This window comes from Hyperolius riggenbachi, chromosome 10 (assembly GCF_040937935.1).
Source record: "Hyperolius riggenbachi isolate aHypRig1 chromosome 10, aHypRig1.pri, whole genome shotgun sequence".
Classification (NCBI taxonomy): domain Eukaryota; kingdom Metazoa; phylum Chordata; class Amphibia; order Anura; family Hyperoliidae; genus Hyperolius; species Hyperolius riggenbachi.
The window spans coordinates 34,875,657-35,019,835 of record NC_090655.1 but is presented as its reverse complement, the minus strand read 5'-3'; the positions used below and the strand labels follow the sequence as shown (position 1 = coordinate 35,019,835).

At 46.0% G+C, this 144,179-nt stretch overlaps 3 protein-coding genes across 5 annotated transcripts; 1 reads left to right on the top strand and 2 right to left on the bottom strand.

Annotated features, from left to right (window-relative positions):
* Window positions 1–23,142: 23,142 nt before the first annotated feature.
* Window positions 23,143–41,119, bottom strand: HNRNPH3 (heterogeneous nuclear ribonucleoprotein H3). The gene is made up of 12 exons (XM_068258203.1): window positions 40,975–41,119; window positions 36,922–37,005; window positions 34,321–34,476; window positions 34,081–34,224; window positions 33,012–33,150; window positions 32,453–32,643; window positions 29,364–29,450; window positions 27,082–27,194; window positions 25,462–25,597; window positions 25,260–25,370; window positions 25,061–25,150; window positions 23,143–23,427 (listed from the first exon to the last, which is right to left on the bottom strand). The coding sequence occupies exons 2-12, from the start codon at window positions 36,998–37,000 to the stop codon at window positions 23,345–23,347; spliced, it is 1,329 nt and encodes a 442-aa protein (XP_068114304.1). The 5' UTR covers window positions 37,001–37,005; window positions 40,975–41,119; the 3' UTR covers window positions 23,143–23,344.
* Window positions 41,120–67,639: 26,520 nt separating this feature from the next.
* BLOC1S2 (biogenesis of lysosomal organelles complex 1 subunit 2) lies at window positions 67,640–91,836 on the bottom strand. Of its 2 annotated transcripts, none has more exons than XM_068255234.1 (6): window positions 91,721–91,836; window positions 88,544–88,654; window positions 85,850–85,966; window positions 80,541–80,660; window positions 73,424–73,528; window positions 67,640–67,801 (listed from the first exon to the last, which is right to left on the bottom strand). In XM_068255234.1, the coding sequence occupies exons 2-6, from the start codon at window positions 88,620–88,622 to the stop codon at window positions 67,770–67,772; spliced, it is 453 nt and encodes a 150-aa protein (XP_068111335.1). In that variant the 5' UTR covers window positions 88,623–88,654; window positions 91,721–91,836; the 3' UTR covers window positions 67,640–67,769. The 2 variants fall into 2 exon arrangements, with proteins under 2 accessions (XP_068111335.1, XP_068111336.1); XM_068255235.1 differs by lacking the exon at window positions 91,721–91,836 and adding an exon at window positions 91,649–91,670.
* An 11-nt stretch (window positions 91,837–91,847) lies between these two features.
* On the top strand, window positions 91,848–143,816 carry SLC25A16 (solute carrier family 25 member 16). 2 transcript variants are annotated; one of them, XM_068255231.1, is made up of 10 exons: window positions 91,848–92,200; window positions 97,572–97,726; window positions 100,015–100,107; window positions 103,839–103,972; window positions 113,752–113,815; window positions 118,430–118,551; window positions 134,802–134,868; window positions 136,338–136,500; window positions 139,712–139,780; window positions 143,001–143,816. In XM_068255231.1, the coding sequence occupies exons 2-10, from the start codon at window positions 97,633–97,635 to the stop codon at window positions 143,176–143,178; spliced, it is 984 nt and encodes a 327-aa protein (XP_068111332.1). In that variant the 5' UTR covers window positions 91,848–92,200; window positions 97,572–97,632; the 3' UTR covers window positions 143,179–143,816. The 2 variants fall into 2 exon arrangements, with proteins under 2 accessions (XP_068111332.1, XP_068111333.1); XM_068255232.1 differs by lacking the exon at window positions 91,848–92,200 and adding an exon at window positions 92,203–92,289.
* Window positions 143,817–144,179: the final 363 nt, after the last annotated feature.

The window sequence follows — 144,179 nt, the reverse complement described above, 5'->3', positions numbered from 1 at the left end:
TCCAAGCCTGTGGAATATAAAGTGAACCTGGTTGAACAATAAGGACTGTGTAGCGCTGAAATTATACTGATAACTACTTTGTGATTTTTGAAATAATAGAGAGCACTGCCTGTTGATAATTGGACTGTGGACTTAATTACAGAGTGCGCGGTGTTATCTAGAGAAAGATGTACTCACCTCCGCGCTGGAGTCCATTGCTGGGCGACATTTCTCTCTGCTTACAGCTCACTCTAACGCCCGGCATTTCCTCCTGCATGACGCATGTAATTACGCATCATGCAGGAGGAAATGCCGGGCGCTAGAGTGAGCTGTAGCAGAGAGGAGTGTTGCCCGGCGATGGACTCCGGCATGGAGGTGAGTAGATTACACTACTGTACCCTATGGGAGCACAGGACAGGGGGAAGCAGGAGGAAGGGGACACGGAAAACACACAGAGAGACACGAGGCACAGAGGGCATGCAGAAAGCACAGGGGTACGTGAAGGAGACACAGGGGGGCAAGAAGGAGGGCCGGGGGGCATGCAGCAAGCACAGGGGGGCATGCAGCAGATACAGGGAGACATGAAGGAGGCACATGGCAACATGAAAGAGACACAGGGGGACATGCAGCAGGCACAGGGTGACATGAAGGAGGCAGAGAGGGGCACGAGCAGGCACAGGAGGACAAGAAGGAGGCACAGGAGGACAAGAAGGAGGCACGGGGGACACAAAGGAGTAGTGGGGGGGGGGGGGGGCATAATAATGTAAAGGGGGACACAAAGGAGGCAGAAGCAGAAGAGGAGAAGAAGGAGGCATGGGGGGCATAATAATGTAAGGGGACACAGAAAGGCACAGGGGGACACAAGGTGGTACAAATGGCGATAGAGAGAAGGCAAATAGAGAGACACAGTGGAAGCAGAGGGGGACACTGGAGGCAAAGGAAGGTGTAGAGGAGGCATAGGGGGGCACAGATGGCACAGAGAGAGACACTGGAGGCAAAGGAGGGTGCATAGGGGGCACAGAGAAGGTACAGGGGACATAGGTGGAACAGCTTTCCAACTTAAGAATGGATTCACAGTCCATATCTTGTTTGTTAACCGGGTACTACCTGTATACTATATTTACAGGCTGGTAAATACAGTCGGCGAAACCAGAACTAATCCACAAGGGAGGAACGGAGGATCGTTGAGGAGCGGTGCAGGCACAGGACGGCCACAGGGGGCTGGTAGAAACCCCAGGTAAGTGAAACTCATTTCCTTTTCTTGGCTTTAGGTACACTTTAAAGGGGGCTCCCGGATTCCACCCACAGCGAGCCTTCCGCACAGCACCCCCCCCCCCCCCCCCCCCCCGCCCTGATGTTCACACTCCTTGTCTTGCCTTGCCTCCCCTCGGTGCCCTCACAATGGTCATATAAAACAAGTGTTGCCATTATGATCTTCACACCCTTAACAAGTGTAGCCACAAAACACCTGATCTGAGGTATAGTCCCCTGTATGAGAGGAAGGGAGGAAGGGAAGGTTAGTAGTTTGGGGCCCTCGACACCTCTGTCCCCCCCCCGAAAGCGCAGTGGCTGCTTCCCTCTAGTTATGCCCCTGTACCTGATTCAATATGTGAAAGACCCCATTTCTCAAGAGGCTCCAGTAAAAGTGCCTCACTCTCAAAAAGCTAACAGCGTTTATTCACCAGTACACTTAGTTCCAGAATCCATGTACTGGCACCCAGTCACCAATCTCAAAAGTCTCATTAAGCTTGTTGCCCTACAAAAGCCAGAGATGGATTTCCTTCAGTTATAAACCTTTCTGTATAGTCAAACAACTTTTGAATCCCCATAGATCTGAAGGATGCCTGTTTGCGCCTTTCAATGCAGCATCACTTGCCAACCTTCCTGCGTTTTGCAATTACCAAATATGCACGTTCACTTCAGGGCACTTCCCTTCGGCTTCTCCAATTCTCTTCAAGATCCACGGTGTATGGGGAAGCAAATTTTGACGCAATCTAAAATGTAGGTTTCTCTCTGTGAAGAAACGCGGAAGAGCCGCCACTATAAGTCAGCAGGAGGCGGCTCTTTCCGCGCATGGCATGGCGGAACGCGGAAAAACCGCCGCGTGTGACGCGGCGGTTAGCGCGCATGGGCCTGTTGCGAACAGTCTGACCCAGCGCGGGGAGGCCGCCGCCGGTGCTGATGGCGGTGCGACCAACCCCGCGCACAGGTCAGCGAGCACATTGCAAGACAGTACTGGTGTGGCTGGGACTGATAGTCCACCAAGGTTCAGAATGACGCGCGTGCGTGCAGAGAGGCAGAACTTATATGGCAGTCAGCTGACAACCCTGCTTTGTTTCATTGGTCCAGCACTTAGGGAGGGGCTGGAGAGTGTTTTAGTATATATACTGCTGGCTGTTCAGTTGCTGGTTGTCTGGCGTTGCGATCACTACGTGGTAGCACTCAGACCTGAGTCAGATCCTAAAGTGTGCCGGGACCAGCTGGAGCTGTTATCCTACACTTAGCTAGATTCTGTTGATAGTCTAAAGTACTAGTTTGATTGTGATTATATGTTATGACCTTTTGCTTGCCTGACTATTCTTCTGAACTCTGATCCTGTACCTTGCTATTCTGATACTCCGTTGCCGAACCCCGGCTCGCCCTAAGACTCCGCATCTGCCTCCTGATTCTGTACCTCGATATTTCTGATACCCTGTTGCCGAACCCTGCTTGTTTATTAGACCCCGCATCTGCCTTCTGAATCTGTACCGTATCTGTCTGTGTGGTTACGACCTGGTTTGTCCGACCTCGAGAACCGACCTTACTGTTAGAGGCGGTTCCGAGTCCTGGTAGTGACACTCCCTCCTGAGTGTCACTCTCGGTTTGTCCTTCCTACTCTCAGCCTGACTCCTCCCCCCCGGGAGAGTTCAGGTTTCCGGAAGGAATTTGTGCAGTACTCCTTACTGCTATAAATCCTAGTCCTCTAAGTATTACGGTTGCACCAAAGACTCCTATTCTACTCAGGTGTCCTTATATATCTGATTATCGGTGATACTGCAGATCATCAATAATCTGGGATATATCTGTATTCCCAGTGATACTGCAGATCACCGGTAATCAGATCCTCTCTGTGTTACACCGATCGTTACAGAACGCCAGACCAAAAAACAATATGGACGCACACGCACTGATCATCTGGGTGCACTTGCCACTTCGGTGGATAACATCAACCAAGTGCTGGGTACTCACCAAGCGTTAATTGATGCCCTATCAGGGTCTGTATAAACCCTCCAGACATCAGTGGATGAGGTGCGATCCCCTCCTAGCGTTGACATACGTATGCCCGTACCCAAAAGATTTTCTGGCCATAGATCTGACTTTCGAAATTTTAGGAGTAGAGTGTTGTCTTATTTTGAATTGAGACCCCGATCGTCGGGGGACCGAGACCCAAAAAGTTACATTTATTAAAACCTTGTTATCTGGCGACTCTCAGACATGGGCGTACAGTTTGCCCACTGGAGACCTAGCCCTTACTTCGGTGGAGGAATTTTTTAAAGCCATGGCAGTAATTTACGACGATCCGGACCTTGCCTCGACTTCTGAGCGGAAGCTCAAGCTTTTGCGTCAAGGCAAAGGTCCGGTCGAAGATTATGCAGCGGAATTTAGGAGGTGGTCAGTTTCAGCCCGGTGGGACACTTATGCCCTGTTAGATTGTTTCTTGTCAGGGCTGTCCGATGAGGTCTCTGATTTAATGCTTAGCCAGCCCGAGCCCAGAACAGTCGATGAGGCCATCTCAGCAGCCATAAGAATCGACCGCAGGCTACGCTATCAAAAACAGACCAGGGGTACTCATCGTGCTAGAGTAGTGTCTTACGCCACAACACCAGTGACACCACTTCCTTCTGTCTCTCCTCCCGTCTCGCCTCCACCCGAGCCAATGCAGATTGGTCGGTCCAAGCTGTCCCAGGTGGAGCGAAGACGGAGGATATCTGAACAGCTGTGTCTGTATTGCGCTGAAGGGGGGCATAGAGTACGAAACTGTCCCAATAAGCCGGGAAACGCTACAGCCTAGGAGTTGTAGGGGGTAACACCCTAGGCGCCCGACTCGTACCCCTAGAAGAAAAACGGTTGCTTTTTCCCTGTACAGTTACATGGGAAAATTTTGGACTCACGTATAGTGCAGAACGCAGTACAATATCTAGTGCACTGGAAGGGGTATGGTATTGAGGAAAGAATGTGGGTACCTGAGGGCCGCATGCATGCTGATAATTTGAAGAGGGAGTTCCACACTTTACATCCGGAAAAGCCTGGAAGGAGCTGTCCGGAGTCCACTCCTCGGGGGGAGGGGGGGTACTGTGAAGAAACGCGGAAGAGCCGCCGCTATAAGTCAGCGGGAGGCGGCTCTTTCCGCGCATGGCATGGCGGAACGCGGAAAAACCGCCACGTCTGACTCGGCGGTTAGCGCGCATGGGCCTGTTGCGAACAGTCTGACCCAGCGCGGGGAGGCCGCCGCTAGTGCTGATGGCGGTGCGACCAACCCCGCGCACAGGTCAGCGAGCACATTGCAAGACAGTACTGGTGTGGCTGGGACTGATAGTCCACCAAGGTTCAGAATGACGCGCGTGCGCGCAGAGAGGCAGAACTTATATGGCAGTCAGAAAAGGGTCAGCTGACCAAGCCGGCCAGCTGACAACCCTGCTTCGTTTCATTGGTCCAGCACTTAGGGAGGGGCTGGAGAGTGTTTTAGTATATATACTGCTGGCTGTTCAGTTGCTGGTTGTCTGGCGTTGCGATCACTATGTGGTAGCACTCAGACCTGAGTCAGATCCTAAAGTGTGCCGGGACCAGCTGGAGCTGTTATCCTACACTTAGCTAGATTCTGTTGATAGTCTAAAGCAGTCGTGCCCAACCTACGGCCCGCGGGCCATTTGTGGCCCGCGAAGCCAGTTTCTGTGGCCCGCGCGGTGTCTGCCTGCGGAGGGGGAGAGGATCGGGTGGTATTGCGTTGTATCAGCACTCGGCGGGACGCGCATACACCAGCGTGTACTCGTATTCAGCCCCGGGTAGCGCTGGGATAGTCAGAAAGCCTCACTCATTGGTTACTGCAGGAACCTTCCTCCAATAGGAATTAGCCTAATTCCTATTGGAGGAAGGCTCCTGCAGTAACCAATGAGCGAGGCTTTCTAACTATCCCAGCACTACCCGGGGCTAAATACGAGCGCACGCTGGTGTATGCGCGTCCCGCCGAGTGCCATACTACGCAATACCACCCGATCCTCTCCCCCTCCGCAGGACACCGCGGGCAGACACCGGGGCACACGCTGTGCCAGCCTCCTCAGCCCCAAACACAGAGCTGCCAGCCTCCTCAGCCCCAAACACAGAGCTGCCAGCCTCCTCAGCCCCTAACACAGAGCTGCCAGCCTCCTCAGCCCCAAACACAGAGCTGCCAGCCTCCTCAGCCCCAAACACAGAGCTGCCAGCCTCCTCAGCCCCAAACACAGAGCTGCCAGCCTCCTCAGCCCCACACAGAGCTGCCAGCCTCCTCAGCCCCAAACAAAGAGCTGCCAGCCTCCTCAGCACCAAACACAGAGCTGCCAGCCTCCTCAGCCCCAAACACAGAGCTGCCAGCCTCCTCAGCCCCAAACACAGAGCTGCCAGCCTCCTCAGCCTCACACAGAGCTGCCAGCCTCCTCAGCCCCAAACACAGAGCTGCCAGCCTCCTCAGCCCCAAACACAGAGCTGCCAGCCTCCTCAGCCCCAAACACAGAGCTGCCAGCCTCCTCAGCCCCAAACACAGAGCTGCCAGCCTCCTCAGCTCCAAACACAGAGCTGCCAGCCTCCTCAGCCCCAAACACAGAGCTGCCAGCCTCCTCAGCCCCAAACACAGAGCTGACAGCCTCCTCAGCCCCACACAGAGCTGACAGCCTCCTCAGCCAGCACACTACAGGCCACTCTGATACCATTGCTGCATTAATCTGCCCTGTGCATACACCCAGGTACCGTACTGGACTCTGATACCAGTGCTGCATTAATCTGCCGCAAACTTCTCATTAAGAAAATGTGCATCAAATGGTGAGTACAACAATTCTTGTCGTTTTCTTCCCATTTCCAACACCATGTTAACTGTTACTAGAAAAACGTTAAAAGTTTTACATCGAAATTTTGTATGCATGTGTTCCGGCCCTCGAGATTTTTCTTGATTTGAAGTTCGGCCCTCGGGCCAAAAAAGGTTGAGCACCACTGGTCTAAAGTACTAGTTTTTTTTTTTTTTTTCAAAATCTTTTTATTGGCAAATTCCAACATATCATTCACATACAGCATATATTTATAAATGAAGTATAAGTATGACATAATGTAGACGTTATAAGTATATGACCCTTATAAGCATACATCCCAATAAATCATCATTATATATACCATAGGTTTTAAAAAATAGGACTATACTGAATGATGGTATTTGAAACTGGTCATCCTATACAGACTATACATTAAGTCATATCTGAATATTGCCTAACCAGCAACTAACATTGTTCAACAGAACTAAAATATGTACTAACAGTATTGTAAGCAGACATATGTCAATTATTTTCCTATTAACTCCCTTACCCACAACCCACCCCCCTTTCCTCTAGGTGTGACAAAATTAGCAGTATGATCGATTTACTAATGTATTTTAAAGTGTGAAAATACAAAAAGGTAAGTATAGACCCTTTCAACTCCAATGTCTTTCCTCATCTGAAAACCGTGATGTGCCAAATGTTTTTATTCAGAGCCATGTAGAACCCCCTCAAAATCCTCAGAGTGCCTGGAATATGTCCAAAAGGACCAGGTCTTGCTATATGCCTCTGTGCAGTTTAATGCAGTATGGGAAAGATCTTCCATGAATTGAATTTCGTCTATTTCCTTCACCAGCTCCTCAGCTTCTGGGGGATCAGCCTGTTTCCAATGTCTGATCAGAATTCTCTTAGCGGCATTAAGTATATGGCGTACTACTGATCTCTTGTATTGTTTCATTGACCAATCATTTAAATGGAGTAGGTAGAACTCCCGGGACAAATGGGGAATTTCTGTCTGTCACAGCTTTAACTAATCTCTCAATCCTCTTCCAAAAATCCGCCAATCTATCGCATGACCATAGGATGTGAAATAAGGTGCCTGGCCTCTCTCCACATCTCCAGCATTTATCCTCTATATCAGGGAAGATTTTATGCAGCTTATTGGGTGTGTAATACCATTGAGTGAGTATTTTATAATCAGTGGTGTAGCTAAGGAGCTGTGGGCCCCGATGCAAGTTTTACAATGGGCCCCCCCAAGCACTCTATACATAGCAATTGATACGGTGCACCAAAACCTGCCAATGGCAACTACAGAGTCAGAGGTGCAAGGAAGGGATGGGAAACAGTTTGTTAATGATTACCACTATTCAATGTATTAATTTCCTGCATTCTGGCTGCTCTTGAGGACTTATGTGCAAAGGTGCAAATTCTCATTTTCTGAGGAGATGAGAAGGCTCTACCGAGCTCAGCTTCCCACATATGAAAGAACGGGAGAGACGGGATTGCCAATAAAGCCAAAATCTCATAGATTGTTGAGATAGATTTTTTAGTCGGTCCTAGTGATATACATAGATTTTCGAAGTCTGTTCTTTGCCTAAGCATCTGTGGAGAGAAGCCTCGTGTTGCCAGATAATGTCTATATTGTAGGTATTCCCACCATTTAGTGTTTGCACATGATGGTTTTTGTTTAATGTCCCTCAATGTCACCCAGTGTCCTCCCATGCATAAGTCTACAAATCTCAGCTTCCTAGGGTCTATAAATCTGTGTCTAGTACGGTCCAATCCATCTACACCTATAAAGGGATTATTTGAGAGCGGGAGTAAAGGAGATGGGACAGGAGCTAGTGAAAGAGAAGAATTTGCTCTCTGAAAGACGTGAAGGGTCGTATGACATAGTAGAGGAAGTTGTAGTCTAACCTCTGGTTTCTGTGAGATCCAAGTAAGGTCTGTGAGGGAGTAATACGAGAGATCCTGTTCTAGTGTAACCCATTGTTTATATGTGACATGTCTGTTCCAATCTACTATTCTACTAAGCACAGAAGCATAGTAGTTTCTTCTAACATTAGGCAGAGCAAGACCCCCTTCTTGTTTGGGGCAGTATAAAATCTCTCGTTTGAGGCGTGGAGGTTTTCCTCTCCAGATATATTTATTGAAGATCATTTGGACCTTATTCAAGAGAGAGGAATCTCAATAGGGAGCGTCTGGAATAGATACAAGATCCTGGGCATCGCATTCATCTTCACTACGGCGATTCTTCCTAACCAGGAAAGTTGGGGCATGTCCCACTTTCGTAAGTCAGCTGTTATTGTCGCTAGGATTTGGGGGAAATTTAATTCAAAGGTCTCTTTCAAAGATCTTGAGATATTAGTCCCCAGGTATCGAATGGAGGAAGGGTTCCATTTAAAGGGGAAGTTTTGCTGGATAGTGTTAACTTGTTCATCAGGCAAGTTCACATTATATGCCTCGCATTTGTCCAAATTTATTTTAAAAAAGGACAGTTTACTGAACCGTTCAAAATCCGCAAGCAAGTTTGGTAGGGAGGTTATAGGTTGCGTGAGAAAGAAGAGCAGGTCATCTGCGTATGCAGCTACCTTATATTTAGTGTGGCCAACAGTTAAACCGGATATCGAATCATTCTTCCTAATAGTACACAGGAAAGGCTCCAGTGCTAGCGCAAAAATTAGTGGCGAGAGTGGGCATCCCTGTCGAGTACCATTAGCTATCTGCAGGGAGTCTGACAGGATTCCATTGACCTTAATTTTTGCAGTAGGGGAGGAGTATAGGGAATCTATGCAATTTAACATTCTGTCTCCCAAATTTAATTGTTTTAGGACTGCCCTCATCCAACTCCAGCCCACACGATCGAAAGCCTTTTCGGCATCCGTGGAAAGCAGCATGCAAGGTTTGCTACTTGATCGTAAGAACTGAAGCAGGTCCAGGACCCTGATGGTATTATCTCTTGCCTCCCTGTTGGGTATAAAGCCCACCTGATCCCAGTGTACCAGGTGGTTCATATGTTCACCTAGTCGGTTAGCTAAAACCTTTGCATACATTTTTAGGTCTAAGTTTATCAGCGAGATAGGCCTATAGCTTCCGCAAGCTGCTGGATCCTTATTGGGTTTGGCAATAACTGTTACATGTGATTCCAGAGTTTGTGTGGTGAATTTAACTGCCTCATGTCCTGTAGCCATGGCATTAAAGGTTTTACAGAGATAGGGTATCAAGGCCCCACTGAATTTTTTATAGTACTCAACAGGGAACCCGTCTGGCCCCGGAGCCTTTCCCGGCTTGATTCCTGCTATTGCTTTGCAGATTTCGGCCTCTGTGAACGGTTCCTCTAAAGCTTGTCTCATTTCCTGGTCTAATTGTTTTGGGTTGGCTCGGGATAAGTAAGCATCCATCTCCTCTATAGAGGGTTCCTTGAGATTTTCACTACTGGACTGTTTTAAATTGTAGAGTTTGTGGTAGAACTCACGAAAAGTGCGTGCGATGGACTCACTTCTTATGTGTTTCACCCCCTTACGATCAATTACTTGGGCTATATATGTTCTTTGTTGCTGCTGTCTAAGGGCTTTGGCCAGCAATCTACCCGATTTGTTACCATGCATGTAAAATGCGTGTTGGCATCTCCTAGCTGCGTGTTTCGCACTATCCTGTAATATTGTGTTAAGCGCCATTCTGGCCTTCTGTAAGGGTGTCATGGCCTCCGCAGAAGGAAAATCTTTATGTTTTCTCTCCAGTTCTCGTATCTCCCCCAGTAGCTGTCTGATCCTCCCCTCTCTCTCTTTCTTGCGTCTCGTGCCCATTTTAATCAGGAAGCCCCTTAACACACATTTATGCGTTTCCCATATAATGGAAGGCGACACATCCCCTTTATCATTAAGTAAGAAATATTCTTGTATCTGCTCTAGTATGGCATCCTTTGCTCCTAGCTCATCCATCAGCGAGATATTCATTCTCCATGTGAATGGTTTTTCTCTTTTGGATTTATAGTTGAGCGTTACGCATACTGGTGCATGGTCTGAGTAAGAGATAATACCTATATATGCGGCCACCTGTTCAGAAAGTAGGTTATGCGATATTAAGATGTAGTCCAATCTAGAGTAGATATTGTGCACCGTCGAGTAGTAGGAGAAATCTTTTGTAGTGGGATGTGTCACCCTCCAAGCATCCACAAGTTGTCTCTCATGGAGGGCTCTCTTGATCCTGTTAATTTTGGCATAAGCTACTGAGGAGCGACCATGAGAGGCATCCAATTGCGGGTTGAGAGCGACATTCAGGTCCCCCCCTATTATGATGCTTCCCTCCCTAAAGGCATCCAGTTCAGTAAGAAATTTCAGAATAAACTTGTCCTGATCAATATTGGGAGCATAAACAGAGCCAATCGTGTATTTCTGATCTTTGATAATACATTTCACCAGAACAAATCTACCCTGATCGTCTGCCTTAGTTGCTATTTCAGTGAATGGAAGCATCTCACTAATGAGAATTGCAGCACCTTTGGTTTTCGAACCAGGAGAGGAACTAAAGTATGATATGGGGAAATGCTTATTGCTGAGCTTTGGGTGTGCACCTTCTTTAAAATGAGTTTCCTGGATCATTATTATATGTGCTTTCTGTTTCCGCATATCAGTCAGGAGCATTCGCCTTTTTTCAGGGATATTGAGCCCTTTGGAGTTAATGGTCAACACCTTCATGTGCGTCATAACAACAATCTTCTATGTATATAGCGTCTCAATGTCACATCTAGAGGAAAAACCAGTAACCGATCCCCAAACATCGGTGAACAGAAAGTAAGTTTAATAATAAACCCTTGCGTCAACTTCAACGTGAAGGAGACTAAGGCTGAGGCTTTCGCCAACACTATTGTCCTGAAAATCAGGACTGTCCTATGTGGGAAAGGAGAAGCCAACCCTGGTAATGCGAGGCGCACTTCTCCGCTCCCACTCACCTTAGGAAGAGTTTAGTTTGATAAGACAGGTATATTACTATGTGGTCAGTGTGCTGTGTCCTACAAGAGAAAAAGTTAGATAAGTCCCTGTCTGTCGCCACCCCTCTCCTCTGTTAGATTTATTAGGTATGGTACTGGGTATAACTTCTCGCATGAGAAAGTATAGGTCATATTGGATGTGCGGATGATATGTGGGAACAGGAGGCACCCTAAGTCTAAAGTACTAGTTTGATTGTGATTATCTGTTATGACCTTTTGCTTGCCTGACTATTCTTCTGAACTCTGATCCTATACCTTGCTATTCTGATACTCCGTTGCCGAACCCCAGCTCGCCCTAAGACTCCGCATCTGCCTCCTGATTCTGTACCTCGATATTTCTGATACCCTGTTGCCGAACCCTGCTTGTTTATTTAGACCCCGCATCTGCCTTCTGAATCTGTACTGTATCTGTCTGTGTGGTTACGACCTGGTTTGTCCGACCTCGAGAACCGACCTTACTGTTAGAGGCGGTTCCCAGTCCTGGTAGTGACACTCCCTCCTGAGTGTCACTCTCGGTTTGTCCTTCCTACTCTCAGCCTGACTCCTCCCCCCGGGAGAGTTCAGGTCTTCGGAAGGAATTTGTGCAATACTCCTTACTGCTATGAGGCCTAGTCCTCTCTAAGTATTACGGTTGCACCAAACACCCCTACTCTACTCAGGTGTCCAGAGTTTAGCTTATATATCTGATTATCGGTGATACTGCAGATCATCAATAATCTGGTATATATCTGTATTCCCAGTGATACTGCAGATCACCGGTAATCAGATCCTCTCTGTGTTACACCGATCGTTACACTCTCCCAGAAAAAAAATGGGCAATGTTCTTTATATTATTCTTAGAGCTTTTATGCTCCACCCAGTTCTCAAGATTGTGTCTATGTCTAATTGGGACATTTTCTGCAACAACCTCCACTATAGAATGGGCTTATTGACGATGGAATTTCTCGTTCAATGGGACAAGCTAAATCTTGAAGCAATTTGATTTACCGTAATATAGCAGTTGAGATACCACTAGACTGTTGGAACGGCCTAGAGAATCTTCCCAGAGGGAACTCTAGTCCCTACTCACTGAACGTGTGTAGCCACAATGTTAGAGGTTTAACAACATTTTTACCTGAAATACAGTATAGTAAAGCAACCAACAGATGTCTCTGTCTATGAAATTATTCAATTATCTCTATGGTATGTATTTTCCCGTATTCACTCTGTGTTCAGGGCCGGCGCTACCATAGAAGCAAAGGGGGCAATTGCCCCAGGGCCCCAGAGCTTGTAGGGGCCCCCAGTAGCTACAAAAGGAAAACATTTTTTTCAAAATCGACCTTATAGTTTTTGAGAAAACTGATTTTAAAGTTTCAAAGGAAAATAAATACACATTTAAAAACCTGCCGACTTTAATGGTTAATGGCAAATCCACCTTAAGGCAGCGCTTTTCAACCTATGGTACGCGTACCACTTGTGGAACTTTGCATCTGGCCAGGTGGTACGCTCTGGGGAGATGAAGATAGTGTCTGCTGGTTGTAGGGAGATCAAAGGGAAAAGTGATTTAGGGCCAGTCCAGTGCCTGTTGAATTCAGGTTTGTTAAGACAATGTGAATTACTAGGCTGGCTGATAAAAGTGTAATTACAGAGCAATTAGAGAAGGGGCAAGCTGGTAAATATACACAGCATGATGCAGAGCAGAGCTTGCCTTGAGGGTCTATGGGAAAACATCTGTCTGGTCTCTCCTCATTGTTATAATGACTGCATGTTCTGATAAGGTGTAAAGCTGGCCATACACTGGCCCAATTTGCGCCCGTTTCGACAGCAAATTCGATCACTGGGATCGAATCTGCTGCCAATCGTTCACGCTACACGCCGAATTTCGATCCATTTCGTCCGATCCCGTCGATCGTGCCGTGCGGAAAATAACCGTCGATCGCCCGCGGGTAAAGAGCGCATCGCTAGCGGCGTTCGAGTGCCCGACGTCCGACGCAATAGAGCCCGCATACATTACCTGCTCCGCCGGCGCGACTCCAGTCTCCCGGTCACCGCTGCTCTGTCTGCGCTCTGGTCTCCAGGTCCGGCATGCCTCACTTCTTCTAGCCCGGCAGGAAGTTTAAACAGTAGAGCGCCCTCTACTGTTTAAACTTCCTGCCGGGCTAGAAGAAGTGAGGCATGCCACACCTGGAGACCAGAGCGCAGGCAGAGCAGCGGTGACCGGGAGACTGCAGTCGCGCCGGCGGAGCAGGTAATGTATGCGGGCTGGCGGGGGGCAGCAGCAGCAGTACCACCACAACAGATTGTGAACGGTTTCAGGCTGAAATCGGTTCACAATCTGTTTGCTGTAAAGGTAGCCATACGATCCCTCTCTGATCAGATAGGGATCTGTCTGTTGGTCGAATCTGATGGCAAATCGACCAGTGTATGGCCACCTTTAAAGTTTGAAAAGTTTTTGACAGTCCCTGGACTCCAGAAGGGGTGCTGGCAGCTTGTGTAAGAAAAAAGTGTAATCCTGGTGAGGCAAATATCTTCTTCCCTCTCAGCTTTTCTCCCCTCTCTCCTCACTGTTCCTCCACATAAGTAATAGTACACCGCTGGCGAGTTCAGAGCAGGGTGAGCCGAATGATGGCTCTCCCTGCTGCCGCTAAAGTCCCAGGTGGCGTTAAATACTATTCCCCCTCCGACTCATCGCAACTCGGAGGGAGATGTAATTCACGGTCGATCACCGGAGCCCCAAATTACCTTACACACCCGCGCAGCATATTATTGCTGCTATGGAGCTCCTAGTTTCTAACCAACTGCTTCACCTTCTCTCGCCAGTCTTATTAGTTATCCTAACCTAAAGCTGGCCATACATGCATCAATTGTTACTGACAGATTCTTTCACTACGATTGAATCAGAATGGCTTTTCCACCTGTCAGTACTAAGTATGTATGTGGCCTGTAGGGTTTCATACTATAGTGAAGTTATCTGACTGAGGTAGATGGTGGTCTGGTAAAGGGGAATGTCAGAGATGGGAGAGGGACATATTTGAGGAATTAGTAGAGATGGTGTTGAAGGGAAGGACATAAGTGTGTCACACTGTCCCTCGAGTGCTTTTGCTATATTTCCACATGGGTGCCCCATGTGACTACTGGCATATACAAAGTGAGGTGCATGTGTGATGTCATTTGGGCTGGGACTGCCATGATAAAGGGCCTCTAGTTTGTGTTTTCCCCCCAGGGCTAAAGGTCTCAGTCCTCCCCTGGGGGAGGGAGATGAAAAAGAAAAAAGTGTCTGGGAGGGGGGCTGCAGGAAGATAAGGAGAAGTGAGGGAGAGCAATAGGGTGAGAGCAGCGAGGTCACCAGGAGTGTTCCTTCCTTTCTCTGGCTAGCCTATTGCCATATCGTCCATCAGTAGGAGCTTGTTCATGAGTGCCCCGACATTGAGGAAGGCTGCAAGGTAATGGAGAACAATTTCTATATTTGGGCATGTTAGTATATTTGGAAAATTTTACAAAATGCATAATTATATTCCCGGTTGGACCCGATTCCAAGGCAAATCCAAAAAGCAACCATGATCAGTGGTCCACAATGTTAATACAAACAATTCATTCTTATTCTGTGACCTAGTTCTAGATCAGGGCTTTAGAATCTACAGTGTAGTCGGTGCACTGCAGTATGAAGTTGCAGGGCAGATGCACTGTGAAAAGATATGTATATAGGTGTATACTGGGGATAATGTACAGTGGGTTGCAAAAGTATTCGGCCCCCTTGAAGTTTTCCACATTTTGTCACATTACTGCCACAAACATGAATCAATTTTATTGGAATTCCACATGAAAGACCAACACAAAGTGGTGTACACATGAGAAGTGGAACGAAAATCATACATGATTCCAAAAATATTTTTTTTTCACAAATAAATAACTGCAAAGTGCTGTGTGCATAATTATTCGGCCCACTTTGATCTGCATGCAGTCAGTTGCCTATAGACATTGCCTGATGAGTGCTAATTACTAGAGTGCACCTGTGTGTAATCTAATGTCAGTACAAATACAGCTGCTCTGTGAGGGCCTCAGAGGTTGTCTAAGAGAATATTGGGAGCAACAACACCGTGAAGTCTAAAGAACACACAAGACAGGTCAGGGATCAAGGTTATTGAGAAATTTAAAGCATGCTTAGGCTACAAAAAGATTTCCAAAGCCTTGAACATCCCAAGGAGCACTGTTCAAGCGATCATTCAGAAATGGAAGGTGTATGGCACAACTGTAAACCTACCAAGACAAGGCCATCCACCTAAACTCACAGGCCGAACAAGGAGAGCGCTAATCAGAAATGCAGTCAAGAAGCCCATGGTGACTCTGGACGAGCTGCAGAGATCTACAGCTCAGGTGGGAAACTTTGTCCATAGGACAACTATTAGTCATGCACTGCACAAAGTTGGCCTTTATGGAAGAGTGGCAAGAAGAAAGGCATTGTTAACAGAAAGCATAAGAAGTCCCGTTTGCAGTTTGCCACGAGCCATGTGGGGGACACATCAACCATGTGGAAGAAGGTGCTCTGGTCAGATGAGACCAAAATGGAACTTTTTAGCCAAAATGCAAAACACATATATGTGTGGCAGAAAACTAACACTGCACATTACTCTGAACACACCATCCCCACTGTCAAATATGGTGGTGGCAGCATCATGCTAGGGGGGGTGCATCTCTTCAGCAGGGACAGGGAAGCTGGTCAGAGTTGATGGGAAGATGGATGGAGCCAAATGCAGGACAAACTTGGAAGAAAACCTCTTGGAGACTGCAAAAGACTTGAGACTGGGGCGGAGGTTCACCTTCCAGCAGGACAATGACCCTAAACATAAAGCCAGGGCAACAATGGAATGGTTTAAATCAAAACATATCTGTGTTAGAATGGCCCAGTCAAAGTCCAGATCTAAACCCAATCAAGAATCTGGCAAGATCTGAAAATTGCTGTTCACAAACGCTGTCCATCTAATCTGACTGAGCTGGAGCTGTTTTGCAAAGAATGGGCAAGGATTTCAGTCTCTAGATGTGCAAAGCTGGTAGAGACATACCCTAAAAGACTGGCAGCTGTAATTGCAGCAAAAGGTGGTTCTACAAAGTATTGATTCAGGGGGCTGAATAATTACGCACACCCCACTTTGCAGTTATTTATTTGTAAAAATGTTTGGAATCCTGTATGATTTTTCGATCCACTTCTCACATGTACACCACTTTGTATTGGTCTTTCACGCGGAACGCTAATAAAATTGGTGCATGTTTATGGCAGTAATGTGACAAAATGTGGAAAACTACAAGGGGGCTGAATACTTTTGCAACCCACTGTATATAGGGATATATGGAAGATGAAAACCTCTGAGGGGACACCGTGTATTTTGCGGGCAAACGTAGAGCAGCGTACGTATTTTGCAGGCAAACGCAGTGCATCGTGTGTAGTTTGTGGGCAAATGCTGCGCATGCGTAGTAGTGCACAACTTGCCGAAAAACCTTTCAGGAATCCCCCTTAGAAATCCCTGTGATCTGCTTTTTTTTAGTGTGTGTCCTGCCTCAATATTTTTTTTTTTTTAAAGATGGCATACTGCCACGTGCAGCGCCATCTGGGATGTTTTCCCTGATCACGAGAGTACTTATACCAGCTCTTCCTACAATCCAGCCTGGCTTTCAGAAAAGAGGTACATGTACTCTATGTACACCCCAATCATCAGGGTGTGCCAGTATGGAGGGTCCTATCAACTGAGTGTGGCGCATCAGGACAGGCATACTGACACTTAAGGTAAAACAGGAAAGCCATAATCCACTTCCATTGGTCTCAGACCTATGAAAGGACACTGGCCTCTACTTGCCCCACCCCACATCCCCTAACTCAATATTTTTGATAGTTCTTGCTACATAATTTTTTTATTTGACATTACCTGAACTAATCACTAGCTAGCACATAAGTACCCTTTTTTTTTTTTTTTTTTTACATTGGTACAGCATATATCCAACACTTAGTGTAGCAAAACCATGCATGCACGTACATATATATGTGTATGGATGGAATACAGTTCAATGTGGAGGTTAGCATGCACTGAGTCACCAGTTTGAATCCCAGCCTTGCACAGAGCTTGTATGCTCTCCCTGGGTCTGTGTTGGTTTCTTGCGTTCACTCCAGTTTCCTCCCACATCCCAAAAACACACTGTTAAAGGAACCCTCAAAGTTTGACTTTTTTGCAATCCCCTTTAGTAGGCAGAAGGAAGTTAGTAATGACACAGATTTTTTTTAATTTATTTTTTTTACTACCACTGTCCTCTTTATCAGAGCTTACATATGTGGTGCTAGGATGGGTGACTGCTCTGCACAACAGAGGAGGGGGGGGGGGCTGCTCTATTTAGATACTCATTGAATGGTGAACTTCTTACTGCTGGATACACACGGTGCGTGTCCGCACTAGATTTCCCGCTTGATTCCTTTCGATTTGTTTATTTCCAACATGTCGGATTTTCATTTCGATGGATCGTTAGGTGGAATTGGCATACTTTACATGTGAATCGACCTAACGATCCATCGAAATGAAAATCCGACATGTTGGAAATAAACAAATCGAAAGGAATCAAGCGGGAAATCTAGTGCGGGAACACACCGTGCGTATCCAGCATAAAGGTGCCCATACACTCGTCAGATTGGCAGCAGATAGATAAGAAATGCATCTGATGATCTATCTGATGCGTTTTTAGAACATTTTTTACCAGGATAGAATTCCAACAGATTTCAGTTTGAAATCTATTGAAATTCGATCTGATGGCATTTTTTTGCCATCAGATTTCCATTAAGGCCAATGCAAACTGATAAGCAATCTCTTCAGATCGACCTAAATTTTCCACCCTGCAAGTTCGATGGAAATCCATCGAAATCGATCGAAATCGGCCGTCGATCGGTCGATTGGCCAACCGATTTGCAATCGATCGATCGGTCGGCCAGAAAATCGGCTGAGTGTATGGGCTGCTTAAGGCAGCCATACATCAGAAGACTGTGGGCAGATTCGACACGAGAGGTTTATCTTTAATTGAATCTGATTAGAGAGATTTGCACCCAGAAGTGGGAGGAAAGCTATTGTAGCTTTACTGCAATTTGGTTCCACATACTTGTGTGAGAAGGAGTTTTTTCATTGACATGTATAAAAAAAAAAAAACACTAAAGAAAGGAAGGTCTTCAGCTGGAATCTGACAGGATTCTATCAGTGAGTATTCTGCAGCCACGACTTCAAAGATTAATGTCAGAGAAACAGCCAATATTACACTTAATGGGAAATTTGTGCCTAACACTGTATGTATCCTTAATTATTGGCCAGCGCTAAGTAAATAAGCGCTTTATAAATACATTAATAAGTGTACATACTTTATAATTTTTTTTCACTTATTGAGTTGTTGACACCTTGCGAAATCACTGGTGGTACTTGTAGATTTCCATGCGATAAGTGGTACAATTTCTGAAAAGGTTGAAAAGCCCTGCTTTAAAGAGAACCAGAGGTGGGTTTGAAGAATATTATCTGCATACAGAGGCTGGATCTGCCTATACAGCCCAGCCTCTGTTGCTATCCCAAACCCCCCTAAGGTCCCCCTGCACTCTGCAATCCCTCATAAATCACAGCCACGCTGCTGACAAACAGCTTGTCAGAGCTGGCTGTGTTTATCTCTATAGTGTCAGTCTGCTGCTCTCCCCGCCTCCTGCAGAACTCCAGTCCCCGCCTGCATCCCTTCCCTGCCTGCTGATTGGAGGGAAGGGACGGGGGCAGGGACCGAAGCTATGGGGGAGCAGCTGAGACTGACACTACAGATGTAAACACAGCCTCACAGCACGGCTGTGATTTATGAGGGATTGCAGAGTGCAGGGGGACCTTAGTGGGGGTTGGGATAGCAACAGAGGCTGGGCTGTATAGGCAGATCCAGTCTCTGTATGCAGATAACATTCTTTAAACACACCTCGGGTTCTCTTTAAGGCGCTGCAAAGGAAGACATTATCAGGCTCCCTGCAAATCAGATTTGAAATTCAGATTTTCTCTGGATGCTATCAAAAGAAAAACACAGCATGCAGTACAGATAGAGGCCTAGTGCACACCAGAGCGGTTCTGCTGCGGTTTGTGATCCGCTTGCGGATGCGCTAGGGTAATTTCAATGGGCTGGTGCTCACCAGAGCGGGAGGCGTTTTGCAGAAATGCATACTCCCGGGCTGCTGCAGATTTTGGATTGCGGAGGCGTTTCTGCCTCGATGTTAAGTATAGGAAAAACGCAAACCGCTCTGAAAAACAGCACTTCAGAGCAGTTTGCCAGGTGTTTTTTGTTACAGTAGCTGTTCAGTAGCAACTTTACTGTAACAATACATGAAATCTACTACACCAAAAACGCTTCACAAACCCGCAAAATGCTAGCTGAAACGCTACAGAAAAAAGAAAAGGCATTTCAAAATCTGCTAGCATTTTGCGGATCTGCTAGCGGTTTTTGGTGTGCAAAAGGCCTAAACGTCTGAATCACATGTGAACACAAAAAAAAAAAAAAAAAGGATCACATGTCGTGTGCAGGAGGTCTTAAAGGGAACCAGAGACTAATGCATTCTAAAAATGAATAAAACATGTTTACATACCTGGGGCTTCCTCCAGCCTGGATCGCTCCCATCCTCAATTGCCGGTACCAGGTCCCGTCACTTCTGCCGGACGGGACCAGTCTTCCGCATGCACAGGGGGTCCCTCCGGCTTTGTACGCATGCGCCTGCACAGTACTGAGGGAGCGCACTGCACTTGTGTCGACTGGATGAAATGACGGGACCCGGTACCGGTGGACAGAGGCAGCAGAGAAAGGCGGCGTGGGAGCGATCCAGGCTTATGGGGCTGGAGGAAGCCCCAGGTATGTATAAATAGGTTATTTTATTTCTCTCTGGTTCTCTTTAAAGATAGTATACAAGTCATAACTGTTGCACCAGAAGCTATCCATAACATAGTAAATAAGCAGATCTCAGAGCCTTTAGCTCTATAGGCTACATTTAGACACCATGGTTGATTGTAAAGTAGCATGCACAAGACTGCAGCTTGTACACCCTGCCTAGTGATAAAGTCGCATTTGTGGTTGCTTGTGAGGAGTTCAGTTTGGGCATACAGTTGGCAGTGAAACATGAAAAGTCATCCCACAACATTTGTAGACTATCAGGGGTCCCCAAACTTTTGGGTCAAGGGCCAGGTCAACATACTTCAGACTGTTGAGGGGCCAGAACATGCATATGATGTTTAAAGACATTACATTGAATCTAGGTATAGTTTCCCCCAATCATGCCCGGGGAGAACTCCCTGCAGCAGCCATTCAGTCAAGCGTCACCCAAAGAACTTCTTTGTGCACCAGACAGTGAAGCATACTCAGATGACAACCTGCCGTCCAGTTAGACAGCAGTGTCACCTGATTCAGAATTGGATTGTAAGCCAGCAAATTACTGCTTGCTGGCTTCTTCAGTATGTGGGTGGGTGGTGCCAACACTGCTATTCTATATAAGGACCACCAATATTTAAAGGTGAAGTGGGCCACATCTAAGTTATGCATTTGTGTTTCAAGGCCAGTGAAAAAACCTTGGAGGGGCCACATTCGGGCCGTAGTTTGAGGACCACTGGTCTATATGCACACTACGGCAAAAATTAGGCTACTGGGATAACTGGTAGCATGTACCCAATATTAGAATGAGATATTAAGCATTTTTTTGTCTGCTTGAAGGTTTTAGGTAGCATATGCATAGATCCAGTGTATCCTCCCCCTCTGCTGGGCTGTAATAGCTCTCCCTGCTGAATCTGTACAGGACATTTGAATGCAGGCCGAGGCTGCTCAGTGCTGGGGAAGATCAGAAAGAAACAAAGCAAGATAAATGAGTGGTTTACACTGGGCTCAGCTCTATCTGCTCAGTGCTATGATCTTTCCCAGAACTCAGCTTAACTGCCTGCATCTCCCATAGTGTCAGCAGCGAGGAATACTGTTACACAGCACAGCCTGTAGTATCTGTTGCTCCTTACATTGGGTACATGCTACAAGGGTTATCCCAATATCCTAGTTTTCGCCGTAGTGCCCCTTTAAAGATGTAGGGATGGACAAAATGCAAATTAGGAGTTGATATTGGATTATACAAATACTGTATGCAAATGTATACAACTTGACAATGGACCAATCATATCCAATCAAGGTGGATTTGGACTAATTATCAAGCTGCATAAAATCTAAATTTTGCATCAAATCAGAAATTGCATTTCACTGTCCATCCTCAGACTGCATTTAACCTACCAAATTTTAGTTTTGCACATAACCCTTACCACTGACATGACCCAAAGTAGGAACGGGGCTGAACAAGGAGCGCGAGGGAATCCGCTTTAGGATCCAGGTTTCCCCCCCACTCCAGAGGCAAATATCCACTAGGGACACTTTTTCCTCTAAAAGGTTCACTTTAACCACTTGAGGACCATGGGCCTATACCCTCTAAAGACCAGCCCATTTTTCACAAAATGGGCCACTGACTGCAGCTTTAGGGGCTCGCTGCAGGGCCACACAGCTCAGCACACAAGTGATACCCCCCCCCCCCCCCCCCCTTTGCTCCCCACCAACAGAGCTCTCTGTTGGTGGTGTCTGATCGCTCCCCCACCCCTTTTTTTTTTAAACAAATATTTAATACTTTATTCCCCCCCCCCTCCTTCCCCCAGCCAGCCGATCACTGTTATGTCTCCCTGGGGGTCCCCAGTACAGGGCTGCCATAGATCGCATCGCTGTACGGCTATAAAAGCTGCGATCGTCGCTGGAAAGCTGATAGCGAAGCGGAGATGCGCGCGATCTCCTGCAAATCTCCACCCCAGGACTTCACGCCAATTGGCGTTAGGTGGTCCTGCCGCCTTGATCACACCCATTGGCGTTGGGCGGTCTTTGGGTAGTTAAGACCCTGTAGCCGAAAAAAAAAATCTCTGGGGGTACTTACATCAAGGGGGCGGGCGCAAGCCTCTGGGTCCTAATAAGGCTTCCCCATCCTCTGCAGCTTGGGGGAATACAGCGCTGGGTGCCCCCCGAAAGGCCCTCGACAAATCCTGACAAGGCAGCGCAGGCACAAGTTATTACCTCTCCACGATCCTGTTCAGGCGCACTAGCGGCTCTTTGTTGGGGTAATGTGGAAATAGCCGAACCCAATCGTATCCGCTCTACTGCGCAGACACAAAGGACGCGTGACTGTGCAGACACAAAGGACTCGTGACTGCGCAGTACAGCAGATACTATCGGGTTTAGCTATTTCTGCCTTAACCTTCCTGGCGGTATGATTATTTCCAGATTTTTCAAAAAGCGGTGCAATTTTTTCCACAAGCTTTCAGACCCTAAAAAAAAAAATCATACCGCTTGATAGATCTGTGGCTGTCCTGCACATTCCACACCTCCAATGGATCCAACTTGGGATTACTGCTGAAAGCTGCGGATTTCCGTCCAAGCCTGACTCGGGGTTACCGCTAGGGAGGTTAACTGAAACGCAGAGCCGCTAGTGCGCCTGCGCAGGATCGTGGTAGGTAAAGGTTTACCTTGCTGCTATTCGGGAGGCTGCAGCGCTAGATTGCCAGAACAACAGAGGATGGGGAAGACTTGTTAAGACCTAGAGGCTTCCCCTCTCCTGAGGCAAGTATCCCCCCCCCCCCCCTTTCATTACAGGTTCTCTTTAAAGGACAACTGTAGTGAGAAGAGTATCGGGGCTGCCATATTTATTTCCTTGTAAACAATACCAGTTGCCTGGCAGCCCTGCTGGTGTGCTTGGCTGCAGTAGTGTCTGAATAACATCAGGAATAATCATACATCTAATCTTGTCATTTTGACAATTTCAGAAACACCTGATCTGCTGCACGCTAGTTCAGGGTCTATGGCTAAGTGTATTAAGAGGCAGAGGATCAGCAAGATAACCAGACAACTGGTATTGCTTAAAAGGAAACAAACATGGCAGCCTCCATATCTCTCTTGCTTCAGTTGTCCTTCAAGTTATTGAAAATTTGCAAAGTTTCCAACTGGGCTTAAGTACATGTTTACAAGACAATGGTGATTGGGGGGGGGGGGGGGGGTATACTCAGCCCACTGCTCAACTACCATGGGCCACTTAAGTGAAATGATTTTTAATGAGGAGAGAACTTTGATTATAAAAAAAAATTTATTCAAAGTTAATGTTCGCAAACAAATGAATTTCTACAGTAACAATGTCCACTGTACGCTGTTCACTAAAATTGTTTTAAGATCAACTTTCCTGTACAAATTTTGTACAAGACCTAAACACAAGAAAAATAAACAGAACTAAAAACAGTCTTCCAAGAACTCATTTGAACAAAAATATTTTCTAGTACATTCCACGCCATCCAGTTGTACTCATGCTGTCGTGCTGCCCGAAGTATCCACCACTGTTTCCAGAACTGCCCCTGCCTGTAAAGGGGGAGATTAGGCCATACATTTAGCAACAGAATCACAGCTTACAAAATACACAAAACTGAAAACTGCTGCTGTGTAACAAAACAAAATATATATATGGCTCTCCGATTCCATACAAACTGGTAAACTACATGCTAATCTATTCTATTAGAGTTATGCTGACATTAAAGGGAGACTTAAGCCTGGAATAAAAAAAAAAAAAAAGTTTTACTCACCTGGTTCTTCTACCAGCACTCTGCAGCTGTCCCGTGCCCTCACAGTTATGGATCCTCCTGTCCCCAGCTAGTTTCGTTTTCGGCCGACAGGCTTACTGCGCTGGAGCAGGGCGCTTTTGCTGGCGCGAAGGCAGCTACGCGTGGCCGAGCTACCTTCGCAAAGCTAGCTGGCGGGGGACTGGAGGATACATGAGTGACTGCGAGAGCACGGGACAGCTGCAGGGGGCTGGTGGAAGCCCCAAGGTGAGTAAAAGATTTTTTTACTCCAGGCCCCCTCTTTATTAAGGCTATCTTTTAAACATTGATTAGGCTAATACCTTTAATGACTATCTGTAAATGATTACAGCTCAGCATCGCCAATTGACCATGCAACTTAAAGAGACTGAAGCGAGAATAAATCTCGCTTCAGAGCTCATAGTTAGCAGGGGCATGTGTGCTAAACGGGGGTCCCTTACCCCCCCCGAAATCCCCTCCAGGGATCTCTTCCCGATTGAGGCAGGGCTAACCGCCGCAGCCCTGCCCCACGCGCGTCTGTCAGCGCGTATGTCCGCCACTCCCCCGCCCCTCTCAGTCTTCCTTCACTGAGAGGGGCGGGGGAGAGGTGGCGATGCGCCGCTGATAGACGCGACTGGAGGCAGGGCTGCAGCCGTTAGCCCTGCCTCTAGGAGCAGAAAAATCTACGACCAATTTGGTCGTTGATTTTGCGGGGGGTTTTGGGGGTGAAGGGACCCCCGTTTAGCCGAGGGATAGCGGCGTTTTAGCAGGGGCACACGTGCCCCTGCTAACTATGAGCTCTGAAGCGAGAATTATTCTCGCTTCAGTGTCTCTAAAGGAAAGAGGGAAATGTAAACCAGATTTACTTACCTGGAGCTTCCTTACGCCCGAGGAAGCTTGTGTCCCTCGCTGCAGCTCCGCTTTAAGCGGATTTCCAGGTGTCCCATACATAGCAGCCACCAGCAAGGATGGTAGCTACTGCGCATGTGTGATGCTACGCCGCTGGTGTTCACACTCCTGTTGCAAGGAGCATGCTGCACAGTACTTCTGTGCTCCAGTCAATGGGAGCGTGACCTCGGGCTCGCCGGCTGCTACGGAGGGGACCCTGTGCAACCCGCTGAGAGTGGAGCTGCAGCAAGAGACAGGGTTTCAGGGGATTAAGGAAGCCCCAGGTAAGTAAATCTGGTTTACCTTACTGTATTTTTTCTGATGTTTCCTTTATAGCAAATGTAAATACTATACTTCTAGAGACAGTTTAGCTGAGGAAATAAAAAGAATAAAGATGTCTGTAGCAAGATCGGAAGATTACAAAATGTAATAAGGGACATTGTTGTTGGACTCTAACATCTGCTACAGTACATGGCAAACAGTCTCACCTTCATAACAAGAGCTAAGGCACTAGCTGGAGCTGTGCTTACCGTATCCACTGATACCATCTGGATTTGGATAACATCCACTGTAGTTTCCTGTCATGCCCATTCTGCCAACAGCACCATAACCTGTGCCATCTGGATAAGAAAACCAAAACAAACCGCAATTATTATAAAGTCCAACTAAACACCCAAGGGTGTGTAACTTTACGTATTAGAAGAAGAAAAAAAAAAACTGCCATAATACCTAAGGTGTCTCTGCCATAACATCCCATTCCACCAGCTCCCATTCCACCAGCTCCCATTCCAGCTCCGCCACCAGCTGTTGAGTTCAAGAATAACTCAATGTACCGATGCTCTGAAAGGAGTAAAATACAACACTCAGTATAAAAAAGCCAAACTAAAAACAGCAAAAGTTGAACACAGAAGCAAAATCACAGGCAACGTACGCATATTGTTTTTATCTTTAGACATTGCTGCTACTGCATCTTCATGGGTTGCAAACTCCACATCCGCTTCTCCATTGGCTCTTCCATCTGTTCCAATGTCAATATGAACTCTGATTGGTGTAAGTGGTGAGAAGAACTGAAATGCAAAAAGACAATTTGGTTCCAAATGCTTTCTTCACTCCAGTACTGTGGTTACCCTAGAGCCATTTTAGCGAGAAATTACACATGTGGTGTTAAAGACAACCAAGGCAACATGTGACATGAGATAGACATGTGTATGTACAGTGCCAAGCACACAAATAACTACTCTGTGTTCCCTTTTCTTTCTATGTCTGAAAAAGTTATCAGGTATGCAAAAGTAACAGGTTTTTACCCGGATCAGGACTGGGTCGGACTATTGCAGAACACTCACTGATAAGGAATTAGTCATAAAACACTTTTCTGTCAGCAAATGGCTTCTGAGAGCGGTGTAAAAAAGTTCATAGATTTGAGCACTGGCATACATCAAAGGCATCAAGGTAAAATAATGTAAAAACTAGATTTAAATATAAAATAAAACCATGAAATATTTAAAAAAATAAAAAATTTTTAGGAGAATGAAAGCGATACTATTGATTCTCATCATTTTCACCTTGGATGTCCTTTAACACCTCCTGCTGTATGCGCAAGTGACAAGTTCTAGAATATAGTTGCAAACCAGCATCAAGTTTTATGGCATTTGTAGCTTCAAGTGCACTGAGCACCAGTATACTAACACAATGAACCTCCCCTAAGGCGCCTTTCACACTAAGAGCTGTGCAGTCTTAGGTGACTGACTACACATAGGAGGCAACTGGCAAGGGAACATGAAAGTAAAACTTTCACATTAAAGCGTTCCAGAGCGTTGTTGTAATACCTCCTGAATGTTAAATCGCACAACGCAAGCTTTTTTCCCCATTGGGTAAATTAGAACTAGCAGCGCCGATACGTGCCAAAACATAACTTGAGGTCATGGTTTGTGCATACGTTAGCTAGTGGGAAAGGGCCCTAACAGTATGCTGAAGGGAGGGGCAAGTGCCATTGCTTACCTACAGGGGGCTGCTCGTGTAGCTAACTCCCTGTGAAGGTCACCACCCCTGGCCATACTATCACCTGACTGCATGTGCTCGGCCATAATGCATGCTGGGAGATAAAACATACTACACTACAGCTACACACACACACACACACACACTTTGCCAGAGATCAGCAAAAATAAAAATCCACGAAGTAGGCTCCAGGCACGAGAAGTCATTTTGTTCAGAACATATATTATACCTTTTGGATAAAAGTTAAAGGCTAGTGTGGACCTCCTGTAACATACACAGGAATCATCCACTAGAACTTTCATATGAACATTCCTCTTATACGGATCTCATTTGGGAATGTAAATCCCTGAGTATAGTGGATTGACCAGGGCTCAAATCCCAGCAAGCACCTATTCAGTGAGGAGACATCAGATTCCCTAACACGGCTACTGCCTAAAGAGCATGCACTAGTGGCTGCAGCTCTGGCGCTTTGAGTCCACCAGGAGAAAAAGCATAATATAAGTGTTGTGTCTTATGAGCACTGAAGAAGAGGGGGAGGAAAGAAGATACTTACGTTAGCAATATCGCTCTCTGTTGCACGGAAAGGTAAGCCCCGCATATGAACAAAGTGACCACTGTGAAAGCCTGTGCCAGTATCATTAGCTCCAGGATAACCCTGAGCCATACCTAAAAGTAAGGGAAATTGAGATGTCATACAAATATGTATTAAGAGCATGGAAATTATAACATAATTAGGTACATGGTCTCAATTTACCACACAAACAATACAAATGAGTACTACAGTATCAAACCAGCAGAAACTATACAGTAGGCAATAGAACGTGGTTTAAAGAGACTAACATTAACCACTTCACCACTGAGGGGTTTTACCCCCTGACCACCAGAGCAATTTTCACCTTTCAGCGCTCCTTCCATTCATTCGTCTATAACTTTATTATCACTTATCCCAATGAAATGAACTAGATCTTGTTTTTTTCGCCACCAATTAGGCTCTCTTTAGGTGGGACATTATGCCAAGAATTATTTTTGGGTGGGGGGGGGGGGGTACTCACCTCGGGTGGGGGAAGCCTCGGGATCCTGAGGCTTCCCACGCCGTCCTCTGTCCCACGGGGGTCTCGCTGCAGCCCTCCGAACAGCCGGTGACAGGCCCGACTGACTTCAATATTTACCTTTGCTGGCTCCAGCGGGGGCGATGTGGCTGCTGTCGGCTCAGAAGCAGACGGAAATACCCGATCTCAGTCGGGTCCGCTCTACTGCGCAGGCGCCGGAGACTTGCGCCTGCGCAGTAGAGCGGTCCCGACGGCGATCAGGTATTTCCGCCTACTTCGGAGCCGACAGCAGCCACAGCGCCTGTGCTGGAGCCGGGAAGGTAAATAAATGACGTCACCGCTGTACGGAGGGCTGCAGCGAGACCCCCGAGTAACGGAGGACGGTGTGGAAAGCCTCATTAGGATCATGAGAGAGAGAGAGAGAGAGAGTTTGCAATCAGATGCAATGAAAGTGAGCAAGAGTAACAAGGCCTCGCTCAAAGAAAGCCACCTGCCTTGATATCCAAGTAGTGCCCCAATCGTATTTGGGCAGCATTTATAGGTAACCCAAAGTGAGAGACATGGAATCAAACATTCTCTTAACCTCTTGACGACCAGCTAACGCTGATTGGCGTAAACTGTCTGCGGGTTACCATGGAAACGACCGCTCGATCAAGCGGCCTTTCCATGTCAGTTCACGGACGGTGTCTCCGTGAACAGCCGGAGAGCCGCCGATCGCTGCAAAATGTAAACAAGCGGGGGAAGAAATCCCTGCTGTTTACATCATACGGCGCTGCTGCAGCAGCGCCGTAAGGCAGATCGGCGATCCCCGGCCTCTGAGTGGCCGGGGATCGCCGGCATAAGATAGGCTGAAGCCTATCCTTCAATGCGCAGGACGGAAATCCGTCCTGCGCAGCTCACAGGGAGAGGGAGGGAGCGGGTAAGACGGCGGAGAACGCTGCGGAGGGGAGCTTGAAGAGCCCCCCGCTAAGCAAATGCAGCCCGCGGCGATCAGACCCCCCCCAGCAGGACATCCCCCTACTGGGGAAAAAAAGGGGGGGGTAGTCTGATCGCCCTGCTGCACTCCTGATCGGTGCTGCGGGCTGTAGAGCCCACGCAGCACCGATCACAGAAAAATCCCCTGGTCGGCAAGTGGTTAAACAATGCAAATTGCCTGGTAGTCCCACTTATCCACTTCCTAAAATGCTGGGAATACACGGTACGTTTTTTGCGGCTCGATACTCCCGCCTGATTCGCTTATCTTTTCCCATTGTTCCCTATGCAAAAATTGAGCGCGGAATGGATCAGGCATGTCGGAAATCAATCGAGCCATCTAAATGGCTCAAAAATGTACGGTGTATTCCCGGCATAATACTTTTAGCCATAGACTGACCAAGCATACAGATCAGCTGTTCTGACAAGATTAGCTGCATGTTTGTTTCAGAGATGTGATGCAATCAATGACCAGAAAGATCAGCAGGACTGCCAGGCAACTGGTATTTTTCTTTTTAAACAAAAAAACTGGTATGGTTTCAAAAGGCAATGGACATGGCAGCCTCCATTCGTTTCAACTCAGGTCCCTTTTAAAACCCTTGCATGAGATATGTATAAAAAGCTTACCGTATACTACAGTAGTACAATCTGTCAATATTTTTTACTGTACTAGGACATTAGTGTCCTCCCCCAAACCCTTTTAGCCAGGTGCTGCGGAGGGCTCTCCTATCCACAGCACATGCAGAGGAAGAGCATTTTAAAGACAAACCGTACATCACTAACCCACAACATGACAAACAAAAATCTCACCAACCTCTGCCTTCTCTAAGCCGGTCATCAAATCCATCGGTGCCATAGCCAAAGTTGTTATAACCACTGTACTCATCAAATCCACCATAGCCTAGAAACACAATTTTAAAAAAGGTAATGTTAAGATTGAGATTGAAACACTGTTCAATACATGTGCGGCCAAAAATGCAGAATTGGCAAATTCAATGTACAAGAGTGACTATTAGAATCTGTGCGTTTACCTACCTAAGGAGAGGGAAGGCTCTGGGTTCTATAGAACCCCCCATCCCCCCTGTTTAAGTCTCCTGATGCACGAGGCTTTGGAAGTCTTCAGGAGCCAAAGTCCTTCCGAAGTCCACCCAAATCGGGAGTGCAGTCTCCGACCGGTTGATCAGAGACTGCTACTGGGGGGGGGGGGGCAGTGCAGGAACTATACAGTATGAGGACGACCAGGAAGGCTCTATAGCAGGGGTCCCCAAACGTTTTGGGTCGAGGGCCGGGTCAACATACTCCAGACTGCTGGGGGGCCGGAGTATACATAAAATGAAGTCTATGCGGGCCAGACAGTGAAGCATACCCAGGTGACAACGTGAAGTCCAATTGGACAGCAGTGTCTCCAGATGTGGAATTTGATTGTAACCCAGCAAACTTACTGCTTTCTGGCTTCCAGGCTGGTACCAGCACTGCTATTCTCTATGTGGACCAACAATATTTAATGTAGTTGACCGCATCTATAAGGTAGGGGTGTGTGCGTGTGTGAGAGAAAAGCCTCAGGGGGCTGCATTCGGCCCATGGGCCTTAGTTTGAGGACCACTGCTCTATAGGACCCAGAGCCTTCCCTCTTTTTCCCCCACTTCAGACTCCCTTTAAAGGGAATGTCCAAGCAAAATAAAAAAAATGAGTTTCACTTACCTGGGGCTTCTACCAGCCCCATGCAGCCATCCTGTGCCCTCGTAGTCACTCACTGCTGCTCCGGTCCCCCGCTGGCAGCTTGCCGACCTCGGAGGTCGGCGGGACGCATTGCGTACATTTTTACGCATTCCTGCTAGTGCAGGAACATTAACACATACATTTTACGCATTACTGGTTCAATGCGTAAAAATGTACGCATTGAACCAGTAACACGTAAAAATGTATGTGTTAATGTTCCTGCACTAGCGGGAATGCGTAAAAATGTACGCAATGCGTCCAGCCGACCTCCGAGGTCGGCAAGCTGCCAGCAGGGGACTGGAGCAGCAGTGAGTGACTACGAGGGCACAGGATGGCTGCATGGGGCTGGGAGAGGCCCCAGGTAAGTGAAACTTTTTTATTTTGCTTGAACCTTCCCTTTAAGCCAAAATCCAGTTTTTAATTCAGGATACTGGAGATCCTGTTCTGATTTTACTGCTGTCAGCATCCCTATCTGGGAAATTGCCGCATTTGTTGCCAGAGTTGCGATTACCAACTGGATGTAAATAGTCTAAATTCAAAAAGTATTATGAAAATCAAGAAGTCTGGGCACTGTCCATAAGTTGCAGCTTTACTTTACATATGTGTCAGCAAACAAAAGTCCATGGCGGCAGATGCTGACATTGTAAATCAAGATAAGTGCGGGAGTTGGGTGCAAGGGCGGCGAGTGGATGAGGCACAAACCCTGTCTTGCTTTGCAGGAATGCTTGCAGGTGGGACAACATGGGTTACACACTAAGGTTATGCAGCTTAAAGTGGACCTGAACTCAGGTAATAACCTTTAAACAAAACCATTTGTTACACCCGATACAAAACCTCAACTCAGGCCTGGTGCACACCAAAAACCGCTAGCAGATCCGCAAAATGCTAGCGGTTTTTGAAACTCCTTTTCTTATTTTTATGAAGCGTTTCACTTAGCGTTTTGCGTTTATAGGTAGAGTTTGTGTAGATTTCATATATTGTTACAGTAAAGCTGTTACTGAACAGCTTCTGTAACAAAAACGCCTGCAAAACTGCTCTCAACTGACTGACGTTTTTCAGAGCGGTTTGTGTTTTTTTTTTTTGTGTGTTTTTCCTATACGTTACATTGGAGGCAGAAACGCCTCCGAAATCCAAAAAATGCCTTAGCCCGGGAGTATGCGTTTCAGCAAAACTCCTCCTGCTCTGGTGTGAACCAACCCATTGAAATACATTACCCTAGCGCAGTGGTTACCAAACTTTTTTGGGTGAAGGCACCCTTGATGGCTTTGAATTTTTCTCAAGGCACCCCTCTGCAAAAACAACTACCGAAATGCCGTTATGACCTTTATCAGGCGATGACCCGATCCAAGTAGCTAGTGATGCTTATTAGACACCATGATTCCTCTTATGTTCAACTTCAGCCATGGTTGCGGGGACTAAAAGTTAACTAGCAGGTAATGCAGCCACATTGTATATCAATGCGCAGGTGCATTATCTGATGGTATTACATAGAGGATGGGGATGCATGCCGAGGCACCCCTGAAAGGTGCGAGGCGCACCAGGGTGCCGGCGGCACCCAGTTTGAGAACCCCTGCCCTTGCGTTTCCATAGCCGCAATCGGCTGTAAAAACGTGACAAAAGCCACTCGGTGTGCACCAACCCTAAGGGCCCTATTCCACTAGCAATCGCTAGCGTTCACGCTGAACGCTAGCGACTGCTGAATCGCAATTACCGGCGATTCCCCGACGTTCGCGGCCGCGATTTTGCTATGCACAGCAAAATCGCGGCAAATATCGCTCCGCCGCGCGTTCGCGGCAAAAACGAATCGCGGTAGTGGAAATGACCTACCGCGATTCCTATGTTAAAAAGCAAACCGTAGCGATTGTAAAATCGCTAGCGGTTTGCGATTCAGCCAGCGAGGGCCCTGAATCTGCATTTTTTCCACTTCCCGATTCATGGAAGCAGACACATTAACCGCCTGTGCTTTTCAGGGGCCTTATCTGCCATAGGCAGTCATGTGACAATGGGAAAAGATTAGATTACAAACTTGTGACTCGACACAAATGAGGGGAAATTAAACAGGCTAAACTATCTACATACTGGGTGCATTCCTCAATGTCTAAAGTGGACCTGAACTCTTGCACAGGACTGAAGAAATACATAAAGCATATGTTATTGCAAATTTATCGCCAATAAAGTACTTACCACCTGCATATCCTCCACCACCACCACCACGCATACGGTCATACATGTTACCACGACCAGCTCCATAGTAAGCTCCACGGCCACCACCCATTGGTCTGTCATAAGGACCCGGGCGCTGCCCGATCATTCGTCGGGGTGGATCATAAGATGATCGGATTTCAGTTCTGCTACTTTTAAATATTTCAATGTATCTATACAGTCATTTTAAAAGAAAATAGTGTCAGTATGCATGCAAAACACAATGAATACCTAACTAAAATTAAAAACCAGTGGCACAACAATATAAAGCAATAAAAGGAATTTGAACAATCAGGTTTCAAAAGCTCAGAAAATGTAAAGTTGATTTTGAAAGAAAGCATTTGAAGAAAAGATACACAATTGGCACTGTTTTTATTGGCTGCAATAGGAAAAAAAACAAAAAAAAAAACAAACAAAAAGGAAAAAAAATAAATAAAAGAAATGCACGTTTAAAATCAGAACCCCCTCCCACCACCATGAAGCCCCAAAATAAAAAAAGGAACAAAAACAGAAATAACTGTCCCGTTCTGTCCATCCCCACCTGTGCCCTATTCTCTCCTTGTGTTTCCCCAGAGCCTTTTCTGCTATCTCCTTTGAAGCAAACTGTACGAAGGCCTCCCCTGTGCTTCGCCCCTGGTAGTCCACCGTCAATGTTATCCCATTTGGCACGATTCTCAACCCTTCAACCCAAGGACAAATAACCCCATCAGGGGAACAGTGTTAAAGGCTGAAACAAACCCATCTTAACAATACTAACAACTTTATCAAATAAAAAATCCTAAAGCCTAACAGCAGCTCACACATTACAAACTACAGATTTACCCCACCACCCCGCAATGTTAACATAACTATATTATCAATATACCAACTGTAAACATTTATATAGTTAACTAGACTAGAAAAGACCACACCCAAACTACAAGCTGGTGTACATAAAGCCATAAAAACATTTACAAAGTATGTGGTGTCAGATTACCAGAACTGAAGCCATTTGAGAAAAGGTTAACTACTTGCGGACCGCAAGGGCTTTGGCCCCTTAAAGCGCAGATTTTTTTTAATTTGCACTTACTGATCATTGTGATTGGCTCACGGTGATCAGGAGCCAATTAATGGCTCCTGAACAAGGCACAGAACTCAACTTGTCTTTAGACAGTCAAATTTTGTGCCGGTGGGGACGCACTATCGTGTCCTGAGCAAAGGATCGGATGGTGTTACAACTCTGTCGCATCAGGCTTAGGCAGCCACTAGGACGGCGTAGTTTTAACTGCGGCTGGTGCTTAACTGGTAAGGAAGCTCATCTAAAAAACAGCAGACTTCACAATATTTAAGTGAAGCTTACTGCATTCCATATTCTCTAAAATAAAATGCTACAAAAGAAAAACCGTGATCTCAAGTGTCTCATTGTGTCAACTACGCAAATTTTCATTTGTAAATGTTAACAATGGCCGACTTATGGTGCAACTCATGTTTTAGGCTGAATGGTCCAATATATTAAAGTTTAAAAACTGGATATTACTTCTAAATTAAGAGCAGCTGTCTTTAGGCTGTAGCTATTATGTATTTCTGAATTCCCAAGCTTAAATACATAAAAGTTAAAGAACTACAAGTACCTGAGAAAAACTGAACAATTTCCTCTTTGCTGCAACCAAAGGGTAACCCGCGAAGCCTGACTGTTCCGTCAGTGGAAGAGTCAGAATCACCAGCATTGCTGTGCTTTAAGACCCATTCCATCTCTGTATTGTTTGACTTGAAAACTGCAACGGCATGAAAATGTGATCAAACCACTTTTGCACTGTAAGCGCCAAAAGTTTACAATAAAGACAAAAAGGCAAACATTGACAAAGTCCTACCTTCAATATATCTGTGGCCCATATATTTGCGGTCTTTTTCAAGTGACTTTTTAAGATCATCCTCAGTGTCCAGAACGATGAAGGCTTCGCCGCTAGGACGACCTTCTTTAGACATTGTGAAATGAATGCCACCAACCCCATCAGCAATAGAGCATTCTGAAAAAGTAAAACGTTTGTTTTTTTTGCAGTGAGACACGGTAGGTAAATCATGATGTAACAGGTTACTGTGATCTGTATATGACAGCTGTACAAGTAAACCAAGAATAATTTGAAATTCAAAGGGCTGCCACTTTCTGATTGCATAGCCTGCTGCTTATTACTCGTACCGGGTTTCATTTATTCTTAAAAAAAAAAAAAAAAAAAGTCAACCTGACAAATTTGAGCTACTTAAAAACAATAGACTGCTCAACTTGAAGAATCAACAAACACTCCTTTTCTTTAGCTCAGGATGACAAATTAAAAACGGAGTGCTAAAATGTATTACCTTTACTACCAAAGATGCAGTGATAGCCCTAACAATTGCCAGTTTAGGAAAAACTACATTGGTAACCCCCCCTTTTTTGTCAGAGGAACCTGTCTGCTCTCATCTCTTATGCAGGTACACTATGCAATTTTCAGACAGATTTACTGTCAGATTGATTTTTTCCAACAGGTCCAATCTGATTTCTGATTAATTTTCCATATAAGTGAACGGAAAATCGATCCGAAATAAGATCTGTCGCAAATGATCTGACAGTAAAACGGGCCGAAAAGGGCACCGTGTGTACCTACCACTAGTCTTAGAATGAAGAGTTTGCACCTTGTCCTGAAGGTGTGTACACATGCACAATTACTGTCACCCACAGGGATCAGACTTCAAGACTCTGTAACAATTTTTTCAGCCTTAGTTCTTCTATCCTATAAGTTCCTATGCCTGTTCTAATGTGCTGGGGCTTACTGCAGCCTTTCCTAATTACACTGTCTCTGTAATAAATCAATGTATCTTTCCCCTGTCGTGTCTGTCGGGCTAAGGCTTTGAATGTGTGGAATGTGCAGGGCTGCTTGTCATTGGATAGAAGCGATACACACCCTCTGCAGGCCCCCTGCACACTCGAATGACTCACACACTCTGTATATGTGAGCCTATTAGGAGCTGGTTAGTTTGTTTGTAAACACTGCTGCAATCCTGGCTTGTAATTAACAGTTTTAGGCAGAGAGTGGCAGAAACAGCACAGAGGGGCACAGGAGAAAATAAGGAATAGAATGGTATGCTTTTTATTGTAAGAATATTAGAGTACAGATTCTCTTTAAGCCCTCGGGTGACAACTGGGGCAGAGTACTGTATAGACATGTCACTAAGCTATAGGCTAGCAAAGTGTTCTGTTGCTATGGAAAAGCGAGGTACATCAGTGCAGCTTCAAGTTGCAAGAGTAAAAAGAACACAGCTTTTGGCCAAGACTTTCCGGATTTCTGAGGGGGGGGTGGGGGAATGCATCAAGGAATATTATACATATACTAGATTCTCTGCAGTAGCTGCCGAAACAAAAAGGTGCAAGGCAAACTGTTTGGTTTACAATCTGTACCTACTGCCTTTGCCTGTTAAACTGCATACAAACCACAAAGGCAGACGCTGAGGAATGTATCTTGTACTGCATTCAACAATAGTAGATCCAGAACCCACTTTTGTTGTTCCCTTGCATGCTCATAATAAAGAGTACCTCACATTAAAGTGCACAGTAAACTAATGTTTGGAATCCTGTTGACATCTTCAGAGAGTTTCTGGCTATTATCCTCCTATTTGACTGCTGTACACCTGCAGAATGCCAGGTTGCCACTTCTTACATATATAATTTTGAACACTGGAACAGGCACACAGAAATAAAAACCTGATATGCATACTGGTTCTGGTGCAGCGTCTCAGTGTACAGAGGTGCCTACAAATTAGGCCTGAACGATTTTAGGAAAAAATTGAATTGAGCGATTTCTGTCCGAAATTGCGATTTTGATTCACGATTTTCTCCAAATCAAGCTTTGTGCCCCGTCTCTGCCGGTTTGTTGCCCCTCTGCCCTCCTGTCTCTCTTCCAACACGAGTCCAGCGATGCCCGTCTAACCACGTCGCCTCCTGCAGGCTCTAATGCACGGAATACTTCCTGTATATCATGTGACATACAGGAACCCGGAGCTTTGACAAGCACAAGAGCTGGAGGACGGACAGCGTTGGACTTGTGCGGAAGGTATGTCCAATGCTGCGGGCCGCAAGCGCTGGGACTTTGGGTAAGTTTGAAGCCTCTTCTTCAAACTTCCCCACGTGGAAATGACGTGATCACGATAATCGCCGCTTTGACGATTCCGAAATTGGCATCTTGGTGATGACGATTTCGGTTTAAATTCGATTTATCTTTCAGGCCTACTACAAATCCAATCAATAAGCACCAGAAATTGATATAGGGAAGATGGAATCATGCATATGTAAACAATGTTAAATTGTGTGCTGCAGTACAAGCACAAAATGTGAAAAAGTTGTGTCAGATCAAGAGCACACTTTCACTGCCTAAAGATGCAGGTCAAGTTAATGAAGTGAAGAATACTTTGGAAGAGAAATTAATAGAATGTGTTCTTACCGGAGAAAAACTCCAACACCTCCTCCCGAGTGCAGGACCATGGCAAGCCACGGACTCTCACAATGCATTCGTCTGCCATGGTTTCTGGTGGGGAGAAAAGACATTTTAGCTCCACTCTATTCTTTACAGTTAAGTAGGTTTTATTATTGCAAAATACCCACTGGGGGAAGAAAATAAAAAAAAAAAAAAAAAAAAGCTAATTTCCAAACAAAAAAAACAAAAAAAAAAGTTATGTTAAAGTTAACATGATTTCTCTTTTCTAGAAGATCCAAATATCCAGTTACTAGGAAATAAGTTTTTGCCTTTATAGTACCATAGCAACTAGTACACATGACTGCAAAATACCAGTTTATCTGGTCTTGAGTACTCTTTGTCAAACAGTATAAAAAGAAAATGCCATTAACACTTTACCCACCAACTAAAAAAAAAAAACTGTTCCCAAGGGGAGGGGGGAGTCTATGCACCTTCAAAACTCATGTATACTAAAGGCATTAAAAGCCACAGCAACTTCATCACTGTAGATTTACTCATTCTACACTGAAGATAAATCCAACTTAAAAGGGAACCTGAAGAGAGATGTATAGAGGCTGACATTTATTTCCTTTTAAATAATACCAGTTGCCTGGCAGATCTGCAGATAATCTGCCTCATACTTTTTAACCATAGACCATGAACAAGCGATCAGATCAGATGTTTGACCCAAAAAAAAAAAAAAAAATCTGACTACATTAGCTGCATGCTTGTTTGGGTGTGTGATTCAGACACTGATGCCAGAATGCTCAGGAGCACTGCCAGGCAACTAGTATTGTTTAAAATGAAAAATACAGCAGCCTTTAAATACCTCTCACTTTAGTTTCCATTTAATACCACCTTAAAGTATGGTTTTAAATACAGTATTTGGCACCACAGCATGTACATCAACTACTATAGTAATAGAATATTTATTACAGAAAGTCTTGCTTGAAAGAGCATTACATACACACGGGAATACAAAAAAAAAAAAAAACTTCAGCGACTAAAGTGAGGTTCTCTTTCAAAATTGGTCCTTAACCTACAAACTTAAAAAAAATCCCAAAATGCAAACAACCTTAAAAAACAAAATACCACACACACAAACCTCAACTCACAATTGTAGGATAACCCCTCGCTTACTAAGAACTTTCCTAAAACACCATACCTTAATTTCCTTGGTTACTACCCTTCTGCCAGGAGTCTATTGTACAGGTCCTAAGTTGACCCCCTAATGAGCTGTACAGATGGTCACTGAAATGCAAAATAATATAGGTCTGCATACATGTAAATAGTATGCAGTTTGCATTTGGGCCAATCCTTTTCAGCAGGAAGTGAATCTGGCTGGCCCAATGGGAAGCTGCATACTATTTACATACAAGCCAGGTTTGCATCTCAATGACCATTCTACTAAGCAGGAAGTTGGCCTTTGCCTTGAAGTTGAACCCAACTACTCACCTTCAGGACTACTGGCAACATACTAAAATTAATATATGGCAAGTAAAAAAGTAATTCAGTGGAGAAGGTTTTAATGAGCTTCCTGGGGTATGTTTAGCCATGCCCCAGGAAGCTAGCAAGCATGAGCGGCGCACCCACCACATTTACGCTGCAGCGATTGGTGAATGAGAACAAGTGTTCTGAGCCAATAGCCCTGTCTGGAATGAATAGTCATGACCACTATGATCCAGTTTCAATAAGCCTTTCCTGAGTTTGCTCACAGAAACAGTTTCTGCCTCGTCACCGGTTGTTCTGATGCCTGCCAGCAAGGTAAAAAGTATATACTTACAATTTTTTACGCTACTTTAGGGGACCCAACACAAAACCTCCTAGGGAACAGTACTCCAATCGCAACATCCTCTACAGCCCATCAGCTTGAGTAGGTGCTTTCCACCCAATCACATTAGCAGAATTCTGTGAGATTTCCAGCTGGATACCCTAAACTGGTGACTTTTTCCTCCCATCATTTGCCTACTTTGAAATGCTTTTTCACTTGATAAATGCTAAAAACAAAATATTTCTACAGAAAACTGATACAAACTATTAGAAAAAACATAACATACTGAACATCTATACAGAGATGGCAACCCAAAACATTAAGAACTCTACTTGGCGTGCATAACACCTACGATCTCAAAACATACCCTCAATTCAGACATTATCAATGATCACTGGGGTACCACAGAAAAGATCACCCCAGAACACATGCACTATTCTGACTCTTGGACAAGGAAATAAGACAAGCTAAAACGTGCCCAATAATGATACAGCCTTGACTGTACAATCTTACCACTTCAATGTAATATGAGGGACTCACTTCTAAATAAAACGGATGTTTACTTCAGAAGGCAAAGCCTCAGTCCTAATGAGAGACTTCCCTCACCCTCAGTAAGCCCAATCCAGCACTGACACCCCCAATAACAGTTGTCGGCCTGCCTAAGCACACTAGTGGCTTTCTGCTTGGGCAAATATAGCAGAGCCCAGGGTCCGCTCTACTGTGCAGATGACTCGCACCAGCACATTAGAGCAGACCTAATCAGGCTCAACTATCTGGCGGAGCACAGCAGAAAGCAGCTAGTGCGCCTACGAGCTCTTGTTGGACATAGCCCACTGTTGAGACAGTGACAATAGAGAGCGTCTTTAGGTCCCAGAGTCTTTCCCACAAGGGGCACTTAAAGTATTAATTCAAAGTATATTCGGGTTAGGCCTTGTTTACACTTAATCAGTTGCTCTCAGTTATAACTGAAAGGACAACTGATTTTCAAAGTAATGGCCCAGTTCACACTTAAGGTGTTTTAACAGAAATCTTTTTCACAGTGCACTGCTATGGAGAAGAAAAAACATGTACCAACTTATGTGTAAACAAGGCCTTAAAGGATACCCGATGTACAGTGCCTAGCACACAAATAACAATGCCGACTCAGACAGGAAGTGACTACAGTGTGACCCTCACTGATAAGAAATTCCAGCTATAAAACACTTTCCTAGCAGAAAATGGCTTCTGAGAGCAAGAAAGAGGTAAAAAAGGTAATTTCTGATCAGTGAGGGCCATACTGTAGTCACTTCCTGACTGAGTCAGCCACTTACATGCCTGATATTTAACTCTTTCAGACAGAGAAAAAAAAAACGAACAGCCTAGTTAGGCAAGTCTCCCTAACACTGCTACTGCCTATAGAGCTCGTCCTAGTAGCTACAGCTCTGGTGCTTTAAGTCCGCCAGGAGAAAAGTGCAATATAAATGTTGTCTTTTGTCTAGTTATTTGTGTGCTTGGCACTGTACATACACATGTCTATCTCATGTTACTTCAAGTATCCTTTAAGCTACTACATTAGTAAGATTGTATAATCAGTAGGCCCCTTCATACAGCTGGGTCCCCCTTCATGCAGCTGGGTCTACCAACAGATAAATGTGCTAATAAAGCCTCTATATATGGTACCAGACACCATTCTCTAGAGAGAAACAGATTCAATGAGAGCTCAATGCAGCTTAGCACACATGCAAATTCAATGGAGAGCTTCCTACGGTTTCAATGGAGAGAGCACTTCCTATGTTGCCAGTAAGCGCTATTCAATCAAGCAATTCCTCGCAGTACAAATAACACGTCTGGTCCCGTGTTGTGTGTAGCGCGGTCACCCTGTGCCCAGCATTGTACATGAGGCACCAGCACTGCAGCTCCGCACACCTCACGGGACAACAGCGGCCACTGGTGACGCCTCCCGCCGCCGCTCAGCCAGCCCCGCACATTACACGGCGCCCCGCCGGAGGGAGCTTCCGGGCTGCCCATTCTGATATTGCACGGCCTCCCCGCGCACACGCCGCCTGTCCTCACATCCCCGGCTATTGTGTCAGCCGCAACCACAAAATGGCGGCCGAGGCGGCAGCACAGTTTCCATACAGAAAGCAGCTCACGTCCGCAGCGCTCCTCACTAGCAGCAGCCCGCCATTTCCAGCCGCCGCTGAACGCAGCGCTCCCCGCGCGCCCGGCCGCCGCCGCCCCACCCCCGGGATTCACCGTCCAGCTCCCAATCCCTGCCGAGACCGCCTTACCTGATGTGTGCGAAGAACAGAGGACGCACGAGTGAGAGCGTAGCGACGGCTGGGCACTCCTTTCATACACACACCACTCGTGTGGAGAGACGTGCTGACGTCACCACCACAGTTTCGCCCTGAGCGCGGGAACACACGGAAAAGGAAGTGGTGCAGGGTTTGCTTATCGGCCTGTGTTGCTCAATCTCTTCCTGCGCATGCGCATTACTTACTGAATAGATTAGCTGGTGCTGTGATGACGCCGCCACAGTCATGTACAGTTACAGGGCGGCAGGATATAATGGGGGCGCTGTTAACAGTTTTACTATAATGTCCACAGATTGCTTAGCCATTGTCCCCCCTACCCCAACCCCCTACCATGTCCCCCTTTTTTCCTTGCTTTGGCAATACCTGTAATGAATCTTGGTCATGCCAATAAAGCTATCTTTGATTTAATTGGATCTATAAATAAGATCAAAGGATCGCCACACTGCTCGCTGCGCCATTCCGTAACGGGATTCCTGCCTTCTGTGGGGTCAAAATATGCATTGGACGCTTAGATCATGTCATTGGGAACTCAAAGCTGAAGCCTCTGCTCCTTTTCTTATGGGATATGGGGGGGGAGGGGTTAAAGGCAACCCCCAAATATACATTTTAAACCATCTAGATTATACATGTCAAACTCCATACCATGGGCCAAATCTGGCCACTGGAGCCATCAGGTTTGGCCCTCAGTTGGTGTCCCCACTTTGCATTATGTTTGGCCCACTCTAGACCACCAGAGAAGCTATAATAGAGGGTAATCCCTAGATCACCAGGTAAACCATATGGGGAGGGGGACAGCACTAGATACCAGGGAACTGTATAGGGAAGGGGCCACTTAAAGGGAACCGAAACTGAGAAGGATATGGATTTTTCCTTTTAAAATAATACCAGTTGCCTGACTCTCCTGCTGATCTTGTGTTCTAATACTTTCTGACACAGCCCCTGAACAAGCATGCAGATCATGTGCTCTGACTGAAGCCAGACTGGATTATTGCATGCTTGTTTAACCACCCTGGCGTTCTATTAAGATCGCCAGGGTGGCTGCGGGAGGGTTTTTTTTAAATAAAAAAAAAACTATTTCATGCAGCCAACTAAAGTTGGCTGCATGAAAGCCCACTAGAGGGCGCTCCGGAGGCGTTCTTCCGATCGCCTCCGGCGCCCAGAATAAACAAGGAAGGCCGCAATGAGCGCCCTTCCTTGTTTTGCTTACATCGTCGCCATAGCGACGAGCGGAGTGACGTCATGGACGTCAGCCGACGTCCTGACGTCAGCCGCCTCCGATCCAGCCCTTAGCGCTGGCCGGAACTTTTTGTTCCGGCTACGCTGGGCTCAGGCGGCTGGGGGGACCCTCTTTCGCCGCTGCTCGCGGCGGATCGCCGCAGAGCGGCGGCGATCGGGCAGCACATGCGGCTGGCAAAGTGCCGGCTGCGTGTGCTGCTCTTTATTTGATGAAAATCGGCCCAGCAGGGCCTGAGCGGCAGCCTCCGGCGGTGATGGACGAGCTGAGCTCGTCCATACCGCCCGGCTGGTTAAGGTCTGTGATTCAGCCACTACAGCAGCCAAAGGGATCAGCAGGACTGGTATTGTTTAAAAGGAAACATCCATACCCCTCTCAGTTTAGGTTCCCTTTAACACCAGGAAACTGTATGGGGAGGTAGAGGGGCTATAAGACACCAGAGAACTTTATAAGGGAGAGAGGTGGCCACTAAACATTGAGGTTGGTCCCAGAGTTCAATTTTGGCCTACTTAATGTTTGAGTTTGACACCATTGAAAAAAAAAATTATATATATATATATATATATATATATATATATATATATATATATATATATATATATATATATATATATATATATAGTATAAATAAATCAATAATGAATAACACTTCTCAGCAACTTAAAGGAAACCTGTAGTGAGAGGTTAATTCTTATCTAAGTAGAGGGAAGTAGATAATGGGCTCTATTCACAATCATTTTCCACATGCGGATATGCATTTGTCGTAAATTCCCGATGGAAATAAGACCATCTTGACATTCACAAGATTTTACGCATGGTTATTTATTGCCTGCGTAAAGTACGCATTGGTTTCCCGCATGCGCAAAAAGTGCGGTAAAAGTCCGCAAAAGTTGGTAATTCCCGCAAAAAAAAAAAATTCACACTGTAAAAGGGGCGCATGCAAGATCCTTTGTAATTAATGTGTTTAAATGACACTTATTTGCAAAAAAAAATCCCACTACCTCCTTCTGATTGCACGTTCTAACATTGTCAACAGGAAGAGTCTGAAGAAGGCTTTCAAGCTGAAAGCTTATGGTTTCCTTTTGAATTAGCCAATAAACTAAAGATTGTATTTTACAGACAGAAAGTTTTGAATCAGGATAATAATCCAGTTTTAAAACTTCTTGTCTGTAAAATGAAAGCACAGTGTTTCTCTCCCTCCTGCCCTTGCTTGTAGAGTCGCGAGACACAGGCTGGGGGTGGAATGATTTGTCTGTGATCTGACCACACAGGAGCAGCTTGCTAGCAAGTAAGGATTAAAACATGCCAGCAAACGAGCCAAGTACATCTGTAGGTAACATTTCCTCAATAATAGCCCATCATTTGGACAATCTGCTCTGCTCAAAAGCCTCTGAGTTCTGTTTGATATTTACAATTTGTATCATTGCTGTACTAGTTAGCCTTAATTTTATCACCTGAGTTAGGCAAAAAATATCTAAAGCTTGCCATACACACATCCATTCAACAATGCATCACTGGAGCAGGTAAATATTACACTACTCTCAGTGGCATAGCAATAGGGGTTGCAGAGGTCTCGACCGCACTGGAACCCTTGGGCTAGAGGGGCCCCGTAGGGCCCTCCCTCAACTGCAGTATTAGCTCTTTATTGGTCCTGTGCTGGTAATGATCACTTCTATAGATGCTTTGATTAGTAGTAATCATTAACAAACTGTTCCCCATTCCCTTCTTGCACTTCTGACAGTTTGTTGTCAATTGTTATGTATAGAGTGCTTTGGGGGGGGGGGGCAATGTAACTCGCCCTTGGACCCAAAGCTCCCTAGCTACACCACTGACTACTCTACTGTGCCACTCTGCTATGTCTGGAGATGGTGTTGGGGGTAGGTGAGGGTGAGTCTATGTTTTACCAAACACATTTCAGACCCCATGCTGATTTTGTTAAGGGGGAGGGGGGTTTATTGCTGCACCCCAGCTTAAACCTGCACATTTGAAGCTCTCAAGGGCCACATCAAATGGCAAGGAGGACCGCATTCCGGCCTTGTGTTTGACACCAGTTTTGACACCGTTGCTCTGGATCCTAGGTTCTCAACGTGTGGTACGCGTATCCCCGGGGTTCCAGGGGGTTCTAGGGCTTGATATACTTATCCAAGAATAACAAATTTAGAGCTTTAGAAAATTATAACTCTTATTTAACCACCTGAGCGGCCTGGACGAGCTGAGCTCGTCCAACACCGCCGGAGGTCGCCGCTCAGGCCCTGCTGGGCCGATTTTAATCAAATAAAAAGCAGCACACGCAGCCGGCACTTTGCCAGCCGCGTGTGCTGCCTGATCGCCGCCGCTCTGCGGCGATTCGCCGCGAGCAGCGGCGAAAGAGGGTCCCCCCAGCCGCCTGAGCCCAGCGTAGCCGGAACAAAAAGTTCCGGCCAGCGCTAAGGGCTGGATCGGAGGCGGCTGACGTCAGGACGTCGGCTGACGTCGATGACGTCACTCCGCTCGTCGCTATGGCGACGATATAAGCAAAACAAGGAAGGCCGCTTATTGCGGCCTTCCTTGTTTATTCTGGGCGCCGGAGGCGATCGGAAGATCGCCTCCGGAGCGCCCTCTAGTGGGCTTTCATGCAGCCAACTTTCAGTTGGCTGCATGAAATAGTTTTTTTTTTATTCAAAAAAAACCCTCCCGCAGCCACCCTGGCGATATAATCAGAACGCCAGGGTGGTTAAACAACTCCAAATTAGTATTTTAGCTAATTAAGAGCAATAGTAAATAATAATTGGAAATTGTTTAGAAAAAATTATCATATACTACGATTTGTCAAGGGGTCCTTGTGATACTGTTTACTATACTAGGGAGCACTTGGTGAATTCAGGGTTTTAAAAAGGGGTACATGCCAATAAAATGTTGAGAAACACTGGTCTAGATGGTCCAGAGACTTCCCGGGTCCTCCTCCAGCCCACCGCAGATGCCAGGGACTCTTTTCTTCATGTGGCTGCGCTCCAGTATGGAGTTTCTTCGTAATGGGCATTAGTTGTGCATGCCTTGTAGAATGAAGGCGCTCGTGCACAGAGAAAACAAGCCATGCACGAGCAGCTCTGTTCTACTGAGCATGTGCGGTCCTTGCTCATGCATGCCCAGTACAGAAGAGCTCATAGGGAGGCGGAAGCATGGCACAAGAAGAAGAGGGTCCTGGGTAGAGATGGGAAGTTCGGATCTTTTCAATGATCCGGATGATTCGAATCGGATCATTGAAGAGATCCGGATCTTTGATCCGAATATCGGATCATTTTACTACCGGAAGCATTCGGGGGTGAAATGAACAGCAGGACAGGTCTGTGGACAGGAGAAGGGGAGGGGGGTGGACACACAGAGAAGGGGAGAAGATGGACAGGGGGCAGGGAGTGGACAGAGAAGGGAGGAGGGACGAGCAGAGAGCAGAAATGTTTGCACGTAATACCCACATGCTGAAGTGATATGCTATATATTTCACCTATATGTTCATCTGTATAACTTGAATGCAAATGTCGCACAGTGAAAGAAAGCATTCCCAGAAGTAAAGTGCAGCTGTTTAGTGCCGAGTGCAGGAGGATTATATTGCCTTTCAATCACACTGTCTGCAAAGTTACTGAGCTGTGCTGAGCCAAATGCTTCCAATGTGTTCACTGTGCAGCACTACGGAACAGACAGCCTGTAATGGGCAGCACGTTATAGCCAGTATGTGTGCTCTACACATATCTGGCAGTGGCACCCATGTCCCCTCTCTCTCATCTACCTGTCCCTGCAAGGCTGCCTCCCATCCAACAGAGCCATCCATCTCTGCTCTGCTTCCAGGACCCCGCTGCCCGCTGAGAGGGGGCGTGTCGCTCCTGGCCCCGCCCCTTTTGCGATCCGAATCACTCATTTTGATGATTCGGATGATCGACTCATAAAATAGATTCGGATCAAAGATCCGAATCGTTCATGATCCGGACAACACTAGTCCTGGGTCTATCCAGAGGCTACCCAGTATTGAAGTATTCATTTTTAACCTTTTGTTTGCTTCAGGAAAGCTTTGATCTGTTTGTAGTATAATTTTCTGGTGGACGTTGCCTTGCAAAACACTGGGAAATGAAATACCTGTCAGTCATTTTCTCTTTCTGGTGTATCTTCATGGCAGCATACATCTGGGAAGGTCTCTGCCTCCATCTACCCATCAGGACCTCAATATAATATGGACTCCTCTGCAGCATCAACCCTATTCCCTGGAAGAACAAACCAACAGGAAGATTAATGTAACCTTGAGACCTTTAATCCTGTATCATTCATACAGAGCCTGGCATGACAGGCTCTGTCTTTTTTTACTTCCAGTACTCTTTAACCTCCTTTACCATAACCAGAAGCAGTAATCCTGAGCCTGGATTGCGGGAGGTGTGGGGTTGCAAATCACCTGGGGAGTTACAAATCACCTCCCCAGGATCCAGACGCTCGCAGCCCATCTTCTTCTGGTCTTTCCAGGCTTTTGATCCCTTGGGTAAGATTGCAGTTAGGCAGCAATCTCACCATAAAGCTGGCCATACACTGGCCCGATTTGCCACCGTTTCGACAGCAGATTCGATCACTGGGATCGAATCTGCTGCCAATCGTTCGCGCTAAACGCACCCGCCGATCCGATTTCCTCCTGAAATTGGATCGATCCGTCGATCGCGCCGTGCGGGAAATTACCGTCGATTGCCCGCGGGTAGGGAGCATGTCGCTAGTGGCGGCCGATCCGATACAGGTATACATTACCTGACGCTGGCTCCCGGGCATCTTCTCCGCGCTGCACCGCTCTGTTCCTGCTTCCATCCCAGCGTACATTAACTTCCTGTGTCACTCCAGTAACCAGGAAGTTCATATAGAGGGCGCTCTATTTGAACTTCCTGGTCACGGAGTGACACAGTGTACGCTGGGATGCGGTGCAGGGTACAGCGCGGAGAAGAGGACCCGGAGCCAGCTTCAGGTAATGTATACGGGGGGGAGCCTAAAGGGACAGGCGGCAGGAGCAGCTCAACAGATTGTGATCGGTTTCAGGCTGAAATCGATTCACAATCTGTTTGCAGTAAAGGCAGCCATATGATCCCTCTCTGAACAGATTCGATCAGATAGGGATCTGTCAGTTGGCCGATCTAATGGCAAATCGACCAGTGGATGGCTACCTTAAGGGTAGCGTGCCACCAGGAGGGAGAATTGCAGAGCTGGATCCTGGGGAGGTGAATAATATGCAGGGGCTGCTGCAGACTCTTTACATCACAGGAGCCTATAGGCACAGATGTCCAGGCACCCTAGACTTCACCCTCCATTAACCTACAACCCCCAATGAACCGCACTGCAAGTGTGCTGACTGTCCCAGCTGTCACTTCTCTCTTCTCTTGCCCGTCATAGGTAGCTACAGGTGCCCCTAGCATTAGGTAGCCAAAGGTACCCTCAGTATTAAGTAGCTAGTGGTGCCCCCGACTGAAGGGAGATATTGTCTCCTCCCAACTTTAAATAATATTCATCGCAACTCAAAGGGAAATGTAATTCGGGGTCCAGGAACTGCTGGATCCCCGAATTACCCCATGCGCGGGGTGCGGACTCAGGGCCGGTTTAAGCAACAATGGGGCCCCAGGGCAAAATAAACCTGGGGGGCCCCCCCAACAGATACCCCGGAGCAAACATTGGCATTAAGGGACCTTTTTTGCAGCTGGTATAGTCAGGGTTTGAAGCCCCAATCGGTCGAAGTTCCACATTCTGGCTACCCCAGCCTGCATGGGGAACAAGGGGTTAAAAGGTTTCAGGAGGGGGGACCCCACATAATTAAAAAAAAAAAAAAAATTCCCACACTCTAAACATAAAAAAAAAATTGGGAAAATAGGAAAAAAATGCCAGGGATCTTCATACAGCCATATTGCGGCTGTATAGCGATCCCTGGGCAAAGCGCTGTGGCTGCGTATGGACCCCCCTGGAAACCTCGTCAGGAAATGTATTGCTCTTTCTTTTGATACATGTAAAATTACACTACCGTTAGGTACTAAAAGTGACATTTACCGCATTTAAAAGTATATTTTTTTCCTTCGAAACTTTAAAATCGATTTTCTCAAAAACTATAAGGTCTTTTTGAAAAATTGTTTTTCCTCTTATTCCCAATGATCTCCTTAAAGAGGAACTGTAACATAAAAAGATCCCCTGGGGGGTACTCACCTCGGGTGGGGGAAGCCTCCGGATCCTAATGAGGCTTCCCACGCCGTCCTCCATCCGTCAGGGGTCTCGCTGCAGCCCTCCGTGGAGTCCGGGCAGCGGTGACGTCAATATTTACCTTCCTGGCTCCTGCGCAGGCGCTCTGACGGCTGTCGGCTCCGAACTACACGGAAATACCCGATCGCCGTCGGGTCCGCTCTACTGCGCAGGCGCAAGTTTCCTGCGCCTGCGCAGTAGAGCGGACCCGAATGAGATCGGGTATTTCCGTGTAGTTCGGAATGGAAAGCCGCCACAGCGCCCCCGCTGGAGCCAGCAAAGGTAAATATTGAAATGACAGTCGGCACAGTCGCCGGCTGTTCGGAGGGCTGCGGAGAGACCCCCGTGGGACAGAGGACGGCGTGGGAAGCCTCATTAGGATCCGGAGGCTTCCCCCACCCGAGGTGAGTACCCCCCAGGGGATCTTTTGAATGTTACAGAGTCTCTTTAACATATCCTGCAAATTTAGGGTTTCTAGAATTTAAGGTGGATTTGCTATTAACCATTGAAGTCGGCTGGTTTTTAAATGTGTATTTTTTTTCCTTTGAAACTGTAAAATCGATTTTCTCAAAAACTATAAGGTCGATTTGAATTTTTTTTTTCCTCTTGTAGCCACTGGGGGCCCCTACAAGCTCTGGGGCCCTGGGGCAGCTGCCTCCTTTGCCTCTATGGTAGCGCCGGCCCTGTGCGGACTATAGCATTATTGCTATAGCCGCGTCAAACTTCGGCAGGCGCCAAAAAGCACTGCTTCAGCCAGGGAGGCTGGGTTGTAACGGGTATATGTTTTTATTAGAATGTAGAAACATGGACAGATGCTTGTCCCTCAGCAGTCTTACAGTATCTAATAAATTGCAAGTACAGTAAGGAATATACTGTACACTGTACTGATTATTTATGGATTTACCTGTACTTATTATTTACCCCCGTTTCTTGAAAGTAATTACTGTACAGCAGTTGCCTCATTTATAGATTCCCAAACCCCCCAAGCACAAGACTCTTACCCTCAAAATAAGGCTTTCTGAGAGAAGCCAACTCTTTTCTTCCTCTTCCTCCTCACATACTCCTTGTCTCCTTGCCCCTTGAAGCTCACCATGGTCTAGGCGCTGGCACCTGAAGATGACATCATTGCAATGCCCTGACGGGATCAGCACAATGTTCGCATCGGCAGGGTGTTCATATCTAGGACGTTCGTAAAACTGGGACTCCCTGTAGTTAATGAATGTATTACCGGAAGTCCAAAGAGCTGCTTTGCATATGGTTTCTATACAGACTTTTGCATAGGAGGCTCATGAAGCAGAGATTCCTCATGACAAATGGGCATTAGCGGCTTTTGAGAGGCTGTAAGGTGGCTTTTACACTTGTGTGGTGTGGTGATCCCTTGGCATGGCAGCCTGCCATGGGATCACCGCTCCACACAAATCGGTAGTTTAAATGACCTGGCGGCAGAGTGCGCCAAAAGAGTCATATGAATAGGTCCGCCACCACTCAGTGACATACTCCCTGCTAGACAAGAAGTACATCACCGGGATTCCCGTTGGTCTGCACAAGCCCCGCGCTCCGCCATTCACACCCACTGCGTCGCCATACATTGGCATTACTGCATAATCCGTGTGGTAGACACAGATCACTTTGCAGCGGGACTGCCGCGATAATGCTACTTCCAGCGCATTGCATAAGTATGGAAGTGTGAAAGGGCCAGGTTTTAACTTGTATGCACCCTGAACCCAACTTGCTATGAACCTGGAAGTAGCAATCTGCCTTACTTGGAGTAATCTCCAGATAAGCCTTCAAGTAGCAAACTGGATGTAACAAGAATGGATTATCTGTAAAGTGACAGAGTTCAATCATGATTCAAATAAACTGAGAATAAAGGTAGCCATACACTGGTCGATTTGCCATCAGATTCGACCAACAGATAGATCCCTCTCTGATCGAATCTGATCAGAGAGGGATCGTATGGCTGCCTTTACTGCAAACAGATTGTGAATCGATTTCAGCCTGAAACCAATCACAATCTGTGGAGCTGCCGCCTTGCCCCCCCCCCCCCCCCCCATACATTACCTGTTCCGGCCGACGCGAGTCCCCGCTGTCTTCTACGCTCCGGCTACTGAACTTCCTGTCCAGGGGAAGTTTAAACAGTAGAAGGCGCTCTACTGTTTAAACTTCCTGCCGGGACAGGAAGTTCTGTGTAGCTCTGGAGCCCGAAGCGGAGAAGAAGACCAGGGGACTCGCGCCGGCTGGAGCAGGTAATGTATTACCGCTGTCGTGCATAGGTCGTCGGGCATTGGAACGCCGCTAACGACGCACTCCCGACCCGCCGGCGACCGAGAAAAATCTTCCGCACGGATGGGTCGACGGGATCGATTTCGGACGGAAATCGATCGTTCTGTCAGCGGTGTGCGCGGCGATTTCACAGCCGTTCCGATCACTGTGATTGAAACGGCTGTATATCTGAGGGAAAATCGGTGTATCGGCCCCTTAATGCTACAAACACACTTGAGATAAAAGTCTTTGGAAAGAGGCAAGATCACAGACCAATTTTACCTCCTTCCATGTAGTATGAGAGCCATACCTTCCCAGTCTATTCTATTGAGCTGAAGGTGAGGTGTGTATGAGATCTGCACATATCAGACTATGAATGTATTTTGCAGGAAAAGATCTTTTGCAGATACTGATCTGTTGAATGTGTACAGCATCTTTGTGTGCAGCATCTTGCAAAGATTTTTATCTGATGGGGATTCCAGCTCAATAGAATTGACTGTGTTGAGCAGGGGTCCCCAACCACTGGGCTGCAGTGGCCTCCCCCCCCCCCCCCCCCCCGCTGCTGTTACCTTAGCCATCGGCCGCTTCCTCTATATTCCCCTCTCAGGCCATGTAACTGATTCACAGCAGCGCGCCCCGCAGCTGCTGTGATGAGGCAGGAAGCAGGATAGAGCGGTTCCCATAGTAACGGCGATACACATCGCCGCTACAGGAAGCCGCGCTCTCTCCTGCTTCCTGCCTCATCACAGCAGCCGCGGGGCGCGCTGCTGTGAATCAGTTACACGGCATGAGAGGGGAATATAGAGGAAGCGGCCGCTGGCTAAGTGGGGGGGGGGGGGGGGGGGGTCTTTGAACGGCTATACTGAGGCACTACCTACCCATACTAGGCACTATACTACCTACCTATACTGGGCACTATACTAGCTATACTCGGGCACTACCTACCTATACTGGGCACTGTACAAGCCATACTGGGCACTATACTAGCTATACTGGGCACCATACTAGCTATACTGGGGCACTACCTACCCATACTGGGCACTATATTAGCTATACTAGGGCAACTAAACTCCCTATACTGGGGACACTATCCACTAGGACGGACGCACCGCCGTCCCCGCAAATCCCCCCCACCCCGGAGAAAAATTTGGTCAGGAAGTGGTCCCCGGGCCGGAAAAGTTTGGCGACCCCTGGTGTAGCGTATGCTCTCATATTACATGAAAGGGGGTAAAATTGGTCTAAGAGCCTTCATTTTCTAAAGACTTATCTCAAGTGTGTATGTAGCATAACCCCTTAAAGTGAACCGAGCACTGTATTAAAAAAAAAAAAATGGTGTCTGCTGTTGGGGATATGGGGGTGGGGGCAAGTACCATTACTTACCTACAGGGTACAGCTCCTCTAGCCCCTCAGCCTGTATGACATGCACCATCTTCTTTGCCCAATTTATCAGCTTATGTGAGTATAACTCGCATCCATGGACTTCATCTCCCACGATGCATTGCGGAATGCACGTGACCCTCCGAGGAATTACAAATACCAGCAGAAGCTGGCGGTCAGGCGGAGAAGATGGTGTATGTTGTGCTCAGTTCACTTTAAGGTGTTATCCTCACTTTATTTTAATCAAGATGGACTCTAAAACCTTAAAGTGGATCCGAGATGAAAAACTAACTACAACAAGTAACCTGTCTATACATCTTATCTGGCTGCATACAGCTTCAACAATTTATGCTGATGTATTCCTGTGATACAATGAGAGCGGCCATGTTCTGTTTGTCATCATTACACAGGTAATCTGCAACTGCATCTCCACCCCTCAGCCTGTGAAAAATTCACTACCCCCTCCCCTCTTCCTCTGAAATCTCTGGCTAGTAACCTCCTCCTGCCCAGACTGAGCTCCCATAAGCCCTTGCTACATGGATCTGCGTGCCTTGGCGTTTTGGAGAAGGTGTGGGCGAGGCTTGTTTAGTTTATAGGGTATAAGAGTATTAAAACAAAACAAAAGTATTTGGCTTGAGGAATGCCCTATAAACTATATGTAAGGAACACAATTATGCAATGAGTAAAAGTTCATCTCGGATCCACTTTAAGGTGAACTAAGCACTGGATTTTTTTTTCTTCAACCCTTTAGCAGTCAGTTTATTTAGAGGCTTGCAAGTGCTCTAAGCCAATTTTTTAAAATGTCTTTATTTGTTAAATTTTCTTGCTTCTAATTAGTATTGCTGTCATGTGTATTTATGGCCACTTGTCACTAGGGGGCAGTGTGAGACAATAACATAGGACTTCTTTCAGTTTCTATATTTTCTGCTAGAGAGAAAGATCAAGGCATTCCAAGAGCACAAGGAGTTCTGCAGGTTGAGGTCAAAAGCAGAGCACTTATCTCACACAAGATAACTCTATTGAAGCTGCTAATTGGTTAAAAAAACAAACCTCCCCATCAGGGAGGTTCATAATGGTAAGTGCTGTTGGGGGAGCACCATAACTTACCTACTGGGTGCTGCTCCTCCGTCCCACGGCCCGAACGTCATGTGCCACCTTCGCATCAGCTTCTGCCGGCATTGATAATACCCGTCCGGGTCATGCACGTGCCATGATACATGCTGGAAGATGTAGTCCATGGGTGCTAATACAGAGCTGTGCTCCACGGACTACATCTCCCGCTTTTTAAAAAATAAATCTAGTGCTCAGTTAGCTCTAAGAATAAACAATTGAATTGGTCCGAGTACTGCACAATCTTCATAGAATGTAGTAAAAGGTTATTGCCAGCAGAGAACTTGGATTTTGGATAATCTTCTACCCAGGGGCGGACTGACCATTCGGGCACTTGGGCACGGACGAGGGCCCGTGGTCAGGGGGGCCCCGCCAGACAACCCTGGGCAGGAGGGGAAGCAGCCAGTGAAAGGGAGCTATGGGAACAGCGGGGAAGGGGGGGAAGTTCCCCCCCCCCTTCCCTCACCTTGGAGCCCCCCTTCCTGGCTCTCCCCTCCGGAATACTGAAGTGTCGCACTGTCGTACAGCGGCTGACTGCGGGCGGAGACTTACCGCTGTTACAGCCGGCTGAGGGAGCTGTGATCTGTTCGCCGCAAGTCTGGTCTTGAGTAGACTCCCTTTCATTGGTTGCCTCCCCTCCTGGGGACACCTGGCTACATATACTGGGGACACCTATACACCTAACTACATATACTGAGGACACCTATACACCTGGCTATACTGGGGGCAGCTATACACATGGCTACATATACTGGGGACACATATACACCTGGCTATACTGGGGGCAACTATACACCTGGCTACATACACTGGGGACACCTATACACCTGGCTATACTGGGGGCAGCTATACACCTGGCTACATATACTGGGGACACCTATACACCTGGCTATAAATACTGGGGACACCTACAAACCTGGCTACATATACTGGGAACACCTATACAGCTAGCTACATATACTGGGGACACCTATAGACCTGGCTACATATACTGGGGACACCTATCCAACTGGCTAGCATATACTGGGGACACCTATAGACCTGGTCACATATACTGGGGACACCCATAGACCTGGCTATACTGGGAACACCTATACACCTAGCTACATATACTGGGAAGACCTGGCTATCTATACAGAAGACACCTATAGGCCTGGCTACCTATACTGGGGGCACCCATAGACCTGGCTACCTATTCTGGGGACACCTATAATCCTGGCTACCTATTCTGGGGACACCTATAGACCTGGCTACTTATACTGGGGACACCTATAGACCTGGATACCTGCACTGGGAAAACCTATAGACCTGGTTACTTCCACTGGGGATACCTTTTGACCTGGTTACCTATACTGGGGGCACCTATTTTCTGGGAACTGTTGCCAGATTAACTATTTTTGGGGAACTGCTGCTGCCAGATTAACCCATTCAGGTTCCGTCGTTTTCACGTGAGAAATGTTCACCTCCCATTAATTAGCCTATAAATTTATCACTACTTATCACAATGAACTGATCTATATCTTGTTTTTTCCGCCACCAATTAGGCTTTCTTTGGGGGGTACATTTTGCTAAGAGCCACTTTACTGTAAATGCATTTTAACAGGAAGAATAAGAAAAAAATGGAAAAATTCATTATTTCTCAGTTTTCAGTCATTATAGTTTTAAAATAATACATGCCTCCATAATTAAAACGCACGTATTGTATTTGCCCATATGTCCCGGTTATTACTCCGTTAAAATTATGTCCCTATCACAATGTATGGCGACAATATTTTATTTGGAAATAAAGGTGCATTTTTTCCATTTTGCATCTATCACTATTAACAAGTTTAAAATAAAAAAAATATAGAAATATTTAATCTTTACATTGATATTTAAAAAGTTTAGACCCTTAGGTAAATATTTACATGTTTTTTGTTTTTTTTATTGTAATGTTTTTTGTTTTTTTTATAGTAAACATTTTATTTGGGTAGTTTTGGGAGGGTGGGAGGTAAACAATACATTTATAATGTAAATGTGTGTTAATTTTTATTTTTTTTTACATTCAGTTGTAGTATTACTTTTTGGCCACAAGATGGCGGCCATGAGTTTATTTACATGACGTCACTCTAAGCGTAACACACGCTTAGAGTGACGCATCGGGGAGGGAACAGGAGAGGAATCAGTGATCGGGCACCATAGCCCGATACATTGATTCCGTGGCTACCGAATCCGCGGCCGGGAGTGCGCGTGCACGCGCGCGATCGGCCGCGGTAGCGCGCATGGTTTCCTGGACGTAGTTTCTACGTCCAGGAACCAAAATAGGTTAAGTGTATTTTGCGAAACAGCTGCCAGATGATGTGTATTTTTGGGGAACCGCTGCCAGATTGTGTATAATGGGGGAACTGCTGCTTTCAGATTATGTGTATTTTGGGGAACCACTGCTGCCAGATTACATGTATTTTGGGTAATCCGCTGCCAGATCACGCATATTTTGGGGAGCCGCTGCTAAATTATGTGTATTTGGGGGAACCACTGCTGCCAGATTACGTCTATTTTGGGGGAACGACTGCCATATTATCTGTATTTTGGAGGAACCTCTGCCATATTGCATGGATTTTTGGTGAAATGCTGTCAGATTACATGTGTTTTGGGGGAAACACTATGGCAGAGTTCAGACTTCCCCGGCAGACCTTGTACACCACTGCTAAGGTCATGTATATTTTGCCCTACTCATGACCACGCCCACATTCTGTTGCGTGACCACACCCTACGCACGGCGCAGGGGTTTTTATCATTATAAAATATCTGTTGTCAGTAAATTATTATATCTTAGCCTGTAAAAAAAAAGAACGTGAAAGGTGGGAAACACTGGTATGGGGGGCCCCATAATCTCCTATTGCCCGGGGGCCCCATGAGTAGTCAGTCCGCCCCTGCTTGTACCTGAGGTTATGGCAAGCACGGAAGCCAATTAGAGAATAAGGTTATATAAGAAACAGTCCTACAAAAGGAGGTGATGAGAAGTAGTCGAGCATGAAAAGGTAGATCCCCTTGTATGAGTCTTGGCTTCTCAGGTGGTCAAATCTTGATTGCTGCCTTGAAGTATTGTTGAATCATGTCATGGGAAAACCATTAATTTCTAAGGAATGTTGACAAAGCCTGAGCAAATTTTTATACCCACATTCATTATACCCTCCCCCATTTATTCTGCCTCTTCTCCAATACAAATGTATTTGTATTCCCATTATTTTCAATATTTTTACTTTAAAGAGCTTGAACAGAACGATTGAACTTGATTTCATGCATATGTTCCTGATGCACAGCATCGGCGTCGGGTATGCATTATAGCGTGGACATCAGCAGCTAGTTGCAACGTATAATAGACCCCGTCAGAATATTGCGTCTGCTGTGCAATAACATGTTCCTGGCCGCAATACACATAGCATGCTGGGTGCTTTCCTCTGAGGGAAGGGGCAGGGCTGCTGCTGAAAGAGGGTGGGGCAGAATATTGCGTCTGCTGTGCAATAACATGTTCCTGGCCGCAATACACATAGCATGCTGGGTGCTTTCCTCTGAGGGAAGGGGCAGGGCTGCTGCTGAAAGAGGATGGGGCAGAATATTGCGTCTGCTGTGCAATAACATGTTCCTGGCCGCAATACACATAACACGCTGGGGCCTTTCCTCTGAGGGAAGGGGCAGGGCTGCTGCTGAAAGCGGGTGGGGCTACATTTACAGTTTTGAGTCGTAAAAAAAATCATATCATTTAGAAACATAACTAAATTTGCATTTTCATCAAACTGAGGCTGTGTGCAGACATAGCAGAAACGATAGCGTTGCATAAAATGCTGTGTTTTATGCACCAATGTTACCCAATGGGCCACATAAAAAAACACATGGGTATGTGTTTGTACTTTGGAGTTTATAAAATCGCTACTTTTGTTGCCTATTATGAATGAATGAACGCATCAAAAACGCACATAATGAAAGTGGAAACGTAATGTATTGCGTATTGTATGCGTTTTTGATTTTTTTTTTTTTTTAAAGCTTTTTTTTTTTTTTATAAATGAAGATTTCTGATGTATTTCCGCTTCCTGTTGTCTTCCTAGGGATTTGCATAAATATAAAAACAAATACAAAACGCATATCCGTTTTATACATGCGAAACCCGAACGCATTAAAACACGTGCAAAACGCTTGAAAAACGCATCTGGGTTTAAAAATTACAAAACGCACCAAAAACACACAAACGCACACAACATAACGTGAAAGGCTGCGGTTTATGTCATGTTTTCATTTTATGTTGTTATGTGTGCACCCAGCCTAAAGCATCAGGAAATGAAAGTAAATCATTTATACACAATTGGAGAGTAATTTATAATTATTATTTAGTATTTATACAGCGCCAACATCTTCTGCAGCGCTTTACAGAGTATAGTGTCTTGTCACTTAATTGTCACTCAAAGGGGCTCACAATCTAATCCCTACCAGAGTCCTATGTCTATGTATGTATCATGCAGTGTGTATATCGTAGTCTAGAGCACATTTTTTAGGGGGAAGCCAATCAACTTATCTGTATGTTTTTTTGGGATGTGGGAGGAAACTGGAGTGCCCAGATAAAACCTACGCAGACACTGGCAGAACATACAAACTCTCTACAGATAGTTCCCTGGCTGGGATTTGAACTTTGCGCTGCAAAGTGAGCGAACTAACCACTACACTATTGTGCCGCCTGCATTGTGTCATACCGATAAATGTATGTGTGTGTCAACCGGTACGTGACAATGACATATGGAAAAACACAATAAATTATTCAGGATACCCATTATTACTTGAATTATCCTGGTACACACACACACACACACACACACACACACACACACACACACACACACACACACACACACACACACACACACACACACACACACACACACACACACACACACACACACACACACACACACACACACACACACACACACACACACACACACACACACACACACACACACACACACACACACACACACACACACACACACACACACACACACACACACACACACACACACACACACCTTGCAAATCTTCTGAAAAGTCAGGGGTCGTCATTGATGCCGGGTAATACGCCCTATCCTGTTACCGGCTCTCAGATCTCGCTGCTGAGGACTGTAGTAAAGTGGTGCATGCTCACATGTGCGAGATCTGAGAGGCAGAGAAGGAGGTAAATAGGATACAAGGGTGGGTCAGACAGGTGAAAGAGGCGTGTTTTATGGGCACAGCGCAATCTATTCTTCCATACTGCTCTGATAAACAGACAGGTAGAGCTGACCAATACGCTTAGGGAGAGTTTACCAATCCAACCAGTCAATCGCCTATATACACTGTTATATACTGGGTACCACATACAGTACAGCACCAGTATCTGTTCATACATAGCACCAGTATATGATTTTTTACATTTTTATTTGGTGTGCGTTGGAAGAGGGGTAGTCTTATATGGCGAGTATATTCCAAACTCTATATTTTAACTGGAAAAGTTAGGGGGGGGGGGGGGAGTCGTCTTATACGCCAGAATGTACGGTATTTGAGTATATTGGTATGAAACCCCACCATTCCAGTGGAGTTTAACCTAGGCTAGGATGTCATGCAACATTCTCCCCTAGAGCACTCTGGGAGATCAGATGTTCCAGCTCACTACACTGAGGAGAGGGAAAAAAAAAAAACATTCCAAAGGGATTTGCCTTGCCAGTAGTAAAGGTGTCTGCATAACTGAGAAATTTAGGAATTTGAATTAGGGTAAGGTCACATTTTTACAATGAGCAAAAACATTGATTAAATAATTTATAGAAATTGCACAATATAAGATATTTTACTCATTAAGTTATATATATTAAGATACTCTCTATACCGGGTGGCGCTGGTAAGCATAGGCTTTAAAAGGGACCCAGAGCAGTGGCGCTGGGTATGCTTTTGAGTATACCCATGTCTATTTAGGGAAGAGTATACACTTACCAGCCCCTCTGGCTATCCCTTGGCATCCCGGTATGCCTGCTCTGAATTGTATTGAAACAATAACTCCTACAGAAAGTTGCGCTGTGACCCAGAAAATGAAGTCCGCAGGTCCTAACAGCGCATGCACAGACTGTCTCCTGTAATTTCTTCCTCCCCTCTGCCGCGTGTCATAGTTCAATGCACAGAACTATGATGCGTGCCGTGCTGCAGAGGGGAGGAAGAAATCAGGAGACTAAGATAATGTTAATTAACACTGTGTAATCTGCTGGTATTTTTTTTAACTGATCAATCTTAAAATTTTTGTTTATGGCATCAGCTTTCTCAAGGTTGTATACTAAAGGCAGAGACAACATTTTTTTTGTGTAAATTGATACTGTATACGTTCAAAACAAGCTGCCAAAGCCTTTAATGCTTTTGTGTTAACTTCAAAAGGTACGTTCCACTCACACAACAATTTTGCTTTCAGCCTTTGGGGCCTGAGTTCTAAAACTTTCATACAGAGGCACTTAACACTTGCATTGAAAGATCTATCCCTGTGACTGTAATTTTTGCCAGTGTCAATTATTATTAATGCGGATTAAGAATGTGGTGCTAAGACTCATCAGGCAGTTAGAGCCAGATAATCCACAAGACAACTTAGGCAGGTGCCTCGGGCCTGCAGAGACCAGAGGTCTGGTTGATGCTAGCCCCCACCAAATCTTTCAAAACACACAGATGGTAATCAGTTGTGAGCCAAAGTCCCTATCTTGCCTAGGGCCGCATTTCATCTTAATCTATGGGCTGGTTCACACCGGCGTCTGCCGACTTTCGGAGGCGTTGCGTTCGGGCTTTCAGTTGCAGTCAACGTTTTTTCTCCATAGAGGGACATTAGCTGTGGCGGTTAACGGTCTGAGGACGCTACATGTAGCATCCAGGGTCGCCTCGAACGCCAGGGAAAATTGGGATCCAAACGCCGCGTTTGCATGAACGCCAATAAAAGCCTGGTACAAACGCTCCCATTCACTTAAATGGTTAATTTGCATATATTCAGCAGTGTTGCTCTGGGAGACATCTCATGCTCACTCCAACCTGAATTATCACTAATTCTTTCTGTTTTAAGAAAGCAAACTTTTGTTTTTATTCACTTAAATGGGAGCGTTTAACGTCAAGTCCCGAACGCTGGTGGTAAACGTGGGGCAGACGCCCGTGTGAACCAGACCCTTCTCTGGTCTCAGTTGGTTTATCGATCGCTATCATTACAGTAACATGAATGGTGGTACTCAGCTCATCTGTCTCAGAGCAGCTCTGAAGCTAAGTACTCACCTTGCGATGCAGGGAGATGGATCCAGTGAAGTCTCCCTGACTACGGGCGCTCCGCCAACCTATCTTCCGGGCGGCGGGTATGCGCGATGTTACACGGTGGTGTGCGACGAGACTTCAAGTGATTGCGGTACTTTACGTGAGAGTTGTCGGGGGATCTTCAAGATCCGATCTGCCGTGACAGTCGCCACAAGACGATAAGCGACGTTCACATGATCGTGCACCTGTACCCATGTTGCGAGATCTCGTGAACGACTGCTCGTCGCTCAAAAAAACGAAAACAAATACAAAAAAAAAACATTTTTAAAAAATCACCGGTCGTCTGGAAAATTATCGAAAGAATTGCGAGGTGGGTACGGGCCTCAATATGAACAACCTCATCTACCTAATTTTTGTATGTAAGACAAAGTCAGATGAAACACTTATACGAGTAGATTATTATAATAGGTGCTACTTACGTTCTGTGCGCTCCCTCCTCAGCAGAAGCGGTTGGTAATTTATAGTATTTTCCATTATTCAGCACTTGCGTGTTCAGGTCTTTCATTCCAGATAAACACTAGTACAGTCCACTGCATGAGAATCCAATCCCTCTGTGTGAAGGTGTGTAAGAATCCAGTAGAACCCGCAGAAGCATATGCTGCATTGTCACAGTTAAGAATGGACTGGACTGAATGAGATAGAGGACACCTCTAGTCTACACTACCTCAGGTTACCACAGAAGCAAGTAGGCAATGAGGAAAAAAGTTCAATGAAATGTGACCTATACTCAAGCTATTACCGTATATTATGCCTTCAGCACAATTCTTCTTCTAAAAAGCAATCCACTTTTTCATGGCAATACAGGTTTCTCTAGAGTCCTTGACATCAATCATATTTGCATTCAAATATGTTGGCAGTTTTTGCTCTTCTGAGCCTCCCCAAATATCCCTCAGTTGTCACATCTATAGCTTGGGCGAGAAATCCTTTTCAGGTTATAGATTTATATAAAGTTAGCCTATTCTGAGGCACTTTATAATTGCAGTGGCACAGAGACCAAGTGCAAAATATGACATGACATAAAGCTGCGTTTGGGCCGTTTCACATCAAGGGCCTTATTCAATTCACTTTTCTCCTAAGATTTCACCTGAGAGATATTTTTTAAATTTTTGTTTAACATAATTTTTCAGCTCTCTGAAATTGAAAAAAGTAGCAAGAAAAGATTGTCACAACTGCTGGTGGCTAAAAACGTATTTTATTGAAAAGTTATTGGACTTCCCCCTAAAATTGGCCCTCCACTACGAGACATACATTGACGTGACTATGGTAAGGATTAGATTGTGAGCCCCTCTGAGGGACAGTTAAGTGACAAGACAATATATACTCTGTACAGCTCTTCGGAAGATGTCGGCGCTATATAAATACTAAATAATAATAATAATGATGGGGTGAGAAAATATCGCCTAGGAGAAACTGGCAAATTGAATAAGGGCTCAAGAGCGCTTTTAAAGAGCTTTTTTGAACTCTTTCCAGTGTGTTGAAAGGCGATTGGACAATAAAAGCCTATGGGCCATTTCACATCAGAAAGAATCATTTTTATTAAAAATCGCAGGAGCTCTACATGTAGAATTTTTGGGGCCATTGCAATTCTGTAACAAGTATAGAAAAGAATTGCTTGCGAAAAATCGCGCCAAAATCCATACAGCTTTTTTTGGGTGTAAAACAGCCCTATACAGGGGCATAACTACAGATCATGGGGCTAGCATACTTATGGCGTCACAACGCGTTGTGGCAGAAGTGCCCGATCGGCTGCTGAGCCGCCATAAAATCAACAGCGTCTTACCACTGGCCTTCCGCAGCAATGACAGAAGCAATGTAACGCAGGGCCCATTCACACTTAAAGGGAAGGTTCAGGGACGATACAAAGAAATAGAAATAAAAATCCAAATCCACTTACCTTGGGCTTCCTCCAGCCCGTGGCAGGCAGGAGGTGCCCTCCGCGCCGCTCCGCAGGCTCCCGGTGGTCTCCGGTGGCCAGACCCAACCTGGCCAGGCCGGCAGCCAGGTCGGGCTTCTTCTACGCTCCATTCTGCGTTTCACGCCGGCGCGCTGACGTCATCGGAGGTCCTCCAGGCTATACTGCACTGCCTCAGTAGTTCTGAGCCTGCGCAGTACAGCCCGTAGGACGTCCGATGATGTCAAAGCGCCGGCGTGAAACGCAGAATGGAGCGCAGAAGAAGTCCGACCTGGTCAGGTCGGCCACCGGGAGCCTGCGGAGCGGCGCTGAGGGCACCTCCTGCCTGCCACGGGCTGGAGGAAGCCCCAGGTAAGTGGATATGGATTTTTTTTTTTTAACCGTCCCTGAACCTTCCCTTTAAGCAATTAGCAGGTGATTCCCACTAATCACTAAAGCGATAGCGCTTTTTAAAGCACTAGTGCTATGTTACCCTATGGCAGTGTTCTCACTGCCGCAATTAGCACTAATAGCAAACGTGTTAGCCGCAGCATTTTTGGAGTGATTCAAAAGTGATCGCGGTACAATGCTTATAAAGCGCTGACCGCGATCGCTCTGAAATCGTGGAAGTTTACAGTGATTTTACACTTTCAAAATGCTAGCGATAAGCCCTAGTGTTTCGCTATTTTCAAATGCGAACGGGTGCCTAAATGGCCAAAGCAGAAAATGTAAACGTGTTGACGGAACGAGGGGAATACGACGGAGAAAACCAGTAACGTGGTGCCTGTGCAGCAGGAATTACGTCACTGGACAAGGAAGGGGGGGGGGGGGGGGTCGCTGCGGCGCTATGCATATGACCCTGTTGGTGCACTCCTCCACCGGGTCACATGATTGACATTTGTTGCAGTGCGATGTGACAGGGGCGGAGTATCACACCACAAACGCACTGGCCAGGTGCAAAACCGGCCTCGATGGACTAAAATATGCATTCAGGTTTATACGTTTGGTAATACCCAAATTTACTATGCTAGAATGGAGCGACTAGGACAAGCTCGAGTATCTCCTGAGCACAGATTAACTACCCTTTTGGGCAGGGACTGTTTTAGGTAAAATGGGCCCCTAGGCAAAAATTAATGTGGGCCCCCCCCTTACATTTTCATACAGTACTGGCAGTAACCTTGTGAATACTACATTCCCTGACTTGTAGGGCCCCCAAGAAGCTTAGGTCCCCATGCAACTGCCCAGTTTGACCCTACGAAAGCACCAGCCCTGAATTGGAGCACATGTACTGTATGTTGAGAGAACCTAGGCTCCAAAGGTGTAAGAGGGTAAAACACAAGGTGAAGGGAGTTGGTGAGCTACCGTAAGTTGCCCTGACTTAACAGTAGAGAATGAGGCCAAGCTTTGTAAGTAGCCTGATAATATGGCCTAAGTCATTTGTATGTATGTGAATGAACAAATTTGTTTTCAAGTTGTATTTGAAGACCTTGAGGGATGGCAAGTGGTGCATGGATTGTTGAAAAGAGTTCCAGCGGAGAGGAGAAGTTTTCAAAAAGTCCTGGATGGGTCTGCTGGAGGAGTAGACTACAGCTTGTGAGCAGAGAAACTGATTTCCAGAGCAAAGTTTACATTCTGAATGGTATGGTATGGTTCTGAATTAAACAATGTATGAAGGGGCTGCATAATGGAAGGCTTTATAAGTTAGTATTAGAAGCTTGAAGTTGTTTATGTGTGTGACAGGCAGCCAGTAGAGAGAATAACAGAGGGGAGCTTTAATCTGTACTAGAGAAAATCATTTTACAGATGTTTAAAATAGGTTGTTTACTGATGAAGAGGACCTGTGTGTTCTTGAAACGACTGTTTACAGCATCCACAACACTTCTGTTCCTCAATAAAAGCTACTGAACTTTTGAGAACTGTGCTCACCTACTCCTGTTCCTTGCATTGTTGAGGAGATGACCATGGCATCCCTTGGGAGATCACACTCCATACAGCGTGGTTGTGCAAATCCGACCACACATAGTCCTTAGGACTCATTTGAATACACACACGCATGCCTTTTAAACAATAAACTGTTTTTCAAATAAAAATAATTCTGTATTGATTAAAATGTATTTCAATCTCCCCCCCCCCCCATAAATTATTATTACACAGTCAGGAGAATGTACCTGTTTGAACCTACAGCCCTTTATTTCTGAAGCTGAGAAATAGGAAGTCTTTTTTTTTCAGCTATTAAGGTAGCCATACATGTAGCGATGATGGGCAGATTCGACCAAAAGACAAATCTCTCTCTAACCGAATCTGATTAGAGAGAGATCTGTCAGCTCCCCATACATTGCAGGGCGATTCCTGATCAATTTCATGCTGAAATTGATCCAGAATCAGCCTTGTTACGCCGCATGAGCCGCCTCACCGATGTCCCCCCTAATATGCAATGTACCCCCCCACACTCGGTGCTCAGTAGGCCTGAACGATTTTAGGAAAAAATTGAATTGAGCGATTTCTGTCCAAAATTACGATTTCGATTCGATTCACGATTTCCATCAAATCAAGCTTTGTTCCCCCCCTTTGTGTCTGTCTGTTCCCCCTCTGTCCCTCATTGTACCCCCTTTGCCTCTTCATGCCTCCTCTGGGTCTCTCTCTTGCCTCCTTTGTGTCTGTGCCTACTTTGTTTCTCTCTGTGCCCCCTCTGTGTCTCTTTGTGCCCCCTCTGTGTCTCCTGTGTCTCTCTCTGTGCCCACGCTGTCTCTCTCTGTGCCTCCTCTGTCACCCAAGTTGCATCAGTTGTGGACATAGCTTCAAGCACGAGTCCAGCAATGCCCATCTATCCACTTTGCCTCCTGCAGGCTCTAATGCACGGCATACTTCCTGTATATCATGTGACATACAGGAACCCGAAGTTTTGCCAAGCACAAGAGTCGGCAGAGGGCGATTGAGGATGGAAGGTATGTACAACGCTGCGGGCACTGGGACTTTGGGAAAGTTTGAAGGCGCTTCTTCAAACTTCCTCATGTGGAAATGCCGTGATCGCGATATTCGCCGCTTTCACGATTCTGAAATTGTGATCTTGGTGATCGCGATTTCGATTTAAATTCGATTTATCTTTCAGGCCTAGTGCTCAGTGCACTATACATTATCTGTCTGTGGCCGCTGCTTTTCTTCCACTGCAGAGAATGCGGAACAACGCAATTCACAAGCAGGCCATGGACTACAATGCCCAGTGCGGCAGTGTGCAATTTGCCATGCGTGGCAAAGCGTGCGTGAATCAAATAAGTGTGCTCCTTGTCTTATGCAGCAAAATAATCTTTTTCCCTCCAAGTAATCACAGTTAGGGTTACAGTTTCTCACTGTAGTTGATAACAGAATTTGGGGAATACCTTCTGTCACGTTTAGTTTTTCTCATCATACACAATGTGCTAAGTAGATCCAATCTCACCATAGAGATAGAGCACCCCCCTCCCCAGAGGACAGGAGGGAGAAATGCAGCACGGACCTGGATCCCAGGGAGGCGAGTTCTGTCGGGGAGGGGGCCTCACTAGTTCTGAATTTTAGGGTCTAACGGCAGAATAAAAATGCACTTCTTTTAGAACTAATCAGAACACCAAGGAGGTTAAAGCGGATCCGAGGTGAAAAACTAACTATAACAAGTAACTTGTCTATATATCTTCTCTAAAGTGTAGATAGTTTACACAGCATATCTAGCTGCAAACAGCTTCGAAAGTGTATGATTATTTATTCCTGTGATACAATGAGGGCAGCCATGTTCTGTTTGTCACATTGTCACAGGCTGAGGGCTGGAGATGCTATCAGTTTGCCTGTGTGTAAATTCAGTCTCCTCCCTCCTCCCCCCTGCCTCTGAAATCAATGGCTAGTAACCTCCTCCTGCCCAGACTGAGCTCCCATAAGCCCTTGCTACTAAGGCTCACAGTGCCAAGGCACTCTGGAGAAGCTGTGGGTGAGGCTTGTTTAGTTTATAGGGAATTAGAGTATTAAAACAAAAAAAGTATTTGGCTTCAGGAATGCCCTATAAACTATTTGAAAGGAACACAATTATGCAATGAGTAAAAGTTTATCTCGGATCCACTGTAAAGGCAATGTACTGTTTACTGAAAGTATTTTGAAGTTGCTCCAGTTTAAAAAACTATGGCTATCATTCATAAAGCATTTCCGCATGCGGAAATGCTTAAAACAGCTGACTTTATCAAACACTCAGCAAGTTCTGCATTCATAAAGGCTCTTTCCGCATGAAAAGCTGACACTACCAAGCAGAGCGATAAATCACCGCCTTGTGAGGCGATTATCGTAACAAAATGTGAATTCATAAAGTTTACCGCAAGCGGTGTGAGGTCGGGAAGTACCGCTCCCTTGGATGTGGCGATAACAATGTAACTGAATGGAGACACAGACCTCCCAGGCAGCTGCAGTAGATCGGAACACGGAGATATGTATCAACTTGGCAGCTTCCTGTGTTTCCGCAAGCCTACTGCCAGCCTAGTTTGGGAAAATACCGCAGTGCTATCGCACATGGATACTTTTTTATGAATGAGCAGCCAGAAGTCTAAAATTCCGCCAGCTGTGTTTTCCCGCATAGATTTAATTACCGACAACAGTTTTATGAATGATAGCCTATGTACACAGTAGACTATAAAATAACATATGTACCTGCCCTTTTTTTTGTTTTTTTTTTGTTTTGTAAAAACATGACTGAAGGGAAGAATTTAAAGGAACCCTTAGCAGGAGTGGGTATGCATTTAAGCTTACCCACGAATACTTGGTAATACCCCTCCACTTACCAGTTGTAATGTAAAGCGTTCTTCCCCCGGTCCGACCGATGTGACTCTCAACAAAGTCGTGCTGTGACCCCGGAAACTCCTCTGTGCACTGAGCACAATGATGTGCTGCTCATGCACAGATAGGCAGACGGAAGCAGGAGCATGGGCAGACCACATGACCAGTCTTTTGCTTCCGGGGTCACAGCGCGACTTTGCTGCGAGTCAGCGACCCCAAATGTAATTTACAGAGGCAGGACTGGCAGAATGCTTTACATCATGGCAGTAGGTGAGGGGGTATTACCATTTCATTTGCCATCTGCTCAGGGTCCCTTTAAGAGTCTTTTAATTCTATTACAGTCACGACAGAATCAAAATTATTTGGTCAAAGTAATAATGAGAGTAAATTATTCACTTAGTTAATATGGACATATTTAGGCATTTTTTTTTAATAAAAAGCATTTTTTATTTCTAGGTTAATGGGTAGTGAAACAAATCCTAAATGATACTTTTTTTCCTTTGGCGTCAGGACGTTTTGCAGGGCTAGTTACTGTGTTGTGGGAGGACATTTTTACCGCTTTTCCAGTTTCTTAAACTTTGCTTCTGTAAGAAAAAAAAATATGCAATACTGAGGACCATTACAGTAATCACACGTACCTGCAGAAAATGTACAAAGAATACCTTTGTACTGAGTTTGCATTTGGATAGGCTTTCATTGAAGTTTGAACAGGCAGATTATCAACAAAGCAATTTAAAATGCAGTAGAACAGGATATCCTAGGTTTAGAAAAAGGAGGACCAAAGCTTCTGAAAAGCAAGTGTTAAAAAACAAAAAAACAAACAAACAAACAGGATCACACTGCTGCCCCACAAGTTTTCACTGCAGCTAGGTGCACACTCAGCAGAAACGCAAGCGTTGCGGAAAACGCTGCGTTTTTGCTACTAATGGAAGTCTATGGGCCGCATGAAAAAACGAACATAAAAAAAAAACCTCAGCATATGCGCTTTGTATGCGTGCGTTTTTAAAAACACTGGGTTTGTTGCAGAACATTCAAAAACGCACATTTTTTATGCTTTTTCATGCGTATTTGTTATTGTTTTGCGAAGTATTTTTGCTTCCTGTTGTCTTCCTAGTGACTTGCATAAAACACAATATAGAAATGCATATGCGTTTTGTACATGCACACCACAAACATATAAAATGCACGCAAAAACGCATATGCGGGGAAAAAACACAATCGCACACACAAAAACCCGCACACGGGCGTAACCAGACATCACTAGGTCCCCCTGCAAAACTTTGGATGGGGCCCCCCACCCCCCTCGCTTTCTGCACAGGAAAACTGAGGACCAGTGTGTTTTCCCCATGCAGATAAAAACACTTAGACTTAAGGGAAGGTTCAGGGAGTCTCTAAAAAAATAAAAATCCAAATCCACTTACCTGGGGCTTCCTCCAGCCCCTGGCAGGCAGGACGTGCCCTCGGCGCCGCTCCGCAGGCTCCCGGTGGTCTCCGGTGTCCGACCTGACCAGGCCGGGCTTCTTCTGCGCTCCAATCTGCGTGTCACTGGTTGGTGCGCGCTGACGTCATCGGACGTCCTCCGGGCTGTACTGTGCAGGCTCAGAACTACTGAGCCTGCGCAGTACAGCCCGGAGGACGTCAGCGCGCACCAGTGACACGCAGATTGGAGCGCAGAAGAAGCCCGGCCTGGCCAGGCCAGCCACCAGAGACCACCGGGGGCGGCGCCGAGGGCACGTCCTGCCTGCCACGGGCTGGAGGAAGCCCCAGGTAAGTGGATTTGGATTTTTATTTTTTTTGGAGACTCCCTGAACCTTCCCTTTAAAGGAAATGCCAGGCAATCTATGCTACCCCTACATCTACTTACCCGGGGCTTCCTCCAGCCCCTTGCAGCCGACAAGTCCCTCCTCGCAGCTCTGCTCCCAGTACATACATACACACACAGCCGTATTATTTTACTACATGAGAGCACATGCTATATGGAGGGACAACAATGACATGCTGAACATAAGATATAGTATTCACTGTAACTTTGGCAAAACGTTCAGAATGTCACTGATTGATACTGTTATTACAGGATCTTGGACTCAGTATGAGACAACACGCTCCCAATGAGGCAGCGACAGTCTGACATCAATCTTACCCACTCCACTGTGTCCGTAAGCAGACACCATAAGGTCACTAGCCTGTATGTGATAAGAATTTAGGAATCTCTGCTGAGGGATTGCTGAATAAGGGCCAGTCTACAACTTTTTTTTCAACCTGCGACTCCTTTGTTTGTAACGTTGTACATGAAGTCATCAGAACTTTGCTGCAGTGTGAGACAGATGGTTTATAGGAACCCTAGGGAGCAGGGACCGTGTACAAATTCCAGTGTGTATGATTCCTTATCTGTGTGGTGGACACATGCAGTCAATGTAACAATGGTACAAGAGCAGAATACGTTTTCTCTTCATGCCCTTAGTTGTCAGTCTCTCAAACTTTCCCCCCCTGGGGCCCCATGCGGAAGCATCCCTTGCAGGGTGTATTGTTACGCCCCTGCCCGCACATAACAGAAAACACGACCTTTCATGCTCTGTTGCTATGTGTGCCTCCAACCAGTGCTCTGAAATCTCGTCACTCTTGGTAGTACTGCCCCACACCCTAGACAAATAGCCCACCTCCATACCCCCAGTATGGAATGATGGAGGGCGTGTACATTGCATAGCTAAAGCCGATATTACCCAAGATACGTCTGAAGGGAAGGGGAAGGAGAGTTATTTATTGAAGCTGGGAATTGTTAAATGAACCACCTTGAGGCCTCTTGCACACTACATGCGATTCTGTACCTACTGCATGCTGCTACTATTTTTAATCAGAATCCAAAAATCAGCCTTATATAAAAGAGATATAGATATATAGATAGAGATATAGAGATAGAGATATAGAGATATATATGTGCATGTAAGAGTGATGTGCAGGTACTCTGCAGGGGAATAAGGAGATTCTTCCTCTATTACACATTCTTCATGCACAATCTGAACCAGGTTTATGGGTGATAGACAACACCTCTGTGTTCAATGTGCACAACATTCTCAGTGGATTCCCTGCAGCTCTGTGGGGAGTGCATATGTAGAGTATAGTACTACTGTGTAACAAAGTAAACCTGAGACAGATGAAATTAAAGTTTTATACATACCTGGGGCTTCCTCCAGCCCCCTTCAGGCTAATCAGTCCCTCGCTGTCCTCCTCCGCCACCTGGATCTTCTGCTATGAGTCCAGGTACTTGAGCCAGTCTGGCGTAGTGCGCATGCACACACTCCGCCGCCGGGAGCGTACTACACCTGCGCAACACTATTGCACAGGTGCAGAACGCTCCTGGCTGTGGAAGCGGCACGTAGCCAGACTGCGCTGACTGGCTGAATTACCAGGACTCATAGCAGAAGATCCAGGTGGCGGAGGAGGACAGCGAGGGACTGATTAGCCTGAAGGGGGCTGGAAGAAGCCCCAGGTATGTATAAAACTTTTCATCCTTCTCAGGTACCATTTAATTCGTAGTCAAACCAAATTTTAACAACATATCAAATTATTTGATTTCATGAGCAAAGAGTGCGTACATTTGCATAAATCAGAATCAACGCAGAATTATTTCCATCTCATTGACCATCTCTATTAGTGACACGGCTACACATCAGGCTTTATACTTACAGCATAGATGTTATTTCGTATATATGTTACGGCCAGAACCCGAAGTGTGGCCACTTCTAGTTCTGGCCGGCCACTTCGGGTTCTGGCCGGCCAATATGCGAAGTGGCCGCAGCGCAGCGGCCAGTGTTAGAAATGGAATGTTTCCTTTTATTATTAATGTCGTTTTCCGGCCAAATGTAGCAAAACAGTTAGTTAATTTAATGAAATGAAGCTGGCGGCTCCGCCTCCTATCCTCCGCCCCTGCCTCTCTCTCTCTCTCTCTCTTCTTCGGGCAGCCGACGGGGACACGCGTGTCCCCGAGAGTCGTTCGTGGCGCCAGGAAAGCAGAGCGGGGAGGCTGCAGACATTGCTTCTGCCAGCACCCGCTCTGCAGGGACGAACGACAGGATTGCCTGCCGCGACGAACGACTCTGGAGGGGACACGCATGTCCCCCACTGCCAGTATCAGGGAGGAGAGAGAGGCAGGGGCGGAGGAGAGGAGGCGGAGCGGAAGCCGGGCGGCTTCATCCTTCTACATTGCCGCCAGCTTCATTTAATTTAATTAACTAACAGTTTTGCTACATTTGGCCAGAGACGGCCGGAAAACTACATTAATAATCAAAGGAAACATTCCATTTCTAACATTGGCTGCTGCGCTGCGGCCACTTCGCACATTGGCCGGCCAGAACCCGAAGTGGCCGGCCAGAACTAGAAGTGGCCACACTTCGGGTTCTGGCCGTAACATATATAAGAAATTCCTGTGTACACATCATATATACAGTCACAATCAGATGTGTATATCTGACTTTAAAAATACGGGGACTGCTTTATTGAAGCAGCACAAGTAACTTATTTTAATTGGTTTATTTCATTTTTGTGGACTAAGCACAGCTATTACTGTATGTATAAATTATTTATGATGACTATTATCTGAGAAATAGAACATTTTATCATATTTTCTATTTTAATTACAGTTTAAATTCATTAGAAGTCGGGGCATTTTTTCCCCGACTCCAGGCACCCAAAATTGCCCCGACTCCGACTCCACGACTCCGACTCCACAGCCCTGAGTTAAGGTAACAATATGTATATTAAAAAAGTGGGATAATTAAATGACAAATAAGCCGGCGGCAATGTAACAGATCAAGCCGCCGGCTTCGTGTCTCGCTCTACTCCCCCTTTGCCCTCTCTCGTATAGAACACTGGCAGCCCCGGGGAAAGGGGGGGGAAAGGGGACTCGTGTCCCCCTAGAGTAGTTTGTCGCAATAAAACAAGCAGGATTCCCTGCCGCGACGAACGACTCTGGGGGGACACGCATGTCCCCCCCCCCCCCAGGGCTCTATATGAGAGAAGGCAAGGGGGGGGGGGGGGGGGCGGAGTAGAGCGAGTCACGAAGCCGGCGGCTTGATCTGTTACATTGCCGCTGACTTATTTGTCATTTAATTATCTCACTTTTTTTAATACACATATTGTTACCTTAACTGGGAATGCAATTAGCGCCACCTGCACCGTTTACATTCACAGTTTTGTTACATGAAGGAATTATGCAACAACAGCGCCACCTGCCGGATATGCCCGGCTAGCCGATAAGTACCGAGGCCAATTGCACACTGCAAATCACAAATCCGATTTGCGATTCCGAATTTACGATTCCAATTAACCCTGGATGCTATCAACACAAGAACAAAGACACAGAAAAAAAAAATGCAGCATGCCGGACTGATTAAAAATCTGAATCGCATGTAAAAATCGGGGAGAAAAAAAAAAAAAAAACGCTAAAAAATCAGAATTGGAAACACGTAGTGTGCAAGAGGCCTCAGGCTGTGTTCCCACTTAAAGGGAACCTTAACTGAGAGTGATATGGATGTTTCCTGTTAAACAATACCAGTTGCCTGGCAGTCCAGCTGATATCTGTGGCTGCAATAGTGGCTGAATCACACCCTGATACAAGCATGCAGCTAATCCAGTCTGACTTCAGTCAGAGCACCTGATCTGCAGGCTTGTTGAGGGGCTGTGGCTAAAAGTATTAGAGACACAGGATCAGCAGGCGATTGGAGAATGGACTTTTTTCTTTTTCAGTTTCCTGCTCATTGCAAAACTGACAGTGAACCATTTTATATTTTATATATAGGAGCCATTCCAAAGTATCCGTTGCAGACTGACAAGTGTGATCTGTTGCGGTAAGCTGGACACACTTCTGTGCAGAACTACTGCGCCTGCGCAGTATGCCGCGTACAACGCCGACTTGATTGACAGCGGCGCTTCACGCAGCCGCAGTAAGCACCGTGCAGGGACCCCGGTGAGCAGCTGTGAACGGAGCTATCAGCGTAGGACAAACAGCTGCAAGGGGCTGGAGAAAGCCCCAGGTAAGTAAATCGGCTTTCCTATTCTTTGCCTGATGACTCCTTTGGGGAAATAAGTGGCATGAAGTCGCCATTATACTATAACCAAAAATAACTTTAACCTACAGGATCATTTTTGAAAAACAGTATATGCATAGAAAATGATGCACACTTCCTTATTACACATGCATTAGAACATACCTAATCGTTTGGAATAGGCGTCAAGTTTATAAGCTGCATTTTCCAAAGATGCCACTTGTTCTTCTATCTGATTTATCTGTTCTAGGTACGGCTGCAGGCTTGCATCTGGAAACCAACAAGAAATGAGAAAACAGACTAAGTATCCTTATGACAAGGAAAATAGGCGAAAAAGGCGCTCCACAAGATTGCTGGCAAACCACTTCTTGACAGCCACCTCCGCTGCCGTGACCAGGATAGATCCTTTTCACTTTTCGAATAGTCAGTCATACAATGTCACAGCGCCAGGATTTATGCTGTCTCAGGCAGTCAAGCAATCCACTATTACTCCACCTCCAGAGATACACTCAACTCTGCATACTTCCTGTGTGACTCGTTTCACCGGAAAACAGAAAAGCAGAAAAAAGTCTCTCTCAGTGGGTAACGGTAACACTTTAATTTTCCATACAAGGTCACTTACATCAAGAGGGTCCTATGCCAGTATAGGACCCCCTCTGGACATATCGCTTCCCACCCTTGTGGTACTAAGGACATGCACAATCGAGCTGGGCACCAGTGCTCGATTGTGCATGTCCTTAGTACCACAAGGGTGGGAAGCGATATGTCCAGAGGGGGTCCTATACTGGCATAGGACCCTCTTGATGTAAGTGATCTTTTACTCCGATTTTATTGTGCCTTGTATGGAAAATTAAAGTGTTACCGTTACCCACTGAGAGAGACTTTTTTCTGCTTTTCTGTTTTCCGGTGAAACGAGTCACACAGGAAGTATGCAGAGTTGAGTGTATCTCTGGAGGTGGAGTAATAGTGGATTGCTTGACTGCCTGAGACAGCATAAATCCTGGCGCTGTGACATTGTATGACTGACTAAGTATCCTTATGACAGTAGGAATTCTGTGACAGTTAAACCAGTTTTCTGCAGACTAAAATACACAGTGCTTCTATGTCGGGGAAAAAAGGGAGGAGGAAGCAAAATACAGAGTCTCCTTACAAATGACTTGCGTTACGTTTCATACAAAGTTGTCTACATGTACAAAATATATACAGGTAGTACTGTTTTTGCGATTACAGGTTATAATACTGTATGAAAGGACCTGTGGTGATATATTGGGGTGCTGATGATGTTAAGGATAATAACGGAAAATATTATTTCATTTTTCTGCCTGTGTTCCATGTAGGTCTGATAGAAGGGAGCTGTTGCCTTGAGTTGCTTGGGGCCAGGAAATGGGTGATTGTCTTGACCATAAAGTACTTTGAGTTCTGTATGCAGTTCCTCAGAGTGGTTCCCTGCTAATGGGATTATCTGCCTGGCTTTTTGAACTCAGGAGACGGCCCATTGTCTCAATACACAAAGCAAGACTACCCTAGTCTGGAGACTAACATAGGAATGTTTGAAATGTACATGACAGCCTACTAGAAATGGGTGAAGGGGTGAAGTCCTTTTGATACCATTTTTTACCTGTGGAAATTGAATTATTGGTGGAGGTGCAAACGATACCCTGTAAATTACATCTATTGGAAGGGGGTTGGAAAATCTGCAGACTTTAGGGCTGAGACAGGAAAGCTTTGATGCTAGGAAATAATGGGAGGAAGCCTAAGGGCTCGTTTCCACTATAGCGAATCCGCATGCGGGCACTGCACACGGATTCGCATAGGCAATGTAAGTGGATGGGGCTGTTTCCACTTGTGCGGCTGCGGCAGCGTTTTTTGGTGCGGCAGAAATCTGCACGGCAGGGCCGTCAGATTTCGCGTGCAGAAGGAATGTGCGCGAATCGCCGCTAATGTAACTAATAGGGAAATCGCATGCGGGGTGACCATGCGGTTTTTGACGCGAAATCGCATGCGATTTCGCATAGGTATTAATGGTGTTTTACACAGGCAGTGACATGGTTAAATTCGCATACAGCCTTACCTATGCGGAATCGCATGCGAAATCGCGGCAAAAACGCATGCGGAATCGCACCCGCATGCGATTTCGTCCGCGGTGGAATGCAGGCGATTCCGCACCGCACTAGTGGAAACGAGCCCTTAATCAAGTTTTCACCTGGAGTTGAAAGCCTCACTTCACAATCTTTTGATGTATAGACTTTTACCTGGAAATGGAATATGTCTGAGATTTAATTAAAAACTAGTTCCTCCCCTCCCCAAGGAAGTTGCAGCCTCCAGGCGTATCTTACAGTATAAAACCGCAGCTAGGATAGCCACAACTTGTAGTTCTTGGAGGTAGTCCACACGGCTAGAACTAACCTGGTTCCTGACCAGAAGTGCGTACTCCCGCAACCACGCCAGATCGATACGCTGGTACGTTTATTTCCCCGTTTATTTTGGTAAGCAAAATCGCTTTGTGTGTATTTTTGTAACTTTTAATTTTGTAACTTTTTACTTTGTTTTTGTAATCTTTTGTATATATTCTGTTCTGCATTGTTCCACTTTTTTCCCTGGAATTTTAAATTATTATTTAATAAGCCTGATGTAATGAAACGCGGAAAAGCCGCTGCCTCTCAAGGTGAGAGGTCCAGCATGGCGTCACAACGCGGAAAAAACGCCGCATGCCGCATAGGCAGAGCGGCGGAATCCGCATTGGGAACGGCGGAATCCGCATTGGGAACGGCGGAATCCGCATTGGAGGCGGCTCCCGCACTCGGTTCACTGGATACATTGCAAAACAGTACTGGTGTGGCTGGGACTGATAGTCCACCTAGATTCAGAGTGACGCGCGCGCGCGCACAGAGGCAGAGCTTAAATAACAGCCAGAAGAGAATCAGCTGACCAAGCGGGTCAGCTGACATTTTCCACTACTCTCATTGGTCCAGCAATTAGGGAGGTCCTGGAGAGGTCCTTGTGTATATATACTGCTGGCTGTTCACTTGCTCTTTGTCTGGCGTTGCGAACACATACGTGGGAGCACTCAGACCCGTAGTCAGATCCTTAAGTGTGCCGGGACCAGCTGGAGCTGTTATCCTACACTTAGCTAGATTCTGTTGATAGCTTAAAGTACTAGTTTGATTGTGATTATCTGTTATGACCTTCTGCCTGCCTGACCATCCTCTTGTATTCTGATCTTGTACATTGCTATTCTGATACTCTGTTGCTGAACACCGGCTCGTCCTTAGACTCTGCTTCTGCCTCCTGATCTTGTACCTCGATATTTCTGATACCCTGTTGCCGAACCTTGCCTGTACCCAGACTCCGCCTCTGCCTTCTGAATCTGTACTTTATCTGTCCGTGTGTTTACGACCTGGCTTGTCCGACCTCAAGAACCGACCTCACTATTGGAGGCGGTTCCCCGTCCTGTTAGTGACACTTCCTTCTGAGTGTCACTTTCAGACTACCTTCCTATTCGCAGCCTGACTCCTCCCGCCTTGGAGAGTTCAGGTCTTCGGAAGGAAGCCGTGCAGTACTCCTCTCTGCACTGAGGCTCAGTCCTCTATGTGTTACTGTTACACCAAACACTACACTCTACTCCGGTGTACAGAGGTTAGCTGGTATATCGGATTATCGGTGATACTGCAGATCACTTATAATCTGGTATACATCTGTATTCCCTGTGATACTGCAGATCACTTATAATCTGGTATACATCTGTATTCCCTGTGATACTGCAGATCACCGGTAATCAGATCCTCTCTGTGCTCCACCGTTCGTTACACCTGACTTCTGCTGTACTAAACTAACACTCATAGCCTAGAAGAGACTGAAGTGTAACCGTGTATAAGTTCATGCCTAATTGTACGATTGAGCAACACTACCGTATGATATTGTAATTGTATTGTGTGAATGGGGCACTTCTGCGCTCGACAGCCAAGTGGGAAGTCTAACAGTATCGTTCGGAACGACTGTTAGTGGTTTTGCTTCATTACAGTGTAAGAGTGCAACTGTGTGTGTGTGCATGGCGTTCTCGTATTCGGCCTAAGCGCAAAGCTGACCCAAATACGAAAACGCGGAGTGCGTGTTGAGCACTCGACAGCTGAGTGAACGTGTCTAGCAACGGCTAGTGGTGGCAGTGGGAAGTGTTTGAGGGGTCACAGCCTTGTTTGTAGCTTGAATAAGGCTGCTCCCCGCTTGATCTGGTCAAACCCGCAGTCGGGAACCGTATACGCAGGCGTGCCACGGGCCGGTTCCTGACAGGACCACTACAGGGAAAATAAATAAATCAAACATGTTAAAATCTGACATAACTGACAAGTTTTGTCAGGTTAAAAAGGTGCCCATTGACAGTACCATTTTTTCACTAAATGCGATCTTTCGATGTGATTTTTACAATTGAAAATAATCTGAAGGTAATTATCGATTGTTCACAGTTACTAAACGATTCTTTCTTCAAAGTCGATTATAAAATCCAACTTTTGGATCGATTCGATCCTATTTAGCAATCGATCCAAGAATTGTTTCTTATTGATTGCCTTCATAAAGGGCGAGAAAAGAATCCCAAAGATCCAGAGTCTTCCCTCTCATTAAAGGGAACCGGAACCAAGTAAAATTGTACACATGATGTACCTGCAAATGAATATTACATACTTACCTCCCTGTCAGTTCCTCTCAGAAGCTCACCATTTTCTTCTTACAACAATACCTTCCAGTTCAGACAAGATTTTTTCAGAACTGAAAAATATCAGCTGTTGTCAGTTATAACTGAAAAGACAACGATTAGCAAGGTAATGTCCATGTTTCCCTATGGCTCATGTGGGTGATATAACAGTTTAACAGTGTGCTGACCAGGAAGTTGTTGTGGGATAATAGACATTTTCAAAATAAAGGATTAAGCATTAAATTGATCTCAGTAGACAAACAGGATGCAGAAGAGGAGAAAGATTGATGAGTAGACTACACAGGAGGTAAGTATGACCTGTGTATGGTTATTTGACTTTTAATTTTAAGTTCAGGTTTGCTTTAAGTATTTGCTTTTCACGTGAAGTAACATGACATAGGGACATTTAAACATACAGTACTGGTCCCACTAGGAAATTGTCTAAAGTCCATTTCTGTTTTCCTGCACAGCAAGTGTTAAAAAAAATTAGTGCAGTTATCTATGCAAATGAGGCAATCAAATAGCAACGTGGTTAAACAATGGCAGTACTGTCAGTGCTTATGGGGGGCCAGCACGGTAGCCATCATTCTCGTCTTGCAGCGATTGGTCCCTGGTTCGAATCCCAGCCAGAGCATTATCTGCTCAGACTTTGTAGGTTTCCTTCGGGCATTCCAGTTTGCTCCCACAACCCAAAAAACCCCAAAACACAGATAAGTTAATTGGCTTCTCCCAAAATTAGCCCTAGAATACAATAAATACAGCGACAGAAGACTATGGTAGGGATTAGACTGTGAGCCCCTCTGAGGGACAGTTAAAGTGGATCCGAGATAAACTTTTACTCGTTGCATAATTGTGTTCCTTTCATATAGTTTATAGGGCATTCCTCAAGTCAAATCCTTTTTTGTTTTAATACTCCAATTTCCTATAAACTAAACAAGCCTCGCCCACAGCTTTTCAGAGTGCCTTGGCATTTTCATACAGCACCAAGAGCTTATGGGAGCTCAGTCTGGGCAGGAGGAGAGATTTCAGCAGAGATTTCAGAGGCAGAGGGGAGGAGGGAGAAGGGGTAATTAGGTTTTCACAGGCTGAGAGCTGGAGATGCAGATCAGCTTGCCTGTGTGTAAGGTTTACAAACAGAACATGGCCGCTCACGTATCACAGCAATAAATAATCATATGCTGTTTAAGCCGTTTGCAGCTAGTTTTGCTGTGTAAACTATCTAAACTTTAGATAAGATATATAGACAAGTTACAAGTTACTTGTTATAGTCACAAGCGTCGTAATGAAGGGAGGGGGGGGGGGGGGGTTAGTGCGATCCGCACCAGGCAGGGTGATGCTGGCAGCCAGGGTAGGGGTGATTGATTGCTGCCTCACTCACCTCCTGACACAAGCAGGGCCAGGCGGCATTTGGTGCAGTAGTAGTGACATGCTGATCTGCTCTGTAATGTCACATGCACCGCCACCGCTCTCTGTTCCCACTCAAGCCCCATTCCGCCTCCTCGTAGCTGTCAGCTGACAGTGACGTCACATGTCTTTCCGTGGCATGCACGCAGCAGTCATCAGTCTGCTGCCGCGGTCTCACTGAGGCTGAGCCCATGTGTGCTGATGCCCCGCCCCCGAGTATGCCATCCTGCGTTTTGATTGGTGCTAGGAGGGCCCTCTGGCTATGATGTCACTCACAGGCAACTCGTGCTGCCTGATCTTTGACGTGTGTGTGTGTGTGTGTGTGTGTGTGTGTGTGTGTGACAAGGCTTGTGATTCTTGCTGCCTGTTTGTCTGCTGCACACTGGAATGGAGAAGACCCCAGAAGCCGCATAAAGGAGGTTAGAATGGAGAAGAAGTGCACTCAGAACATTAGTTTTTTTTTTATGTCACCAGTCACCTCTCCTGGGCTGTCTTTCAATTTAAAGAATACCAGAGCCCAAATTAATATGAGAAACAGGGATGAGCAGGCATGTATGGTGAGCTGCCCTGATGCTCACCTCACAGCTCCCCCCGTTCTTCATTTTGCACCTCTGATCCTCCTAAATGCCCACTGGTAACCTCTAACTGGTCGGCTGGGTTAGGACTCACTGCGTCTGCGCTGGGCCGGCTGAGCGCGTCCTACAGTATGCGTTCCCAGCCGGGAGGGTTCTGCGCATGATGTCATAGCCCGGCCATGGACGCGCCCTGTAGGATGCGCATAGTTGGGCCAGCGCAGGCGCAGTGATGCCCGACACGGCCGACCTGGGAGATAGTACCAGAGGGCATTTAGAAGGATCGGAGGGGCAGAATGGAGATTCGGGGGGGGTCACTGACACCATGAGTTTTCGCACCGGTTGACACCAACCCTAGTGACGCCACTGGTTATAGTTTTTCATCTCGGATCCACTTTAAGTGACATGACATACTCTGCACAACGCTGTGGAAGATGTTAATGCTATATTACTGCAGCGCCTCGGAAAGCCATTGTGCATGTGTTGGTGCGTTTGGCCTTTTTATCCGATTGTTTACCTAGCAGAGAAAAAAAAAAATCTATCGCCTGCCAGCTTGGCCACATACTGCCTCTTGTGTATCAGGACTAAAGTTTGCTTCATGGACTGAAATTTCACTTACACTTTTTGTTCAAATCCTTGAGATTGCGACTAATATTTGCAGCTATGTCTTTCATCTCCATATACTTCAAACACGTCAGCTTATTCATATTCTCAAGAAGTTTGTAATCTTCACTGGTAGCTGAAATGAAATGATACCATGGCAAACATTAATAACTAGATACCATAAACCATTCACACAAGACACAGAACATTTATATTCCGCTTTTCTCCTAAATGACTCAAAGCGCTTGAGCTGCAGCCACTAGGGTGCGGTCAGTACGCAATTGCAGTGTTAGGGAGTCTTGTCCAAGGTCTCCTTACTGAATCAACAACTTTATTGGGCAAATAAGCATTTCAGCAAAATCGCAAATCGCTCCTGGGGGATTATGGCCATTCATATTCAGCAGCAAAGTACTTTTGGAATAGCGGTCAATTCCTAGATAAGCATAAATCGCTGCCAAAAACGCTCTAGTGGGCCCAAGGCCTTAAAGTGCACCTGTGACTGTTGAAAAAAATAAATAAATAAATAAACTTATACTTACCTCGGGAGGGGGGGAAGGCTCTGGATCCTAAGGAGGCTTCCCTGTCCTCCTCAGCTAGCCCAATCCACTGAACAAGCAGCAACATTAATATTGACATTCACCGCTGCACACAGGCACACCAGCGGCTTTCCGCTCAGGCTCATGCCTGCCCAGTAGAGAAGGCCCAATCGGTCCCCGGCAGAAATAGCTGAGCCTGATTGGGTCTTCCCTACTTCACAGATGTGAGCCTGAGCCTGAGCGGAAAGCCGCTGGTGCGATGTCAAGCTTACTTTCGGGGGACGCCAGCGCTGGATCCTCTCTGCTGAGAAGAATGGGTAAGCCTCTTTAGGATTCAGAGGCTTCCCCCTCCTAAGGTAAGTATTCCCTGGGGAACTTTTTTCCTCTTCAGGATCAAAAAGCACCATGGTGAATTAGTGTTTATATAAGAGCTGGATAAAATTAAGCCAGCACGTGACAGAAGCTGCAATAACAAAGAATTGATTTAAGGAAAACAAGCAGAGCACTTTCTTCACTCAAAGTATCTTTGGTATTCAGTCATTTTTTAACTAAGTGACGTACAAGCCGATCAGTCCATTATCTTGTGGGGAACATCTGTTGTAACGGATCGTTTCTCTGATCTGTCCTCTACCTTCATGTTTATGTTAGTTCCCTCCATCTCGTGCCTGTAAACTGTAGTAAATCTAAATTAGGCTGCTCTTCCTGACACACACAGGCTATGAAACAGTCATCTAAGCTCATTCGTCGGTTCCTCCTCCATTGTATACTGTTTGGATACTGGCATGTCTGCTATTTTATCCGTGCAGTATACAACAAAGGAGGAATGGTCGGACGAGCTAAGGTGTCTGTCATGAGTGCCAGGGGCAGCCACATTTACAGTGCCACGAGGCAATGGAGGGAGCCAACATAAAAACATTGTAGGAGTACAGATTTGAGAAACAAAACCGTAACATCCGATGTTCCTCACAAGATAATGGACTAATTCACCATCGTGCCCCTTTAAGTTTTTTTCCTAAAGCAAAAATTGTCTATACAGTCATAACCTGAGACCGATTTCATACTGCATATTGGTGGTGCCGCAGCCTCACCGCACCTCCAGAAACAGTCCTTGAGGGAATACTGTGTTACTATGCGGCAGGGGCGTCGCTAGCCCTGTTTTAGGGGGGCATGTGCCCCCAATCTTTCCTGGGGTGCCACGGATCTCCGCCCGGCCGCCCCCTCTGTCAAGACTCAGCGGCTCCCTCTAGCCGCCGCGTCACTGACAGTCTCAGACCTCAGGATCAGGCGGCGAGCCGGCGAGCCGGCGAGCAATCGTGCGGGCGCTAGGACCCAGCGCCCGCACTGATATGCGGAAGTGACATCACTTCCGCATATCGAGCGGGTGCGTCCAGCGCCCGCTCGTACATCTGGTCGGGTCGCCGCTGATCCTGAGGTCTGCTGAGAGGTAGGGGGGGAGCGGCGGCGGCTAGAGGGGGGGCCTCCCTGTCACTCACTCCCTAAAGGGGCTCCCTGGCACGCACTCACTCCCTAAAGGGGCTCCCTGTCACTCACTCACTGCCTAAAGGGGCTCCCTGTCACTCACTCACTGCCTAAAGGGGCTCCCTGTCACTCACTCACTGCCTAAAGGGGCTCCCTGTCACTCACTCACTGCCTAAAGGGGCTCCCTGTCACTCACTCACTCCCTAAAGGGGCTCCCTGTCACTCACTCACTCCCTAAAGGGGCTCCCTGTCACTCACTCACTCCCTAAAGGGGCTACCTGTCACTCACTAACTCCCTAAAGGGGCTCCCTGTCACTCACTCACTCCCTAAAGGGGCTCCCCTGGCACTCACTCACTCCCTAAAGGGGCTCCCTGGCACTCACTCACTCCCTAAAGGGGCTCCCTGGCACGCACTCACTCCCTAAAGGGGCTCCCTGGCACTCACTCACTCCCTAAAGGGGCTCCCTGTCACTCACTCACTCCCTAAAGGGGCTCCCTGGCACGCACCCACTCCCTAAAGGGGCTCCCTGGCACGCACTCACTCCCTAAAGGGGCTCCCTGTCACTCACTCCCTAAAGGGGCTCCCTGTCACTCACTCACTCCCTAAAGGGGCTCCCTGTCACTCACTCACTCCCTAAAGGGGCTCCCTGGCACGCACCCACTCCCTAAAGGGGCTCCCTGGCACGCACCCACTCCCTAAAGGGGCTCCCTGGCACGCACTCACTCCCTAAAGGGGCTCCCTGTCACTCACTCACTCCCTAAAGGGGCTCCCTGGCACGCACCCACTCCCTAAAGGGGCTCCCTGGCACGCACCCACTCCCTAAAGGGGCTCCCTGGCACGCACTCACTCCCTAAAGGGGCTCCCTGTCACTCACTCACTCACTCCCTAAAGGGGCTCCCTGTCACTCACTCCCTAAAGGGGCTCCCTGTCACTCACTCCCTAAAGGGGCTCCCTGTCACTCACTCACTCCCTAAAGGGGCTCCCTGGCACGCACTCACTCCCTAAAGGGGCTCCCTGGCACGCACTCACTCACTAAAGGGCCTCCCTGGCACTCACTCACTTCCTAAAGGGGCTCCCTGGCACTCACTCACTCCCTAAAGGGCCTCCCTGTCACTCACTCACTCCCTAAAGGGCCTCCCTGTCACTCACTCACTCCCTAAAGGGGCTCCCTGTCACTCACTCACTCCCTAAAGGGGCTCCCTGTCACTCACTCACTCCCTAAAGGGGCTCCCTGTCACTCACTCACTCCCTAAAGGGGCTCCCTGTCACTCACTCACTCCCTAAAGGGGCTCCCTGTCACTCACTCACTGCCTAAAGGGGCTTCCTGTCACTCACTCACTGCCTAAAGGGGCTCCCTGGCACTCACTCACTGCCTAAAGGGGCTTCCTGTCACTCACTCACTGCCTAAAGGGGCTCCCTGGCACTCACTCACTACCTAAAGGTGCTCCCTGTCACTCACTATCGGGGTCCCTGTCACTCACTACCTAACTGGAGGCGCCTGTCACTCACTAGCTAACCTGGGGGTCCCTGTCACTCACTACCTAACTTGGGGGGCTACCATATTAAGGGGGCATTCTGCCTATTTATGTGAAATGCTGTCTATTTATGTGCCTCATGACTGCTGAATGTGTCTTGTTGGGAGCCTTATGATTTGTTGGGGGCCTCATGATTGCTGAATTTGTCTTGTTGGGGGCCTCATGATTTGTTGGGGGCCTCATGATTGCTGAATTTGTCTTGTTGGGGGCCTCATGATTGCTGAATTTGTCTTGTTGGGGGCCTCATGATTTGTTGGAGGCCTCATGATTGCTGAATTTGTCTTGTTGGGGGCCTCCTGATTTGTTGGGGGCCTCATGATTGCTGAATATGTCTTGTTGGGGATCACATGATTGCTAACTGCGAGACTATGGGAAAAGCTGAATCCTTATCATATGAGACAATAGCATTAAACCTACTTTTTTAGCGTTTTAAAACAGAAAATAAAACTGGGAGGTTCTAAAAAATTGAATACATTTTTCAGGAGTAGGATGGATGAAATTGTTTATCTTCACAGTTTATTTTCAACTTGGATTTTCCATAATGTTCATGTATGAGTTAAAACGTTTGTACAGTATTTAGTTTAAATTGCTGTTGCCACTTTGCGATAGATACCGGTAAGTGACTTTTGGGTTGCAGTTTGGGCGCTCGGCCTCCAAAAGGTTCGCCACCACTGTCCTAATCTGATGTCCCACCATTGCTAGGTTCATGTAAATTTGTCTCCACCCGTTACCACACCTATATTCTGGTCCATGGCCCACCCATTTTTTGGTGCGGCGCGATAAGCACGCCGCACAACGTGATCGTCATATTTTTGGCACGCTAGCTGCAGTGTGCTGAATTCTGCTGCCTACAGTATGTACAGTATACGCTGTTCTCTAGTGCTTGCACTGTGTGCTGATTTACCTCCAGTGTGTACAGTGTAAGGTGTTACTCTGTGCCTTGATTGATTGTAAACCAGCTGAATTGTATGCTGATCCCTGCTACTTTCAGTATGTACAGTATTAGCTGTAAAGCCTGGTACACACATACAATTTTGATTAGCCAATTTTAGCTCTGTTCATAAAATTCATTGTCTGTTGGCCCACTTACTGCACGGGGGTGGGAAATTGGGGGTCAGTGATTGACCAATCAAAATTGTATGTGCGTATACATCTTTGATCTATGCCTATACTGATTGTAAATGATCGAAATAAAGGACAGGGGGCTCCGTCCAATATTTCGATGGGCAGGCCCGTTATCCGTAGCTTACACCGCTGCTAAGTTCATGTACATTTGGCCCCACCCATGGCCACGCCCACTCACCGCATGGCCACGCCCATTTTTTTGCCTCCCCGCCTGGTGCCCACAGGTGCCACTGATCTCCAAGGACCCTAGAAACGCCCCTGCTATGCGGTATTCCCGGTGTGGCATCCGGCCAAGCAAGAAGTGATGCTCACTTCCTGCCAGCCAAGCGATCACGTGAGTGAGAGAGTATTGCAAAAAATACGATTCTGTGCATGCACGAAGCATAAAACCTGTGTCGAGTGTTTACACTTACTGGCATCACCGTAGACTTACACGACTTCCAGTCTGCTGCACGTCGATGCAGATACGCGCTAACGTAGTCTTGGAAGCATGTCAGATTGAGGACTTCCGGTGCAACGCGACGCAGGTTATGCAATTTCCCCCATAGATTTTCATTGGAGAGCGGTAGATGTGCATCAGTTTGACACACGGCCCCGCCCCAGTGGGAAAGGGCTGTGAGTGTTATTTGCCATTAAGTATTGCACTTACCTATTAATTCACCAGTTAGGTAACATGACATTTTACTGAACATATCCTTGCACAGTTCATTGATATCTGCTTCCGGTGGCTCAACTGCTTCTTCTGCTGTTTCAACTGTAGAATCATCTGCAGTAAATACAGAAACCAGTTTTAATCAAGCTTTAGGTAGGGTTAGTGATTAGTGAAGCTTCAAATTGTTCATTCACATTCTATTGTTGATGTAGTCTAAAAGGTACATTTACACACACAAAGAATGTCGCCCTCAGGGAACAGGACTCGATCCCTAGGGAGATGGTTTGGGACCAAGTGCTGGGGGGGGGGGGGGGGGGGTGAGGGAGGAACAGCAGCACAGAACAGCTTCCAGCAAGTTGGGTAAGGCAGAGAACAATGGCCTTGGACAAGCTATCATGACAGGTCTCTCGCCGATGCATTGGGGAGACTATACACATGCTAGACTCTAGGCAGACGTGGCCTCGCCATCTGCCTCAGCTGAGAACCCTCTAGAGTTTGTATGCCACAGCATGCCAAATGGTTCAGGCTCATTTCCACCTAACGCAAGCACCGCTTAACTTGCTAGTGGAATTCTGACTACGGTCTGTAATAGACAAGCCATCCTGAACAGGAGGAGGACGTCCTCATCATGAAGCCTGGTCCTCAGCAAAAGAGGAAAAAAGCCTGCAGACCCCCCCCCCCCCTCCCTTATGTAGAACATAAGTGAATGTGCAGACCTGGCCTGGATAGAAAAACAAACAAACAAAAAATCACGGCCTCGTCCCCATATGTGTAACGCTAAGCATGTTTTCACCAACACTCAGTGATGCGATTTGCAAGGACATCAGAAGTGCACAGACTGCACTGTGAGGTTTCCATCCATAATTGCATGCATTGTTTGTGCGATTCCATTCACTACAATGAATGGGGTCTCAGTCGCATCACAGAGAATCAAGCAGCAATGCAAGTGCCATGTGCTGTGCTTGCGTCGCAGGCAATGTTAAAGCGGGGATGAGGCCTGGAGGCCTTCAGGAAAGAATTATAAAATGATACTTGAGCATCCAGTCTCACAGTCCCCAGCGCCAACCACCACTCACAGTCCCCAGCGCCAACCACCACTCACAGTGTCTGTTAAAGAGAACCTGTACTGAAAATAAAAAGTCAAAATAACCATACATAGGTCATACTTACCTCCTGTGTAGTCTACTCCTCAATCTCGGTCTCCTCTCCTGTGTCCCATTTGTCCACTGTGATCAATGAAATTCTCCGTCCTCCATTTTGAAAATGGCCATTACCCCGTAACAGCTTCCTGGTCAGTACACTGTTAAACTGTAATATCAGGCACTTGAGCCATAGGGAAACGTGAACATTACCTTGCACATTCAGTTGTAACGGACAGCTGCTGATATATAACTGACAGCAACTGGTATATTTCAGTTCTGACAAAATATTGTCAGAACTGGAAGGGATCCCTGTAAGGAGAAAATGTTGAGCTTCTGAGCGGAACTGATGGCGAGTTAAGTATGTAATGTTCATTTGCAGCTACGTCATGTGTTTATATTAAATAATTTTACTTGGTTCAGGTTCCCTTTAAAGCAGACCTGAACTCAGAACTTCCTCTCTGCTCTAAACGATATGCAACAGTATAATAACCTTTAAAGAAAAGCCATGTCTTTGTGGATTTATTGCAGGATTTGTATCAGCTGTAGCAGTGTGTCTAGTTCCTGCTTTTGTGGAAGCAGACATAGGGTTAGCATCCTGTGTTTACAAATTAGAAGCTCTGCCATAGCAGAGGAAATTCCTGAGCTGACACAGCTGAAGAGATCAAATTACAGTGGTGATTAGTTGGGAGGAGGGGGGGGGGGGCAGGCTAAACTCTCTAAATACATACAGGGTGCATTTCTGTATCTTTTCCTTCTGTCCAGTGCAAGAGTTCAGGTCCATTTTATACACATCCGCTCAATAAGGATAGGATAGAAATGACTGCTTCTGATTACTCAGCATTATTATTGCCACCTAATGCAGAATATTTAACACCTAACAGTAGCTAAATGCAAGTTCACCTAACACAATAATCACCTTGAGATGCAGGAGGCTGGGGTGCAGGTGCAGCATCCTCATTTGAAAGGACTTTTGCTGAACCTTCTGGTTCTGCCATACCGCAGATTGTCTTGTGGTCACTTCAGCTCACTGTGCAATGTTATGCCTGGCTCTTCTACTGAGCACATATGCTATTGCTCCGTTGTTATTGCCTGATGAAGCGGGATCAAACCTGTGAAACGCGTTTCATATTTGGAGTTCAAAAATAAAATATATTGACTGTTTTTACTACAGTCGTTGTGTGTCTACTTGGAGGAGGTAAGTCCACCACTACCTCCTCTATTTACCAAGAATTTGTTTTTTAAGCTCATTTAGCTTCCTTTTATCCTCTTGGCGCCTCTGTTCTCCTGCATAATATTGAGTCCACCCTGGGTGGAGGGTTGAACCCCCTTTTTCTCATCTACAGAGAGCGACTTCTTATTCCTGAGTGGGGTCAGGAAAATCTCCCCACCTGCCTTTACAGTGATTGCCTAATGGTAACCCTGGTTTGTGAGTATTAATATTTACTCTATCTAGTAACCATTTGCCAGTACATAATACACTATTGGGGCTCTTGGTGTTCCTTGTTTTTATCTAGTAGCTAAATGCAAGTTTACCTAACACAATAATCACCTTGAGATGCTGGAGGCTGGGGTGCAGGTGGAGCATCCTCATTTGAAAGGACTTTTTCTGAACCTTCTGGTTCTGCCATACTGCAGATTGTCTTGTGGTCACTTCAGCTCGCTGTGCAATGTTATTAAATGGAAAACAATATCTGTTAGTTATGATAAAACAATGGCTTACACATGCACAGTATAAATAGCATTTTTAATGAGGGCCCTTTTACACTTGCATTGAAAGTGTGAGTAGCGTTACCTTGTTCTACCACAGGGTGATGCAACGGTAATGCATGTTAATGGGACCATTCACACGTACTGCATTGCATAGAAAGTATCCAATCCGCCACAATCCTGACCCACAGCACGTTTGCAAGCACCACGCTTAACACACACGGTGCTTGGGGTAATGGAAGTGTATGGGCGACGCATGTAGTGTAAATGACAGAGCATGGTGCATCGCGCATGCAGGGACCAAGGTGAATCCCAGTGACGTACTTCCTGCCCAGCAGGAACTGCGTCACTGAGTGGGGGGCGGGGCTATGTATATAACCATTGGCACACTCTGCTGCAGGATCATAGGATTGTAGCTTGTTGCAGTGGTATGTGGCAGGAACATCACACCGAAACAACCTAGTGGAAAACCGTCCTAAATGATTATACCTTTAGCAGATGTGAAACACGAAAAGAGGTCCACTATATATGACAAATCACAAGAGCAGATTTGCTCCTATTCTTCATCTACTCAAATGGTTCAAACTCTAATAACTGGTTGGGAGCCAGACTTGGCCAAGCCGTGTGGAAGCAGCTCACTGTAGCAGCACGATGATGTGCTTCTGTAAAGATGTTTCAGCCTCATACACACAAGAAAAAAAAAAAAAAGACCCTGCTAAAAACAAACGATGAATGACTCAATGTTCAGATCTTATTTAAAGATCAGAAGCACCAATGACTTCTTTACGTAAATGGCAAACGAACAATCCACAATGCTCCTCCGGCATTTTGACGACTGACATGGTGGATCGCTTCAGCACACTATGAAGGATTTTTAAGTGATGTGTCCATGAAATCTATGGCACTTTCCCCAACATCCTGCATGGTTGAACGATCATTTGGCATTTCGGTTGCAGTCTTCTGCCATTGTTAACATAAAATCACTCAATATCTTTTGGAATTGAATGGATTTTCTTATGTAGCTGGCTACATTATCACATTTATTTAGCAGGTGCCCCAACACCAGATAGCACAGCAACAGACTCCTATCACTGAAGGCTGCAGACTGTGTTCAGCCCCATCCCAGCCTGAATATGGGCAGTGTGGTTGCATAGTGGTAAGCACTCTTGCCTTGCAGTGCTGGGTCCCCAACCAGCTAACTATTTGCACAGAGTTTGTATGTTCTCCCCATGTCTGTGTGGGTTTCCTCCCACATCCCCAAAACATACAGATAAGTTAATTGGCTTCCCCTAAATTGGCCCAAGACTAGGACACTTACACCACTTGATACATACATAGACATACGACTATGGTAGGGATTAGATTGTGAGCTCCTCTGAGGAACATCCTAGAGCAGGGGTCAGGAACCTTTTTGGCTGAGAGAGCCATACACGCCACATACTTTAAAAATTAATTCTGTGAGAGCCATACAAGGTTTCAAACTGGGACAGTGCGCATGTGCAGCAGAGGGCTCACATCCCTGTTGCCATGGTGATGTGTACACAGTTGATCCGCCGGGCAACGGAAGTTTCAGACACGTCTTCAGCTTCTCTTGGGTTTCAGCAACATCAGAAACTAATGGTCCCCCGCAGGCATCCTGTGCCCGTGCAGCCACTCACCGATGCTCCGGCCCTGCCTCCGGTTCACTTCGTGAATTTCAGACTTTAAAGTCAGAAAACCACTGCGCCTGTGTTGCCATGTCCTCGCTTCCCCTGATGTCACCAGGAGCGCACGGCGCAGACACAGACCATACTGGGCCTGCGCAGTACACTCCTGGTGCCATCAGCGGGAGTAAGGACACGGCAACGCAGGCGCAGTGGTTTTTAGACTTTAAAGTCTGAAATTCCAGAAGTGAACCAGAGGCGGGCCGGAGCATCGGTGAGTGGCTGCGCGGGCACAGGATGTCTGCGGGGGACCATTAGAAGCCCCAGGTAACTTCAACTCATTTTCCCCTGACCCCCCTACAGTGTCCCTTTAAGGACAAGACAATATACTCTGTACAGCACGGCAGAAGATGTCAGCGCTATATAAATACTGAATAACAATAATATAGTGATGCAAGGCAAGCAGTAGCAGGCCTGCCCCAAACACTGTCAGCTCATCCACTGCATGACATGCAACCACATTTAAAGGTAACCTAAACAGAGGGATATGGCTGTTTCCTTTTAAACAATACCAGTTGCCTGGCAGTCCTGCTGATCTATTCAACTGCAGTGTGGTTGAATCACACACCTGAAACAAGCATGCAGCTAATGCAGTCTGACTTCAGTCAGAGCACCTGATCTGCATGCTTGTTCAGGGGCTGTGGCTGAAAGTATGAGACACAGGATCAGCAGGAGAGTCAGGCAACTGGTATTATTTTAAATGTAAAAATCCATAGCCTTCTCAGTTTAGGTTCCCTTTAAAACAAGATTTAGAGTTATACGAGAAGCTTTATTTCAAGCGAAAAAAGGAAACATTTCAATACTCTTCTTACTTATCAGCAATACGTTTATGCCTGGTACACACCATGCAATTTTCACTTCAGATCAAGAAATTATCAGATCGAGCAAAAGATTTAATTGAAATACACAGCCTGCTGACTGGCAGTGATTGACCCCAGCTTAAAATTACTTGCTCACTTTCTTGATCGGAAGCAGGACATGCTGGAAAACAGTGATCAAATACTGGCTCACTGTTGCATATGCATGTCCTATAGATTCATTTTCAATTGATATACTATTGGAAATATGAACAGAAATCTGACCAGAATGTGAAATAAATAGTATACATGTGTATGCTAGCTTCTATAGCCAATTGATGGCAGATTTCATTTCAATATCGAACTGATCACACGCTTGAATAGGATCTGTAGTAAAATTGCATGGTGTGTACCACCTTAGATCTGTGCCAGTCCAGATCCCTTCACCTGCAGCCTTCCAGTTAAACCTCTCACATGCCCATACACATTAATGCATCAGAAGTCTGAAAGCTTTCTCACCTGCAGCCGCCCTACTTCCGTATTTACATGCCCAAAGCAGAACCACGTGCCCCCCAGTTATCATGTGACACACCGGGCCGCTGTAATGCGCTGCCCAATGCCCTACGCATGCGCAGTCTGATTTTCCTTGTCCCCTTGCAATGCACAGGCTGACAAATCCTTTTGGAGAGGCTGTCACTAGCAGTTTGCGAGTGTCTGCAGTAGGGGGACATTTTGTGTGAGACCGTCTAATAGAGAATAAGAAGTGTCGGTCTCCAAAAACATGGCGGGTTCAATGACTCTGGCCGGGACACTTTGCACTGAGCCTGGCAAGTGAATGGCCGTTACTGGGAGACATGTTTGTCGTACAGCTGAGGCGCAGGGTGCAGTGACTGCTGTCCTGGCCATGGTCACTGGCGGTCAGTGAGCCTCTGATGTCAGCTCTCAGGGTGACATCTCTGTCATGACGTCATTTCCTGCCTTGTAGCAGGCAGGCTGGAGGTGAGGCATGTGCACTATTTATGGGTACAGTAGAAGGGCTGGAGGTATGTCTGGCTAAGCAACTTACTGTATGTCTGACCTCCTTATAGGTGAGTGTCTGGGTTGCAGCTGACATCGTTCTGTTGCTAAAACTTTTTACATTGTAAAGTCAGTAAGGCTACTTTATTATACTGTATGTATATTTGTCTGCTGCAATGCTGTATGGGATCAATAGCTTCAGCTTTTTCAGAAATCAATAATCATATGCTGACTCTGATCACTTGATACATAGTCAATAAATGATGTTGTTGCCACTAGTTTATATATTAGTACTTTTAATTTACATACTGGAATACATTGCATTACAATAAAACCTTGGATTGCAAGTAACTTTGCTTAACAAGTAACTTTGCTTAGCAAGACAAGCAAAATGTTCAAAGAAATTTTGACATATTTTGATATTCAAGTGCAAAACTTATACACCTGTCACATCATCACAACTGAGCCCATGGTTCTTCCCCCTTTGAGGCTACAGGATTGTACCCTGAACAGACCTAAAAAATGGAATATGGAACTTACCTGTGGTTTCCTCCACCCCAAGGGGTCCCCCAGCTTCCTCTGGGTCCCCTCCGATCTTCTGCTAGTGGTGCATCAGCTGTGCGACATGGACAGGAGAAGATTTTGTTTTCTTTTGATAGAACAATCAATTATTTTTAACCGACTAAAGACCAAAATTGCTGATTAATTTTTAGTTCTTAAAGTGAACCCGAGGTAAGAGTGATATGGAGGCTGCCATACCAGTTGCATGGCAGCCCTGCTGATCCTTTGCTTCTAATGCTTTCAAGCCATAGACCCTGAACAAGCGTATGCAGATCAGGTGTATCTGACAATATAGTCAGATCTGACAAGATTAGCTGCATGCTTGTTTCTGGTGTAATTCAAACACTTCTTCAGCCTAATAGATCAGTAGGGTTGCCAGGCAACTAGTATTTTTTAAAAGGAAATAGTAGTATATTATATAGAGTATGGCAGCCTCAATCTCGCTCTCACCTTGGGTTCACTTTAATATCGATCGTGATATCAATCACAAATGTCTAAATCCTCTTCTATTTGCGATCAACCATACATTTTGTCTGATCGAACGTCTAATGCCTGGTACACACCATGCAATTTCCTGTCAAACCGGGGGGATCTAATTGATAATCTCCAACAAGTCCAATCCGGTTTCCAATCGATTTTGTGCAAAAGTGATTGGAAAACTGATCAGAAACCTGATTGGATCAGGCATGACATGCACCAGGCATAACTGGGCAAAATCTATTAAAAATCTGTCTAACCACAGAGTTGCACTGTGCATTGCAGTGCAATGCTATGGGCTGCTGATCGGTAAATGTTTCCACCCGGTGCGATCTTGACTGAAAGTCGATCGGACAATCTATTGATTGGGTCGCCTGTGACATGGCTTTCTAGCAGATTCAATCAGAGCGATTGAATTTTGATGCATATGGTTGGGTAATTAGATAAGTGTACAGGCACCTTAAAGAGGAACTTCAGCCTAAACAAATATACTGTTATTAAGTTACATTAGTTATGTTAATTAAAATAGATAGGTAATCTCTTACCCACGCTGTTTTAAAAGAACAGGCAAATGTTTGATTTCATGGTGGCAGCCATCTTTTTAGTTGAAAGGAGGTGACAGGGAGCATGAGACACAGTTCAAACTGTCCTGTGTGCTGATCACCCTTCCCAGTTGCTAGGCAACGTGAATAACAACATAGGAAATCCCATCATACTTTGCACAGCATCAGGAAAAAAAAGCCCGGGCAGTTTTCTTTGATGGGTGGAGCTTAGCTTAAAATGCAGCTAAAAATGATGCTTTGGTAAGAAAAACAAAGTTCTGATGCTGTGAAACTGTTAAAGAGGAACTGTAACGTGAAAACGTCCCCTGGGGGGTACTCACCTCAGGTGGGGGAAGCCTCAGGATCCTAATGAGGCTTCCCACGCCGTCCTACGTCCCTCGGGGGTCTCGCTGCAGCCCTCCGGACAGCCGTGACGTCATTATTTACCTTCCCGGCTCCAGCGCAGGCACTCTGATGGCTGTCGGCTCCGAAGTAGGCGGAAATACCCGATCGCCGTCGGGTCCGCTCTACGGTGCAGGCGCAAGTCTCCGGCGCCTGCGCAGTAGAGCGGACCCGACGGAGATCGGGTATTTCCGTCTACTTCGGAGCCGAAAGCAGCCACAGCGCTCCCGCTGGAGCCTGCAAAGGTAAATATTGAAATTACAGTCGGGTCTGTTGCCGGCTGTTCGGAGGGCTGCAGCGAGACCCCCGTGGGACAGAGGACGGCGTGGGAAGCCTCATTAGGATCTGGAGGCTTCCCCCACCCGAGGTGAGTACCCCCCAGGGGCGTTTTTTAATGTTACAGAGTCTCTTTAAAGAAACGCCAAGCCTTCTCAGTTCTGCTGAGTAGATTTTTAGTCCGGAGGTTCACTTTAAAGCCGGATTTTCAGCCATAAAACCAAATTCCATTTACCAACTGCTCTGTGTTTATTTTGTAGTCTACATGTAGTCTGCATTGCAAGCATTCCTATATAATCATAAGTGTTTCTGCTGTAATGAATCTTATCTCAGTCAGCCAGACTCTTTTTTCTGGTACATTGTCTAGGAGAGGGAAGCTTGTTATCTCCTTCCACATTCCTGCTCCTCACTGATTGGCTGAGGGCAGCTCAGTGGGACAGGCTGAGGCAGAGAAGGGAAATATAACTCACTCTTCTGCAGAAGCTGCTGAAATATGATCTATGCTGTGCTCACATATATTTGCAAAGCAAGCTCGATATGACAGTGCAGTTTCTAGGAATCAAGATCAGCAGCACCACTCTTGAAGAAATAGCTCCTTATTCAGACACGTAATTAAAATCACATGCCCAAAAAATGGACTTAGACACAGTTTCTAGGAGAAGAAAAGAGTAAAGGCCCTTTCAGCAAGTCCCACATTTTTTTCCACGTTTGCGATCGCAATTTTGCTATGCAATGCACTCCATACCAAAATCGCAGTCAAAATCGATCCAAGGTGCGATCGCGCTTTGGTAAAAATCAAATTGCGGTAGTGGAAAATACCTACCGCGATTCCTATGTTATTTAACAAACACATTTAAAAATCGCTAGCGATTTGCGATTCAGCATCGCTAACGCTCACAGTGGAAAAGGGCCCTAAGGGAGGAAATTACATCAGGATTGGCTTCAGTTGGCAGTAAAGATGGAATATGCCTGGAAACAGTTTTCTCTTTATATACTATATAAAATTCACTGAAATCAAAAAGTGAACAGTACAGTACATATGTTATGTAAGTAGACCAAGTATTTATATAAGTGTTGTTGTTTTTTTCCCTGGGATAGTATGGCTGACCCTGCTGCTTTAAGAATGAGTAGCCTGTATGATATTGGCATGTGTCCTTTTACTGTCCAAATAAGTGCTTGCTTCCTTATAAGAGCAGCTCCGAATAATGATAGTATTTACTTACAAAGGTAGTAAGTAATACCGGTATTGCAAAGGGGGAGGAATCCCATTCCCCAAGTTCCTCTTCCCTTCTATTGTTATTTTTAAATAATCCCCATTGCTTGCTGACCACAGGTCACTGGCTCAGGCAAATGTGCATCACTGCCTCTCTCAGTGACCTTTGTAACAGCGGCAAATCTTCAGCTGTAGTTGCTGCTCTTGGTGAGTTTGCTGGCATTTATGTTACGCAGATAGTAACTTGCAGCTACATTGACATGTATTGCAGCCGTTACACATTTTTGTGCATCATGACCATTTGAGCGAGATACTTGAGATCAGTGTCATAGCCTGTTTGCATATTGATCCATATAGTGACACGTTCGTCTCTCTTTTAAATGATAATGTACGTACAGACATGAGAGACCAAAGATGACCACAAGTAGCCGATTTGGGACACAGAAGTTTGATATCTGTACGTGGAATTAGGGATCCAGAGGACAAATTGCTTACTGGGTTGAATGACTGAGACTTGCTTATCAATGTAGGAAGTGGACTCATGAGTGGAGATGTTATGTTTAGTTTGATTTGTTGTTTCCCCCCTTGTTCTAGAGCAGAGGTGTCAAACTTAATCACACAAGGGGCCAAAATATCTAAAATATCATTCTCCCCCTTAGTGCAGTAGAGTAGTTTGATATTAACCTACTCTGGTGCTACTTCTGGACTGGTCTATAGCACATGCAGCTGCTGGGAAGAACAGAAAAGACAAATGACACAGCTCTACTGCACTACTCTGCAGGGTAGGGTAAGGGTGTGTGTGTGTGTGTGTGTGTGTGTGTGTGTGTGTGTGTGTGTGTGTGTGTGTGTGTGTGTGTTTTTATCAGCCACACAGGGTGGTTTGGATCCAAATAGGGGGCCCCATGATAATTTTTTTGGGGGTCCCATCCAAGGAAAAAAAAGGCAGTGCACTGTTGTTCTTTTACTGCTTACAGTGATGCACAATTGAAGTTCTCGAGGCCAGATAAAGTGGTAAGGATGGTCTTGAGTTTGACACCTGTGTTCTAGAGCAGTGTTTCTCAACATTTTATTAGTATGTACCCCTTTTAAAACCCTGTACTCGCCAAGTACCCCCTAGCATAGTAAACATTATTGCAAGTACCCCTTGACAAATGTATGTATGTATCATATTACATGATAATTGGTTCTAAACAATTTCCAAGCATTTACTATTGCTTTTATTTAGCTAAATTACTAATTTGGTGTTGTTTAAATGGGATTTATCATTTTCTAAAACTCTAAATTTGTTATTCTTGGTTAAGTATAGCAAGTCTGAGTACCCCCTGGAACCATCAGAAGTACCCCCTGGGGTACGCGTACCGCACGTTGAGAACCTAGGTTCTAGAGCATGCTCGCATATAGGGCTTGATTCACTAAACCGTGATATGACAAACAGCACTCCTTATCAAAGATATCACAACTTATCAAAGATATCACACCTTATCAAAGTTAACATGCCTTATCAAAGTAGCATAGCGAGCGCTACAAACTTATGCCTGCTAATTGGCAATGGCACTTGTCCTGCCCTGAGCCCCTGTGGGTTCGTAGTGCTCGCTATGCTACTCTGATAAGGCTTGTTAACTTTGATAACGTGTGCGGTTTGTCATATCACGGTTTAGTAAATCAACCCCACAGGGGGAAATGTCACTTGGTGTGTGGCCAACATCATTTAAAAGACTTGTTTCTTCTGCTGAGTAAAGGTCATTTGCGCGACATTGCTCATTTGTGTGCGCTGACTTATATCTAGCCTGTGTATAGAGCTATATAGTCTGCTTTATTTCACATCCTAATTTACAGATGCCCCTCTAACTTACTTATGTAACCTTGTTTGTTTATTGTTCAGCCTGCCCTCCCTGTGCGACTCCTGCACTTCCTGTAGAGGAGGGCTGCACCTTTTTCCAAAGATGACGTCTGAAGCTGCTATTGCTCCATCCAAAGGCAAACTATCCAACACAGGATATCGGGACTACTACTGGCTGCGTTCCTTTGTGGCAGGAGGTGAAGTTCTATTCAATGACATGTTTCTAAAGTCTGGTTTCCGATCAATAAAATGATCCGATCTGGGAAAAAATATACAGCCTACTGATTGCCAGCGACCGATCCCAAGCTCAAGATCAAATCTGTTTCTCGATTGGAAGCAGACATGCTGCAAAATATTGATGGAAATGTTGGCTGTTGTTCCATGTGTTGGCCCTCAGTGGCAAGGCGTTTTTGTCTGTGTAGAAGCAGATTAGCGGATGACAAATCACTTTTAGGGCTCTTTTCCACTATGAAATGCGATCGCGATTACAATCGCGTTTCAATTTCCACATTGCGATTGCGATTGAGCCACTATACTCAGTATAGTAAAGCTCAATCACATCCAAAACGCGGCAGGATGACGATCGCGTTTTGACTAAAATCGCATCGCAATCGGATCGCACTAATGGAAATTGCTGCTGCAGTTTCCATTAGTTTAATGTACCTTGCGATTTGCGATCAGAATCAAATCGCAAATCGCAGGGTAGTGGAAAAAGGCCCCTCTGATCGCAAATCGCAAGATACATTAAACTAATGGAAACTGCAGCAGCAATTTCCATTACTGCGATCCGATTGCGATGCGATTTTAGTCAAAACGCGATTGTCATCCTGCCGCGTTTTGGATGCGATTGAGCTTTACTATACTGAGTATACCTTGCGATTTGCGATCAGAAGCAAATCGCAGGCTAGTGGAAAAAGGCCCTTAGGGCTTTTTTCCACTATGACATGCGATCGCAATTTCCACCATGCGATGGAAAAAAGGCCCTTAGAGTACTTGATTAGAAGCTCACACATTAGCCACACCCTTCACTGGCAGAATATTCATTGCATGTGGACTCACTGACATAATCCAGGAGTGATTGCAGGGAAATCATAACCAATCATTGCAGTGACAAATCGCACGTGCAGATTCAGAATTAGGCTTGATGCTGCATGTGGCACAGTCTTACAGAGAGATGTGGCTGCCATAAGCACTAACGCCTCATGCACATGCTAGACTGTTCTCAGCCAAAGCAGCTATCTCAGCCAAAAATGTAGTTTATGTACAGGTGTCTCCGAGGTCTGCCAATGTCACTAATGATGTAGCATGGCATCTCTATGTGATAAATGGCAGCTGAGTCCATTGTTCCTCTCTTTACCCCTCCCACTGGAAGCCCCTCTGTGTGGTGCACAGTTGTCATCCTGCCTTTCCTTCCCATACTAATCAATAGCAGAGCAAGGCATCTGTACAATGTTCAGCTCCTGAACAGTCACTCCAGGGATCGAGTCCTAACCCCTTCAGATGACAAGCATTGTGTCAGTGTGTACTCTCATGTGGTCATGTCTAGGAGAACTCATGGAGAAGCATGTGGTTTGTTTGATCAGCTGATGGACTTGCAAAGCTCTTATTTGCGGTGATCACATCCTGTTTTAGCGCATGATCACGACTAGCTAGGCTTGCATATCTATCACCTGACCAAACTAATCACAGTAGGACTATCCACATCAAGAGGTATATATTATAATGATAAATGTCTGTTCATAGCTTCTGTCCAGTAATAGCCAATTCATTTCCCTTTTAGCAGAAGGAGAAAAGTGAGTCAGCCGCCAAGTCCTATCTTTTTCAATACAAAATATGAGTTCTTAATGTTTTCTTTAACACCTGACACAGTTTTTGTGTTGAGCTACACATGGCTTCGCTATTCGTAATCGAAATTGCGATTACAGCTTGCTAGCCGCAGCAAGGGGGGGGGGGGGTGTTAACTTACACATGTCACCACCTATATCCAATGCGCTCTACGTCGCATTTACTCGCGTTCCACTTTACTCCCATGCTTCCTCTTTCGGGTTTAAAGGAGAAAGCATGGGAATGATGTAGAGTGCATCGACTATAGACAGCAGGGCTGTGGAGTCAGTACAAAAATCTTCCAACTCCGACTCCTCAGTTTCTGAAACCACAACTCCGACTCCGGGTGCCCAAAATTCCTCAGACTCCGACTCCTAGACTCCGACTCATTAGTCTATAACTTAACAGGGCTGTGGATTTTGTACAAAAATCATACGACTCCGACTCTCGACTCCGACTCCAACTTCGACTCCACAGCCCTGATAGACAGAGACATAGGTAAGTTAACTCCCCTTCCCCTGCGGCGTCCAGTAAGTTGTACTCGCAATTTCAATTAACTACACTACGCAGTTTTCTTTGTAGCCATGTTTGTATACTATCTTCGCTGCATTCATTGATTTCATACTGTCATTTAACATCAAGCTGCTTTATTTTCTATTAGGGGTTGCAAGCTGCTGTGCTAAAACCACCATTGCACCTTTGGATAGGATCAAAATTTTATTTCAAGCACAAAATGTCCACTACAGACATTTAGGTAAGAACGGCTTTGAATTTCCATAGGTGACCTTTACTCATAATATGCTTAGCAGAGGTTTTGTATGGAGTTGTTCTCCACTTCAGCCTTCCGAAAAGAACACAAAAGGGGCCCAAATCTACTACCTTGCCTAGGACCCCATTACATCCTAATCCATCTCTGACTGTCAGTGTCCCTATTGTCATGCCTTTGTGATTGTCAGTATTCTGTGTATTGCCAGTTTTCAATGTGCTGTCTTTGCCTGCTTTCTATTTTTGTGCCAACCTATACTGGGGGAGAATCATCTGCTGCTTGTACTGGGTATAATATTCAGGTCAGGCTGAAGGTGGTGAATTCCTGTGCACTGGGCCAGTGCTTGTTAGTGCTTGGTACCATTTAGGACTGCAGGTACTCTGTATGTCTTATGTAGAGTATCAATTGCCTTCTTAAACATAAGGTATTTAACTCAGTTTTGAAAGAAATCGGAAGTGTTTACTATACCTGGAGCTTCAGGGTAGTCGTTGTGGTCCTTCGTTGTCGATGCGCTCTGATCCGTGCAGCAGCTGTGCTCCTCTGAAAGCTGCATGCGTGGCCCCTGGACTGCGCACCTCCACGATCGCTCTCCCATTGCCAGGCGTGGCAATTTCGTAAAAATTACAATTGCGCATGCGCCAATCTCTCCCTACGATGGGAGTACGTTCAAACAGGTGCGCGGTCAACTGGCTGTGTTTCCAAGGGGTACAGCTGCTGTCGGGATCCGAGTGGAAAGTCAGCAGGGCCCAGAACGGCTACAGGAGGCTAGAAGAAGCCCTTGGTAAGTTAAACGATGGACATTTTTTTCACTCAAGTATTTAAGTGAGCAATTGGGTTTTCCCATGATGCATCATTCCTGCATATTCAAAACCTCTCTTTTTTTTTACCCCTGAAAGCCAGGCATGCATCCAGAACCGCTGGTGCATAGTAAGCCTATAGCTTATAAATGTATGCATATGCATATAGCCTGTTTATCACTTTCTGGTCCTCATTAGTGCATGGTAAGGACTGACATATGGCTATGTCCTATGTCTAGTGTATACTTCTACAGCACTACTCTGCCAGCTGCCCTTAGTAAGGGCCCTTTTCCACTAGACTGTTTTGCCGATCGCTAGTGCGATTTACATGTAAATCACGGTGCAATTTCTCCATTAGAGCATTTTGATTTCTCCCGACGGTGAACGTCACAATCGTGTCGACTGGAAAAAGAAGCTTTTGCAAACGCATTTGCGATTACGCTTGCAAGTGGAAAAGAAGCCTAAGTGTAACTGTACCTTCAGTGTAAAAATCTTAACTTATTACACCAATCTGCAGTTCTGGATTATAGATATCCTATAAACACGTCTCAGTGTTCTCCCCAGGCTCTTTTAGGCGGGTGCTCCACCCGGCTATTTTTGATGACCACCCGGCTGTTATCTGCTCACCTCCTCCTCTGCTGTAAGCAGAGAAGCGCCAGCCCTTCATTCTCTCACCTCTCTCCACCTGGCTATTTTTTCATACCACCTGGCTGGAAAAAAATTCTGGGGAGAACACTGCGTCTAATTCTTCAAGAGGGACACAACGGGGATAAGAGGCGCGCAGAGATGATAAATTACGAAAAGAATGGAGGTGGGTTAACTCAGTTATCACACAGTATTAGAAACAGGTAAAAATGTATTTGTGCTAAGGCTACATGTTTCGTGAGTTCTTACAGCTCACTTCATCAGGCCGGTTTCTGTGTCCAGGTTTGTATAAATCGCCAAGAATTGAGCACCTCCAATTATTTTTTGAAGTGTTTATCCTTTTACCTTCTAAGCCGTCTTCAAGAAGGGAGTAAGACCGCAACATACTCATACAACAACCTGTGCTGATTTTCAACTGTAAAAATGTCACAAAGGCCTACAATGAGCTATCTATCTCACACCACACTCACCTCTGCCTATATGTCATCATATGCTGATGAGTGAAGTACATTTAGAAATAGGATCTCCACTCCCACATGCAGGATTTCTCATATACCTCTCCTTCTCTGGAACTCTCTTCCTAAATCAGTTCAATATTTTTGTAATATACAAATGCAAACTAAAAACTCACCTTCTCAGGAAAGCATATAGAGTGATTTGGACCATTTAATGCCTGGTACGCACCATGCAATTTCTCATCAGATAGATGGGTCGAGAGATATAATTTTTTTCTGATGGATTTTCTGATCACTTCTATGAAAATCGATTAGAAAAACGTTGGGAAATCAGATCGGACCTGTCGGAAATTATCTATTCGACCCATCTATCTGACGGGAAATTGCATGGTGTGTAGCAGGCTTTAGAACCGCATAAAAAGTCCGGTGCCGTAGCTAGGGATGCTCTCACAAGTAAATCCGAGTGCCTAAGCACTCGAATTCGTGATTTAACCACTTCCCCCTAAGACGGTTTTTACTGTAATGGACGAGCGATTTTCACCTTTCAGTGCTCATCCCTTTCATTTGCCAATAGCTTAATCACTACTAATCACAATGAAATGATCTATATCTTGTTTTTTTTCACCACAAATTGGGCTTTTTGCGGTTGATATTTGTTTTCGGGAATCACTTTATTTTCTATACATTTTAAAGGGAAATACGAGGAAAAAATACACTATTTCTCTAATTTCATCCCCTATGGTTTTAATATAAACACTGCTACTGTACATAAAACCCACACATTTTATCTGCCCATTTGTCCTGGTTATCACAAGATTTTAATTATGTCTCTAGTGTAAAGTATGGTGACAATATATCGTTTGGAAGTAAGGTTTATTTTATTTAATTTTTTGGTGTTTTTTTTTTCTCTCAATTTTCAGGTGCACGGGGATGCACGCGCACAGCGGCAGCAGCACTGTCCTGGAGCCATTTAGAGGCTCTAGCAGGATGTTTTTATAAGTCAGCATGTCATTAAGTGGTTAAGTGAGCATTAATTACCGCAGATGTGGAGTGGGAACATAAGGGGTTATTTACCCATAAAGTTGCGTCCGCCCTGCGCTCCAAATTGGATGCTCACGCGTCCTATTGATCGCGTTGCAAGCCTCGCACATACACACTTCCTCCTTCAAGCCGGAAGGAGGAAGTGTCCGCAGTGAGGCTTGTAACACGATCAATAGGATGCGTGTGCATCCTATTTGGAGCGCATGGAGGACACAGCCTTATGGGTAAATAACCCCTTATGTCCCCACTCCACACCTGCTGTAATTGATGCTCATTCAAATCACAAATTCAAGTGCTTAGGCCAGTGGTCCTCAAACTAAGGCCCGCGGGTCGAATGTGGCCCCCTGAGGCTTTTTTTTTTACTGACCCCCCACACACAAAATGTATTCCTTATAGATGCGGTCAGCTACATCTTTAAATATTGGTTGTCCGCATATAGAGTAGCAATGCTGGCACCAACCATCCACATGGAAGCCAGAAAGCAGTAATTCGCTGGTTTCCAATCAAATTCCACATCAGGTGACACTGCTGTCCAATTGGACTGCAGGTTGTCACCTGGGTATAGTTCACTGTTTGGCCTGCAAAGACTTCTACATAATTTTATGTATACTCCGGCCCCCCAGCAGTCTGAAGTATGTTGACCCGGCCCTCAACCCAAAACGTTTGGGGACCCCTGGCTTAGCCACTCGGATTTACTTGTGACAGCATCCCTAGCCTTGGCATCAGTTTTCACACTGTAGATAATGTCTGTGTGTTACTTTTTGACCGTTTGTCATTACAGGCGTTCTCGCCACCATCAGAGCTGTGAAACAGAAAGAAGGCTTCCTAGGTTTTTATAAAGGAAATGGAGCCATGATGATCAGGATCTTCCCATATGGGGCCATACAGTTCATGGCATTTGATAGATATAAAAAGGTATTTGTCTGTCTCCAGATTTCTCTGTTCACCACATTAGGTTCTCATTTACCTGATAAGCCTGTCTGACCAGCATTTACTAGGCTGCACTTTATCTTTTCTGTAAACAGTGAAGTTATGACTGGAATTATGTCTGAATTTCAGGAAATGTTTTACATATACACTCCCACAACAGCATAAAGAAACTGTAGGTTGTTAATAAAATATCTTTTTTCATTCAGTGGTGACAGGAACATTTCTAGGCTCTCCCCTTCCAGATGGACTTCTACATCGTTTGGGTGTACATTTAAAATGGGCACCGCCAAATTTTGGCGGAAAGATGGCTCACCTTGCTTCCACTGAACCTCTGGGCTCCAATTGGAGGAAGCTCACAGAGGCGGTCAGCGGCCGGGACAGAGGCGGGGGAGCACTGACTGAATGACAGACTGCAGGTAAATAGAAGGCTAGCGACAAGCAGATTGTCACTAGCCTGGCTCTTTTTTCAGGGGGCACAGCAGGCCCCAGGGGGGACTAGAGGCGGCAATAGAGAGACAGAGAGGCATGTGATTATGCACAGAACATGCCTATGTGTCCTTCTAAGATTTAAAATATCCGCCTTGGGTTCTCTAAATACTGAAAATTGCGCAAAAGGTGGATCAGCGCAACACCAGGCCGCCTCCGAATGGCCTCCATCAGAGATGCGCTGAGCCCCCTCAGGAACTACAAACGCACCTTGAACCCAAACAGAAGCTCTGCATATACACCAAAAGCATGGCTATTAAGTGGGAGCAGCTGACCAAAAACGAATTACATTAGTACATAGCAAGGAAATGAGCAGCGCTACTTAAAAACAGACTACTGCCTACCTGCAAAAGAGTGCAAGCCCCACTTGTGGGGTCGAATACACACCGAGCATACACATGACCTGTCTACCACTAGAGGAGGATGTTGGTTTCCATTAACAGCTTGCATGCAACCTATTAAGTACTCGTCTCTCCCACTGCGAAGAAGTCAATCCTCCATGGGAGGGGCCTAACACTAACTAAATCCTAACCTATGTATATGCATAGCCTGGGTGCGGCTAATCAAATAAAATAGAAAATACTCTAAATACTATTCCGCTTCAAAGTTGTCCCAACTCGGGGGGATGGGGGAGGAGACCTTGCTGGTGGCCAAATTACCTCATATTTTTCTTATTTGAGCTCCGGCAATCAACGGTGCCCCAATTAGTCCCTGAGCGTCGCTATAGCCGTAATTTTCATTACAGCCCAAGGTGGCACCGAAAATTAGTTGATCTGCTGACTGGTGTCTCCAGGGAAGTAAGGGTTCTGCGGGTGCAGTGGCGGCTCCAGCTTCAGATTTTTGGGGGGGGCTCAAAGGGGGCACGAGGGCTGGCAGGCCGGGCTTGGGGGGGGGGGGGGGGGGGGCGCCGCGGTGAAAAATTGGGCGTGGTCATGATGTCATGTGGGCGGGGCTAACTGTAATGTAGTTGTACCAGCTAACGTAGTTACATGGAAAAAAAATGAAGTAAACGCACATAGTGACAGGTAGCCTTTCACCAGTAAATGCACATAAGAATCAGCTTTTCACCAGTTAATGCACATAATGACAGACTGCGTTTCTGCAGTAAATGCACATAAGAGCCTGCTTTTCACCAGTTAATGCATGTAATGACAGACAGTTTCCCCATTAAATGCATATAAGAGACAGCTTTTCACCAGTTAATTCACATAATGATAGTCTGCGTTTCCGCAGTAAATGCACATAAGGGACAGCTTTTCACCAGTTAATGCACATAATGACAGACAGCATTTCCCCAGTAAATGCACATAAGAGACAGCTTTTCACCAGTTAATGCACATGACAGACAGCCTTTCACCAGTTAATGCCCATAAGAGACAGCTTTTTACCAGTAAATGCACATAAGAGACAGCTTTTCACCAGCTAACGCACGTAATGACAGACAGCTTTTCACCAGTAAATGCACGTAATGACAGACAGCTTTTCACCAGTAAATGCATGTAATAACAGACAGCGTTTCCCCATTAAATGCACATAAGAGACAGCTTTTCACCAGTAAATGCACGTAATGACAGACAGCGTTTCTGCAGTAAATGCACATAAAGAGACAGCTTTTCGCCAGTTAATGTACATAATGACAGACAGAGTTTCCCCATTAAATGCACATAAGAGACAGCTTTTCACCAGTTAATGCACATAATGACAGACAGCGTTTCCCCAGTAAATGCATGTAATGAGAGACAGCGTTTCACCAGTTAAAGCACATAATGACAGACAGCCAGTGTCCCCAGTATATGTAGCCAGGCGTATAGCTGTCCCCAGTATATGTAGTCAGGCTAGTGATGGTGGGCTGGGGGCCCCAGGGCACCTCAGGCCTGGCCGGTGGTGGGCTGGAGGCCTGAGACCTGGCTGGTGGTGGTAGGCTGGGAGCCCCAGGGCAGCTAAGGCCTGGCTGGTGGTGGTAGACTGGGGGCCCCAGGGCAGCTAAGGCCTGGCTGGTGGTGGTAGGCTGGGGGGCCCCAGGGCAGCTAAGGCCTGGCTGGTGGTGGTAGGCTGGGGGGCCCCAGGGCAGCTAAGGCCTGGCTGGTGGTGGGAGGCTGGGGGCCCCAGGGCAGCTAAGGCCTGGCTGGTGGTGGGAGGCTGGGGGCCCCAGGGCAGCTAAGGCCTGGCTGGTGGTGGGAGGCTGGGGGCCCCAGGGCAGCTAAGGCCTGGCTGGTGGTGGGAGGCTGGGGGCCCCAGGGCAGCTAAGGGCTGGATGGTGGTGGGAGGCTGGGGGCCCCAGGGCAGCTAAGGGCTGGCTGGTGGTGGGAGGCTGGGGGCCCCAGGACAGCTAAGGGCTGGCTGGTGGTGGGTGGCTGGGGGCCCCAGGGCAGCTAAGGCCTGGCTGGTGGTGGGAGGCTGGGGGCCCCAGGACAGCTAAGGCCTGGCTGGTGATGGTCGGATGGGGGGCCCCAGGGCAGCTCAGGCCTGGCTGGTGGTGGTGGGATGGAGGGCCCCAGGGCAGCTCAGGCCTGGCTGGTGGTGGTGGGATGGAGGGCCCCAGGGCAGCTCAGGCCTGGCTGATGGTGGTGGGATGGAGGGCCCCAGGGCAGCTCAGGCCTGGTGGGAAGGCCTCAGGCCTGGCTGGTGGGATGAGGGGCCCCAGCCCCCAGGGCAGCTCAGGCCTGGCTGGTGGTGGTGGGATGGGGGGCCCCAGGGCAGCTCAGGCCTGGCTGGTGATGGTGGGATGGGGGGCCCAAGGTCAGCTCAGGCCTGGCTGGTGGACTGGTAGGTGGGCTGGGGCCCCAGAGTCAGGCCTGGGGGTTGTTGGTGGTGGTGCTGCTGGTGCTAGGCTCAGGAGGCCTGGGGGGGCTGCGGCAGAAAGACAATTTGGCAGTTGACTGGGAGAGGACAGCCACCGCCCACCGCACCCACCTTTTCGCGGAGTTCCGACTTCAAGTCCTGCTCCTGCTGCCTGGCTAGCCTGGCTGTCAGGTCCAGAGTCCAGCCCCGCTGCCACTGTCCGTGTGTCGGTGCCTGGGTGTCCGTGTCTGTGTCACACACAGGCAGCGTGACTAGCCCGCCCCGCAGAGAGAGTCTGACTGTGACGCAGTCACACTTTTATAACGCCGCTATACGCGACGCCGGCGAGTCGCCACCACCACGTTACCCCTGGGGCGGGCCGCTCTGCGTGACTCACTCAGCTGAGCCTGCGCCCGGCCCAGGGACAGAAGAATGGAAGCGGACATGTCGGCCGGCCAGGGTGGGTGGGTCCGTGGGATCGCTGCTGGGGTGGGTGCCAGCTCAAGCCCTTGCCCAGTCGCCCTCCTCCCAGAGTCCCAGACTCCCAGGCAGCCCTCGGCTCCACTCACTGCAATGCAGCCAGAGAGTGACGACGAGCCAGGTCGGGTCGGACACAGCCGGCGGCGGCGGGGGGGCTTTGAGAGGGGCTAATGAGTTGCCAGCTGGGGCTTAAGCCTGGGTAAGCCCCAGCGTGGCGCCGCCACTGGGTGGGTGCCATACTTCCCTGTAAGTTTTTGTTTTGTGGTATGGTCCATGCTCCTCCCATAATCTAATGCAGGGAACTGGATTATTTGTCTGAAACGCGGTGCCCTGTCTGCAGAGAGAAATCTGTAGGAGGAAGAAGAACCTGGCAGTTGTTGGGTTGCTGCCAGGTGAAGACTTGCACTAAAGCTAGCCACAGATTTCCAGCCAATGTTCCAAAACAATCGATTTATTTCTGAAAATAATTTATTCAGATGAAATTGATTCCTACCACACATTGCACATCAATTTCCAATAGATTTCTGGTGTGTTACGGATTACTATTATTATTATTGTTTATCATCCTCTATGTATGTATGTATTTTGTGTACTGTTAAAGACTAAAGGCAGAATACCCGGCCTACAAATGTATACATTTAAGCTCTTTATTTTATGTTGTAGTTATAAAAGTGAGTGTCATAAAATGCCATAACTAGGAGGCAGGGAGGATTCTGATTAGCTAAAGATTACACCTGTATTGGTTGCTAGGCAAGGTTTCAAGGACAGCTCAGTGCTTTATTATATAAAGTCACCTGCCTACTGAACTTTGTAACAATGAAATCCTCTGCATGATTAGATAGCTTCTAACAGGCTTGTTGCTGCTACAGCAGCCATTTGTTCTGTGAGGCGCAGACATGGAAATCTCCCCTCCAGAGAAGCTTCCTTAGATACTCCATGTGAAGTATATTCACTTCATGCTTGAAAGCCAGGGTTCCAGACATAAACAGCTTATTGTGTATATATAATCCGTTAACCTCCTAAGCGGTATGATTCTCTCCTTTTCAGTTTCTAAAAGCGGGACAATGTTTTCTGTGCAAAGAATCCGACTGCTAAGTATGGACAGCCCTCCACAAGTTTAGTTATCCAGAGAGCCCCCTGCAGTTTAGGCAGCCTGCGAGTGAGCCCCAAGTGTAGGTAGCCGCCAGAGTGCACCCCCCTAGTTTAGTCAGCCATAGGCCTCTTGCACACTGCATGCATTTCAGATTCCGATTCCGCTTTTTAATCTGTTTTTACATCCGATTCCGATTCAGATTTTTAATCTTAACTGCATGCTGCGTTTTTTGATCCGTTTTTCTGTTGAATGTATTCAAGGAAAATCGGAAACGGAATCGGAATCGGAAACGGAATCGGAATCGGAAAACGGATTTGCAGTGTGCAGGGAGCCATAGGGTGACCCCAGTAAAGGTGGCCAGAGTGCAGAGTGTTACCCTCTGTAACAAATAGCCCCCCCCCATACACCTAGTATAAGTAGCCAGAGAGTTCCCCCTTTTTATAGGTAGCCAGGATATTGCCCGCACCCCCACCAGTTTATGTAGCCAGAAAGTGCTCCCTGTAATAGGTAGCCAGAGAGCCCCTCCCCTCAGTGCAGGTAACCAGAGACTGCTAATCTTCCTCCTTTAGTATAGGTGGATAGGAAGTGCCCCCCCGGTTTAGTAACGGTCGCTTGAGGCCCCCATCACCCATGCAGAGTGTGCAGCGGAGCCCATTGATAACTCACCTCCACCGGATCCGATCACTTGCTGCAAGCCTACCTCCTGCCCTGTGGGGGGGCTGCATCCCTGTGCTGAGATCTCCCTCTGTCATCGTGTGACAGACGGCGACGTTTGCATAGCGATGGGACCCTGGGTGGACATGGAGAAGGCGGGCTACTGCTGCTGTATTTCGGGGAGGTGAGTGATCCTACAGCTTCGGTGCGCACTCTTCACGAGTGTAACTCGGGGTACTGCTAATTGCAGCTAAAAGTAACCCCGAGCTAAACTCGGAAATACCGCCAAAGGGGTTCAAACTGCGTAAGCTTTAAGGAAGCTGGAAAACACACTGACTCAGTTCAACGCAGATAATTATGGTCCCATTGTAGCCCAAAATTCCCATAAACCAGAGATGATACTAGTTACCCAGTTCATATGTTTTTGGCCTGATTGAGCAATGATCTTATGTCTGTGGTTGCACAAGCTGGTTGCTTTCAGCATTTGCTTTGTCCTTTGTTGTGTAACCTTCCATCTGTCATCCTTTGTACCATTGTATGTATTTATTGTCCAGCACTGTGTATTATGTTGGCGCTATATAAATAATAATAATACAGTAATTGCTTTCACAGCTTTTGCATTGTAACACATCATGTTATTCTACCTTGCTGCATGCAAGCTTTGAATTTGCGTGCATATAATGCACACAGTGTCCATTGCAAATCGCACACATTATGCAATGCGCACAGTGGGAATTCTGCTGTCTGAATCCATTAGAACAACCTGTAACAATTGTGGCCTATTGCATGTAAATTAGGACACTGTGAATAACATTGCAAAATGGCAGTGGGATTGTTTGGCTATTTGTATGAGGTGTGGAGGATGATGGGAAATCGCTTGTGTAAAGGTGCCTATACATCTAGCGATATATGGGGAGATCTACCAACAGACAGTTCTCTCTTTGGTCAGGTTGCCCATGCACCACAGGCCGATACCCAATCGATTTCAGCATGAAATCTCTCAATAATTGGCCTTCTGACATTACTACTGTCACTGTCCCCCTAAACGCACGTTTTTCTGCATAGAAACACACTTGGGCCTCAATTCACGGAGCTTTATCAAACACTTTATCAAACGTTTGAAAATTTACCTCATTGATAATTTTGAATTCAAAGTGTTATATATTTATTGAATGTTTTATCGATAAAACGTTCAATAAATCTATAACACCTTAGTGAATTCAAAATTAGATTTTACCTATGAGGTAAATTATCAAACGTTTGATAAAGTGTTTGATAAAGCTTAGTGAATTGAGGCCACGGTGTGCAGAAAACATACGCAGAAAAACGCGCGCAGAAAACTGAAAGTAAGTGTGTTCCCTGTCAAAAATTTAGGGGTACAGCGGCTGGGGGTTCTGTAACATTTGTTGCTGTTCCCAATATTGCACGCTGTTATCAACGCGCACCTGATCGACCACGTCGGCCCGATCGGTATGCTTGCTGGGGCACTTTCATCCGAGATTTTCATCCGTTTTGAATAATAATAATAATTGCAGTATTTGTATAGCGCCTTTCTCCTGTCGGACTCAAAGCGCTTGCGAGGCAGCCACTAGAGCGCACTCAGCAAGCAGTAGCAGTGTTAAGGAGACTTGCCCAAGAAACTCCTTACTGAAATAGGTGTTGGCTTACTGAACAGGCAGAGCCGAGATTTGAACCCAGGTCTCCTGTGTCAGAGGCAGAGCCCTTAACCATTGCACTATCCAGCATAGAATTGCTAGATGTATGGCCAGCTGTATGCTAGGTACACACGATGCAATTTCCCATCAGATTGATAGGTCGAATCAAGGGCTGCGGAGTCGGAGTGATTTTGGGTACCTGGAGTCGAGGTTAAAGTCATGAGTCGGTGGTTTCATAAACTGAGGAGTCGGAGTCGGATGATTTTTGTACCGCCTCCACAGCCCTGGTTGAATCAGTAATTTCAGACATGCCAAATCTGCTCCAGATCGATAACGGAAAGAATTTTCAGATCAGTACTGCACTCATTATCAATCGGGAGCACTTCGATCTAACGAGAAATTCCATTGTGTGAACCTAGCGTAAGGATACACCAAGATACATACTGATAAATGCAAAACAAAAATAAAATCTTGCACTGCCACAAATAATCTTGTGCCATTAAATAAAGATATTGGGGACTTGTCTCGGTGATGCGGTTTAGGAATGACAGCGACTTTTGCTGTGATATCAGTACAGTTTAGGGCAGCTTCTTATGCTCTATTTTCATTACCCAAAGCACATTTTCTTAGTCATCTCAGACAAAATAGAGCTGCGATTGTCTTCAAAACATTCACCTGAAACAATCATTCCAGGCAACACTAACTGTACTTGGGACATTATTATTATTTATATATAATATATATATTATTATTATTAGATTTATATAGCTCCAAAATATTGCGCAGCACTAGACAATAAATAAGGTTACAGACGATGATAATAAGGGGTGACAACACAATACAGGTAGTCCCAACATACGAATGACCCGCCAATACGAACGCCTGCTGATCCGCGCGATGACGTCACAAAGTCAGGGGCTACCTCTTCTGCTCTCCTCCAGATCAGTTTCTTTACCAGAGTAGGAGCAGCAGAAGCCGCATCATGTCTCACCTGGTCCGCAGCGATCACCGACATCCTCTCTCTCTACTGTACTCCTGCTGGATACTCCTGCCTCGCGTAATGACGCGTTCAGGGGAAGCAACCACTAGGGGCAACAGTGAAAGGAGAGAGGAGGTCAGTGATCACTGCGGACCACGTGAGACACGCTGGAGGAGAGCATGAAGTAAGAGGCACAGCAAGACACAAGGGGGAGAGAGCGATATGGAGGCTGACATTTTGATTTCTTTAAAGAGACTGTAACAAAAAAAAGTTTGCCTGGTGGGTACTTGCCTCGGGAGGGGGAAGCCTCAGGGTCCCAATGAGGCTCCCCCCACTCCTGTAGCTGCAGGCAGTCCAGCGCTGGCTCCCCCGAAGAGTCCCGGAATCCTCCCCTGACAAGCCTTGATTTATTTACCTTTCCTGGCTCCAGCGGGGGCGCTGTTGCGGCTCTCAGCACGAAGTCGGGTCCGCTCTACTACGGAGGCGCAGGAGACTTGCACCTGCGCAGTAGAGCGGGCCGTAACGATCGGGTATTTCCGCCTATCTCCAAGCGGAGAGCGGATACTGCGCCTGCACTGGAGCCGGGAAGGTAAATATTACATCCCTGCTGTTCGGGGGGGGGGGGGTTATCTCCGCAGCCGTGGGGCACAGGAGGACGGGGGAAGCCTCGATCGGATCCGGAGGCTTTCCCCTAGCGAGGTGAGTACCCCCAGGGGAAATTTTTGTAGTTACAGAGTTTTTTTTAAACAATGCAGACTGCCTGGCTGCCCTGCCGCTCCTTTCTCTCTAATACCTTTAAGCCCAATCTACACGATACGATTCTTTGTACAATTCGATTACGATTCTATTTACGATTCTATTAAATCCGACATGTCCGATCGGGATTCGATTTAGTTCGATTTGCAATTGCAAAACCATGGCAAATTGAATTGCATCGAATCCTGATTGGACATGTTGGATTTAATTGAATCGTAAATAGAATCGTAATCGATTCGTACAAAGAATCGTATCGTGTAGATTGGGCTTTGCTCATAGATCCTGAACAAGCTTGCAAATCCGGTGCTCTGACAGGATTTGCTGCATGCTTGTTTCAGGTGTGTGATTCAGACATTACTAAAGACAGAAGGATCCGCGTGGCTGCCAGGCAATTTGCATTGTTTGAAATGAATTAAATATATCAGCCTCCATATCCCTCTCACTTCAGGAGTTCTTTTAATGAGGCGTTCTCATGTAAGTGGGATAAGTTTACCCATACACCGGCCTGGTACATGTGGCGGCACTTCTCTGGCATGTCCACCTTTTGTGAGCTCACTCTTTGTTTTCCATTTTACCTTCGTACTGAAAAGTGAAGGTTTCAAGCAATGTATTGCTAAGGATCTTCACATCTCCAGCTCTCTATATAAGTATTCTATATGGAATTGTTGTTTCTGGAGTGGAGATAATGCGACGCTTCTTGACATGGATGTACCCAGGAAGCTGGTAAATGAGTCTGCAGTGTGGATTCACAGAGAAGAAAGATGACTATTGTCCGGATTATCTAACTCATCTGCGCCTTCATATTTCTCTTCAGTCTGTTCAGCTTAGATGTGACTTACTTATGCCACATAAACAGTTGTTTCTTTTTCTTCTTTTACAGTTAGTACGCAAAAAAATTAACAGGTCGGAACATTTGCACAGATTGCTGGCCGGATCCATGGCAGGTACGATATCAACAGGTCAAGGCTAACTGAAAGTCCTAATAACACCAATAAGGGTCCATTCACACTTGAAAGTAGCAAAACGCTTAGCGCTAAGCATTTTGCGCTGGGGATTTTACTGCAATTAGCGCGGTAAAATCACTAAACACTCGCTATTTCCGACTATCGTGACCAGCGCTTGTTTGTGAACAGGCAAATGTTTGTGATGTCATGAGGGCAGCCATCTTTTTGGTTGAAAGGAGGTGACAGGGAGCATAAGACACAGTTCCAACTGTCCTGTGTGCTGATCACTCCTCCCAGTTGCTAGGCAATGTGAATAACAACATAGGAAATCCCATCATGCTTTGCACAGCATCAGGGAAAAAAAGCCCGGGCAGTTTTCTTTGATGGGGCGGAGCTTAGCTAAAAATGCAGCTAAAAATAAGGCTTCTATAAGAAAAACAAAGTTCCGATGCCGTGAAACTGTTAAAGAAACATCAAGCCTTTTCAGTGCTGCTGAGTAGATTTTTAGGCCGGAGGTTCACTTTAAGCATTGTACTGCGATTGCACCCAATTGCCATTAAATGTGAAATGCCCGCGATCAGGGGGTAATCGTGGCAGTGAAATTACTGCCATATAGTTATAATTGCGCTAGCGCTTTAAGAAGCGCTAGAACTTTGGTGATTAGCGGGAATCGCGTGCTAATTGCGCTAGTGTGAATGGGCCCTTACTGGCATAAATATCTGTATGTGCTTAAATTAGTGGCATAAAAGAAACAAGTCTCATATTTGGTCAGGGCCAAATCCCAGAATACACCGTATTTTAGTGTCTATCATATTACGTATTTTCTTTTCTTTTTACTCAAACCTTGCTACCGTAGCAGCTGTAATACTCCTATGGGAGATTTGTGTCTATAGTGGTTGTTTAGCAGCGGATCATTAGCAACCTCAGGGGAGGTGTCTGCACACATGCTAGCTAGGTCTTTGGCTGAGAACATAATAAATAATGGAATCTGCTAGAGATCCATGCCGCAAGGTGGCCGTCTAATTGTAATTTTGATTTATTTTTGGACAAAGTCAATCCAAACTATTGATCTAGTATGCTGGGGAGATCTCGTTCAAAATGGGGTGGTCAAGTCTCCCCCATTTGTAATGTGTCCTCCCCCCTGGGCCTGTGGTGAGTGTTGTGGCTGTGCTTAAAGAGGAACTCCAGTGAAAATAATGTAATAAAAAAGTGCTTCATTTTTACAATAATTATGTATAAATGATTTAGTCAGTATTTGCCCATTGTAAAATCTTTTCTCTCCCTGATTTACATTCTGATAATTATCACATGGTGACATTTTTACTGCTGGCAGGAGATGTCAGTAGAAGTAGAAGCTGCTTGCTTTTTGGCAGTTAGAAGCAGCTGTAAACAGCTGTTATTTCCCACAATGCAACAAGGTTCCCACTGTGATGTCAGAACCATGGTCCTGACATCACACTGTGGGAGGGGTTTCACCACAATATCAGCCATGGTGATCAGTTTGTGAAAAGGAAAAGATTTCTCATGGGAAAGGGGGTATCAGCTACTGATTGGGATGAAGGTCAATTCTTGGTTACAGTTTCTCTTTAAGCTCACTTGTCCTTTGTCTTCTCTCCATTGCTGCCAGATGCCTGTACCCCTTGACCTGATGACTTACCGTATATGGTCACACACGTGCCATTGGGTGATGGGGTCCAGGCATCCTGGCAGTGATGGAGAGAAGATACAGGAGAAGCGCACCAGCGGACAGGTAAGTGAGAGCACCGCTTCAACTCTCACCACAGGCCCAAGGAAAACCGATTACATGGGGGAGACCTGGGGGGCCGTGGCCAGTGTTGCCAACTCATCCCTTTAATTACTGACACATCTAAGTTATACAGGTTCTGGGGCTTCTTACACATAATCAGTGCCTTAACTGCATCTACCTAGCCCCGAAACCTGTTTAATTCATGCGTGTCAGTAAATAAAGGGATGAGTTGGCAACACTGGCCGTGGCAGGCAAAGGAGGCTGCACAGACTGCAAATAGACCTCTCTGATCAGTGAGGGATCTATCTGATGATGAAATCTGGTGGTCACCTGCCAGTGTATGGGCACCTTTAAGATGGCCATACATCACTTGATGTGCCATCAGATCAACCACTAGATTGAATCTGATCAGCGAGGGATTTATTGCCTGCCCATATACTGCACACAGATTTCCAATAGATTTCAGGATGAAATCGACTGGAAATCTTCCTTTCACTGCTCCTCCCAAGTGTGTATGTGTCCTCCAATCCCCCCCCCCCACCCGTGTGCATTGTTGAAGGCTCATCTGTTACAGGTGGATCCTGGCCTCCTTTGGTGTCTGGCGTCACCCCAAGTATCTGTACCACATGACACTGACGCGTGTAGTGATGTTGCTCCATGCGCCAGTGTCATGTGACACAGGCACTCACGGTGACGCTGGACACTGAAGAAGGCTAGGATTTGCGATGGTGTGACAGGTGAGCCCATAACACTGCACACAGCCATGGGGGGGGGGACATAGACAACTGGGGGGACGCCGGCCAGGGGCCCATAGATCGTCGGGATATCTAACACAATTATCACCGTGCACCTAATTGAGCTTTTGCAGCATTTGCGATTGATCCTTTTGACTGATTATGGCTAGAAATTGAGCAAAAGATTGAGTGTGTGGCTATGTTGCAGTATCAGTTCCCACCCGATAGTATTATCGGATCAAAAGGTAAATTGACCCTCAAAATCATGATGTATAGCCTCTGTTCCCACCTGCTGCCAGATCACGTGCGGCCAGCGAGAGCGGACAGTGTAGTGTCCACTCTGATGGTCCAGCTGGAGCCTGCCTGCCCGGGATTATCACGGACTGCACAGAAATGCGGCCCACTTATGCTGGGTACACACAATGCGTTTCCGCGTTCGATGCGCCGCTCGATTCGCATCAACTCGATTATTTCCGACATGTCCGATTCGCGTTTTGATGGATCGTTAGGTTGATTTGCCATACTTTACATGGCATTCGACCTAAAAATAATCGAAATGCGCTCGGAAATGCTCGGAAATAATCGAATCGAGCGGCGCATTCGACGCGGAAACGCATCGTGTGTACCCAGCATTACTGTACCGGATCCCGTGGATACGTTGCAGTGTGACAAGTTCCTATTTATAAAACACGAGCTGTTTACTGTCTAGTGATGAGTGGAGAATGGACAAAAGAGTCTGTTCTCTGCTCAAGAGGGAACACAGCCACCATACAATTTTCTGTTAGATTCTTCTGTTAAGCCTCATCTACACGTGTAGATGAGGCGGCGATCCGGCGGCTGGATTAGCCGCTGGATCGCCTCTTCCGCATCCCCGCACGTGCCCGCCACGTCCCCGCTCGCCGCGCGTGCGCCGGATTCGATTCTCCGCTCGTCCCCGCCGGCGCCGCTTATCTTCCGCTCGATTCCCTGCCATTGTCCCCTCGCGGGGAGCGAGCAGGGAATCGGCGGAAGCAAGATCCGTCCTGTCGGATCTTATCAATCGAGCCGCATCAGCGGCTCGATTGATAAGAAACCTCGCGGCCGCATCTACGCGTGTAGATGCGGCTTTAGATTTTTCTGTTAGATTTTCTGTTAGAATGCATAATTAGATTATTTTCTGTAGAGAATGGTCATTATCTCTGGTGCATTGTCTTCTGTTTATCTCCTGCTGAGTAGCACAATGCCTTAAGGCCCATACACACGTCCGTTTTTCGTGACCCGACGTTCGCAAAAAACGGACGTGTATATGGGCCTTAATTGCTTGGCAGATAGATGGTAAGATAGATACATTTCCAACATGTTGAACTTTATCTATCTGGCAGGTAAATCTAATGCTGGGAATACACGGTACGTTTCTGTACTGTGTATCGAGCCACTGATGGCTCAATTGATAATATCCGACGCGTCCGATACCCTGCCAGATCGATTCTGCACTCTATACCGGCGGGCAGAACAATAGAATAAAACGAAAAGAAGATAAGAAGTGCCCGCGGGGACGCGCCGGAATCTATCGTGCGGCTCGATAAACGGTACAGAAGCGTACCGTGTACTCCCAGCATAACAGAAAATTGTATGGTGTATTCCCAGCATAACTGTGCTAGTCATTCTATGCAGAGCAGTTATAGGCACTACATGTAATAAAATGCATATGGAAAGCAGCAGCCATTGTTTCTCACCCTTCTGCATTATTCCTGTAACTGATTGTTCCTGCTGGAAGACAAAGGTGAGGGATTTAATGGCTACTTTGCATCCTTTAGTTGGACATACTTGTAGAGAAGGTTTGATATCCAATCCCCTGATAAATAATTCAGCAGTTTACACCTTCCTCTCTGGAATGTGTTTTCTTTTTAATATATGTAAATCAGTTTTCATGGCTCAGGTGGGGCCATAATGCTCTTGCCTAAGCAAATGAAAAGCAGGGGTTTCAGTTGCCTGCATTTGCCATTACATGTGAATGCTGCCAGTACAATGTCTCTCTATTCCATTGTCCTTTCTCTAATCAACGAGAAAACGCCTCTAAAACGGAAATGGATTATTTTTTTGTAAATTAATTTCAGCACGGCCGCTGTCACAGATGATTTTTCTGTATTTTAGGTATTACTGCAGTTATGTGCACTTATCCACTGGATATGGTCAGAGCACGTCTTGCATTTCAAGTAAAAGGAGAGCACAGATACAATGGAATCATAGATGCCTTCAAAAGTATTTACACAAAGGTAGGTTTCTTTTCTACAGCTACAACATATACTCATCTGAAATGAATACGTAGCCCAAAATCTAGCGTTGAGGCTGCTTTAACAGTGGGACGTTACAGGCGCACGTTAGAGCAGCCTGTAACGCAGCCCAACACACAGTTATGAAAACTCAATGGGCTGTTCACAGTGCCCACGTTGCGTTACAGTGTAACGCTACGCGTTAAGTGAAAGTACTGCATGCAGTACGTTATACACGGCTATGCCGCATTAGACTGTTTGCACATGCTCAGTAATGTTGGAGGAGGAGGGGAGAGTCCGCTATTGCGACCAGCCACATGGCTAATTAACCACTTGAGGACCTAGGGCTTTACCCCCCTTAAGGACCGGCCACTTTTTTTCCCATTCAGACCACTGCAGCTTTCACGGTTTATTGCTCGCTCATACAACCTACCACCTAAATGAATTTTGGCTCCTTTTCTTGTCACTAATAAAGCTTTCTTTTGGTGCTATTTGATTGCTCCTGCGATTTTTACTTTTTATTATATTCATCAAAAAAGACATGAATTTTGGCAAAAAAATGATTTTTTTAACTTTCTGTGCTGACATTTTTCAAATAAAGTAAAATTTCTGTATACATGCAGCGCGAAAAATGTGGACAAACATGTTTTTGATTAAAAAAAACCCATTCAGCCTATATTTATTGGTTTGGGTAAAAGTTATAGCGTTTACAAACTATGGTGCAAAAAGTGAATTTTCCCATTTTCAAGCATCTATGACTTTTCTGACCGCCTGTCATGTTTCATGAGGGGCTAGAATTCCAGGATAGTATAAATACCCCCCAAATGACCCCATTTTGGAAAGAAGACATCCCAAAGTATTCACTGAGAGGCATAGTGAGTTCATAGAAGATATTATTTTTTGTCACAAGTAAGCGGAAAATGACACTTTGTGACAAAAAAAAAAGTTTCCATTTCTTCTAACTTGCACCAAAAAAAAAATGAAATCTGCCATGGACTCACCATGCCCCTCTCTGAATACCTTGAAGTGTCTACTTTACAAAATGGGGTCATTTGTGGGGTGTGTTTACTGTCCTCACAATTTGGAAGGTGCTAATTTGTAAGCACCCCTGTAAAGCCTAAAGGTGCTCATTGGACTTTGGGCCCCTTAGCGCAGTTAGGGTGCAAAAAAGTGCCACACATGTGGTATTGCCGTACTCAGTAGAAGTAGTATAATGTGTTTTGGGGTGTATTTTTACACATACCGATGCTGGGTGGGAGAAATATCTCTGTAAATGACAATTTTTTAAATTTTTTTACACACAATTGTCCATTTACAGAGATCTTTCTCCCACTCAGCATGGGTATGTGTAAAAATACACCCCAAAACACATTATACTACTTCTCCTGAGTACGGCGATACCACATGTGTGGCACTTTTTTGCACCCTAACTGCGCTAAGGGGCCCAAAGTCCAATGAGTACCTTTAGGATTTCACAGGTCATTTTCAGACATTTGTTTTCTAGACTACTCCTCACGGTTTAGGGCCCCTAAAATGCCAGGACAGTATAGGAACCCCACAAATGACCCCATTTTAGAAAGAAGACACCCCAAGGTATTCCGTTAGTAGTACGGTGAGTTCATAGAAGATTTTATTTTTTGTCACAAGTTAGCGGAAAATGACACTTTCTGAAAAAAACCAATAAAATTCAATTTCCGCTAACTTGTGACAAAAAATAAAATCTTCTATGAACTCACCGTACTACTAACAGAATACCTTGGGGTGTCTTCTTTCTAAAATGGATTCATTTGTGGGGTTCCTATACTGTCCTGGCATTTTAGGGGCCCTAAACCGTGAGGAGTAGTCTTGAAACAAAATTTCTCAAAATGACCTGTGAAATCCTAAAGGTACTCATTGGACTTTGGGCCCCTTAGCGCAGTTAGGGTGCAAAAAAGTGCCACACATGTGGTATCGCCGTACTCGGGAGAAGTAGTACAATGTGTTTTGGGGTGTATTTTTACACATACCCATGCTGGGTGGGAGAAATAACTCTGTAAATGGACAATTGTGTGTAAAAAAATCAAAAGATTGTCATTTACAGAGGTATTTCTCCCACCCAGCATGGGTATGTGTAAAAATACACCCCAAAACACATTATACTACTTCTCCCGAGTACGGCAATACCACATGTGTGGCACTTTTTTGCACCCTAACTGCGCTAAGGGGCCCAAAGTCCAATGAGTACCTTTAGGATTTCACAGGTCATTTTTGTTTCAAGACTACTCCTCACGGTTTAGGGCCCCTAAAATGCCAGGACAGTATAGGAACCCCACAAATGACCCCATTTGAGAAAGAAGACACCCCAAAGTATTCCGTTAGGAGTATGGTGAGTTCATAGAAGTTTTTATTTTTTTGTCACAAGTTAGCAGAAATTGATTTTAATTGTTTTTTTTCACAAAGTGTCATTTTCCGCTAACTTGTGACAAAAAATAAAATCTTCTATGAACTCGCCATACTCCTAACAGAATACCTTGGGGTGTCTTCTTTCTCAAATGGGGTCATTTGTGGGGTTCCTATACTGCCCTGGCATTTTAGGGTCCCTAAACCGTGAGGAGTAGTCTTGAAACAAAAATGACCTGTGAAATCCTAAAGGTACTCATTGGACTTTGGGCCCCTTAGCATACTTAGGGTGTAAAAAAGTGCCACACATGTGGTACCGCCGTACTCAGGAGAAGTAGTATAATGTGTTTTGGGGTGTATTTTTACACATACCCATGCTGGGTGGGAGAAATATCTCTGTAAATGACAATTGTTTTATTTTTTTTTACACACAATTGTCCATTTACAGAGAGATTTCTCCCACCCAGCATGGGTATGTGTAAAAATACACCCCAAAACACATTATACTACTTCTCCTGAGTACGGCGGTACCACATGTGTGACACTTTTTTTGCAGCCTAGGTGCGCTAAGGGGCCCAACGTCCTATTCACAGGTCATTTTGAGGCATTTGTTTTCTAGACTACTCCTCGCGGTTTAGGGCCCCTAAAATGCCAGGGCAGTATAGGAACCCCACAAGTGACCCCATTTTAGAAAGAAGACACCCCAAGGTATTCCGTTTGGTGTATGGCGAGTTCATAGAAGATTTTATTTTTTGTCACAAGTTAGTGAAAAATGACACTTTGTGAAAAAAAAAACAAAATCAATTTCCGCTAACTTTTGACAAAAAATAAAATCTTCTATGAACTCGTCATACACCTAACAGAATACCTTGGTGTCTTTTTTTCTAAAATGGGGTCACTTGTGGGGTTCCTATACCGCCCTGGCATTTTACGGGCCCAAAACCATGAGTAGTCTGGAAACCAAATGTCTCAAAATGACTGTTCAGGGGTATAAGCATCTGCAAATTTTGATGACAGGTGGTCTATGAGGGGGCGAATTTTGTGGAACCGGTCATAAGCAGGGTGGCCTTTTAGATGACAGGTTGTATTGGGCCTGATCTGATGGATAGGAGTGCTAGGGGGGTGACAGGAGGTGATTGATGGGTGTCTCAGGGGGTGGTTAGAGGGGAAAATAGATGCAATCAATGCACTGGGGAGGTGATCGGAAGGGGGTCTGAGGGGGATCTGAGGGTTTGGCCGAGTGATCAGGAGCCCACACGGGGCAAATTAGGGCCTGATCTGATGGTTAGGTGTGCTAGGGGGTGACAGGAGGTGATTGATGGGTGTCTCAAGGTGTGATTAGAGGGGGGAATAGATGCAAGCAATGCACTGGCGAGGTGATCAGGACTGGGGTCTGAGGGCGTTCTGAGGGTGTGGGCGGGTGATTGAGTGCCCTAGGGGCAGATAGGGGTCTAATCTGATAGGTAGCAGTGACAGGGGGTGATTGATAGGTAATTAGTGGGTGTTTAGGGTGGAGAACAGATGTAAACACTGCACTTGGGAGGTGATCAGACGTCGGATCTGCGGGCGATCTATTGGTGTGGGTGGGTGATCAGATTGCCCGCAAGGGGCAGGTTAGGGGCTGATTGATGGGTGGCAGTGACAGGGGGTGATTGATGGGTGGCAGTGACAGGGGTGATTGATGGGTGATTGATAGGTGATTGACAGGTGATTGACAGGTAATTAGTGGGTTATTACAGGGGAGAACAGATGTAAATATTGCACCGGCGAATTGATAAGGGGGGGTCTAAGGGCAATCTGAGCATGTAGGCGGGTGATTGGGTGCCCGCAAGAGGCAGATTAGGGTCTGATCTGATGGGTAACAGTGACAGGTGGTGATAGGGGGTGATTGATGGGTAATTAGTGGGTGTTTAGGGTAGAGAATAGATGTAAACACTGCACTTGGGAGGTGATCGGACATCGGATCTGCGGGCGATCTATTGGTGTGGGTGGGTGATCAGATTGCCCGCAAGGGGCAGGTTAGGGGCTGATTGATGGGTGGCAGTGACAGGGGGTGATTGATGGGTGGCAGTGACAGGGGGTGATTGATGGGTGATTGATAGGTGATTGACAGGTAATTAGTGGGTTATTACAGGGGAGAACAGATGTAAATATTGCACTGGCGAATTGATAAGGGGGGGTCTAAGGGCAATCTGAGCGTGTAGGCGGGTGATTGGGTGCCCGCAAGAGGCAGATTAGGGTCTGATCTGATGGGTAACAGTGACAGGTGGTGATAGGGGGTGATTGATGGGTAATTAGTGGGTGTTTAGAGGAGACAATAGATGTAAACACTGCGCTTGGGTGGTGATCTGATGTCGGATCTGCGGGCGATCTATTGGTGTGGGTGGGTGATCAGATTGCCCGCAAGGGGCAGGTTAGGGGCTGATTGATGGGTGGCAGTGACAGGGGGTGATTGATGGGTGATTGACAGGTGATCAGGGGGATAGATGCATACAGTACACTGGGGGGGGGGGGGGGTGATCAGCAGGGGGGAGGGGAGGGGATAAAAAAAAAAATAGCGTTGACAGATAGTGACAGGGAGTGATTGATGGGTGATTAGGGGGGTGATTGGGTGCAAACAGGGGTCTGGGGGGTGGGCAGGGGGGGTCCTGATGGGTGCTGTGGGCGATCTGAGGCGGGGGAAATCAGTGTGCTTGGGTGCAGACTAGGGTGGCTGCAGCCTGCCCTGGTGGTCCCTCGGACACTGGGACCACCAGGGCAGGAGGCAGTCTGTATAATACACTTTGTAAACATTACAAAGTGTATTATACACTTTGTATGCGGCGATCGCGGACTTAACATCCCGCCGGCGCTTCCGTATGGCCGGCGGGATGTTGCGGCGGGTGAGCGGCGCCAGGCGGAGGCGGAGGATCGCGTCACGCATGACGCGATCGCTCCGCCCATGCCCCTACAAGGACCGCCGCCTTTGGGCATGAGCTGGTCCTTGTGGGGTCCACTTCCTGGCCGCCTCTGTGCGTTAGGCGGTCGGGAAGTGGTTAATATTCACTGCACTGTGTGAGGTGCAGTGTTTACTTCCTGGAGCGGCCGCTTTGTGCGGCGATTGGCTGGCGGGACCACGTGGTCCGCATGCGTCAAAAAGTACGCATCACGGCATCACGGATGCATCAAGAGCCGCATAACGCGGCTCAATCTGACGTCCAACTTAAACACCACCATACGTTGCGTTAGGGGCACATTATGCGACCTGAACGTCGCATCTAACGCAACGTCTTGGTGGCAAAGAGGCTTAAGTGTTTGGCATTACTATGGTAATTTTTATTTTGAAGCTGAAAACTTTTCCTTTCTTTTTCTCACATGACTTTGCCTACAGGAAGCTGCAAGCTGATGGATGCAGGGATAAGAAGTTCTCTCCCATCATGCATCTGACTCAGCAACTTCCTTTAGGCATAATTATGTGGCCACATTCCAAAGAAAAGTAAAGCGTTTTTTTTTTTTTAAAGTGGACCCGAGATAAACATTTACTCATTGCATAATTGTGTTCCTTTCATATAGTGAATAGAGCATTCCTCAAGCCAAATACTTTTTTTGTTTTAAAAAGACTCTGTATCAAATTTTTCAGCCTTAGTTCTTCTATCCTATAAGTTCCTATGCCTGTTCTAATCTGCTCTGGCTTACTGCAGTCTTACCTAACTGCACTGTCTCTGTAATAAATCAATGTATCTTTCCTCTGTCCTGTTTGTCGGGCTAAGGCTTGATTGTGTGGAATGTGCAGGGCTGCTTGTGATTGGTAGAAGCGATACACACCCTCTGCAGGCCCCCTGCACACTCTGAATGACTCACACACTATGCTTAGCTGAGCCTATTAGAAGCTGGTTAGTTTGTTTGTAAACACTGCCTAAAACTGTTAATTACAAGCCAAGATTGCAGCAGAGAGTGGCAGAAACAGCACAGAGGGGCACAGGAGAAAATAATGAATAGAATGGTATGCTTTTTATTGTAAGAATATTAGAGTACAGATTCTCTTTAATACTCTTAATTCCCTAAAAAGTAAACAAGCCTCGCCAACAGCTTCTCCAGAGTGCCTTGGCACTCAGCCTTAGTAGAAAGGGCTTATAAGAGCTCAGTCTGGGCAGGAGGAGGAGGTTACTAGCCAGAGATTTCAGAGGCAGAGAGGAGGAGGAAAGGGGAGTGAAGTTATCACAGGCTGAGGGCTGGAGATACAGATCAGCTTGCCTGTGTGTAATGTGACCAACAGAACATGGCCGCTCTCATTGCATCACAGGAATAAATAATCATAAACTGTTGAAGCTGTTTGCAGCTAGATTTGCTGTGTAGACTATCTAAACTTTAGATAAGATATATAGACAAGTTACTTTTTCTAGTTAGTTTTTCATCTCAGATCCGCTTTAAGCTTCAAAACAAGGCTGCAGGATATACAGGATATTTATTTAAGACACAATATTCATGGTGATTGTAATTCCTCTTTAAAGTTTTTAGATGAGTTCTTAACCACTTCCCGACCGCCTAACGCACAGAGGAGGCCGGGAAGTGGACGCCGCAAGGACCGCCGTATAGACAAATGGCGGCGGTCCTTGTAGGGGCATGGGCGGAGCGATCGCGTCATCCATGACGCGATCCTCCGCCTCCGCCTGGCGCCGCTCACCCGCCGCAACATCCCGCCGGCCATACGGAAGCGCCGGCGGGATGTTAACCCGACGATCGCCGCATACAAAGTGTATAATACACTTTGTAATGTTTACAAAGTGTATTATACAGGCTGCCTCCTGCCCTGGTGGTCCCAGTGTCCGAGGGACCACCAGGGCAGGCTGCAGCCACCCTAGTCTGCACCAAGCACACTGATTTCCCCCCCCCCCCTGCCCCAGATCGCCCACAGCACCCATCAGACCCACCCCTGCCCACCCCCCAGACCCCTGTTTGCACCCAATCACCCCCCTAATCACCCATCAATCACTCCCTGTCACTATCTGTCAACGCTATTTTTTTTTTATCCCCCCCCTGCCCCCTGCTCCCTCCTGATCACCCCCCCACCCCTCAGATTCTCCCCAGACCCCCCCCCCCATGTACTGTATGCATCTATCCCCCTGATCACCTGTCAATCACCCGTCAATCACCCGCCAATCACCCCCTGTCACTGCCACCCATCAATCAGCCCCTAACCTGCCCCTTGCGGGCAATCTGATCGCCCCCCACACCAATAGATCGCCCGCAGATCCGACATCAGATCACCTCCCAAATCCATTGTTTACATCTATTCTCTCCTCTAAACACCCACTAATTACCCATCAATCACCCCCTATCACCACCTGTCACTTTTACCTATCAGATCAGATCCTAATCTGCCCCTTGCGGGCACCCAATCACCCGCCCACACGCTCAGATTGCCCTCTGAACCCCCTTATCAATTCACCAGTGCATTAATTACATCTGTTCTTCCCTGTAATAACCCACTGATCACCTGTCAATCACCTGCCAATCACCTATCACCCATCAATCACCCCCTGTCACTGCCACCTATCAATCAGCCCCTAACCTGCCCCTTGCGGGCAATCTGATCACCCATGCACACCATTAGATCGCCCGCAAACCCGCCGTCAGATTACCTCCCAAATGTATTGTTTACATCTGTTATCTTCTCTAAACACCCACTAATTACCCATCAATCACCCATCAATCACCCCCTATCACCACCTGTCACTGTTACCCATCAGATCAGACCCTAATCTGCCCCTTGCGGGCACCCAATCACCCGCCTACACGCTCAGATTGCCCTCAGACCCCCCCCTTATCAATTCGCCAGGGCATTATTTACATCTGTCCTTCCCTGTAATAACCCACTGATTACTTGTCAATCACCTATCAGCCACCCATCAATCACCCCCTGTCACTGCCACCCATCAATCACCCGCTGTCACTGCCACCCATCAATCAGCCCCTAACCTGCCCCTTGCGGGCAATCTGATCACCCACCCACACCAATAGATCGCCCGCAGATCCGACATCAGATCACCACCCAAGCGCAGTGTTTCCATCTATTCTCTCCTCTAAACACCCACTAATTACCCATCAATCACCCATCAATCACCCCCTATCACCACCTGTCACTGTTACCCATCAGATCAGACCCTAATCTGCCCCTTGCGGGCACCCAATCACCCGCCTACACGCTCAGATTGCCCTCAGACCCCCCCTTATCAATTCGCCAGTGCAATATTTACATCTGTTCTCCCCTGTAATAACCCACTGATTACTTGTCAATCACCTATCAGCCACCCATCAATCACCCCCTGTCACTGCCACCCATCAATCACCCGCTGTCACTGCCACCCATCAATCAGCCCCTAACCTGCCCCTTGCGGGCAATCTGATCACCCACCCACACCAATAGATCGCCCGCAGATCCGACGTCCGATCACCTCCCAAGTGCAGTGTTTACATCTGTTCTCTACCCTAAACACCCACTAATTACCCATCAATCACCCCCTGTCACTGCTACCTATCAGATTAGACCCCTATCTGCCCCTAGGGCACTCAATCACCCGCCCACACCATCAGAATGCCCTCAGACCCCAGCCCTGATCACCTCGCCAGTGCATTGCTTGCATCTATTCCCCCCTCTAATCACACCTTGAGACACCCATCAATCACCTCCTGTCACCCCCTAGCACACCTACCCATCAGATCAGGCCCTAATTTGCCCCGTGTGGGCTCCTGATCACTCGGCCAAACCCTCAGATCCCCCTCAGACCCCCTTCCGATCACCTCCCCAGTGCATTGATTGCATCTATTTTCCCCTCTAACCACCCCCTGAGACACCCATCAATCACCTCCTGTCACCCCCCTAGCACTCCTATCCATCAGATCAGGCCCAATACAACCTGTCATCTAAAAGGCCACCCTGCTTATGACCGGTTCCACAAAATTCGCCCCCTCATAGACCACCTGTCATCAAAATTTGCAGATGCTTATACCCCTGAACAGTCATTTTGAGACATTTGGTTTCCAGACTACTCACGGTTTTGGGCCCGTAAAATGCCAGGGCGGTATAGGAACCCCACTAGTGACCCCATTTTAGAAAAAGACACCCCAAGGTATTCTGTTAGGTGTATGACGAGTTCATAGAAGATTTTATTTTTTGTCAAAAGTTAGCGGAAATTGATTTTTATTGGTTTTTTTTCACAAAGTGTCATTTTTCACTAACTTGTGACAAAAAATAAAATCTTCTATGAACTCACCATACACCTAACGGAATACCTTGGGGGTGTCTTCTTTCTAAAATGGGGTCACTTGTGGGGTTCCTATACTGCCCTGGCATTTTAGGGGCCCTAAACCGCGAGGAGTAGTCTAGAAAACAAATGCCTCAAAATGACCTGTGAATAGGACGTTGGGCCCCTTAGCTCACCTAGGCTGCAAAAAAGTGTCACACATGTGGTACCGCCGTACTCAGGAAAAGTAGTATAATGTGTTTTGGGGTGTATTTTTACACATACCCATGCTGGGTGGGAGAAATTTCTATGTAAATGGACAATTGTGTGTAAAAAAATCAAACAATTGTCATTTACAGAGATATTTCTCCCACTTAGCATGGGTATGTGTAAAAATACACCCCAAAACGCATTATACTACTTCTCCTGAGTACGGCGGTACCACATGTGTGGCACTGTTTTACACCCTAAGTACGCTAAGGGGCCCAAAGTCCAATGAGTACCTTTAGGATTTCACAGGTCATTTTGCGACATTTGGTTTCAAGACTACTCCTCACGGTTTAGGGCCCCTAAAATGCCAGGGCAGTATAGGAACCCCACAAATGACCCCATTCTAGAAAGAAGACACCCAAAGGTATTCCGTACGGAGTATGGTGAGTTCATAGAAGATTTTATTTTTTGTCACAAGTTAGCGGAAAATGACACTTTGTGGAAAAAAACAATTAAAATCAATTTCCGCTAACTTGTGACAAAAAAAATAAAAACTATGAACTCACCATACTCCTAACTGAATACCTTGGGGTGTCTTCTTTCTAAAATGGGGTCATTAGTGGGGTTCCTATACTGCCCTGGCATTTTAGGAGCCCTAAACCGTGAGGAGTAGTCTTGAAACAAAAATGACCTGTGAAATCCTAAAGGTACTCATTGGACTTTGGGCCCCTTAGTGCAGTTAGGGTGCAAAAAAGTGCCACACATGTGGTATCGCCGTACTCGGGAGAAGTAGTATAATGTGTTTTGGGGTGTATTTTTACACATACCCATGCTGGGTGGGAGAAATACCTCTGTAAATGACAATCTTTTGATTTTTTTACACACAATTGTCCATTTACAGAGGTATTTCTCCCACCCAGCATGGGTATGTGTAAAAATACACCCCAAAACACATTGTACTACTTCTCCCGAGTACGGCGATACCACATGTGTGGCACTTTTTTGCACCCTAACTGCGCTAAAGGGTCCAAAGTCCAATGAGTACCTTTAGGATTTCACAGGTCATTTTGAGAAATTTCGTTTCAAGACTACTCCTCACGGTTTAGGGCCCCTAAAATGCCAGGGCAGTATAGGAACCCCACAAATGACCCCATTTTAGAAAGAAGACACCCCAAGGTATTCCGTTAGTAGTATAGCGAGTTCATAGAAGATTTTATTTTTTGTCACAAGTTAGCGGAAATTGATTTTAATTGTGTTTTTTCACAAAGTGTCATTTTCCGCTAACTTGTGACAAAAAATAAAATCATCTATGAACTCACCATACTCCTAACGGAATACCTTGGGGTGTCTTCTTTCTAAAATGGGGTCATTTGTGGGGTTCCTATACTGCCCTGGCATTTTAGGGGCCCTAAACCGTGAGGAGTAGTCTTGAAACGAAATTTCTCAAAATGACCTGTGAAATCCTAAAGGTACTCATTGGACTTTGGGCCCTTTAGTGCAGTTAGGGTGCAAAAAAGTGCCACACATGTGGTATCGCCGTACTCAGGAGAAGTAGTATAATGTGTTTTAGGGTGTATTTTTACACATACCCATGCTGAGTGGGAGAAAGATCTCTGTAAATGGACAATTGTGTGTAAAAAAAATTAAAAAATTGTCATTTACAGAGATATTTCTCCCACCCAGCATGGGTATGTGTAAAAATACACCCCAAAACACATTATACTACTTCTCCTGAGTATGGCAATACCACATGTGTGGCACTTTTTTGCAGCCTAACTGTGCTAAGGGGTCCAAAGTTCAATGAGTACCTTTAGGATTTCACAGGTCATTTTGAGAAATTTAGGCTTTACAGGGGTGCTTACAATTTAGCACCCCCCAAAATGTCAGGACAGTAAACACACCCCACAAATGACCCATTTTGGAAAGTAGACCCTTCAAGGTATTCAGAGAGGGGCATGGTGAGTCTGTGGCAGATTTCATTTTTTTTTGTCGCAAGTTAGAAGAAATGGAAACTTTTTTTTTTTTTGGTCACAAAGTGTCATTTTCCGCTTACTTGTGACAAAAAATAATATCTTCTATGAACTCATTATGCCTCTCAGTAAATACTTTGGGATGTCTTCTTTCCAAAATGGGGTCATTTGGGGGGTATTTATACTATCCTGGAATTCTAGCCCCTCATGAAACATGACAGGTGGTCAGAAAAGTCAGAGATGCTTGAAAATGGGAAAATTCACTTTTTGCACCATAGTTTGTAAACGCTATAACTTTTACCCAATCCAATAAATATACACTGCATGGGTTTTTTTTTTATCCAAAACATGTTTGTCCACATTTTTCACGCTGCATGTATACAGAAATTTTACTTTATTTGAAAAATGTCAGCACAGAAAGTTAAAAAAAATCATTTTTTTATGCCAAAATTCATGTCTTTTTGATGAATATAATAAAAAGTAAAAATCGCAGGAGCAATCAAATAGCACCAAAAGAAAGCTTTATTAGTGACAAGAAAAGGAGCCAAAATTCATTTAGGCGGTAGGTTGTATGAGCGAGCAATAAACCGTGAAAGCTGCAGTGGTCTGAATGGAAAAAAAGTGGCCGGTCCTTAAGGGGTAGAAAGCCCTAGGTCCTCAAGTGGTTAAAGTGAACCGAGCATCATTTTTAGCACCCAGGGTATCTCAGTAGCACATGGCTCATTATTAAAAAGCAGCACTTCTGTGGACGGCAGGGCCTGTATGACCTCAGAAGTGTCAGGCAGATAAGGACTGATGTAGTTACTTTAGCAGAGAGCAAACAAAAGCTTTCATCAGTAGGGGGTTGGAGAGATGGGACACTGTGCTTCAAAGAGTTTAGAGAAGTCACAAATGCTACCTTCACACCTTTCCTATGGATCAATACAGGCAGCTAGAAGGGACGGCCAAAACATGGAAGCTCCTATAGCTATTAGAAACCAGGAGAAACTGCAAGAAAAAAATGGTGCTTAGCTCCCTTTAATGTCTGCTTGACACCACACTTCGTTCTCACCTAGGCACATAGCTGGGAGTCCAGGTTCCATGGCGAATGGCTTACTGTGATGTTGTTAGTGTTGGTACCGCTGTTAACTTTGCCACCAGTAGTTAGCATGGGCTCTACTAGAATGCAGAGTATGGGTTTGTTCACACTAAGAGCGATTTTGCTCTTCTTTTAAGCACTGGCGATTTTAAAAATCGCCTTGAAAGCGCTAGTGCAATGGTCGCTTATATGAGTGTTCTCACATAAGCGATACGCTTTCTATCCAATTGCAAATGCGGCTCCTGCACCATTTTCTGAGTGTTTGTGATTCAATAGAAAGTATAGGGAAATCGCAAAGCGCTTGAAAAAGCACTTTGAATTGCGATTTCCCGAGAGCTTTCATGAATAAATACATTGTATTTATTCATTTCCGGGTCAGAGTTCACTTCCTGACTGACGTCAGAAAGTGAAAAAAATCATAGCTGCACAAAAGTGCTTAGAAAAGCGCTTTTCTAAGCGAAAATCACTTAGAAAGCGTTTGGAAAAGTGCTTCAAAATAGCCCTATAAAACGCTCAGCGCTTGCGATAGCGCTGCGATTTATGATGTGAACTAGGCCTAAAAGTGGCCTCCTGGTCTCTACCAGACACCCTACAAGGGACAATGGGCCACAACGCCTGGTGGGCAATGGATTATTTGCTGCCGATGAACATCAGGTCATGACCCCTGAGATTCTCTTACCGGCGAGAGGGAGATCAAGAGACACTGCGATGTGGATATTTCTTGCAGAGTATGAAGGGATATAGAGCAGTGTTCTCCCCAAGCACTTTTAGCTGGGTGCTCCACCCAGGTAGTTTTGGTGAGCACCCGGCTGTCATCAGCTCACCTCCTCCTATTCTGTAAGCAGAGTTGCAAACAGAAGCACTGGCCCTGCATTCTCTCCTCTCACCCCACCCGGCTACTTTTTAATGTCACCCGGCTACTATTTCACTATTTCATTCCACCCGGCTGGAAAAAATTTCTGGGGAAAACATTGTAGAGAGAGTATGGGATACAGAGGCTGACATATTTACTTCTTTTTAACAATACCAGTTACCGATCCCTGGTGGGTGACCTGCCTCATACGTGTGTACGGGTCTTTACTATTGTGAACACAATCCCATCCAAGGGCATAGGCCCATGGACAGCAGTGCATGTACCAGTGACCAACCACTCTGATGCCTGAAGACAGAGACAGGAAGCTGAGTAGCACAGCTGTAGTGTGAAAGCACCCAAGAGCTTGTCAGATGAAATGCCACCGAGGGGTGAGTGAGATGTGCAGTGGAGACTGGTGAGCAGAACTGTTGTATTCAAACGTCTATCCAGTGAAGGGAGATTGACAACAAAATCCGGAATTCTCTGCACATGCTTAGATGTTCAAAGTGCACATATGGTGGGCCCTTATTCAATGAACTATTCTCTTGAGGTTTTTTTTTTTTAATTACAGGAGATAATTTTGCATCTGATTTACACGATAATGTTTCAGCCCCTCAGGGCCCTTTTCCACTAGCAATCGCAATTGCTAAACGCTAGCAATTGCGCAAGTCCCTAAATTGTTTTTCCACAATTGCGATTTTGCATATTCAATGCATTACATTGCAAAATCGCTGTAAAAATCACTCCAAGGCGTGATCGCGGAAAAGGGCCCTTACAACTCAAAAAGTGTTTACAAGTAATATCTGACTTAAAGTGAACACGAAGTGAGAGTGATAAGGAGGCTGCCATATTTCTTTCCTTTTAAACAATACTAGTTGCCTGGCAGCCCTGCTGATCTATTTGGCTGCAATAGTGTCTGACTAGCATCAGAAACAAGCATGCAGCTAATCTTGTCAGATCTGACAATAATGTCAGAAACACCTGATCTGCTGCATGTTTGTTTAGGGTCTATGGCTAAAAAGTATTAGAGGCAGAGAGGATCAGCAGGACAGCCAGGCTACTGGTATTGCTTAAAAGAAAATAAATATAGCAGCCTCCATTTACTTCTCACCTCGTGTTCACTTTAAACTAAGTACTAACGGGTGGATGGGGCATCTCCACCGACAAATGATCAAGCGTCGTTGGCGACCACGGAAACGAACAATTGTGTAAACGATCGTTTACACAAGCTCAGCAAATTACCATGGATCAGTGGGGATTGGAACTACCCTCCGCTATGTGATCCAACAGTTAAAAAATGAACTATTGCCGTGAGTGGCCTGCATCATGAAGCCATTTAATTTACAATGGTTTGCAAAAGTATTCGGCCCCCTTGAAGTTTTCCCCATTTTGTCATATAGCCAGGGCAACAATGAAATGGCTTAAAACAAAACATATCCAAGTGTTAGAATGGCCCAGTCAAAGTCCAGATCTAAATCCAATCGAGAATCTGTGGCAAGATCTGAAAACTGCTGTTCACAAACGCAGTCCATCTAATCTGACAAGGATTTCAGTCTCTAGATGTGCAAAGATGGTAGAGACATACCCTAAAAGATTGGCAGCTGTAATTGCAGCAAAGGGTGGTTCTACAAAGTATTGACTCAGGGGGATGAATAATTACGCACACCCCACTTTGCAATTATTTAAAAAAAAAAATGTTTGGAATCATGTATGATTTTCGTTCCACTTCTCACGTGTACACCACTTTGTATTGGTCTTTCATGTGGAATTCCAATAAAATTGATTCATGTTTGTGGCAGTAATATGACAAAATGTGAAAAACTTCAAGGGGGCCGAATACTTTTGCAAACCACTGTACCTCTTTATATTGCCCAGTTCTCTTAAGCATTAGGATCATAGCTGGTTTGCCACATCTTTGCAGCAGAACGAGGTATTTATCCCCCCAAAATCCCTGGGGCAAAATTCCGTGATCACAGATTTTTGCTTCTTGGAAGAAGCAGAGCTGAGCGCAGTAGCTCTAGTCAATCTCCGCCTCTCTCCACTCCTCTGTCTTCTTTCACTGATTCACTGAGAGGGGCGGGGAGAGGCGGAGATTTACTGGACTGGAGGCAGAGTTACTGCGCAAAGCTCTGCCTCCCCAGGCAGCAGAATCTGCGACCTGCAAAGTCGTGGAATTTTGCCCCAGGATTTTGGGGGGGAAAAATACCTTGTTCTGTCACGGGAATGCAGTGAATCAGCTATGATCTTAATGCTTAAGATAACTGGGCAATAAAAAGATGTAAATTAAATGGCTTCAGACTCTCTTGAACAAATTTTCATTAAACAATGTTACACGGTATCCTGGGTGTGGACCTTTATTCTGGGTATTTCCGACCTTGCCGGTGACGATAGAAAACTCAGGAGGTATGTTCATTGAATATGGGCCAATACTGCACAGCTTCTCTAGTAAATAACCTGCGGAATGTTGTTGTCACAAAACATTTCTTTCCATGAATCCATCGTCTAAATAGGATGACAGTATTTTTCCTTTCTATTACTAGGAAGGAGGATTGCCTGGATACTACAGAGGGCTCTTGCCCACCGTTATTGGGATGGCCCCTTATGCAGGTATGGCTTCTCTGCTGCATTCGCAATGCAAGGCTGGGCAACAGGATGTACAGTGATGCTGATGTTATTCTTTCACATATGTATTGTTAGTGCATGCATGCTATTTCTGATCATAGAAATAACCTAGACAGCTATCACTGACAATTTCTTGTATGGTAAGGATGCCCATACATTACTGGATTTTCAGGATCGATATCCAGCTGATGCGATCATAATGATCAAATGCTGCAACATGGCCACAATACCTTTCCAATATCGGCATACAATTTCCCAATGAACCCCCGGCTAGTCTTGCTTTAGATTGCAAAGGCCACTACACACGTTAAATTAATGTCGGGTGAGACGGCAAATAACGACCGACCTTTGGCGATAATCTAGTGGGTGTACAGCAGCCCCCACCTGGTCAGCGATCCGCCATGCAGATCATCTCAGCCCAGCGACAGCCGATAGCTTTGTTCCCACCAGTCGCCCTGCCCGCCGCGTCACGTCATATCTGAGCCGCTTCATCAGTCCTCCGCATTGCAACAGAACACGTTAGCCTGTGGTCTAACTGTGTCTGTGCAGCCTCGGCCCAGCAATGTCCCCTGAGGGATTGGGTCTAGATCCCCATCGGGAGACATCCATCTAGCATGTATTTATTTATTTAAGTATTTATATAGTGCTGTACAGAGTATATTGTCTTGTCACTAAATGTCCCTCAGAGGGGCTCACAATCTAATCCCCGCCATAGTCATATCTCTATGTACGTATTGTGTAGTGTATGTATCATAGGGCTTGATTCACAAAGCGGTGATAACCCAGTTAAAGACTTTAGGCGTGATAACCATTTTTATCATGCCTAAACTCAGTTTAGGCATGATAAGTTTAGTCATAAGTTTAGGCATGCTAAGTTTAGATAAGTGTAGATAGCGTGCCAAGTCCCGCACGCAAAGCAGTGCCATTAAACTCTATGCAAAGTGCACCAGACTTTGTTAGCGCAAAACTTTTGATCAGCTGTGCACTGCGGTGCTAACCCAGTTGGTGCTTAAACTTATCACGCCTAAAAACTTATCACACCTAAACTTATCATGCCTAAACTTATCACACCTAAACTTATCACACCTAAACTTATCATGCCTAAACTGAGTTTAGGCGTGATAAAGGGCTTTTCACCACGGTGCTAACTGTTAGCACCGCTTTGTGAATCAGGCCCATAGTCTAAGGCCAATTTTTTGGGAAGTGGGAGGAAACCAGAGTGCCTGGAGGAAACCCACGCAGACACGGGGAGAACATACAAACTCCTTGCAGACGATGACCTGGCTGGGATTCGAACCAGCGACCCAGTGCTGCAAGGCGAGAGCGCTAACCACTACGCCATGTATATGGGCCTTTCCCCGTGACAGTCCCAGGCAGAGGTTCATCTTCTCCACTGAAGAAGAACTGAATCCCATTTTGATGTGTGACCATTTCCTGCCTTCTGTTTTGAACAGGTATCTCATTTTTCACCTTTGAGACGTTAAAGACTGCTGGGCTTAAACATGCTCCGGAGCTGATGGGGAAACCATCTTTGGACAACCCGGATGTTATGGTACTGAAGACACCGGTCAGCTTGTGTTGTGGTGGAATCGCTGGCGCCATTTCCCAGACAATCTCGTACGTAGGCTCGTCCTCTGTATATCTTGGATTTCTGTGAGCTTAGTGGAACGTTGCTTTGCTGTGGTGAATGTGTAAATACTGTAAGTTTAAAGTGAACCTGTTGGGGAAAAAAGTACCCCAAATGGTTACCCCCCTTAATAGTAGGAAGCCTCTCTATAATCCAGAGGCTTCCCCCTTCCTCCACTACCGGCCTATTCCAGCACTTTTTCCCTTTGCTAACTTATCGACAAGCCCTCGTTGATGGCTCACACATGCGCTGTAGCAAGGACCCAATCAGGCTTGGCTTTATCCACCAAAGCTTGAGCAGGCCCATGCTACTGCTCAGGCTCAGTGTTGCTGCGCTTTGGGGGTGTCAGTGCTGGAACGGCGAGGTAGAGAGGGAGATTAGGGAAGGCTCTGGAGGATCTCCCGAGGGAAGTATCTGACGTTTTCTTTGTATAACCTGGATAATGCACATAGGAGATCAGGGTTCGAAAGCCAGTACCTACTCACTAAGGCATCCTTGGGCAAGACTCCCTAAAGTCTCAGGACTGTGAAGTCAGAGCAATTTTTGGGTACCTGGAGTCGGTGGTTTCATAAACTGAGCAGTAGGGATGATCATTGATAGGCAAATGTATGTAAATTTGGATGCAAATATATGCAGCTTGAAAATGGACCAGTTAAGTCCGAACCCAGGTTTAAATTGATTGGTTCATTTTTCAAGCATATATTTGCATAAAAATGTACATACATTTGCATAAACTCAGAAGTATTTGCATATCATTGATCAGTCGGAGTTGGATGATTTTTGTACCAACTCCACAGGGCTGCTAACACTGCAGGGTGGACCCTTGCGTGCCCTTAGTGGCTGCAGCTCTCAGCGCTTTGTCCAACAGGAGGAAAGCCATATACAGATATTGGCATTATTATTATTAACCTCACAGGTTTACTTTAATTAGTAAATTGTTACAATGTATTAAAAGCTCAAGTAGGTAAACAAAAAATAACTTATACTGGAACTTCAGTCTGGCATAACATGCAATGGACTCTTGTTTTCCTACTTTTTATTGCCTTAGAGTCATCATAGAGTCATCGTATTTACATTTGTCTCACAATAATGTCATCTGTGTAAAAAACACTCTGTGCTCCTTTTTGTGCTTCATGGACCTCCTGCACGCAGGCCCGGATTGACATCACAGGAGCCTATAGCCACAGATGTCCTGGCACCCTAGACTTCACCCTCCAGAAACCTACAGACCCCCACTGAACTGCACCATGACTGCTGGCTGCCCCAGCTGTCATTTCTATCTTACTTCCCTTGCCTGTCATAGGTAGCTACAGGTGTCCCTTAGCATTAGATAGCTAGAGGTACCCTCAGTATTAAGTTGCTAGTGCCCCTGACTGAAGGGAAATCTCATCATTGGAATGCTGAGAGCTGGGTAAGTAACCTTATGCTCTGCTTAGGAACTTTGCATAGGGAAGGAGGGAGGGAGTCAGTAGGGGATGGGAGTGAGCAGGGCCGGCCCTAGACTTTTTGCCGCCTGAGGCAAATTTATAAAAAAATTGCCACCGCCCAAGCAACCCTCCCCCCAACCCCCCCCCCCCCCCTGGGGGGCCGCCGAGCCGAAGGGGTATCGAGGAGGACGGGGGTATAGGGCATCGCTACCCCTCCGGCTCTGCGGCCGCCCCCCCCCTGCACCCACGGAGGGGCGGGTGCCGCCCCTAGAAGTTTGCCGCCTGAGGCAAACATTTCACCCCGCCTCATGAGCGGGCCGGCCCTGGGAGTGAGCCACCTTTCTATCACCAGGCGCCTGTAGGCACGTGCCTGCAGAGCCTTATGGAAAATCCAGCCCTGGCCTCCTGTGTCTCCTCTGTGCTCCTGATGCACTCTTTGGTACAGGCAGTCCAAATTTCGGTGCAGGGTGAAGCGGAAAGACTGATCACCCTGTGCCTGCTGAAAGTCCGGGGTGGCATTAGTGCTATTCCTCCTCCAAGTTGGAACTCGGAGAGGGGGAGTAGGCACGTAATTTGGGCTCTGGCAACTTCGCTTTTTGGGCACTGGCAACTGGCTCCAAAATTAGTCACGGAGCACTCTATAGCCGTAGTTCTCATTATGGCTTATGGTGGCGCCCAAAACTAGCCGTCTCATCCACAGTACATACTTACCACCCACAAGATGAACTGTCCTGCGTAGTAGCACATGATGGGATTGATTCACTGAAGAACGTTAATCTTAACCACTTAAGTACCAGCGGTCTCTGCCCCCTTAAGGAGCAGAGACAGTTGGTACAAGAAACGGCGGAATAACGACGAATACCGCCAAATCGTCACACATGCCCGCCGCAATCGCTGTCCACGCTGCACGCCGGGAACCTCAGCCACCCACTCTGCCATCTCTATGACGGCAGAGTTCCTGTGAGTCGGTCAGGAGGTGGCTCCTGACCCTGCCTATCAATGTAAGCTAATGGGAGCTGCTTACGCTGATAGCTGTTATAGAGACAGCAGAGCGAGCGAGTGAGCTGCGGCGGGAACACAGAGGTGAGATCGTCGGGAGTGATGAAAGCGGTGAGAACGCGTGGCATCGGTGTATTGAAATCTATCCCCTGGCAGCCAGATAGCCATCAAAACAGGGCGTAGTTTTTTAATTAGCGGGGTCCTTATCTAGTTAAATGACCACTATCGCAAAAAAAATTTAAAGATTTAAAATACAAATTTACGTGAAGTACGTTCGTCAAGAGTAAAATGTACTATACATTATTTTTCTCCTATAATACTGTTGCTTCCAGTAGGCAGTAGAAATCTGACAGATCAGACAGGTTTTGGACTACTAAGTCCATCTCCTCGTGGGGGATTTTCAGGGATTTTTTTATTTTCGAAATAACTTGTTTGATTTTCATTATTATGAATGAACATGGCCCTTGAACGGGGTTATGTCCATTCATTACAGGCATGTTGATTGGTTTGGGGAACACTTGTTCCCCCTCAACAATCGCTGCTATTTAAATCCTGCCGCATCAAACACTGGATGTGAATACGCGTCCAGATGAAATAAAGCTGCTCATATCTGGATGACCAGAGTTGTCCAGATAGGATTAGGTAGGTTTCTCTCTGCTTTACCTTAGTTGCATTGTAATTAACCACTTCAGCACTAGAGCAATTTTATCCGCTCATTTATTTTTTATTAACTTGCATAGACGAATATTTAATCTAATCTTCTTTTTACTCTTAGTTACCCTTTGGATGTTACACGGCGACGAATGCAGTTGTCCGCAATACTGCCAGATACTGAACAGTGCCGGTAAGTTCAACACCAACTCAGGGCACAGGTATTAAGTAAAAACATATACCGATATCGAATGGGATAATTCTATCATTGAGATGAGCATGATCTTGCCAGTTTTGCAAAATCTAGCTTATCTCAAATCTTTTATATTGCTGTACCTCACATTTTCTAAATGCAGTCATCTTTAACTGTTTGTTGACTGGGAGGTTTCACAGAACTTCCCAGACAGTGTGCACTAGATTCACTAATGTGTTATTATTTCATTATGATTGCCATTTTTAAAATCATTGTTATGGGCGGTCAGCTTTGTCCTGGGTGTCATCAAAATTTCCCATATATTCAAATGAATATTGGGGGCCAGATCAGGTGAGTAGGAAGGGTATTCCAATTTATTTTTTTTAAAGGGAACCTGAAGCGAGTAAAAGCATTTAAAATAAACACATGACATAGCTGCAAATGAATATTACATACTTACCTCACCGTCAGCTCCCCATTTTCTTCTTACAGTGATCCCTTCCAGTTCTGACAAGATTTTGTCAGCACTGAAATATACCGGTTGCTGTCAGTTATATATCAGCAGCTTTCAGTTACTACTGAATGTGCAAGGTAATGTCCATGTTTCCCTATGGCTTGAGTGGGCGATATTACAGTTTAACAGCGTGCTGATCAGGAAGCTGTTATGGGGGTAATGGCCATTTTTAAAATAGAGGACAGAGAATTCCATTGATCACAGAGGACAAACAAGACGCAGGAGAGGAGAAAGAGATTGAGGAGTAGACTACACAGGAGGCAAGTATGACCTGTGTATGGTTATTTTGACTTTTTATTTCCAGTTCAGGTTCTCTTTAAAACTTTAAGGTCGGTGTTACACTATGCGATGCACCTTACACATCTCACCGCAACGCAAAATCCCACTTATATGACCCTGCGACAGAGTGCGCTGATGGGGTCATATGGATAGTGCCTCACCCTAATCCCCCTTCCCACCACGCTCAGTGACACACTCTCTGCTGGGCAGGAAGTGCATCCCTGCTACTCCCGTCGGTCCCCGCATGCGCACCACGCTATATCATTTACACTATATGCATCGCCCATAGACTTCCATTACCCCAAGCACTGTGCGTTAAGTGCGGTACTTGCGGTAACGGACTGCTGCCACTTCCGTTGCACAGATATGGATGGCAATAAATGTGAAAGTCTCTATAGGCTGAGGTACAATAAGGTAAAGCAACGCTGGAATTACCCGGGGCCATATGGGCTGGTGCATTGCTGTGATGCAGTAGACATGACTTGTTGGCAAAAAGATTTGTTTTCTTTCAACATTTACAAATAGTCAATCTGGTGATGTTTATCTGGTCTGTTACACCTCTCATCATTATGAATGATAAACTGTATGGCGTATTCGTCACAACTGAAAATGAAAGAATCGTACGGCTTCACTGAACTTATTTAGTAGTACAAAAAGGCTCCTCTTACACAGGAGGCGGTGAAATTCCCTGCCGGGCGCTTGCTATGGTTTGGCATGGGAGCATTGCCGTCCCCGGATATGACACTTAGCATTTTTTTGCCATCGAGTAACACCACTGCATGCCAAACGATGATGCATATGGGGATTGATTCATTAAAGAGAACCCGAGGTGGGTTCTAAGAATGCTATCAGCACACAGAGGCTGGGTCTGCATATACTGCCCAGCCTCTGTTGCTATACTGCTGCCCCCCAGGCCACCCCTGCGCTCTGCTGTCCCCCATAAATCATACGCCGAGCTAGCGACACACAGCGTATCGCAGCCGGCTGTTTACCTTTGGAAGTGTCAGTCTCGCCGCTCCGCCGCCTCCTCCATAGCGCCGCTACCCACCTACGTCCCTGCCCTCCCTGCTGATTGGAGGGAAGGGACGCGGGTGGGGAGCGGCGCTATGGAGGAGGCGGGGGAGCGGCGAGACTGACACTTTCAAAGGTAAACAGCCGGCTGCGACACGCTGTGTTTGATTTATGGGGGGCAAGCAGAGCGCAGGGGGGACCTGGGGGGCAGCAGTATAGCAACAGAGGCTGGGTAGTATATGCAGAACCAGCCTCTGTGTGCTGATAGCATTCTTAGAACCTACCTCGGGTTCTCTTTAAAGTTTAATGCACGGGTTAAACCAGCGAGCGCACGCTACTGTCAACGTAGCATGCGCTCCTTGAAGTGCCTCGCGATGGTATGTAGCACAGACGCTGCTACATTAATTAACGTAGTAGCGGCCTCGCTAGTTAAGTATCGCGGTCGCCCTACAAGCCATACTGGTTTAACCCACACTGCTTAGTACATTAAACTTTAATTAATCAACCCCATGGAGTTGAAGAGACACTGAAGCGAAAAAAAAATTATGATATAATGAATTGAATGTGTAGTACGGATAATTACTGGAAGATTAGTAGCAATAGTAGTATTTATCAGTTATATAGTGTTTTTTTTATACCATTGCACCATTCTCTAATATTTGCAGTTTACACACTACTCAGCATTCTAAATCAGTGTTTCTCAACATTTTATTGATATGTACCCCTTTTAAAACCCTGTACTCACCAAGTACCCCCTGGCATAGTAAACATTATCACAAGTACCCCTTGACAAATATATACTTAATCGTAGTACATGATATTTGGTTCTAAACAATTTCCAAGCATTTACTATTGCTTTTAATCAGCTAAAATACTAATTTTTGCTGTTTAAATAGGATTTATCATTTTATACAACTCTAAATTTGTTCTTTTTGGTTAAGTATATCAAGGCCGAGTACCCCCTAGAACCCTCAGAAGTACCCCCTGGGGTACGCGTACCACACGTTGAGAACCTATGTTCTAAATGATTTTACAGAGCAGTCTTGTGAACTATTGACCTGTCTTCTGGAGAGAAAAAGAAAATACTGTGACTGATAGTTGAGATAACAAGCTTCAGAAGACAGAGCTTTCTGCGACTTTGAAAGTCGTGGAGCTCAATGGCTTTTTTGAATAGATAACAACAGGAGTATTTTAACGCTTCCTGTACTGGAAAGAATGTTAGACTTACGTCTCTGCTCCTAATGTTTATTTCTTAGCTGTACTACATATACAAATCAGATCATCTTTTTTTTTTCGCTTCAGTGTCTCTTGCATGAAATTATTAATATAATTATTTTTATTGCTGCAATGATACAATAGTAGTGTATTTACGGTGATTCATTTCATTTTAAAATTTGATTTGTTTTTTCTCCATAGAACGATGTATCAAACCCTAATGTACGTCTGCAAGGAGCACGGCATACGGAAAGGCCTGTACCGCGGCTTGTCGCTCAACTACATCCGCTGCATTCCCTCCCAGGCTGTGGCTTTTACCACTTATGAGTTTATGCGGCAGATTCTGCACTTAAACGAGTCCCCTTCATCCTCCAAGTAACCTTACAGCGCACAAAGCCCTGAACAATGACATAAATTCAATGCATAAAGAAGAATAGTGTATCTCATGTAACGTCTTCTCCCAGCTTACAGCTGCCCAGCAGAGCCGGCTCATCCCTAAGGCAATGCTAGGCAGCTGCCTAGGGCCTGGAGAGTGTAGGGGCCTGGTGGATGCTAGCCAGGTGGCTATCAGCGCTGGGCAAAAATTGCTGTCTTGCCAAGAGCCCCCATTTCATCTTAATCCTTTTCTGCTGCCCAGTACTGCAGATTGCACTACCAACCACAACTAAATGATGGCATTAGGATCACAAAGAAAAAAATAACTTTTTGTACTATATAATACAATAATTATATAATATAAAGTTTTTATAGTGATTTTTATAAAGACCTCTAATTATATTTATGGTTCGGCGTAACAGTTGTAGATACAACACAATACAAAATTCCAGCTGGCTGATTTATGTTTCTGTTTTGTAAAAATGTATGTAAAAATAATACCTGTATCTAGTTTTTATTGTAGGTATTACCAGATTGCTGCTGGGTAACATTACCACGTATACATAGGTTTATTTCTTGTGCTGTTTCATCCAGTTTGTAGACATTTCCTGATCAAAATCGAGACACTTAAAGGACCAATATCGCGGGAAAAAAGTAAAATTTAAAATACATGTAAACACATACAAATAAGAAGTACATTTCTTACAGAGTAAAATGAGCCATCAATTACCTTTCTCCTATGTTGCTGTCACTTACAGTAGATAGTAGAAATCTGACAGAACCGACAGGTTTTGGGCCAGTCCATCTCTTCATGGGGGATTCTCAGCACGGCCTTTATTCTTTATAAAGGCTCTACCTGAAAAGGATTTATATAAAGATGCTGTCCAGCCTCCCTATTCGCTTCCCACTTTTTTGGCAGCTGGACGGAGCAACTGCCATTTGCTAAGTGCTTTTGAAAGTAAAGCGAATCCCCCCATGAGAAGATGGGCTACTCCTAAACCTGCC

Excerpts from the sequence above, each read along its gene's own strand:
- HNRNPH3 (XM_068258203.1), bottom strand. The coding sequence starts at position 37,000 with ATGGCAGACGAATGCATTGTGAGAGTCCGTGGCTTGCCATGGTCCTGC. Across the intron at positions 34,225-34,320 it reads GGGCCACAGATATATTGAAG|TTTTCAAGTCAAACAATACA; the intron begins GTAGGACTTTGT and ends ATGCCGTTGCAG. Across the intron at positions 23,428-25,060 it reads AGATGGTATCAGTGGATACG|GCAGGGGCAGTTCTGGAAAC; the intron begins GTAAGCACAGCT and ends CCCCCTTTACAG.
- BLOC1S2 (XM_068255234.1), bottom strand. The coding sequence starts at position 88,622 with ATGGCAGAACCAGAAGGTTCAGAAAAAGTCCTTTCAAATGAGGATGCT. Across the intron at positions 85,967-88,543 it reads CCAGCCTCCAGCATCTCAAG|ATGATTCTACAGTTGAAACA; the intron begins GTGATTATTGTG and ends TATTTACTGCAG. Across the intron at positions 80,661-85,849 it reads CCTAACTGGTGAATTAATAG|CTACCAGTGAAGATTACAAA; the intron begins GTAAGTGCAATA and ends ATTTCATTTCAG.
- SLC25A16 (XM_068255231.1), top strand. The coding sequence starts at position 97,633 with ATGACGTCTGAAGCTGCTATTGCTCCATCCAAAGGCAAACTATCCAAC. Across the intron at positions 97,727-100,014 it reads GCGTTCCTTTGTGGCAGGAG|GGGTTGCAAGCTGCTGTGCT; the intron begins GTGAAGTTCTAT and ends ATTTTCTATTAG. Across the intron at positions 118,552-134,801 it reads TCAAAAGTATTTACACAAAG|GAAGGAGGATTGCCTGGATA; the intron begins GTAGGTTTCTTT and ends TTCTATTACTAG.